This window comes from Chamaea fasciata, unplaced genomic scaffold (assembly GCF_029207755.1).
Source record: "Chamaea fasciata isolate MVZ Bird 193981 ecotype frontalis unplaced genomic scaffold, bChaFas1.0.hap1 SCAF_8, whole genome shotgun sequence".
NCBI classification, from domain to species: domain Eukaryota; kingdom Metazoa; phylum Chordata; class Aves; order Passeriformes; family Sylviidae; genus Chamaea; species Chamaea fasciata.
Window position 1 is genome coordinate 37,133,686 of NW_027094093.1, and position 141,647 is coordinate 37,275,332.

General features: G+C 45.3%; 3 protein-coding genes across 4 annotated transcripts; all 3 read left to right on the top strand.

Moving 5' to 3' along the window:
• Positions 1-463: 463 nt before the first annotated feature.
• Positions 464-33,940, top strand: EPC2 (enhancer of polycomb homolog 2). Its single transcript, XM_066190434.1, has 14 exons — positions 464-643; positions 13,601-13,760; positions 18,606-18,751; positions 20,526-20,732; positions 21,330-21,478; positions 21,689-21,821; positions 22,831-23,010; positions 23,247-23,336; positions 23,812-23,957; positions 24,046-24,389; positions 28,298-28,434; positions 29,885-30,044; positions 31,573-31,906; positions 33,168-33,940. The coding sequence occupies exons 1-14, from the start codon at positions 491-493 to the stop codon at positions 33,238-33,240; spliced, it is 2,412 nt and encodes an 803-aa protein (XP_066046531.1). The 5' UTR covers positions 464-490; the 3' UTR covers positions 33,241-33,940.
• A 7,470-nt stretch (positions 33,941-41,410) lies between these two features.
• Positions 41,411-115,313, top strand: KIF5C (kinesin family member 5C). Of its 2 annotated transcripts, none has more exons than XM_066190435.1 (26): positions 41,411-41,549; positions 65,399-65,489; positions 69,999-70,072; positions 75,783-75,887; positions 78,284-78,332; positions 79,081-79,136; positions 79,988-80,075; positions 81,576-81,700; positions 83,219-83,323; positions 83,617-83,765; positions 87,506-87,654; positions 90,227-90,402; positions 91,751-91,819; positions 95,170-95,376; positions 96,162-96,308; positions 98,440-98,628; positions 99,184-99,301; positions 99,867-99,943; positions 100,936-101,045; positions 101,859-101,960; positions 102,539-102,599; positions 102,952-103,023; positions 103,540-103,644; positions 106,979-107,195; positions 108,147-108,260; positions 111,328-115,313. In XM_066190435.1, the coding sequence occupies exons 1-25, from the start codon at positions 41,424-41,426 to the stop codon at positions 108,251-108,253; spliced, it is 2,874 nt and encodes a 957-aa protein (XP_066046532.1). In that variant the 5' UTR covers positions 41,411-41,423; the 3' UTR covers positions 108,254-108,260; positions 111,328-115,313. The 2 variants fall into 2 exon arrangements, with proteins under 2 accessions (XP_066046532.1, XP_066046533.1); XM_066190436.1 differs by having other exon boundaries at positions 111,404-115,313.
• Positions 115,314-129,343: 14,030 nt separating this feature from the next.
• Positions 129,344-132,760, top strand: LOC136293578 (NADH-ubiquinone oxidoreductase chain 5-like). Its single transcript, XM_066190544.1, is given in 5 exon segments — positions 129,344-129,395; positions 130,621-130,802; positions 130,804-130,848; positions 131,271-131,364; positions 132,678-132,760. Coding segments are annotated over 5 exon segments (456 nt in total).
• Positions 132,761-141,647: the final 8,887 nt, after the last annotated feature.

The following is a 141,647-nucleotide window of genomic DNA, read 5'->3' on the forward strand; positions in this document are numbered from 1 at the left end:
GACATTGTGGGGACACTGCGGGTACGCGGCAGGGACACTGTGGGGACACTCTGGGGAGCCGGCGGGGACACCGCGGGGACAGCGGGCTCTCACTCCGGCCGCCCGGCGCGCTCGGCTCCGGCCCGCTCCCGCCGCCCCCCTCAGGCTCCCTGAGGCTCCCTCAGCCTCCCGCCCTCGGCTGCGCGCGCAGCGCCGCTCCCGCCGCGCGGGCTGCCGGGAGGGCCGAGCGGCTGTGGTTAATGTCCGCCATGTTTGCCATGGCGCAGGGAGCGGACCGAGCGAGCCCGGCGCGGATCTAGGGCTGCGGGGCGTGCGCTGCGGGCTACGGGCGGCCCCGCCGGGAGCTGCGCCGGGGCGGCGGGACCCTCCATGGTGGCGCGGGCGCGGCGCGGGAGCGGCTGGGAGGCGGCGGCGAGGCCGCACTGAAGGCCCCCCCCCCCCCCCCCCCCCCGCCCGCCCGGCCCCGGGGTGTTATTGTGAGGGGGAGACAATGAGCAAACTCTCCTTCCGCGCCCGGGCGCTAGACGCCGCCAAACCGCTGCCCATCTACCGCGGCAAGGACATGCCCGACCTCAACGACTGCGTCTCCATCAACCGGGCCGTGCCGCAGATGCCCACGGGGATGGAGAAGGAGGAAGAATCGGTAAGGGAGCGCGGCGCAGGGGGGGCACCATTGTTTACAGGCACCCCCCGCACGGGGAACCGGCCGCCGGTATTCACCAAGCGCGCTACGCTCGCTCCGCCGCGCGGCGCGCGGGGCGCTGCGCAAACGGCGCAGCGTAAGCCGCGGTCCGGCGCCGCGAGCGGGCCCTGCCGCCGTCCGCCATCTTCTGCTGCGCGTCCCGGCCGCGGGTGAGCGGGGGGGGCCCGGCGGGAGCGCGGCGGGACGGGCCGGGCCGGGCCGGCGGAGCGGAGCGGAGCGCGGTGTCAGGGCGGCGGAGCGGGGCGGGCTGCCGGCCCCGGGGCTCCGGCTGTCGGAGCGGCTGGGGATGTCAGAGCGGTGGAGCGTGCGCGGGGTGCCCGTGCGGCTCGGGGTGTCAGTTGGGATTGTCACTTCGGGATGTCCGTTGGGATTGTCACTTCGGGGCGCCGGAGCCGAGTCGGGATGTCGGAGCGGCGCAGCGGCTTGGCGTGCCGGAGCGGAGTGTCGGAGCCGGGATGCCGGAGCGGGCTCGGGCTGTGCCGCTGAGGGGTGCTCGGGATGCCGGGGATGCCGGGGTGCCGCGGCGGGCTCGGGATGCCGGCTCGGGATGCTCGGTGCGGTGTGGACTAGAGCTGATACTACTCCTGCCGAGCCTGTTGTGAGTGGCTGTCAAGTCGCTTGGGCTGGAGCAGGGGAGGTGGTGGCGGCGGCGTGAAAGTGCTGGGTACAGCGTGCTGTGCTGTGCTGTGCCGCTCCGCAGGGAACGAGCGGGTCCGGGCCGGCTTCTCCCTTCTCCGTCTCCTCCGGCCGGGTGTCCCCGAGCCCGGCGGCAGCTCCGTGTCGCGGTTTGGGGCGCTGTCAGTCTCTGCGCTTGGTACGGACACTGTGCACGTGTGGGGCTGAGGGCACAGCCCGGCACACACACACGGACACACACGTTGTGCACGTGTGGGGCTGCAGCTTCGGCTCCCGGTGTGGGACAGTGTCTGTGTCCCTGCAGCCACCCCCGGTGCCGCTCGGGGCGATTTAACACCGATGGTTTGTGTTGTGCATGGCATGGCAAGGCGTCAGCTGGACGCGTTGCGTGAAGCGTCGGAGCTTTAATGTTATTTCCAAATGGAGCAGCCGGTGTCGAGCGTGGACGGGCGATGTGTGCTCTGCTCGTGGTGTTAAAGGGTGGGAAAGCTTTTGTGCGCTGAGGTGAAGATAAGTTTCAGGGGGTTTTTGGTGAGCAGTGGGACAGCTTTGAAAACGCTTGCCCGCAGTTCTGGTGTCCTCCGAGCGTGCTGCTTTGTCTTGCTTGATCTTCAAACGCCTTTCTGTAAGAGTAAGGTTTATTTTGTGCTCCTGGGAGTTGTGTAAGCTCAGACAGAGGCTGTCGCCTGATGTGTCTGTACTTGCAGAGCCGATAGTAAGTGCACCCTCCAGAATTTCCTCAATGAACCCGTGTCTCCGCCTCAGCCAAACCTCTGTGCCTGTGGATTGGCTTTTCCGAGGTTACAGCTGTCAAAGGAGGCTCCGTGCTCTCCTCCTTGCTTTTCTCACCTGTCTGGTGGTATTAAAAGGATTCCTCTGTCTTATCGTGGTGGGGTTTTATTTTGTAATTTACTGTGTATAACACACTGTGATCAAAACTTCAGGGATTCCCCAAGAGTAACTCAGCTAGAAGCCGGGATTGTAGTTAAAAGGAACAACGCTGGGGTACTAATGAAGCGATATTGGAGACTTAATTTGGTTTTCTCAGCCTCGGAAGTCTATCTTGCGGTGCTCTGTTTGCATTTAATATTTAAATTAACTCTTAAAAATTGCTGTTATTTTGATAAATCGCGTCTAAAATAAAGTTGTTAACGGAAAACTGCTGCGAGAGTTCAAGCAAACAAGCTGCTTAAATGATTGAGCAGATTAGATTTATACTTCAATAAAACTACTTTAGTGTTGTCCTAAAAAGTTGGGGTTTTTTTTCTGTGAGCGTGAGGTTTGTTTTCTCTGCCCTGACATGTGGCTCTGTTTGATATATTATGTAATAGTCTCAAAATGAAAAGACTGAAGCAATAGATAAACATAGTGTGAGCTGCATCAGCCAGGCAAGATTATAAACTGCTATTCTTAGATTATTCAGATCGTTGCCATGTGGTGATGGTTTCATTCATGGCTTGTCCTTCTCCCAGTGTAGCACAGATAATTCTTAATTGTCCTTCTTTTTTTAAAACGATATGAAAGCTCTTCTGGGAATGGCTGTTGTGGATGACAGCAGTTAAATATTTGGGAAATACCTGAACAGCTGTAATTCATAGCAAATACTGCTCTGATGGATTTGATGCATTTTGAAAGGGACTTTTTAGAGGGAGAGAGAAACCTCTGCACCCTCATTTCTACCGCCTCAATTTCTAGGGCCTCTCAAGGCCTTTTTTCCGAATTAAAGGTGTTTGAAGCCTCGGGGTGGCTGCAGTTTCCCGATTGCCGTTCAGAGTCACAAACTGGTGTTCCTGTGGCCCCAGGACATCGCCGTCCTCCCTCTGCCACCTCTGGGAGCCTTGGGGACACCAGGAAGGGCTTGGAGAAGCACGGTGTGTCCTGGGCTCAGACAGGGATATATTCGGCCGGAAATCAGCGTTATTTACAGATTTGTAGGATTTCAAACGCTTCAGTAACGTGTCTGCTTTGTTCCTTACAGCCCAACCTCGCTGGTGCAGGCACGGGGTTGAATTAATTGGTGCTTGATCATATTGTAGGTACAAAAGTGCAGATTTTGGTCCGTTTCTTCTTGATGAATATTCTGGAGCTGTTTCTGTTTGAATATCTCTGAGATTTCTATCCACTCGCAGCGTTTCACAAATGAGCAGCTCATTTCTCTCGCTGGGAGATTCCAGCTGTGAAAGAATTAGGTTTCTCTTCTGTAGCATGTTTATGTTACAAATGTTTTTCATTTACTCTAAATTAAACCTGAGGAAGAAAATCGTGTGGGTTTGTTTTGAAACTCACGTGAGAGAGCGATCGCTGGTAAATAGAAGTTGGAAAGTCCTTTGGGGAGTTCAGAAACCGAGCTGGGACACTTGGGTTTTGTTTTGGTTTTGTTTGTTGTTTTTTTTTTTTTCTGATGAGTAAGACTCGTATTTCCTAATGCTAATGAATTGTTTTGACTGGAAAGGGAGAAAGTTGCAGGCCAGATAAGCCTTGGTTTTGTTTCTTATCACATAAGCGTGTTTTTATTTGAATACCTGGAGATTGCCGAGCTGCACTGTGAGGTGAGATCCTGTTGGTAATGAGGCACATTCACACGGAATTTACCCGGGGTGTGAGGGGGCTGAAATCGCGGTGGGAACGGGTGATCCCGGGATTACCTGGTCACGGCTATCCGAGCCTTCATCTCAGCCCTTGTTTGAGCATCGCTTCGGTTACACTTGAGCTTGGCACGGCCTCGCAGCCTCGGGGCAGAGAGGAAAAGTGCAGGAATGGCAACTTAAGGACGCGGTTTGTCGCTGCAGAAACGCTGACACCGTGCCCGTGGGAAGGGACTTTCCTTCCCAGCCCTTTGGGAATCACCTCGGCGTGAGCCTTCTCCGAGCATTAAATCCAACGTTCAGTTCTGATTATTCCCACTGGAAGTAGTTAACCTGATTTGTTTGTTTGTTTTGTTTTTAGTTCATTCGGTTTCTTTTGTAAGGCTGGAGCTTGAAGTGCTTATCATCGGGCTTTGAGGTGGTGCTCCTGGAACAGCTTTTTCACTCTCCTTTCAAAGCAGGGATCATTCAGCTTTGCACAGGTCCTGGTTTTCCTGATAAACTGTATCAGCAAAAATATCCATAATGATTATTTCCCTCTGATCCAGGGACTGGGGGAGTATGAGATACGTGAGGATTTCCTGAAGCTGCTGCTCAGAAATACCTGCCTGGTGCTCTCTGATGCACTCAGGTCTGGGTTTAGAAACACAAACACACATAAATCACTCCCCACATGGGCAGAAGCTGCTCTTAGCTGGATGTTGGTGTGTGGGCTGAGCATTCATAACCTGTGGTTGAACCCTCAAAGTTCCTTACGAACGAGAGGCTTTGTAGAACAAAGAAGCCCGGACAGCAGAGAGTAAAACAGGTCAACAGAGGATAACTTCAGCTCCAACCATGCAAATACTCTGTAAAACACAAATCCCTCGGAAAGGCTGCATGGGAATCTGTGGGAGAAACTCCAGGGATTGTATTTCCATGCAAAAGCTGCTGAAATCAAGACAGAACACTTTGCTTAGGAAAAGAACTGGGTTTGTTTGACTAAAATCAACTGGGTTGTCTGCTGGGGGAATAAAATTGCCCGTGTAAGTTCTTCCTCAGTTCCAGTTAAGCACCTGTGTTTATTTACTCACTTGGGGAGTGTTTGGAGACTGCCGAGATTACTGAAGTATGTTTGGCATTAGGTTGTGATTTTTATTCACAGAATTCCAAACTTCAGTTTGGTTTGAGATCTTTCCCTGCCTCGATCCTCCCGTGCTTTTCTCCCTCCCTCGGAGTCCCGTCACCTCGTGCAGGGATGTTCCTCCCAGGTGCACGTTTGAATTCCATGTCCCAGGCATTATTTCGGTTTTCAGCTCTGATCCTTTTTCCCGGCTGTGCAGAATCTCTGCTCCCTGTTGAATGTCCCCTTTGATGACAGTGAATCAGAATTAACCCCGGGCAGCTCTTCAGCTGAGGAGCTTCACCTTTCATTTGTCGTGGCTGAAGTTAAACGCGACCGAGATTTGCTCTTCAGTCCCCACCTCCCGAGCAGTTTATTAGGGCTTAGCACATTAACACCGATCAGCAAACCTGTCCCAAGTGCCCGGGACAAATGTCACTGATCCCCGAGTGTGCTTTTCACATAGAGCTGAGCCGGAGTGACCGACCTGCAGGTAGAGGGGACATTGCTGCTTTTTGGGGTCGTGATGAAGGGTGGGGACAGGACATCGCTCCTTTTCCCGGGAGGGACAGAGATGTGGCCGGGGCAGCGGTGTCAGGCCGGGCTTAGGTGGGTTCAGCCCTGTGATAACGCGGTCATTGAGATAAAGCTGCGGGCAGAGGCTGCGGGGTCAGCGCTGCCGGGCGGCTCCGGGTGTCCCGGCCCTGCGGCACAAGGGGAATTGTGCCGGGCTGGGAATTGACTCACACCTCGGTCATTATGCGGGAACTCTCCCTGCTGGGGAGGGATCCTCGGCGGGACGTGGAATTCCAGGATAAAAGCTGAGGAGAGCGATTGGGAATCGGCCTCGCCGGGCTCAGTGGCTCAGCTCTGGGACGTCTCGAATGCAGGGAGCAGTCTTTTCCTTCGATTTAAGGGAACCTCGGAAAGAAACAGCTCGGGTTTCCTTGGATTTACAGAGCGCCAGATTTCACAGCGCTCCTGTTTGGCACGAGTGAGCAGGAAGCAGCTTGGGACAATTTCTGTTTTGACTGAAACCAGTTGAAATGTCCTGCACGAACAATTTGGATCGACAGACGTTAGATCTGCTCACAGTCACCTCTACTCTTAATTATTTCTCCTAAGAAAGATCATTTTGACTGGTGCTAGATGTTCAAAAGGTTATTTGTCATTTATTTTGCCAGCGAGGCTAATAAACAAAGGCTCGTTTATCATTCTAACTCTTCAACTTTCGGAAAGGTAAATAACTCATTTAATATTTACATAAACTTGGGGGTCCTAAAAGCCAGCGGTGGTGAGGATCAAGTGTACAACTGAAGTTTCTATAACGAGTAGAGAAGAATGGAATTGGAACTGAATTCCTGTATATAATAGGATGTAAGAAGTAGGAAAAATAATTTTTTGAGACTAAAAGTATTGTCAGTATAGAGTGTCATCATTTTGAAAGTAATGTTGACTAGTTCTGAGTCAAAGAAATCAAGTATGTGGGAATAAACTAATTAAAAGCTTTGATTTTTGATCCCTTTGGCAGATTCCTGCTTGTTCATGTGTAAAAATCACAGTGTAGTGGGGCTGAAGGTGTTGGATTAAAACACTCTCCCTGTCCATGGCAAATGTAAGAGAGCAGAAATTCGCAGCAAAAAAACCCTGAATTCTTAATTTCCCCGATTTCCTTTGTGCAATTCTTATGGTGATTAATCCATTTACACCTCTGGTCTCTCTAATGTGGGTGCTCAGCGCCCAAATCGTTCTCTGTGAGATGTTTTTGTGTCCACTTCAGCTGAAGATTCGCTCAGCTTCACCTGTGAGACTCTCCCCGGTCACTGAAATGTCATTTTTCCATCAGTTTTCGCTGTCAGTGAACTCCTGTGTGCTCTGTCCACCCAAAACTTCTCAGCCGCAGAAACTTCCCCCCCCCCCCCCCCTTTGCTGTGGTTGTTTTCTCCTGTTTACATTGGAATTTTTAATTTGTTTTTCTCAGCTTTGTGCCGTTTCTCTGGCTGCATCTCAGGCCAGTCTGTGTTGTAGAAAACAAACTGTTTCTGCTTGGGAGCATCCCGGGGATGTGGGATTCCTTGTGCCAGACTCGGGTGTGAACAAACCACTCTGTCTGCAGACTGCAGAATTAAGGGAGATGCTGATTCTATGCTAAAATAATAATTTATGTTCCTTGCCTTAAAGGTATTCGGTTTAAAATGGAATTTTGTAGTTAATTTTTAATAATTTTGATTCCTATCAGTTACTGGTTTAATTTCTCGAACCTTTTCCTGAATTGTCCAAACGGTAGAACCAATCTCTGACATTAGTTTTTATTAGAAAATGAGGGATTTCTGTGTGGTTCATCAGGTCTCCAGCACTCCAGGGCAATGAAAACACCGTTTGTTTAAAAAAAATACCCTGTAAAATACAAATTCCCTGCTGCGGGTGTGTGTGCACCTCAAACTCTGAACTTAATCCTGTATGTTAAGTAAAAACTCTGAATGTTAATCCTGGGATGAAAATGCTCCCCACGGGCTGAGGTGAAATAATAAAATTGGGTTAAATTTAAAAATTAAAATTTAAATTAAATTAAAATCTAAAATAAATTAAAATAAACTTTAAAAATCCATCCTGGGGTTCATGACATGATTATCCCTTTGACTGGGACAATCGAGATTCCTGATGGAATAACTTGTTACTTTGGGAGTGATACCAGTGTATCCCAAGGAGCTCTTTGGGTTAAATGTTACATTATTTATAACAATATTCCCATAAAACTCTTTTGGGGAAGAAAAACAATCTCACTCTTCAGTCAACAGAAATTTCTCATCTAGTACCACAACCAGCTTTTCCTAAAGGATTTTTAAAATAATTCCATTTATTGTTAGAACAATAATGTTATATAATATAATTTTTATATATAACAATATCATGTTTTATAATAATAGACTTCTATTTATAAGATATTTATATAATTTTTATATACTGTATATCGTATATAATATAGATTATATATCTTTATAAAATTATTATATATAAATATATAAAACACATATATATATAATAAACTATATATAATATATAGTATATGAAACATATATTTATTTTATATATAATTTATATATAATGATGCAAATTTTATGTATAATTTCTGTTCACATTTTGGTAGTTGTGTAAATAAGTGCAGCTCTAAAATGCCGAGTTTTAGTTGCTGTGGGCTTTTTGACATTTCACAGCCGGTGCCAGCTGTGTGTCCATATGCTCCTAAATAGTGAATAATCATTGTTTATAGGGATGAGGGGTTGCTCATGTGCTCAGGCGTTGCTGCTCTTGCACTCGGGCTGATAGTTGGGATTTCTCACAGTCGTTCATGCCCAGTTTGACACGGAATGGTTGAAATTGCTTTGCTGCCTTTTTCTGAATTAAAGTCACTCAGAGAAACGTTTGCTCCTTCTTATTAATGTTGGGTGCTGCAGAAAGAAACCCCAAAATGTTTGTGACCTCCCTGTCCCTTTCTCAGTGTGTGCGGGTGATTGCCACAGCCCTAAATCTGATTTCCTAAAGTTCTTCCCTTGGCTTTAGGGCCCCAGAGGGGGAGGGAGGGAATTCCTGGGCATTGTTTGGGTCCGGAGTGGATTTGTCCTCATTTAGATTGACCTCTCCTCTCCTCTGGAGACAGGAGGTGTCCCAAGTGTTGGGGGCTTTTCCTCCTGATGATCCAACATCAGAATTCCAGAGATGCCTTCAGGGGATGGGCTGAATCCCAGGATTTGGGTAGAAAGTGCCCCAGATTGGCTTGGCTTTGGGAAGTTGCCGTTTTTTAACAGCTGGGAAAGGGAACAAGTGATGGAAAAGTCAGAGAATCCCAGACTGGTTTGGGCTGGAAGGGACTTAAAGTAAATCCCATGGGCAGGGACACCATCCCAGGGTGCTCCAAGCCCATCCAGCCTGGCCTTGGACACTTCTAGAGATCCAGGGGCATCCCCAGCTTCTCTGGGCACCCTGTGCCAGGACCTCCCCACCCTCCCAGGGAAGGATTTCGCCCATTCCATCCTAAAACTGTGAATTTTTAGGATGGAGCAGCCCAGTTTGTTTCACTTTGGCCCGGCCAACCCTTGGTACATTTTTTTTTTTTTGGCTGGAGTCACAACTCAGCAGTCTGGAAGGCAAGTGTGGGGCAGGTGGTTCTTGTGATTAATACATTTTTTTTTAAAGAAAGGGTGGAGGATATCATGTTGGCAAAACTTGATATGGCCAAAAGTGAAACTCAGAAGTGGTTCTGAGCCCTTTGCGCTTGTGTGTCTTGTGCTTCTTGTGGGTTTTCTCCAGCTTCCTTCCGCTGAGTGGTGGAAACTCCTCGGGGAAACTCTGTGGAGTTGTCCTCGAAAGCCTTGGGTTGGGTGTGTTGGTTTCCACTCGATACTTGGATTTTTATGGTTTTCCCAGTGCCCTGCATTACTTGATACTTAATCCAGTGTTTTAAGGGGACACCCCGTGCAGGAGGAAACAGCTCTTATTCCTGACGAGATTAAATCTTTATCCAATCGGTAGAAAAATGTCTATTGCCAACTTTGCTAATCCCTGAAATGCTCATTTTCGATCTAAATTGGAAATGAGGCAGTGGGTTGGAGCTCTCAGGGCTGGGAATTCCTGTGCACACACAGATTTCCTGCTCTGTCTGTGACTCCTCCTTTCATTTGTCCCCTTCCCGTCCCAGAGCAGAGGGAGGAAAAGGAAACGGCTCTGTGGGGTTCAAAGGGTTAACTGCACAAGAAAACAAACCCTGGTGCTCGAGTTGACACTTTTGCTCCTGGAAATCTCTATAAAAAGTGTCTGAGGAGGGAGGAGACGGGGCTGAGGCTCCTGACCAAATTAGCTCTGGAGCTGACACCTTTTCCTGGCAGCGCTGGCAGGAGGTGTTACTCGCTGTGCTCCACGCTGTGCAACGTGAGTCTGCACATTTCCAGCTACAATCCTGTGCTTTCTGCTTCTGAATCTCAATGGTCAACATAAAAATGTCTCTTTTTAAAAAAAAATTCCCAATTTAAATATGATGTTAAACAAGTGAAATGTTTAGATTTTAGCACGTTCCAGTTGTTTTCTTCGTTTTAATTTCGTTCTTGGTGCGGGTAGATTGGGAGGCTGACTGGTGGTTGGCCTAGAAATAGTTTGAGTAGGAAAATGGATAAATTCACTTTTTTGTTCCATCCTACTTGCAGGGAGGGCTTAAAGCAGTGTGACAACCTGAGTAGCTTTGCTTGTGTGGTGGTGTTTTAAGGAATGAGGAAGGGAACAGATAAATTTAATCCCAAAGCTTTGTTATGTAGGGATTTGTATCCAATATGGAATTCCTCACTGGAGGTTGATGTTTAAGATGAATTTTTCAGTGTGAAGAATGGGCATCTCCAACCATGCTTAACCCAAAAACTTGCACTTATTTAAAGTTTGATAAACTCTGTTTCTCAGAGATTATTTGGGAGCTGACAACAGGGGATTTAAAGGTTAAAAAACCCCCAACTTGATCTGTAGGGTCCAAATGTTCTGGTTTTGTGGGATAAAAGAAAAAAGGAGCAGTGAGGGCACATCCCTGCTCATGGCACGGGGCTGGAACGAGATGATTTCAACCCAAACCATTCTGTGATTCCATGATATTGGTGAAAAATACATTAAAAGTACCCTTCAGTATTGATCACTGTTTCTCGTAAAGCTTTACAAAAATAACTTCAGGGTTATAGGATCAATACCTGTTGATTCATTCCTGTTGTTGGACTCTGGTTTGGAGTGGAGAAACTCCCAGATAGAAAGTTGAGAGAAACATGAAATTTGTGGGGTTTTAGGGATGAGGGGAATTGCAGTGAAGGGTGCCTTGCTCTCAGCTGGACTCTGAAAATATCTGAATATTTTAGATACCAGGACTGTAGGAATTTTAAGGTTTTTCCCTCCTGAGGACAAATGGAAGGAGGGATTGCAGGGGTTCAGGAGCAGTTCTGATTTAAGGTGTACATGTCCCAGGACTGTAGGAATTTTGGGTTTTTTTCCCTCCTGAGGACAAATGGAAGGAAGGATTGCAGGAGCGTTTGTGGTTTAATGTGTAAATGTGCTCAGGCAGCAGTGTTACACACACCAAACATTTACATCTCCCTAATGCTGTTGGTGGAAGAAACAGCCCAGCCTAAGCTGTGTTTGTTTGAAATTTTGTCTTCACACTGGAGAGAAAGGTCTGCATGTGCTTTTTAAGGCATTAATGGGTAATCACTCTTTGTCAGGGGCTCCTTTTTATTCCCATGGCAGCACGTTGTGTTTGCTGTCATTGCTGCTCCCTTATTTTGTGTGAGACCTTTGGATCTGCCCTGCTGCAGAACAAAGTGGGAGCTTAAAATATTGTGTGTCTTTCAAAACCGTAAGAATAAAAATGTGAAAACTAGCCCAAAAGTTGCATTGGTAATAAATCTGTCTGTAAAAACACTTCTCCAGGTTCAATCAATCCATTTCATTAGCCCAGCTTTCACAAAAAATCGTGAGGCTTTCTTTAAACAGAATTGTTTCAGGAGTTGAAGTTGAAATTTTCCTGTATTTCTTGTTCAGCAGAAAGATCTGAGGTTTTCCCCCCTAATTTGAAATTTCACATAGCTTATCTATGTGTTTTGGAGCTCTGTTTTTGAAATCCCTGTTTGAAAGCTGTGCTCTGCTCCAAGGCTTTTTGTAGTGAAATGAGCACTAACACCCCTTCTCAGCCTTCCTTGGGAGCCCTGTGTGTGCTTACTACAGCTCTACAACACTGAGAACCTGAATTACTCAGCTCGATTTCCCTCTCCTGGGCTGCAGGACCAAAAGGTGCTCTGAATTTTGGCCCTTGCTCAGAGCTGTGAGCTGTTGGTACCCAGCTCCAGGGCCAGCAGCTGAAAGCAGCCCAGCAATGAACCCGTTTTTTGTGCAGTGGAATCACTCAGCGCTGCCAAAGCTCTCCAAGACACGTTTGCATGGTGGAGTGACAGATTTACTCAGTGTGGAGTAACTCAGGCAGATCACAGCAGCTATTGCATTGCAGGCTTGTCTTAATTCTAGCAGCACTCACTTGGGAGCCTGATTGATTTCATGTTGCTTCATCTGCTGCACGAGGTTCCCAGAGCTGCTCTGCTTTTGCAGGAGTTGCATTATTTGCCTTTTTGTGAACCTTAACATTTAAAAGGGGATCATTTATCAAGCATCATTTACATATTTTAAAAGGGTTTTCTTTCACTCCCCCTATTTTAAAAATACTGTTCTGTGGAATTAAAGAGGGAGAACTCTTGAGAGAATTTCCAAGTGGGTAGCAGAGTGTGTGAGTGGCAGAGTGCTGAGGGTGCCAGGCACTGGAATGTTGGCACCTGCCCATTCCTGGTGTTGATCCTGCTCTCCTGGGAGTGTTCACCAAGGGAGCCAAAGGGAGGAGCACAGAGCAGCAAAACCCTTTTTGTGTGTGTGTGTGTTTTCCTGCTCAAACAAGTGCTTTTCCCAGAGCCGGCTGCGTGGGAATGGCTGGATGTGGGGACACCTGCAGCCCCTGGAACAGGCAGAGTGAGGTGCCATGGGTCTGTGACAGAGCTGAGCTTGGGTTTCCAGCTGATCTTCTGCTCACCCTCCCTCCCCTGAAATCTGGGAAAAACTCTGGGGAAGAAGAGTTCCAGCAGTTCATCTGCTGGGAAACTGCACTTTGCCAGCTTTGTATTGGATTTGCAGGACTTGGTACTTCCCTTTTCCCAAGGGCCGTGTGAGTCTGAGCTCCTGTCCTGGTGAGGAATGTCACTGCCCTGGACTCAGAGGAAGCAGCACAGCCTTGGTGTCTTAGCCTGAGACATCTTTCAGTGGTTGAAATTTTAACATGGAAAGCCTTTTAAGAGGGGAAGTTACAGCTTAGCTCAGACTTGCAGCAGGTAGATGGTTGGCAGTGAGTTAATTAATAAATTAACTAATAAAATTGTGGGGGGAAAAAAAAAAGCTTTGTGAACTGCTACATTTGTTGTGATCTCTGTTTCACCTGAAGTGACTCTGTGGAATTTGTGACTTTTGTCCCATAAGAATAAAATGAAGGGATACCTGTTTGGGGAGTCCTTGTTTTTCAACAAGTTCCTCCGTGAGAACTCTTCTTCCTGTTGCTCTTAACTTGCTAAACTTCTAAAAGCCGGCCAGTAAGGATTGCTGGGTAGACAGGAATGATGAAATTTGCTATTCTTTTGACTTGAAAGGCCTGACCTTGCACACATTTTCTTTCTGACAGGTTTGGGTGGGTTTGGCTTTCCCCAGCCCTGATTTTCCGCTGAGGTTATTTTGTGAAGTTTGAATATTTTTCTTTTTCCCAGTCTGGTGGAAGGTGTGGGCTGTGTCTGAACAAAGGCTTCTCTTCATCTGTTTGTAGTTGATTTCACTGCAGTTTTAAGATGAAGATTCCATCAAAAAAGATGGAGAACACATCCTGGGAACAAACATCCTGCTGGCCTCTGAAAACCCAGCAAAGCCTCCACTCTGTAGGAAAACAGTGGGAGAAAACCCTGACTGTCTTTTATATACACTTCATACACTGCTACCCGAGTGACCTCTCCCATTTTCCCCTTGCAGGAACATCATCTGCAACGGGCAATCTCAGCACAGCAAGTTTTCAGAGAAAAGAAGGAGAGCATGGTGATCCCAGTCCCTGAGGCGGAGAGCAACGTCAACTACTACAATCGTTTGTACAAAGGAGAGTTCAAGCAACCAAAGCAGTTCATCCACATCCAGCGTGAGTTACAAACGTGGGGTTTGTTGTGTCTGTTCAGCCTCTCCTTGTTTCACCTGAGGAACTTTTGTCTTGAGGTCACAGTTGCTGACTCAGAAATCCATTTAGAGATGGGAATTCCAGTATTTCCTCAAGTTCTGGGAGAAGTGACAGTTGCTGGTGAAGTGGGAGTTTTGCCGCTGGGTTTGTGTTCCTGGCTCTGTGCTGCTGCTCTGTCCATGTGCAGCACGTGCTGAGCCTCATCCTGCCTCTTGGGCCTCCGGTATTCCTGACCCTGCCTCACTTCTTGGGGTTTTTCCTTGCTAGTCCTTAGAAGGAATGACTGAGGCTGCCCAGCTGCCTCCTGGGTGCTTGGGCTGATGTAGGGAGCAGGAGAGAGGTTGTCTTGCTCACCTGATGACTCCGAAGCTCTCCATAAATGCAGAAGAGTTTCTGGGCATGAAATCAGCCTTTGTCCTGCTGCTCATAACAGAGTTCTGGCAGGGCTGGGTAACAGTCACTTCTCTCTGAGTTTGGCTAAAACTGAACAATTCCATTCCAGCAGGGAACTCTGAGTTTATTTGAGAGATAAAACAAAATATTCTGCATGAGCTTATGTCTTACGAGATCTCATGAATCTAAACTTGTGGATTAATTTTCCCACTTTTTTTGGTCGATGTTGTGTTGACAAGTGCCACTGTGACAGTTCAGTGGTTCCTTGGCACTCACAAAGTTCATGTTTGTCCTTGGCAGGATGTGCCTCCGGGGGTGTTCCGGTCACTTGGATTCTTCCCAGGAGTTACCTTTGTAGCAAAACCTTTGGTTCAATTATTGGATCATTTCTCAGCAGCTTGGGGAAGTGTCCAGTTTTTTTTTTTTTCCATTTATTTACAAAATAGGATATTTTGGAAATAATGTGCTCAGGGTCCTCTGTGGTGCAATACAGACCATGGTGGAAAGTCAGTTAAAAGGGATTGTTTCTCTCCTTAATAAAAGAAACAAACTTGGAAGCAAGGCAGGCTGAATGAATTGAAACCAAGGGATTTATTTTATTCTGGTCATTGTTGGACACTGCCAGAAACGCTGTGAATGCTGTTAATAAACGTGTCTAAAGATGTTAAATATATTATGCCAAAATTCTCTTTGTCTTGTTGAGACTCAGAGTCTTTTCTGGACAGAATTACAGAAGGTATTTGAGCTGAAGATAAATACCAGATACTGCTCCTAGAGAATTTTTCCCACATATTGTGGATGGAGTAGGTGTGATACAAGGCAGCTTTATGCTACATAAACTGCTTAGAAATTCTCTTTTAATGCTTAGAGCACAAATAGCAGCAATCCCCACTTTGGGCAGGGAAGTTACATAAACTGGTGGAAATCGCCAGGAGGACACAAACCATAATCCATGTTTTGCTGGGATTCTGGTAGCCTAAGATTTTATTATTTTTTAACATTTGTTCATTTAGATCAGTGGTTCCAAGCAGAGAAAAGTGAATTTCTTTGTAAAGCCTGGAATTTGTGAATAACCGACACAGCTGATACTGAGCTGAATGTCAAGGAAAAAACCCTTGAACTATTCTAATTGTTCCAGCGTGCTTCATCTTTTCCCAAGAATATTTGTAGCATCAGTATCATGGAGATGCTTTTTAAGTTGTTGATAATTAGCAGAGAGATGAAATTGGTAAATTTGGACTTAAATTAGAGCTGAGGGGATGGAAAACAAGTGTCCCCTCGCAGAAACCGTGACACAATGTTCATGAAGTGGGGGATGAGCTGCAGTCATCCTTAAAAGGAACTTTTTGGGGGAAAGTTTCATTTCTTGGTTGGGTGACCCTCTGTATTTCCAGGCCTGGGGGCTGCTGTTGGCACAGGGGGTGGCAGGGCTGTGTTTGCACCGGGAGCACTGGGAGCTCCAGCCTGTGGCAGCAGCAGTGAGTGTGGAACCACAGCCTTAATTTATTTAGCTAAATGAAGTGAGGTAATTTAGTCAGGGTAAAGCCAGTTCAGTGTAACCTCAGTGAGAAACAAATTGCGTTTGTGTGAGTTGGTACAAGCTCAGCTCCTGGGGGAGCTCCAGTAAACAAAAAAGCAAATCCCTCTGGCAGGTGCTGCTGGGAGTGGGTGGAGTGGCAGAGGGTGGGACCTGGCTGTTGTGTTTGCAGCAGCAGTGAGCAAAGCAGCAAGTCCTGGAGAAAGTTCCCAGGTGGGATCACTGAGGTGTTCCTGGAGAAAGTTCCCAGGTGGGATGACTGGGGTGTTCCTGGAGAAAGTTCCCAGGTGGGATGACTGGGGTGTTCCTGGAGAAAGTTCCCAGGTGGGATCACTGGGGTGTTCCTGGAGAGATTGTCCAGGTGGGATCACTGGGATGTTCCTGGAGGAATTGCCCAGGTGGGATCACCAGGATGTTCCTGGAGAAAGTTCCCAGGTGGGATCCCTGGGATGTTCCTGGAGAAATTGCCCAGGTGGGATCACTGGGATGTTCCTGGAGAAATTGCCCAGGTGGGATCACTGGGGTGTTCCTGGAGGAATTGTCCAGGTGGGATCACTGGGATGTTCCTGGAGGAATTGTCCAGGTGGGATCGCTGGGGTGTTCCTGGAGAAATTGCCCAGGTGGGATCGCTGGGATGTTCCTGGAGAAATTGCCCAGGTGGGATTGCTGGGATGTTCCTGGAGGAATTGCCCAGGTGGGATCACTGGGATGTTCCTGGAGGAATTGCCCAGGTGGGATCACTGGGATGTTCCTGGAGAAATTGGTTGGCTCAAGAAAATGCGACTGGATTTGTCTGATGTGTGCTGATCCTGGCACTGCCTGTGGGGTGCCTTTTATCATCTCGAATATTTATCAAAGTAGTGAGCAGGTAGAGGGGGGTCCCCCTGCTTGCAGCTGAGGTGCACCGTGGGGTCACTCCAGGAGCTGGGAGTAACCTGCCTGCCCGTCACTGATCTCCACAGTGCGTTCCTGAGGGTGGTGGGTGTTTTAAGATACTTTTGGATGGAATGGTTGGGCTTTTTCTTTTCTTTTTGCTTGTCTTGGTGTCTCCTGGTCTCCTCTCACTTGATCCTGATTTTATTCTGGATGGTTCAAGACCTTTTAGTGACTCTTCTTTTCCCACTGTGGAAATGAAGGGAAGTTTACTGGCACTGCTCACAATTTACAACAACATCTTCTCTGTCACAGATCATCCTGCTCTCTGATACTCTGCCTTGGAAAGACTGGCTGGAAACACTTTGTCCACAGGGGATTATTGAATTATCTACTGACAGGCAATAGGTTGACATCTTTTCTGATGTGAAACCAACATCTGCCTGAGGGCAAACAAGCTTTTTGTGGCCTTTAATGGTTTTCAGTCCACATGTGAGCAGTGATCTGCTGGAGAGGCAGCTCTGATGGTGAAAGCTGCAGTTCAGATCTCACACACAGTTAATTGTGGGAGAGCCCTTGGTCACATGCCCAGTGACAGTGTCTTAAATAAACTCACCATGCAACTTGCATTACTGGATTAATATTGCCAGCAGTTCTTGACACATGGTTACAGCCTGTTATTAATTTCTCCTCCAATGAATTGTTAGAGTGTGTGGCAGGTCAGAGGACTCTTCTCGGTACAGCTGGGCAGTGTCTCCTCTGAGAGGGACCAGCTTGAGCTGAAGATGCTGAGGAGCTGCTTTTTAGCCCTTCCCAGCTGCATCTGGCTGAGTTTCTGTGCCTCAATAAATGAAAACTGCTAGTGGTTTAGCTCATTTGTTGCACTGGCTCACAGAGAGATGTGGAAGGACGCTGCTGACCACCTGCCTGTGGGAGGGAAAACACTGGGATTTGTTTTAAAGACTTGTTTTGTGGGTTTTTTTTTGCTCCTGCTTTTCCAGCTTTTTGTTTTAAGGTGCTCTCAGAGCACACAGGGCAGCTCAGTAGCAGAGGTTTTTAAATTAGCACTTGGTACAGCCACAAGTGAAGAGCATGGAGATAAGATAGTGCTGTTTGTCTGTTAAGAATAGAATGTATTTCATCAGGCCAATTAACTGCTGTTATTGCAGTGCTGATTGAATCACTGGGAGTGTTGGAGCTGGTGTGTCACCCCTTCAGGGTTTTATTAGGTGTACAGTGAATGTTTCTATTAACAGTTCTTACTGTCACGTGCAATTTACTCACTTTTATTGTAAAATTTGATTTCTGCCGTGTTACCTGAATGAGAACTTCCTTCTGCTTTTATAGGACCAGGAACTTTGTCAGGTGTGGAAACTGATTAGCGCAATTAGTAACAAGGACATGAGCTTTGCTGAGAAGTTGAGAACTGAGTATTTGGAGAGCCTGAAGGAATTGTCAGGCCCTACATCCACAGCTGAGGTGGTTTTGGAGAAGAAGTGACAATTCCCATAGGTTTGGTCTAGCATTCCTACAGTTACATGAAAGAAGAAAAAGTTTAGTTTATTAAATACTTTACACTTTAGGTTTGGTGTACAGTTTAAAACTGGGCAACAGAAATTATATTGGAACTTCAGTGTAAATGCTTTTTCTCCAAGTCTGGGATTTGACTGAAAATGGTTTAATTATCTTCCCATGATATTCTGGAGGAACTGTATTGTATCAGTACCATCAAGCATCTTTGCCGTTGTTTTGCAAAGATCCATGAAAGTTTCTGTGCCTTTCACTCCTTCAGGTCACTTCAAATGAAACTTCTTGGATTCCTTTCATGCTGGAAGTTGGAGACAAGCAACTTCTACCTGTGTTGTGTTACATGGGGAAACTTCTTAGAGTAAAGAAAGTGTTCTGGCAGAGAGTTGCTGGTCAGGAATTTTCTCAATCATCTTTGATTCCTGATGTGTGTCCAGAGTGTGTTACTTAACCCAGCGTTTCAATTTCTTGTGTTCCAGCCTTTAATCTGGACAATGAACAGCCAGATTATGATATGGACTCTGAGGATGAGACCCTACTGAACAGGCTGAACAGGAAGATGGAAATCAAGCCACTGCAGTTTGAAATAATGGTTGACAGACTCGAAAAAGCCAGTTCTAGCCAGGTAAGGTGTGAAGAAATCACTGAGAGGTTTTGCTTTCCTGGGGGATGCTTCTAGGTGGGTGCTCGGGTTTATTTCCTGCTTACAGGAGAAGTGTGTTGGAGTGTCTGCAGTTCCACAGAAATCACATTGCTGTCTCCTGTGTCAATATTGGTAACTTCAGATAAAACAGGTGGGGAAGGAGCTTTGGGGTTGCAGGGATTGACTGGAAATTTTAATTCCTGACCACGGTGTGTTAGAGGCACACAGCTTGTTTTACCACTGTTGGCTTGTGATGATCAGTAGGTGTAGAAATACCTCTAAACAGATCAGAATCCAAATTTTGTTACATTTGTTCCTGCTGGACGTTGTCTTGGGTTGGTTTTTCAAGGTTAGAAGCACAGACAGTGAATTCACCTTGTACCAGTGTTAAATCAGATCCTGAGCTGCTCCAGGAGGGCAGTGTGTGTGCCGAAGGGTCTTACAGCCCAAAATATTTACTGCTAAACTCCACCTGAGGGATCAGTTTGTGCAAGTCAAGTTTGTGACAGGTGGAGTTACTTCCCAGTGAGATGAGGCTTTGTGGGAGTGAGAAATCCCTGGTGGGATCCATGGCTCTGCCTCAGTTCCTTAACAAGATTTAGTTCAGTACTGTTTGGTAAAAGGTCAGATTATTCTATTTTTCTCCATTTTAGAGCAACTTCAGAAAGGCAGAGATTTCTTACTATGCTAAGAAAATGGGAATGAAGGGAAAAACAGGGAATACATTGGGTGACACTTGTTGAACATGTGTTTGGAGCTTTGATAAAGACACCCCTGCTTTGGCTTTCAGTTCAGGCCATTCTGGTGCTCACTTCTCATGATCAATATTCATCCTTCTGATGCTGCTCTCACCTTTCTTTGCTGGAGTAATGAAGTTAAATTGAAGAGTAGCCATGGTTACACTCAGGATTTCCTTAACTTTGCAAAATGTGATGTTTCCTTTTTTTGCTTCTCCTAACATAGGGACAAGATTTAAGGTTGACACACTGCAGAAGTGTAAATTAAGTGGTTCAGTTGATATTTTTCAAATTATGGGGCAGATGAAGTGCTGCCTGACTTCTTTTTAAGTAGTACTAGAGGTACTATTTTCTTTTTATTTAATAGATGGGTTGAAGATGATATGAGCCTGTTAAACTAATGCACTATTTAGAGATATTTTAGCATTTATTTAGAGTCTGATTTCCATATAAAAAGCTGAACATGGATTTAATTTTTATCTTTAAATGACCTGTGTAGAGCTACCACCTACTGAAATAACTCAGCACACAAGTGAACAGCTTTGTGTGTCCAGGCTGGAATAAACAGGCATCCTGCTCTATCACAAAGTAAATATTTGGGGGGGAAATAATTAAGAAGTAAATTCACTTCTAGGAGAATCAGCATTCAGCTGCAAAGGATTACACATTAATAAAGGTTAACCAGTAGGAGACTTTTTCTTTTGTAGGAAAAATTAGTCAGATTAAAATGATTCCCAAATCATGACCAGCAGACTCTAGTAAGGTCTTTCTATCCTGTGCTTGTCGTTGTTTCAAAGCGTTCTCAGATTTCATGAAAGATTGATGGAATTGTAGACCACTGGATGAAAGAGCTGTTGCTGGTTCAGAAAAATTGGATTTCCATGAATGTTTTTTCATCCCTTTACTCTTGGTGCTGGAAAATACTGAAGTTGGTGCAGAAAGTGCACGATTGGTGTGAGTGTGGTGACCTTCCCTGCCACCCCCGTGCCACGTGCAGCTTTTTCCCTGTCCCCCTGCAGCTGGTGACCCTGCAGGAAGCCAAGCTGCTGCTCAACGAGGACGATTACCTGATCAAGGCTGTCTACGACTACTGGGTGAGGAAGCGCAAGAACTGCCGGGGGCCCTCGCTCATCCCGCAGATCAAGCAGGAGAAGAGGGATGGCTCCACCAACAACGACCCCTACGTGGCCTTCCGCAGGAGGACTGAGAAGATGCAGACCAGAAAGGTGACCTGGCAGCAAGTGCTGCTTGGAATTTTACACTTCTGGATAATTTGGAGCCTTGTCCAGTGTCTTAGGGGAGATGTTTTACCATCCGTCCGTTTCTTGAGCTGTAACTCAGAGCAGTGCCTGGCACACACACACAACCTGCTGGGTTGGGAGCTTCCCTTTCTTGTGGGAAAAGGGGAAACAATTTCCCAGTTTTGGTATTTGGAGCATGGAAAGATTTGAACCTTTCATCTGTAATTACATTTTGCTTTGTACACGTGCACAGCCTTACGGTGCGTGGAATCAAGGTGGGGAAGGTTTTGTAGGAACCAAGGCTTGGGTTCCTTGTTCTGACAAACTTCCACTGGGTTGATCTGGAACCTTGAGCAAAACACGGAGGGGGGAAATGGCTGAAAAGTTCTTCTCAGTCTACACTTAAAACGGGGTTTGTTTGCTTTTTGTGGCTTTGTTTGCTAAGTAGGATCTGCTTTAGGAAAATCTGCTCTGGAGCGTCCTCATGGGCCTCGTTTGCAGCAGCATTATATAACTTTATTTTTGCAGTTTGTGCCACATGGTTTTTGCTTTTGACTAAAAATTGGTTTCATCTCTCAACAGAACCGAAAGAACGATGAAGCATCTTATGAGAAGATGTTGAAATTAAGGAGGGAGTTTAGCAGAGCCATAACCATTCTGGAGATGATTAAGAGGAGAGAGAAAACTAAACGGGAGCTGTTGCATTTAACGTTGGAAGTTGTGGAGAAAAGGTAAAATTCCAGGTTATAAAAACCAAGGTTTAAAATTTTTATTAAATGGCTTTGAAATCATCTCTCGTAATTTATTTATTATAGCACCATAAACTTCAGGAGCTAAAAGAGAAGGAATTTGTATAGACAATTGGAAGACACTGGTTTGTGTCTTTCAGACATTTCCCAGTGGAAGTGCAGCCCTGTAGTTTTAATCCTGGTTTTTTTCAGGTACCATTTGGGTGATTATGGAGGTGAAATCCTCAATGAAGTGAAGCTGAACAGACCCGAGAAAGAGATGGGCACAACTCCATCATCTCTCCACAATGGGAACCACCACAAAGTTCAAGAATGTAAAGTTAAGGTAAGATTTTTTTTTTCCCCCTACCATGAGTCTCTTATTCCTGGGATCATCATTCCTTTGGAATCGTCATTCTTTTGGATAAATTTTGAATTCAGACTTGTCTCTGAACAAATAACCTGAACTGTTAGGAGTTAAAATGCTTGGGGGTGAGGCTGAGAGTTGAAGACCTCTGGAAATTTGTATTTAGCACCTGCGACACCTAGTGGTCCCGGAATTCCACACAGAGCCCGGAGTAATGCTGCTTCTCCAGGAATTTTGGCATTCCTCGTGTTTCTCCTCCGGTTCCCAAGCCGAGCTCCATCACTGGACTTCGTTTCAGTCAGGCTCTTATTGATGAGTGTTAATTCAGGGTAAATTTAAACACTTTTTAAAAACTGCACTGGTGCATCTCCTTCAAATGGAGAATTTTGCAAGTGAAATAATCTTTTCAAGTGGGAGCTTTGAAGTTTAATAACGTTTGTGTTCAAGTGGACAGTTCAATATCGATGGAATTGCTCTGCTGCAGAGGGTTTATGTGAGAAAAATCTTAAATAGCCAACCCAAATAGCATCACATCTGTTCAAAAGTGTCAGCTCTGTGAGAAACAGGAAACAAATTAAATTGTTTCTTTTGAACATGTCCAAGCAGTTCAGGAAATTGAAAGTGCCGGGGAAAAATGAGATCTCAGAAAATAATTGCAAGAGGAATTTCAATGACAATGTACTGAGTGTGTAGTGCAGAGTGAGGAGCCTCTCAGAGCCTCTCATGGCTCCAGAGCTCTCAGATTATTAACTATTAATTAATTAATTTAATAATAATTAATAAATACCTGTAAAAACAATCAGAAAAGAAAAAGAACGTATTAAAGGGGTTTAATACGTTCAGTAAGTTTTGCACAATGAGTCTGTAACATCTGCAGAGCCTTTGCAAGATCAAGCAGCCCTGCCTCGATGCAATGAAGTTTTCTCACGCTTTTAGAACGCTTTAAAATGTTAGTTTTTAGAATTTCCTGTTTGCTTTCCCCGAGCAGCATCCTCACCTGAAGGAGGAGGTGTCCGATGTGGTCCGGCAGAAGAAGAAGTACCTGAAGAAGCCCAAGCTGGAGTGTGTGGTGACCCCTCAGCCCCTGGCTGAGCCCTTGCCTGTGCTCAGCAAGAGTGACATCAAGCAGTACGACTTCCACAGCTCTGATGAGGATGAGTTCCCACAGGTAACCACCAAAATCTGTGTGCACCAGGCAGAAATTCCACTTAGCTGGCATTGGGCCAGCCTGGCTTGCCCCAGCTCTGAATATATTTAAAAGCTCCTTGTATAAACTGAGTTTTCCTTCCAAGCTGTGCTTTGCTATATAAACATGGCAGCTCACGTTACAGAAACGCAAACTTTTATAATAAATACAGTTACACAGATGTGGCAGTTGTTGAATGATGATGTTTTCTGGTCTAGGTGCCCTCACCAGTTTCAGAAGCAGAAGAAGAAAATGATCCTGATGGGCCTTGTGCTTTCAGGAGAAGAGCAGGATGCCAGTATTACGCTGTAAGTGGTCGCAGTATCTGCTGTGCTGTTGGGTTTCGTGGTGGTTTCTTTAAATTCAGGTTGGCACAGTGCTGGTTTGGAGTTCTGTTCCCACTCTCACCACCAGAGCTTTGATGCTTTGGTGAGTCCAAAGACAATTGCAGGAACATCCCCTTTTCTGCTCGGCTCTGAAAGCTGAACTTGCCACTTGCTTAGAATTCATCCTCCTTCCTTTCTTCCCTTAGCCTGTGAGTTAATTCCTTTGCCAAAAGATATTGAGATGACTGAAAACTTCTTTTTTCATTTTCTCCAACTTTTCCGTCGCTGTTAGAAGCCGAGTATTTAACAGCCTAAACGTTAGAGTGAATTTTTTAACTGCTGAAGCTATTACTGGTTAATTCAACATAAACCACAAGTTCTGTGCTGTGCGTGAGAACCAGCAGTGCCCTTATCAAGGCACACTTGGAGTATAAAATTGCCTTTTCTTTCTTCACAGCCTCGTTTGGACCAAACGAATCCTTCGTCTGAAAGCCCCGAACTGGCAGAATTGGACAAACTGAGGTTCAGGCATTGCCTTACAACCCTTACAATCCCAAGGAGATGTATAGGATTTGCAAGGAGGAGGATTGGCAGGGGTGGAAGGTACAGTCGGCTTGTTTTTAATTCTTCATTCCCCTTCAAAGGATAAAATATTAAAAACCTGATGATTTTCCTCCTCCTCTTCCATCAGGGTTATCATGGACCGAATATCCACAGAACACGATCCTGTCTTGAGGCAGATTGACCCCGAAATGCTGAACAGTTTTTCAAGCTCTTCCCAGACTTTAGACTTTTCTTCTAATTTTTCACGGACCAATGCTTCCAATAAACATTGTGAAAACAGACTGTCCCTTCCTGAAATCCTAAGCAATATCAGATCATGTCGACTGCAGTGTTTCCAGCCCAGGCTACTCAATGTCCAGGACAGTGATAGTGAAGAATGTACCTCAAGGAAAGCAGGGCAGACTGTGAATAATAAAAGAGTCTCTGCAGCATCTGTAGCTTTATTGAACACCAGCAAGAATGGCATATCAGGTAGGCAAGGATTTGGCATCTCCTGGGGTTTAAAATACTGAATTTTGGGGGGGGGTTTCTTGGTGGCTGGACTGATGAGATCCTCAGCACCGGTGTGGAGCTCACCATAGCTACAGCCTGACTGTTGTAAATTTCTTAAAACATTACAGAAACTTCCCACAAACATTTCTTCCTCCTGCTTTGCTTCCTTAAGCATTTGAAGTGCTGGATTCAGACATAATTCAAAGCAGGGATTCTGCTCATTTGAAGAGTTGTTTAGGTCTAATTGAGTCTTAATGGCACTAATTGGTCTAACCTTGTTTAAGGGTAGGAGAATGCTGGTGATGAATGCAAAACAAATCTGGTGGTTTCTTGGGGAGGAGGGTGGGGTTGTGGCTCGTTTTTCTTGTTGCCAGTTTTCATTTTTGACTCAGGCAAATGTAGGAAGTTCCCAAGTGCCCTGAGCAGGTGTGGAAAGGTCTGAAAATGGTAAAAACCTTGACAGTGGTGAAAAAACTGCTTTAAGCTTAAATTGAGCAGTGTTTGCATCACTTTGCTTCATGAGCTGGAGTTGCAATGGCTCAAGTTTTAACACTGTCACTTCTTTATAATCATGGGGGAGTGATAATGATACGGTTCTCCAAAAATCTGAAGAATTTGACATACAGCAAAGGAGATCTCCTACAACAGCCAGCACCTGAGCATATCCCTGCTCCATCCTGTATTGTCAACCAGGATAATGAAACCATGGAATAGCCTGACCCTGAATTCTGTCATCTCTGTGGTTGTGGAATGTTCCATCTCTCTCAAAGCTGCAGGAATGGGTCTTTATTCTCCAGTAATGTATCTCTGGAATCCCTGGGTGCCATTAAATTGCTCTGACAGAGGCACAGGATATTTATTCCAGCCCAATACTTCCCCAGCTCCTCAGTATGGTCAGTGTCACCTTTAGGTTGTTCTCTGCCGTGACCAGATTGGCACAGGAGTGTTCTCCTGCTGCAGGAAAGAACCAGCTATGATGTATTGCTTGTTTTATATAATTATTTCTTGAAAGACCTTGAGGAATCCCAGCTGGGGCAGTTCAGTGTGATGGGATTATTGCTAAACACCAGGAGCTGGTAAAGAACAAGCTGAAAAATGAATGAAACCAAATCTGATGGATCAAAGCCACTTTTTTAGAGGAATAGTAATAAACTTGTGGTATAATTTTAGAAATCATCTGAGGAATCCATTTAAATTAAATGGAAATCCCTCAGTAATTGAAGTACATTATGCATGGAATTTATGGCTGGGGAGGACCTTTTTTGTCACAGATTGAAATGACAACCCAGATCTGCAGTTCTGGAACAGGATCAGACACAAGAGACAACGGAATTCTTCCCCCAGTAACTGAAGCAGCAAGAGGCACTGCTCTTGGGTTTTCTCACTAGTAAAGAGGGAATAAATTGTAAAAGGGCTGGTCAGAGTCTGGTGGTGCACTAAATGAGCACAGGCACTGTCGTTGCATTTACTGAAGTCATTCTCTTTGGGAAGTAATTGTTGAAATCTGTTAATTTTACAACTGAGTTGATACTCCCTCCAGAGGAAATGGTGGCAGTACTTAAACTGATTATTTTTATTTTTGTTACTGTTTTGTTTTAGAGAGGACTGGGGAGTTGCTTTGATTTCTGGTGTACAAGAACATTTAAAATTACATCTCTGTTATATTTTTCCCTGAATTAGTAAAGCAACTGTGGTATTTCCTCAAATACATTGTACAGACAGATTTTTTTCTTTTTTTTCATTTTAAAAGTCTGTGAGTAAACTTTTCTTCAGAATAACCTAATGAGTGCATGAATCAAGAACCAATTTTTTGGAGCTAAATTATTTTCTTGCTTGTGTTTTAAGCGCTGCAAATGGGAAAAGCCTGTCCCTAGAGAGAGGCCAGCTGGACATGATGCTATTCCCAGCTGAAGGATTTTGTTTTTGAAACAAACTTTGACTTTTTAGAGGTATTTTTTTTCCCCCCAGCCTTCAATACCCTGTAGGAGCAATTAAAGCAATGCCACTTTTGGGGCACCCTGCAAAACTGATCTTTGGTTAAAACCTTCAAATCCTGAGGGAAGTGACATCATCCAAACCTTCCAAGGAGAAGTTTGGATTATTTTCCCTGGAAGGGAGAGCTGAGGTGACTTTTTCCCCCTGTTGTGGTGCAGTTTTTCAGCCCAGTCAGGCTCTGATAAAATAAAAACCTCGTGAAGCTGCAGAGCTTTTAACCCTGACCTCAGAGGCTGCCTTGGGACGGGGTCGAAGTTTGCTCTTTTCTTTCCTCCAGGACCCTCCAAGTGTTTGATTTGACAGAAGCAAATGATATTTAATGTGCTAATGAGCATCTGCAGGTTAATAACAAGGTGAATAGCTGAGCTCAGCCTGGCCACTGGATAAATACCTGAAATTCAGGCACAGACAGGCAGAGTAAGGGAATATTGAATTCTGGATTACCTTCCCTGTGTCCTCTAACACAGTTATTCCATGACTTTGTGGTCTGTGACAAACTGGGAAGGAGAGGAGATTGAAAACATGAAACCTCACCTTGTTCTCGAGCAGCTTTCCATAAAACAAAACACATTCTCTGGGATTTGTTACGTCAGAAGTTAAAAATAGAAATATATGTAATACTCCATAATGCTGTTCTTGGCCCCGGGGCCTTCAGCAGTGCCATGTGTTTTGTGAGGGAATGTTGAGGGTTGAGCTGATGTAACTTGGAATTAAATTCTAGCTAAGAATCTGCAAGAGGAACAAAGTAAAGCTAAATGCAGAATAAACTTAGGTTGGAAATTATAATATTGCTAGAGTTTAAGAGGAGTAATTTTTAAGTAATTGGACTTTTAATGTTCTCCTAACCCAGTTGAAACCTGCTTTGATAATGTAGCAGTATAAAGAAGTTTCAGTTCTGATGTCTAAGCAGTCCTAATTCAGGTATTTTTTTCCCAATGGGATTTCAGGACAACCCTGATTACTGCAAGTGATAAATGGAAGAGCCAAACCCTGCGAGATGAATAACTCTGTGTTTTAATGTTGGCTCAGTGTCCCTCGATAAGGGAGTATTCCTGAGAATCCAAGTGTTTGAGGTGCAGCACACCTTCAGTCCTGGAAAAACAGAGTTGGGGATAAAGCGTTGAAATGTTTTCATGGGAATCTTTGAAAAGTGAATTCTTTCTTTGCTTCTTGGGGTAACTGCACACAGCTCAGGTTTTAGCATGAAGCCCCTGTCAGTATTTTCACTTTACCAAGTGTGCAGATTCTTCAGGGGCAGAATATTCAAACCAGCTTTTCTAACTTCATCCCCCTCATGTACTGGGCCTGTGAAATGCCTGGGCTGGCATTAACCTGGTTCTTAAAAATAAACTTACTGTGGCAGCCCTACACTCTTAGTGCATTTAAAACAATAATTGACAGGGAGAATCCCCTGTACCAGATGTGTGCTTCCCTCAGAGTCCACCCTGTGTTGGGAAAGGGACAACACGGGGCTGTAGGAAAGGAAATCGTCCAGGAATCCTCGCCCAGTGCTCACTGGGAGAGAAGACACCCAGCTCAGCCCAGGGCTCTTTGTCCTCCGCTCGGATTGTTAGGCTGCGCTTCTTCCCTCAAAGCCAGGAGAATCATTTCTCTTAAGCTTTTGCCTAAAGCCACTACTGGGGATAAAACCACCAAAGATAGAAACTGCTTAAAAGCAGGGAAAGCTCTGAATTCTTTTGTTACAAATTGATTCCATGAAAGAACACAACAAACAAAACACAGCTTGACCTCTCCTTTACATAATCTGGAAGACGTTGGGTGCATCTGGCACAATTTCTGCCATCCTCAGCCGCCTGTCACCCACCTCAGCTGCGCTCTTGCCTTTTCCAGGCCGGTGTTTTGTGTAACTGTGGCTCCTTTCTTTCCCACAGTCACAGGGGGGATCACAGAGGAGCAGTTCCAGACACACCAACAGCAGTTAGTGCAGATGCAGAGGCAGCAGCTGGCCCAGCTGCAGCAGAAGCAGCAATCTCAGCATTCCTCCCAACAGACACATCCGAAAGCACAGGTACTGCTCCCACCCTCAGCCCGCGTGTCCTCACCCTCTTTGTTCTTCTCTGTCGACCTAAAGACACTCCAGAAAATGTGGGACATCTGAGAGGGAATCTCTGACACTTTGCTCAGGGTTTTTTTAATAAGTTGGCTGCACTTTACAAGTTGAGTAAATGACTTTGTAGCTGGATGTGTTACCTGAGGATCCGTGGAGTTATCAGTGTAAAAATATCCCTGTGTGCTCTCAGCTCTTCCTCCTGTCTGTAAGTGCTCTGAAGAGATTTCAATAAAATTACCTTGTGAGGTAACATGTTCTGTTATGAACAGATGTTCAACGAGCACTAAAAATTGCCTGAAAGGAAAAAGAGAGCTTTGCATATTTGTGTAATAAAATATAAAAGCTGTTGCTGTTGTCTATTACCAGGGAAATGTGTATTACTTTGAGCATTTTATATCTCATTGTATGTGCTGGTTGTCCCTTCCCCTCAGTGTTTTCTACTTCAATTAATCAGGGATTCTGTGTTGGCAGATACTGATGGCATCTTTTGTAAGCGTGAAGACACGATGCCAGAATATTTAAACAAAACAAACGAATTTTGGATCTTGAAAACACTCCAAGCTTCTGTGCAAAGTCATTTTCTTAGTTAATATAAATTGAAATTGCAGAATTAATGTTCTTTGCAATAAGAGTGCTGAGTCATTCCAGTAGAAACTGGAGTAACAGTGGGATTCCAGAATGTGCTGGGCAGTTGTTCTGTGGCACGAGTCACGCAGTGGAGGCACCACAAAGACTGAACATCCCTGAGATTTGCAGCTGCAGAGCATCTCCTGCCTGGAGACAGAACAGAGGAGGTTTAGGACACGGTTGTTTTCTTAGAGGAAACGTCTCCAGACGTAGGGAATCCTCTGTGGTTGGAAGGGGCCTTAAAGCCCATCCAGTTCTTCCAGGGACACCTTCTGCCATCCCAGGCTGCTCCAAGCCCCATCCAGCCTGGCCTTGGACATTCCAGGGATCCAGGGGCAGCCACAGCAAATCTGGGAATTCCAGCCCAGCCAGGAATTCCCAATCTCCCACGCAGCCCTGCCCTGTGGCAGTGGGAAGCCATTCCCTGTGCCTTGTCCCTGCAGCCCTTGTCCCCAGCCCCTCTCCTGGAGCCCCTTCAAGCCCTGGAGGAGGCTCTGAGCTCTCCCCTGAGCCTTTCCCTCTCCGGGCTGAACAACACACGACAAAAGTGATTTGTTGTGCTGAGAACTGGCCTGGCTGCGTTGGGCAGCACTTGTTTAACCCTCATTTGGACGCCAATTTCTGACTTTGCCTCACTCTGGTGACACAGAAATATTCCATGTTTAGGTCACACGTAGAAGCTGTTATTTATTTATTTGCCTCACTTGTGCACTGAAGCAATCCTAAGGCATGTTTCATTTTGTATTGGATGATTGAAGACCACTTTCTCCTCTTCCTGCAGGGCTCCAGCACCTCTGACTGCATGTCCAAAACCCTGGATTCAGCCAGTGCCCACTTTGCTGCCTCTGCAGTGGTCAGTGCCCCGGCCCCCGGGCGCAGCGAGGGGACCAAGGAGCAGAACACCAGCCACAACAATATCAACGGTGTTGTCCAGCCTTCAGGTGAGCAGCCCTTGGAAATCCTGCTCTGGGATCAGCTGAGAGCATCAGCTGCTCTGAATTACCAACTGATCTTCTTGCTGAGTTCTAAAATATTAATAAACAACCACAACAACAACAATCAAATCTCTTAGTTGTGATCGTTTTAAATATTCTTCTGTAAAGTACTTTGGAGCAGTGGTTTGAATCATGGAAGTTGGGAAGGACCCACAGGGATGATCAAAGTCCAGCTCCTGGCCCTGTACAGGACAGCCCCAAGAATCCCACCCTGTGCCTGAGAGCCTTGTCCAATAGATGTTGTTAAATGAATATAAACCCACCTAGTGCTCTTCACCTTGGAAAAGCATTGTTTGCTTTCCCTTTGGTAGTCCTTATCTTCTAAGAACCTGTTCTGATCAACAGTTTAAATGACAGCTTTTTAAAACCAGTGCAAATGTGTAGTGAAAGAATAAACGAACTGCTTAGCACGTTTAAGTACTTTGAGAAGGAAATGGAAAAGTTGATTCATTGTTTGATCGTTTGCTCATTTGTATATTCAACCAGAAATGCACTAACCAGCCTTTCCTGGCAATTCTTCTGACATCACTGTTAGCCTCAGGTTTCCCTGCATTTAGGATTTGTCCCAAAAAGTGCAGCCAGGGGCCCTCAGTGCCCCCTCCCAGCCCTCCTCCCGTGGGGCTGCTTGTGCTGGTGCTGTCTCCAAAGTGCCAAGAAACAAATGGGATTTGGGCTGCCAAGACAAAGAAGAGGCTTTTAAAGTAATTTGTTGTTTTAGCAGCTAATGATGTGATTAGTTTTATAGACCTTCTGCCAGGCTGGGTTAATGATAATATGAAATGAATAGAGGGAGAAAAAACACGACTGAATAAAATCAATAAACTGGAGCAGTTCCAGGCTGGAGAGAGATGTGTGTGTAATTCTCTGAGTTCATATCCAGGAGGGCAGTGCTTTGAGGGGGGAAGATCAGGCACGTGGTGATGCCTGGAACGGAGCCAGACAAGGTTAAGAGAGTAAAAGCGGGTATTTATTAAAGGCCTTCAGTAGGTACACCTTGGGCAGTCAGGGCCTCCCAGAGGCTGCACCAAAGAGGGATGAGAGCCACGAGTTTTCCAGATAATTACAGGTTTGGTCTGTTTACATATCAGGAGTTAATTCTCCAATTACAGCTTCAGGTAATGAAGTTGTTTACCCCCAGTTTGCGCCCCCTCAACTCACTTCTGGTTATACTTCTTGGGGCCTGAGACAGTCAGGTGTCCTTGAGGGATTGTTTTGTCTGAATAAAAGGGGAGAACAGGAGATGACAGGTTCTGGAGTTTCAGAGTTACATCCTAAAGCAGTACAGGATCTGAAAAATAGAAAAGCTAAATCCCTAAGGCGGCCATGGGAGTGTGCCATGCTGCCACTTCTGACTTTCTCCATGAACGTGAATGACTTAACACACTCAGAGCATTGCCCTTGAGGTTTTTGCCTTTTGTCTTTCCATCTAAAAAATGTCGCCTTTTTAACACCCACCCTTTATTCTACACAACAGGAACCTCCAGAACTTTGTACTCCACCAACATGGCTTTATCATCCAGCCCAGGGATCTCAACTGTACAGCTCGTAAGGACAGTTGGCCACAGCACCACAAACCACTTAATCCCAGCCTTGTGCACGAGCAGCCCTCAGCCTCTCCCCATGAACAATTCCTGCCTGCCCAGCGCTGTGCACCTCAACAACGTCAGTGTTGTGTCTCCAGTCAATGTTCATATCAATACACGGACTTCAGCGCCCTCGCCAACAGCCTTAAAACTTGCCACAGTTGCTGCCAGCATGGACAGAGTGCCAAAGGTAACTCCCAGCAGTGCCATCAGCAGTATAGCAAGGTGAGTGGGGACGGGCCTGCAGCAGCTCCCACTTGTGCTTGGAATCGTGGAGTTGTTTGGGTTGGAATGGCCAAAATCGGAGTCCAGGCTGTGAGCCACGCCGACCTCGTCAGAGCAGAGCACCGAGAGCCGCCTCAGCAGGGCCTCCCTCCCCTCCCTGGGCAGTTCCAGCGCTTGCCAGCCTTTTCCATGAGGAAATCCTTCCTGAAGTCCCACCTGACCTTCCCCTGGTGCAGCTTCAGGCTGTGTCCTCTCCTTAGACGTGCCCAGCTCTGCACTAGGGGGAGTCTGTTCCACCCTCAGCGTGGCCATGGCAAACCACAAGAGCTGATTTTGCAAATTATCCCCTCAGATAACTTGCCCTGCCTTTAGGCACCACTAGTTTTGGTCAACTTCTACTGAGTTTGAGTTTCAACCATTTCATTTGTCTCTTCCCATGCAGCATTTTCAGGTAGATTCTGTCAAACTCTCCTCACGTTCCCTTTAAATCACTGGGTACCAATATTGTAAGGTACAGGCTGGCAGATACATTTTTATAAACCAGAAAAGTGACCACCCCTATCTTCCATATAAAATCGTAATTCATAATTGTTTAGGTTGGAAAAGACCTTTAAGATCAAGTTCAACCATTAAATTATTTATTCTCATCAAACAGCAGCACTGTTATTTCAGATTTTTAGATGAATTTTCACGGGGATGGCAGGAGCTCTGCAGTTGGGAACTTGATCTGAAAATGGCAATATTTGGGCTTTGTTTGAAGTCGCTCCTGGATTGTGTGGTGTTTCAAAAAACAGAGTCATGTTTGTGACTTGGAAAAGTAAAAAATGGGTGTTGGTAAAGGAGTAAAAACTTGGTGCTAAAGCAGAATGGGTGGGGAATTACAGCAACACGTGGTGCATTAACAGAATAACCAATGCCGAGTTATCCTGAAGATAACTTCGGAAGAACTTTGGAATTTAATCTGTAATTTAGGGTGGAAAAGGAGAGTTAAATGCAGTAATCTTGCAGAAAGGACTGCTCTGTTGAATAACTATATAATAATAAATACAATAATAAAGCAGTTGTTGAATGCCAGTATTTACCTCCAAATAAAGCAGCGTGTGTGTGTTGAGGTTCAGGTACCAAGCCTGTGTGTTAAGGTTCAGGTAACAGCTGTGTGAAAATACGAAAGAGATTTCTAAAACTGTGCGAGGAAATGAGTTCTGACTAAAAACTGTGCGAGGAAATGAGTTCTGACTGTGAGCTGTGCCTTCCCTTGCAGAGAGAACCATGAGCCAGAGCGCCTGGGCTTGAACGGCATCGCAGAGACCACAGTGGCCATGGAAGTGACATAACCTCCAGGCTGTGTCCCCAGCTGTGTCCTGCTCCTTCCTGTCCCAGCTGAGTGCAACCACAGCTCTCTGTGGCTCACAGAGAGCTCACACACACCTGAACGGACTGGGATTATATCGTGTATTAAGTCGATATATAATGTAAATTTTGTAAAATTGGGAAAATCACTACCTTGTAAAATAGTTTATTTGTATCATCAATATTATTTCTGTTACTTGAATAGTAGATATTCATCATCATGCTTTTGCACTTGAATTTGCAACTGAATGGATTAAAAAATAATTCTTTAATGGGATCATGAGCATGACATGGGATCCTGCATCACTTGTTTAAACTATTTATTTTGCCATGTTTACATTTTGTATCTTGTACAAATAAATGCAACTTTGTGTCTAAAAAAAAAAAAGTTAAAGATTCATAGCTAGGAAACAAAATTCTTGTAATTTTTTTCTAAAGGAAATGTAAAGTTTTCACTTGGTTCATTTTGTTTCACAATTTGACTAGATGGACTTTTTGGTAAATACTTTAGTGGCATTTCACTGTCAAATATGAAGTTCAAGGCAAAATAGTATTTTCTATTACTGTGCAGGGGAAAGGGATGGATCGATACATGCAAATTTAATGTAGTAACTCACTTTTCCATATATTTTGAATGTATATTTCTATTTATAATACCAGTTTATAAAAAATAATTACACAGGAGAGGAAAAAAAAAAACCAAAAAAAAAAAAAAAAAAAAACTGACTAGGAAAATTATGCATCTGGCACATCTCCAAATGTGCAGATCTGAGAAAAAATTTTCACCTTGATGCCATTTTATCCGAAGAACTGCGTATTTTAACCGGCTTTCCAACTGTACCACACCACATTAAAGGATCTTTTACCAGGTATGTATTGCATTCTATATCATTGCAATAATTTCATTATTGGATGTCTAAGCTATCGAGCCATCCCGAGGTGGTGGGGGAGGGGGTGGGGGTTGGGGAGGGGGCGCGGGGGGGTGGGAGGGTTGTGGCAAGATTGTCTTTTCAATTTTGGAGAGTTTTCCTGTGGCTACAAGGCAAGTAACGGGTTGGAAAAAGTCTGACTGTAAGCGTTGGACACCTTCGTAGTGTAGTGTTTTAGTGACTTTTTTTATACGGTTCTTGTACATTAGATACGTGTAGTGGTGTTTCCGAATGTTTGTTTATGCACTAGTTCAGACAACTTTCCCTGTTACTTGTTCTTGATAAGTGAAAACTGCAGGGAAATAAAAATACATATCAAAACCTGGCCATGGTGCATATGTGGTTATTTCGCAGTGTGCAGGCAGCAGGGAGAGCAGGGGCTCCGGGCCGTTGATTCCCGGCATGTGCACTGATTTCCAGAGGGCTGCACGGGATGGGAGAATTCTGTGCTCGTGGAGGGATGGGCTGGGACCTGGGGAAATGGGGAATGAGAGTTTCTTCTCCACGTTTGGATGTTTCTGTGTTACAAATCCCAGGACCGCTGAGGTTGGAAGGAGCCTGTGGAGATGTTGTTTAGTCCGGGCTCACCCTCCCAGGAAAATCTTGCCTGTGTGTATTTTCCGTCTTAGCTTTCTATATAAAGAACTGGTTTTAATCCAGGCTGTGTTTAAACCTGTTCTGTCTCAACGTTTGTGTGAGTTCAAAGTCCTGGCAGCTAAAAACACTTGCAGAGCTTCAGATCTTGGGAGCTCGTCACAAACTCAGGTGTCTAAAATTACCTGGTTTTTTTGCTTCACTGATGCTCCATTTTTATTCCATATGATGTCTGCAGGGAGAGGTGAAGATAGATTATTCCTGTTGGGAGTAGAGGAACCCACTGTGCTGCCTTGGTCAGGTGAGGGGTGGTGGTGGCAGCTTTGGGGGGCACCTGTGGCTTCACTGGAACCTCTGCTCCCTGAAAATTCCTCCTTATCTGATCTTTCCAGCTTTTCTGTAGAGCTGGGCTCATTTCAGGGTATGGCTGATTGTCTGAGGAATAAATTATTTTTTTTTTTTTTTTCCGAAAGAATTGTTGAAAATCCGAGTCTGTAAAAGAAAAAAAAAAATATTCTCCTTGATATCTAGGACTAACCTTGCTTCACTGCCATCCCCAAAACCCTTTGGAGGCTTTAATGAAAATGGGAAGTCATTTTCTCTGCAGATTGAAAGCTGTACATTTAGCATGGACTCTGCTCACTACAAAGATCATTTTCAGTGGATCATTTTCAGGGAAAATTGGCCAGAAGATGTCTCTGAGATTGCTGTGTCTCTCTTGATTTCGTGCAGTCTAATCCTCATCTAATTACTTAGAAAAAAAACCCCCAAAAAAACCCTTTAGCTGGAGCTCTGGACTTTTAATGGATTCTGGGAAAATGTGAGGGCGCAGAGAAGGATTCCATAAACTCCCAAGGCTCTGATGGTAAGTGCCAGCTGTGGAATGGCTTTCATTTAAAGGATTAGTGGGGATGAAACCTTCTGTGCGGCAGAATGGAATAGTCGCTGCAGGATTGCTGTGTGCCTCCAGTGCAGGAACAGGGGAGGAGTGGTGCGTGATGCTGCAGGCCATGGCAGTCTTCATTCCAAAGAAGAAAAAAAAGGGAAAAAGGGGAAGGACTGGTACTATAAAATACTTTGGCCACTGACTGAGGTGGTTTTGTGCCGTTTAAACAGGTTGAGGATATGTTGGTCAGTTTGAATTCCCTTATGTGAATATATATTGAATTATATATGATTATTATAGTTATAGTATATTGAATTCCCTGTGTATCTCTGCAGTAAGACTGGAATAGGAATTCCTGTTCTCTTGTGTGTTGGGAATATCTTTCAGGTGAGACTGTAGAATCCTGGCTTATCTACAGCAGTTTATGCTGGACTTCATGTCATGTGCAGAGTTTGAAATGTCAGGAACTAGAAAATACTGGTTCTCCAATAAGTTTTATGTTTGTTTATGGATTGACTGAAGTCTTGGCATCCCAACAGGCTCCCTGGATTTGCCTGCAAGAGGAACAGTTTCAAAGCTCAATTCCGTGTTTCTGCTACTTTGAGGGCTTTGCAACATTCGCACTTTAATTGGGAGGACTGGGAATAAAATAACCTTGGTAAATTAAAGCCAGCGACGTGGTGCTTGGGAAAGAAGGAAGTGAGTTGGGTGAGCTGGCTTGTCTCTCAGTCACCTGCTGTATCTCTCTCTAAATGCAATCTTTGTGTCCTTTGGATGGTTTTTAATCATTTAATCTCAAAAAAAAATTAATGGGCACACATGGAAGTTACATTTTACTATGCATTTAACTCATTTAATCAGTCTGTATTGTGACTTAGTGACTTCAATTAAATAAAAATAAATTAATGTAGCTGAAATAGGACTAAAATCTGGAAACTAACAAGGAGTGACATTGAAGTAACTCCGGTCACTTTTGGAGTCCCGGAATGGTTTGTGTTGAAAGGGACCTTAAAACTCACTTCAGCTACAGCCAGGGACACCTCCCACTGTCCCAGGCTGCTCCAACCTGGCTTTGGACACTTCCAGGGATCCAGGGGCAGCCAGCCACAGCTTCTCTGGGATTTCCATCCCAGCCTTACAAAATTCCTGAAGTTAGGATTGTTTCTATGACCTAAGAACAGTAAAATCTGTTTAGTCCAGCCTGCCTTCAATCCCCGGGCCTCTGGTTGAACTCCAGCACAAGTGGAATTCCGCCGGGAGGAGCGAAGGAAGGAGGGAGGCAATAACTGAGGCGGGAAGCAGAGAATTTGTACCAGATAAACCAGCTGACGGGGTCTCTGTGCGCTGGGAGGACACAAGCCGTGCCCGTCCCTCTCCGTCCCTGCGCGCCGCGGTGTCACTTCGGGGCTGTCAGTGCCGATAACCGCGCTCTGCCTGACGCGTGTGCGGATCCCCCGCGGAGGGAAAGAGCCGCTAATGGAGCAGAAGAGCGGCGGGTGCCCAGGCTCAGGCTCGTGTGTGACACGCCAGAGCCGCCGTGTGTCCCCTCCGTGCCACTCCCCAGGGCCCGGCTGGTGGCAGCTGCCCGGGCGGTGCCGGAGCGCGGAGCCAGCGGGGCTCTGAACGCTCCCCTGCCCCTCCCGAATTCCCCAATTAATTCCCCAATTAATTCCCGGATCCCCCGAGCCCTGCCCTGGAGGGAAAGGATGCTCAAATCAGCCGCGTTCCCCCTGATGCTGATCCGACCCGACTCGGCGCAGGGGGGTCGGAATCGCCGCTGAAAGTGACACCAGAAGATGGCATCAGCTGCCTGCGAAGCTCCTTAACTCTTTCTGCCTCTCCACGGAGCCTTTGTGCTTTGGGGTTGGGGATTTTTAGTGCTTTCCTGCCCTAGTCGGTGTTTTTATGGTTGCCTTACTACTTCCTATAATGTAAAGACAACGTGGGGGTTTTTTTTTCCGAGTTACAACCCTTTTATTCAGCTGATTTATTAACCCAAACGTAAAGATGGAAAAAATGTTTTGTGCACTCAGTAATGACCTACCACTATTTTATACAGCGGTAAAATCGATTTATTTATTTTGAGCAAACCCGTTTTTGGTTGTTTTTAAGGGGGGATAACACGAAATGTATGACTGTGCATAACCTGAATAATTTATACGGAGATTGAGATTTATGTGTGTACTTTACCTTTTTTTTTTTTTTTTTACAGTAAGCACATATTGAAGTGTCTTGCAAATGAGAAACAAATCCACTGCCCAAGCACTTTCTCCTGGAGCATCTTTGGAGTGCCAGTGCTTCATTTCCAGTTTTCCCAGAGCTGTGGAGCTCTGAGAACGGAACCCCTGTGCTCCTGATCCCAAAGAAATCCTCACATGGCTGACCCCAGGAGATGCTGGGTCTGGGGTGATCACCCTGAGAGTGTCACTGGTGCACATCCTGTTCGTTTTGCTGTGTAATTCCTCCCCTGCCTGGCCAAACGTCCCCTCCTGAGCTGTGGATGTGTCCCTGGGGATGCAAACAGATCATTCCTGACCCTCATTCCCTCCTGCCTGCCTCCTCAGCACTTCCCAGCTCGTTTTTCGCCTTTATTTATTTTTATTCCTGCTAAACGCTTCCAACGCTCTGCCTTTGCAAACATTCCCTGCTGCACTCTCAGTGTCTCCCTGTGTCTGTGGGACATTAACTACCGGTGACATTTAAAATCGCCTTTTGTCACGGGGATCCCACCCTTTTTGGCCGCTCCTGGGAGAAATCCTTTAGCAGCCCTTTCCCCTGAGCCACATCTGAGCACCGATGGCACCAAGATCTCGAATTCCCTGCCTGCCGAGCCGCCGGGATCAATGGGATGTGCATTAACGCTGCTCTCCCTGCTGACAGCTCCCGCCCCTGGCCAGCACCGCTGTCTGCTCCTCGCACGGAATTGTTCAACACAGCAGAAATCCAACCTTGCTGCTCCTCCTGCGGCTCCCTCCCGACTCCAGAGCCCGGCAAAGCAGTGAGGAAACAACGGTGATGCTGAAACGTTCCCTCGTTTCTGTGGGATCGCCTCTGTCCCAATCCCTGTCCCGTTCACATCCTTTGTCACCTTGTCCCCTCCTCGGTTTTCCCGCAGCCTCCACACCTTGGCTGTGCTGGTGGCTCCCCTGCAGAGAAAGATGGGATTTTGTCATTCCTTTGTGATCCCGGTCCTCCAGGAGGGGATTTGGTGTTCCTTTTTTATTCCTATTCGTTATTCTGATATCTTGGGGTGTTTCCTGAAGTGAGCTTGTCTCAGCTGGGGAATTTCTCCAGGAAAAATCAGAACTTGCTGTCAAACCGTATCTGATCAGCCAGGGTGAGCTAAAAGCTAAACTGGAGAGCTGGGAAAGTAAGAAATGGAGACAACACCCAGGTTCTCTTGGTTTTACTTTTGTGGTGCTGGTAGAAAAACAATTTTCATATGTTTAGATAAAAGTAAATTCAGAAAAACGTGTATGTATGTGGATTTCTCATAAGGGTACAGCTGAAAAGTGACATGGTTTGAGTGGTGAAAGAGATGAATGAAGGGGAAAACAATAAAGTATTTAAGTTCTGGTTTTCTGTGTTTTCATGGTTTTTTCCCCACCAAACTGTCCGTGCCACCTTCAGGCACCCAGCCCAGCCTGGGAGCAGCTCCCAGAGCCAAGGAGGAGCTGATCACTCCAAAATCTGCCTAAAAATCCCTGCCCCTACCAGGCTGCTTCACCTAATCTGGTAATAAGCAGCAAAAAATAGCAGCAGCTGGGGTGACAATTCGGTATTGTCTGCACTCCAGACAATGTCACATTGTTTGTGACAAAAGTGCTGAGAAAAGATGGCTCTCTGCATTCTTCCTGATGGCAGATTATACCTGCTCTAGTAGAAGAAAAAAATAAAAAAATCGAGTTTTGCTTATCTCACTCCAAAAATGAGCTCTCCATAATGGAGGAAAATGAGGATTAATTCATCCAAAGGCTTGTCTTTTATGACTAAGCCCCGACTTGTCATGACTAACAAGTTTGCTATTCAGGGTAAAAAAAGCTTGAAACATAAGAGAAATAAAAGGGATAATTGGTAATCCAGGGGAATAAATCCCATTATGTAATAATGGCTTATCACATGCTGCACATTGCTCACTCTGCCCCACGGAACTGCTTTGAAGAAGGGTGTGAGAGGCTTCGCTGCCAGCCTGCTCCTCACACCCACCGCAGGTGAGGCCTGGAGGAAAGGGAGATTCCCAAGAAAAAAATGCTGCGGGATTGTCCACCCTCATCTGAATTGTGCAAATAAAACTCGGCTGGAAACCAGGAGCTGCTGGAGCCCGGGCCACTTCTGCAGCTTCCCAGGAGCCATCGTGGATGTTTGGGCTCTTCTTTCAGCAGGAGATTCTTGTCGGGAGAAACTGATGGAGGAGGAGGAGGAAGAGGAGGAGACTTCCTGTGGTGTTTCAGACTGTTTCAAATCATGTGAACGCAGGGAAATAGACAGGAGGGAGAGCTGCAGGTGATTTGAGCAGGTGAGGAAGGAGCATTTTCAGGAAAGGAGGACAAGGAGAGCAGCTCCAGGATGAGGAGGATGAGGAGGATCCTCATTGGGGAAGGAGGATGAGGAGGACAGGCTCCTCCTGACGCTGCTTTTCCCAGCTGCTGATTCACCCACCGGCTGCATGGGGACAAAACTTCCTGTAAACAGAGCAAGGTCCCAGCGTCACCCTTTGCTTCTGCTTTTCTTCCCAGGAACCAGACACGGAGTGACATTCCAGGGGGGAATAAATATCCTTTAACCTGGGTCCAGATCCAGGTGTGCCAGAGGCCGAGGGGAGATGCCAAGGGCAGCTTGGAGAGGGGCGGCTCTTGGAGCAAATCCAGAGGATCGCCATGAAGCTGGAGCACCTTCCCTATGGAGACAGGCTGGGAATGTGGGGGAGAAGGTTGTTTGGAGAGCCCACGGCAGCTTCAGGTGTCTGGGAGGAGCTAGAGAGGAACTCAGGGAAGTTCAGTTTGGATAGATGGGAGAAATCCTTCCCTGGGAGGTTCTGGCACAGATTGCCCAGACAAACTGTGGCTACTCCATCCCTGCAAACATCCCAGGCCAGGCTGGACGGGGCTTGGAGCACCTGGGACAGGGGAAGGTGAGGGGCTGGATGATGTTCGGGGACGATGCTGGGGATGATGTTTGGGGGTGATATTTGGGATGATGTTTGGGGATGATGTTGGGTGTGATATTTGGGAATGATATTGGGGACGATGTTTAGGGACGATGTTTAGGGACGATGTTTGGGGACGATATTTGGGATGATATTTAGGATGATGTTCGGGATGATGTTTGGGATGATGTTCAGGATGATGTTCGGGATGATGTTTGGGATGATGTTCAGGATGATGTTCGGGATGATGTTTGGGATGATGCTGGGGATGACAGTTCAGGATGATGTTCGGGATGATGTTCAGGATGATGTTCGGGATGATATTTAGGATGATGTTCGGGATGATGTTCGGGATGATGTTTGGGATGATGCTGGGGATGACATTTCGGGACGATATCTCGGGCCGGTGTTCGGGTCCCTCCCAGCGCATCCGCGGCGGCTGCTGCGGGGGAGGCCCCGCGGTGGCCGCGCAGCCGCGCCCGAGCGGGGCCGGTCCGGGGCGGGTCCGCGGGCTCTGAGCGGCTGCCAGGGCTCCGGGCCCCGCCCGCCCGGCGGCCCCAGCCCCGCTGCTGCCGCACCTGCCCCGCGCAGCCCCGGCGCCCGCCCGCCGCCATGGCGGACCCCGCCGAGTGCAGCATCAAGGTGATGTGCCGCTTCCGGCCCCTCAACGAGGCCGAGATCCTGCGCGGCGACAAATTCATCCCCAAATTCAAGGGCGACGAGACCGTGGTCATCGGGGTGAGTCTGCCGCATCCCGCATCCCGCATCCCGCATTCCGCTGCCGCCCGCGCGGGTGGGGCGAGCATCCCTCGGCTCGGGGCGAGCATCCTTCCCCTCGGGGCGAGCGTCCTTCCCCTCGGGGCGAGCATCCCTCGGTGCGGGGCGTCCCCGAGCCGTCCCCGCGCGTCCCCCCCCCATCCCCTCCATTGTTCCCGCAGCCGCCCAGCGGGATGTGGGGGCCGGCGCTGCCCGCGCCCCCCCGGCCCCGCTGCCCCCAACCCAGCGGGCGAGGGGCCCGGGGGTCCCCGGGGGTGTCGGGGGTCTCGGGGGTCCCGGGGGGCGCGGGGGAGCCGCGGGCTCGGGCGCTGATGTCATGCCGGGGACTGGGCATGCTCGACTGGGGCGGCCGCCCGCGCCTCCGCCGCGCCCCTGCGGCAGCCGCCGGCACCGGAGTTATCCCGGGGCCCGGAGCCGCATCCCGGGAGCTGCATCCCTGGGATCGCCATCCCCGAGACCACCATCCCCGAGATCCCCATCCCCGGGATCTTCATCCTCGGGACCTCCATCCCCGGGATCCCCATCCCCGAGATCCCCATCCCCGACATCTCCGTCCCCGACATCTCTATCCCCGACATCTCCATCCCCGAAATCCCAATCCCCGGACTCCCATCCCCGGTGTCCCCATCCCCGAATCCCCATCCCCGAGATCTCCATCCCCGAGATCCCCATCCGCGGGACCCCCATCCTCGGGACCCCGAGATCCCCATCCCCGGGACCCCCATCCCCGGGACCCCCATCCCCGGGACCCCCATCCCCGACATCTCCATACCCGAGATCCCAGTCTCCGGGATCCCAATCTCCGGGATCCCCATCCCCGGAACCCCAACCTCGGTGTCCCCATCCCCAGCACCCCCATTCCTAGCACCCTCATCCCCGAGATCCCCATCCCCGGGATCCCCATCCCTGGGATCCCTATGCTCGGATCCCCATCCCCGGACCCCCATTCCCGGTGTCCCCATCCCCGACATCTCCATCCCCGAGATCCCAATCCCCGAGATCCCCATTCCAGGGACCCCCACCAGCCCCGCGGGCCCCGCGCTGAGCAGCGCCGCGGGACGAGACCCAAGTTTGGGGTGGTTTTTATAATTATATTATTTTTTTTTCCGCGTTGAAAACGCCGAAATGAACCCAAACCCCCTCCCGGTCCCTCGCGCCCCCCGCGCCCTCCGGAGCTTTATCGGGAACAAAGGCTGGGGATGTGGCTCCGTCCCAGCCCAGCATCGCCCCCGGGAGGGGCAGCGCTCACAACCCCCCGGCGGGCTGTGGGTGAGGGCTCCTGGGCGGATTTTTGGGATTTAGTGTCCAGCCAGCCCGGTCTGTGGTGCTTTATTCCATGTACTGCTCATCTCTGACATCCATGCCATGTGTTGGTCACCAGTAACACGTTCCGTGCTGGATGGTGATGGAGAGACCCCCAAATTAATTGTCAGCACAGCTCCTTGCACAATTCGTTAAAATCCTTACCAGAACCTTGAGCTCATCAGAAACTTTGCTGGTGAAAGTTGCAGGAAAGCAAAACAAAACAAAACAAAACCACAAACAAACAAAAACCGGGTGAATTACGAGCATAAACGGCTTGTTGTTGTTACTTATTTTTTTTTTTTTTAATTTGAAATGCCCTCTGTGCTGCCAAATTAATTGTCTTTCTGTGAAGGTTAAAGCTGTAGCAGCCCGTTAGCAACAGAATTATCAGATTGGTTTATCAATCTTGGTCAGCAGCAGGGGGCTGGATTTGGCCGGCAAATATTGGGAGGGAAAAATGTGCCACTGGATGTCCAAGGAGCAAATGTCAGCAAGTTCCCCTCCCCCCTAAATAAATAAACAAACCCTCAGACATATTAAAAGCAGATTAAAATATATCTCCTGTAAATCCCTTACAGGGCTGTGTTTTGGAGAGAATTGGAGTTCAGAATTCTCTTTGCCCGCTGATAATGTGTCTTTGTCCATAAAGTGTCTGTTGTCTGGGAAAACAGTAACTGGGATGCTTTGGAAAAGCTTTTCGTGGCTTGCAGGCAAGAGAAAATTCCTTCGGTGAGGGTGAAAAAAGGGAAAAAAAAAATAACAGCAACTGGTAATTTCCTACCATGGAAGTTAAGGGAAAAAATAGAGAGAAACAAGGACAGCATGTATTTATTTATACAGATATTTGTTTTACATGGATAGTTGGGTTGGGGAGTTTTTTGCTGCCTTGAAAATCTAGTCAGAAGCTTAGAGTTTGCCTTCCCCTTCCTAAGGCAAAGAACTGTAATTATTTAGGATTGTAATCACCTCAACGAATGCAAGATGTCCTCAAATCCAGCTTTCCAAGGAGGAGCCATCAGAGCTCTGTGGGAAGAGCTGTAGTTTGGCTGAGTGGAAGTGAGCACAAGAATCTTCCCTCACTCTTTGTCCTCTTTATTTGCAGCCCTGAGCTCTGGTGTAACTCGATCCCCAGTGGATCCCACTGCAGCAGGACTGGGAAGTGCTGCTGGGTTTTATATTTTTTGTGATTTTTTAAATTATTTTATTGGTTTGGAGTGGCTGCTTTGCTCCAACAAATAATGCCTGGCAGGGGTAAGGAATCCTGAGCCGAGCAAAGGCACCACCAGAGCAGAGTTCCTTCTAGGAAAAGCAAGATTTCGATCTTCAAAGGCTCTTAGGAGCAAAAATAAACCAGGACCAACCACTTTTTTTTTTTTTCTTTTTGTTTTACTATAGCATTTGAAAACGCTGCAATGCAGCTTTTAATTTTGATCCGTGGATTGGGAAGAGAAGGGTTCTGTTAAAATTTAAGAAAACCCAAACCAAACGATCAGCTTCCCCTCGGAGGAATTATGTCATCATGTGAGAAAAAAAAAAAAAAAAAAAAAAGAACTGATTTAAGGGAAGCATCTATTTTATTTTTTTTTTCTGACTAGTAAGTCTGAATAAATTTATTTCTTCCCCAGTAAACACGGGGGAAAGGCTTTCCTCCTGAATTTCCCACTGTCATCTCCTGTTACACTTCCCTCGGGCAAAAAAATCACAGATCATGACTTGGTATTTCTGGGAAGGAGCAGCAAGGAGGGAAAGTTTAACCATTTAGGCCTGGCTTTGCTTAGGCTGGACTGAGGCTTCGAGCTGCTCCAGGGCAGTGTCCTGACTCCTTTTCAGGTGGATCAATCCCTGGGATTTGGGATTTGATCCCGGGTTTTGGGGTTTGTGTTTCTTCGGGGTCCGGCGTGTGAAGCGTGGAGGGTGAAAACCTCTCACCTGGGATTCCCCTTGGCTTAAACCAGGCCAGACCCTCCGCGTTCCTGCTCTGCCGTGAAATTTAAAACACGAAAAGCCTTTGAGGCGACTCTCCCCTCCAGGCAGGGCAGGAAAAGGGGATGATGAATCCAGGGCTTCGGCTGCCCGGGAGCCTCAGCAGGCTGCAGCTTCATTTTGTGTCTCTCCGCTCCTCTGCAGCCTCAAGGTGACTCTCGGATTGATTGTGCTGCCTGACAAACCTCAAAATGTGCGGTTTTCTCGCTGCCTTCCTGCTGCTGGGGGAGCCTGGGGCTGGCTGTGGGGTGGCAGAGCTGGTGGAACTGTTTGTGGGGTGGCAGGGCTCTCTCTGTGGGGTGACAGAGCTCTGTGGGGTGGCAGGGCTCTGTCTGTGGGGTGGCACAGTCATGGAGCTGGCTGTGGGGTGGCAGAGCTGCTGGAGCTTGTGGGGTGGTAGAGCTGTTTATGGGGTGGCAGGGCTGTGTGGGGTGGCAGGGCTCTCTCTGTGGGGTGAAAAGCTCTGTGGGGTGGCAGGGCTCTCTCTGTGGGGTGACCGAGCTCTGTCTGTGGGGTGAAAAGCTCTGTGGGGTGGCAGGGCTCTCTCTGTGGGGTGACAAAGCTCTGTGGGGTGGCAGGGCTCTGTCTGTGGGGTGGCAGGGCTCTCTCTGTGGGGTGGCAGGGCTCTGTCTGTGGGGTGGCAGGGCTCTCTCTGTGGGGTGGCCGAGCTCTCTCTGTGGGGTGGCAGGGCTCTGTGGGGTGGCAGGGCTCTGTCTGTGGGGTGACAGAGCTCTGTGGGGTGGCAGGGCTCTCTCTGTGGGGTGGCAGAGCTCTGTGGGGTGGCAGGGCTCTGTGGGGTGGCAGGGCTCTCTCTGTGGGGTGGCAGGGCTCTGTGGGGTGGCAGGGCTCTCTCTGTGGGGTGGCCGAGCTCTGTCTGTGGGGTGGCAGAGCTCTGTGGGGTGGCAGGGCTCTGTCTGTGGGGTGGCAGGGCTCTCTCTGTGGGGTGGCAGGGCTCTCTCTGTGGGGTGGCAGGGCTCTGTGGGGTGGCAGGGCTCTCTCTGTGGGGTGGCCGAGCTCTGTCTGTGGGGTGGCAGAGCTCTGTGGGGTGGCAGGGCTCTGTCTGTGGGGTGGCAGGGCTCTGTGGGGTGACAGAGCTCTGTGGGGTGGCAGGGCTCTGTCTGTGGGGTGACAGAGCTCTGTGGGGTGGCAGGGCTCTGTGGGGTGGCAGGGCTCTCTCTGTGGGGTGACAGAGCTCTGTGGGGTGGCAGGGCTCTGTGGGGTGGCAGGGCTCTCTCTGTGGGGTGACAGAGCTCTGTGGGGTGACAGAGCTCTGTGGGGTGGCAGGGCTCTGTCTGTGGGGTGGCAGGGCTCTGTCTGTGGGGTGACAGAGCTCTGTGGGGTGGCAGGGCTCTGTCTGTGGGGTGACAGAGCTCTGTGGGGTGGCAGTGCTCTGTCTGTGGGGTGACAGAGCTCTGTGGGGTGGCAGGGCTCTGTGGGGTGGCAGGGCTCTCTCTGTGGGGTGACAGAGCTCTGTGGGGTGACAGAGCTCTGTGGGGTGGCAGGGCTCTCTCTGTGGGGTGGCAGGGCTCTGTCTGTGGGGTGACAGAGCTCTGTGGGGTGGCAGGGCTCTCTCTGTGGGGTGGCAGGGCTCGGCAGCTCCCGCGGCCGTGTCCCGCTGTCCCTCGGGTGTTTTCTCCCCAGCCCAGCGCCGGGAGGGTGCCGGGAGCCCTCAGCGCCCGCTGGGATAATCCCCGCTCCAGCCTCATCCTCCCCGGCGGCTCTGCTGGGAAATACTGAAGAATTTCGCCGTGAAGGGCGCCGTGGTTCGGTGGTTTCCCCTCTTCTCCCCTCAGGCCTGGGGCAGGCCCTTCCCGCCGGCTCGGGGCTCATCCGGGGGGTCGTCCAGGCAAACGTCTCCTGCTGGGAAGCAGAAAATCCAAAAAAAAAAAAAAAAAAAAAAGCAGCTCGGGGGCCCTGGGCTTGTTCCCGGGAAGGGATAAAAGGCTCTTCTCCATTGTGCCTGTCAGCTGGATTTGTAAAGCCCGGCTTAGCAGGAGCTGCTGAGCTCTGCAGCGCCCGGCTCAGGCTGAGCCTTCTCCTCTCTGCCCATCCCGGGGGGCTCCCTCCATGGGAAATCTTGGAGAATTCCAGGAGAATTCCAGGAGAATTCCCCCCTGGGATCGAGGGGAGAACCCCCCCCAGGATCGGGCTTTGCCCACAGGGGGGAAATGCTGTTGTCTCCTCCGTGAAATATCGCCCACGAGTAACCGATGTGCCTCGGAGCAAAGGGGGCCGTCAGCTGGGGCTGCTCTGCGGGGTCACGTCCCGGGAAAGGAATTCCTCGGGATATTCGCTGAAAGAAAGGGAAAACAAGGATTGCTGGCTGATTCCTGCCTGAGCAGGGCTGTGGCCTTGTTTACCTTTTCTTAAATTTTTTTTCCTTTTTTTTCTTTTTATTTTCTTTTTTTTTTTCATTTTCTTCTTTTTTTCTTCCCCCCCCCCCTTTTTTTTAAATGCTAAAAGTGCTTTATGATACGTCTTGTGGAGAGATCCTCACTTATTTGCATCCCTAAAATATTTAGAAGCGCTTCATCTGTTGTTCCATACGTACCAGTGAAGCCAGCAGAGTTTGATTGTAAAATCCCTCCTGTGCAGAGATCTCTGAGTGCTGTTAAACACTTGGCACTTAAAAAAACAAATTAAATAACTCCTTGGGCTAGTTAAAAAAAAATTAAAAACTTGCTGGGATTTTTTTGGGGGGGGTGTGTGTGCAGCTGTTTTGTTTCTCTGTGTGTATGCATTTGTTTTGTAGGTACTGGTGGCTTTTATATTTGTAAGAGGATCGAAAGGCGTTACTCAAATTGAGGGGTTTTTTTTGGTTAGAATAAATGAGAAATTACCGTTACTTTGGTTGCTGAGTTTAGGGAACTTGTGATTTGGATTGTTTTGGTGTTATGGATCGGATTGTGAGTTATAAGGGTTAGAAGGTGGAATGATGGCAGTGGGTGGAGATAAGAAGTTGGATGTTTTGTTGATCACAAAATGGCATTGGTGGAAGTGTGCAGGCATTGTTTATGGACAGTCACAGAAAATTGTACCATTTATCATAGAAAATCTGTGTTGTTATCATAGAAAATCTCGAATTTTCAGTTTCCAGGGTTCTGACACCCACCCTTCCTGCACGGCCCAGGACTTTTCCTGCAGCCTGGAATAACGTCTGGATTTTGCTGCTTTTCCTCCTCTGGAGGAGCTGGTGCTGGGCTCATCCCCTGTGGCTCTGGTGCTTTCAGGTCAGGCTATTTCCAGAGCTCAGCACTCACAGATCTGTCTCTGGCTCTTTTTTTTTTTTCACCCTTTGGGTGATTTTGCTCCACGGGTACCTCAGGAAGAAGCAGAAGCCCATGGATCACATCGCTGTTCCTTTGGGAAAGAGCAAACACAGGATAATCCCACTTTTTTATGATCATTTTTAAATTTTTTATTCCCTGCACGAGAAACAATTTCATTTATTTACAAGAAACAATTTGATTTATTTACAAGAAACAATTTCATTCACTGAAGATCTGCTGTGGCCACTCAAGGAGCTGCTCCCAGTTTTGGTATTTAAACCAATTTCCTGTTCTCCACACTTATTTTTCTGTTGCAGACAGGTAGAGGTATTATAGAAGAAAAGTCTCATAAAATATGGTTCAGGCCCCTCTAGCTAAGCTAGAAGCAGCTTGTAAGTTGCCATGAAGAAAAAAAAAAAGTAAGAATAAACACAACAACCTGTTTGTAGAGAGAAAAATAAGTTTGCACCTGCATAAACAATGAATCTGTCCCATAAAAATCAGCGAAGAAAATGTGTAAACACATCTAAAAAGGGAAAATTTGCTAGACATATACAATGGCCCTAAATGAAGTAAACTTCACTGTGTTGCTGGCCAGTCAAGTTGAACACTGTGCCTTCTGATATTTCCTATAAATATGAGATTTGGGAATAAAAAGTTGGCTTTTCTGCATGAAGAAACTTATTACTACAAGGATTTCCAGCAGCTTGTGTGGAAGATGACCACCAGGGGCCTGATGAGAGGACTGAGGAGGGGTTTGGTTCTGTTTTTACAGTGAGCTGGTGAAGAGCAGAACTGTTCTGGAGCTGCTTATCCAGAAATACATTTATTAGTAAAGAAATAAATGTGTTAATCAAGAAATACATTGATTTCTGGTCGCAGGGAGACTCCCGTGAGCTGCTGGAGCAAATGTGCAGCATTGCTCTGCCGTAATGTCAGCGGGAGAAAAATCAGCGTTGATCAGGGTTTCTCCAAATATTCTCCTTTTCCACCTTGCCTTTGGCTAACCCCAGACCCACAGGTGTGTTGGGATGAGTGGCAGCTCCTGGGATTCTGCTGGAATTGACCCAATTTTGGGAGGTGTTCCCAAGGCAGGGAAACTTCCCAATAACTTTCCAAACAAAACCTTTGGCTGCTTGGACATTTTTTTTGCCAGGTTTGAGCCATTTCTCTGGTTTGGAGACTTTTTGTTTGATTCTCCTCCGACTCCTCAGCATTTTTCCTTCTGGAATTGGATATTCCTGCTCTTCCAGGCTCGTCCCGGGGCAGATTATCCAGCAGGGATCAGTGTGTGTTTTATGGGTGAAGCTGCTCCCGTGTTTGCTTTTCTGTTTTCTCAAAGAGCACCGAGAGAGCTCAGGTGTGAAAACAGCTTCTGTTTATTGATGGTGCTGCTGGAAGGATGATTTACTCACAGTGAAAAACACATTTCCTCACCAAGGCCATTCCCCTCTCTGTGTTTCCTCAGGGCCGTTCCCCTTTTTGAGTTTTCTCAGGGCAATTCCCATTTTTGTGTTTTCTCGGGGCGTCTTTTTTGTCTCTTTTCCCGACCCCTCTTTGGGCATCCTTCTCCAAACCTATCCAAAAATACGGATTCTTACTTAAACCTTCCAAACTTTAGATGGATTTCAACGAGCTAACTTGCCAAACCACAGAAAAGAAAGGAGTTTTGAGCTGCTCTGTGTTGTTTTTTTTTTTCCTCCTGCTGGCTGCTTGTTTTTTTGGGACCAGAAGTTTTAAACATCGAGCATCATTCCTGAGTAGTCCCAGTCCTTTTCCTTCCTTTGGGATGCGCCAATCAACCACTGGGGCTTGGATTTGTTCTGACAAGGTTTTTTTTTTTTTTTTTGAGCCTGGTGCAGTGAGATTTGGGGGTTTTTTTGGGATTATTTGGGGCGTTCTGTCCACTGGAGAGGATTTTCCCCGAGGCTCCCTGCCCTGAGGGAAGCTCCCGTGTGTGCTCCCGGCTCCCTGAGCTGCCCCAGGGGTTCCAAACGGAACAAAAATCGAGAATTTCTGCTCAAAAAGAGGAGAAATGAAAGATGCAATGCCCCTTGTCGGGCTTTAATATTGATCTGCTTTGTCTCTGTAGGAGTTTCTGGGAGGAAAGATGAATTCATTTTGGGTTTGTTTTTTTTCTTGATGGTTTTGACTGGGCTGCTGACACCCTGGGTGGCACAAAAATGACTCACTTGGGGTTGGTTTTTCCCCCAAATCCCTTGTTCTGTGCTGCCCTATATTCCTAAAAACCCCCCAGGATCCCGTTTCCCCCTCTCGGGGCTGCTGAGGCCTTTCTGGTGAAATCCTGGCTGCTTCACTTGAATGCAAAATTGGAATTTGGTGTGAATTTTTTCCTCAAAAGATCCCTTCTAGACAGGAGGATTTGTTGAATTGTACATCTCCAGGGATGTTTTTGTGGCTGTTTTCGGTTGGGTTCTTCGAGCTTGACACGTTTTTGTCTTAAAATCACCTCCCAAATTATTTCTTTTAAAGTTACCTCCCAAATACTCTCAGACTCTTTATTTTCCTTTTGATTTTTTGCTGGATTTGTTGTTGCTGCAGCCTTTTGTAATCCAGGTGTGGAGGCAGAAAAGGGGTTTGGGGTTGTTTAGGAATGGTTTGGCACTTTGGGTTTGGCCCTGGTGTTGGGAACTGGGAAAAGGCCTTAATTTAATTTTTTTTGGCTCTTGGAGTGTGGAAATATTTAACATTATAAAATTATTTTTATTCAATATTATTAACATTTATTAATAATATAAATAAATAGTGGGATAATGGTGCTGGTCTGCGAACTGGGAAAACGCCTTAATTCAATTTTATTGGCTTTTGGAGTGTGAAAATATTTAATGATTTTAAAATTATTTTTTTATTTAATATTATTATTTAATAATAAATATTGGGATAATGGTGCTGGTCTGCGAACTGGGAAAACGCCTTAATTCAATTTTATTGGCTTTTGGAGTGTGAAAACATTTAATCATTCTTTAAATTTTTTAATTTAATATTATTAATATTTATTAATAACATTAGTAAATATTGGGATAATGGTGTTTGTATGTCAACTGGGAAAAGGCCTTAATTCAGTTTTATTTGCTTTGGGAGTGTGGAAACATTTAATATTTTAAAATTAATTTTTAAATTTAATATTATTAATATTTATTATTATTTAACGATCTCGGCAAAACAAGGCAAACACAGCAGCAAAAAAAATGACCACAGAAATATCCAGAATGGGATCACTCACGGCCTTGAAGGCCTGGAGTCCCAGGCATGGGATTGCTGGTGGGTTCCTGCTTTTATTCATCCATTCCTGTGTATTTATCTGGTTTATTTGGGGTTTGGCTTCTTATGGGAAATATTTGTGATTGTGATCAGATTCCCGTTAAAACATCAATAACTGGTCCCAGCACAGCTTCAGGAAATGTCTGCTTTCCAACTGGGAGGCAGAAACTCATCAACACCAAGAATGTGGGAATTTTTTTTTTTCTTCTTCCCCGTGTGAGAAATGAGAATCCAGAGACAAAAAAACTTTAATATTTAATAGTGGTCTTTGCTCAAAGTGATCCATTTTTTTTCAGTGCCTCTCTCTGTCTCTCTGCTGAGAAAATCCCTTTTTTTTTCACTCCCTGCTGCTGCTGATGGACAGGAGATGCTCCGGGTGTAAAAATCTCTCTCCTGGCTCAGGGAACGGAGTGAACCTTGTTAATTTTCCTCTTTTTTTTTTTTTTTTTTTTTTTTTGGCTGGATTTGGTGTTGCTGCGGCCTTTTAAAATCCAGCTGTGGAGGCAGAAAAGGGATTGGGAAGCTGGGCTGGTTTTGGAACTGCTGCAGAACATTTCCACCAGGAGGTTCTGACACCAAAAACCACATTTTATTCCACATCCAACGACCCCACACCTTTTTTTTTTTTTTTTTTTTTTTTTTTTTTTTTTTTTTTTCAGTATACAAAATATCCCCGAATTTGCCGGGATTTTGTTGCTATGGCAGCATTCCCCATCAGCAAATTCATATTTTGGCAGCCGCTGAGCTGAAAAACCTCCTGTTCTGAGGGGTGAAATTTGAATTTCAAAGCCACCCAGGTACCCCCAAATCTCCTTTTATTTTACATTTCTCCCCCTCTCCTTTTCTATGACTTCCCCCCCTCTCTCTCCCCTTTTATCTTGCATTTTGCTTGGTTTTCTCCTCTTAAGACCTCTCCCTGTGCTTTTTTTTTTAATATATTTTCTTCCCACTTTCTGGGTCACCCCTGAATATCCAATGGAAAAAGCTGCTGTCGCTTGGCTCGGTTATTTCTCCCCTTCATGGCATCTTCCGCAATTTAACTTCAAAGCAAAACAAATCTTAAAAGCCAAATTAATCTTCACTACACAGCAGCACGTGGAGAGGCATTTTCCTGGAGAAAAAAAAAAATTTAAAAAATGGAAAATCGTGTTGCTGATGGAGGATTTTTTTTTCTTGCTCTGTGCGTTCAGCCCAGATTTTCTGAGTCCTGCGGAGTAAACTCAGCCCTGAACTTCAAACGAAGCATCAAAAAAGAAATAATTTTATTTCTGTGCTTCGTGCGATGCTGGAGCTGTGGAATTTTGGTGGGAATGTTGCGAGGAGCTGGGGGGGCGGAAATGGGAGCACCTGAGGTGCTGTTGTGGCTGGGTTTGTGCCGGAATGGATCAGAGTGAAGCACTAAATGTGGGAATCTCATGTTTTCCATAAAATGAGCCGTTTTTTCTTCAGTTTTGTGGAAAACCCCTGTGCTGTTTCACCAAAAGCAGTGCTGGATAAATGTGGGATGGCTCCTGATGCTGCTGTGCACCCGTTATCCTCAGCAGGGCTTTGGATTTGGGATGCAAAAAGTTTGTTTGGAACGGGACAAAGCTGGACTTGACTTCCCAGTGACCCCGGTTTGTGCAGTCTCGCTTTTCTCTGATCTGTTGTGGGTTTGGAGGTTGAAACTCCGGATATTTCAGATTTCTGGGGGGCTGCGGGAGCTGCCTGTGCACACTTCAAGACTTGAGTTTGAGAAAATCATTTGGGGAAAGCTGCAGCAGCTGTGGCAGGGCCGGGAATTCCCAAGTTATCCTGTGCTGGAGAGAGGCTTGGGACCTGCAGCCCATTGCTCTGGCTGTTGGGTTTTGTTTAGTTTGGGGTTTTTTTGCCTTATAACAATGCCAGATTCTGAGGGTGGCTGGGGGCTGAAGTCCTGCAGGATGGCTTGGGGCTTATCAGGAAGAACAAGTGCTTATGCTAGTAATAAAAATTAAATCACCCTCTTAATGATTATTTTTACCCCCTTAACCCCTGCTACTCACCAGCCCCAGTGTCTTGCAGGCTTGGCTTTGTTTCTGCTGCGGAAAAATCAGATTATGGGGCCTGGTTTGTGTGAGAGCCACCAGGTGCTGTCATTATTTTTGTTTACAGAGCTGGCATTTCGTGGCTGCTGGTGTTTCCCTCCCCTTCCCTGTCCTGGAGTGTCAGGGAGCAGCAGCAGAGCTTTCACTCATGGCTGGAAGTGCTGAACTTCAGGAGTCAGAGCCTGTGGAGCTGGGAGGGAACAGGGAAAACGTGCACTGCTGAACCTGATCCATGGAATTGCTGCCTGGGTCATCAATTATTCATTATTCTTATTAATTCTTCACAAATAATTAAATAACTGAATCGGTAAACGAACTTGATTCGTTGATAATAATAATTAAAGAAATAAACCTGATTCGTAGATAACAATAATTAAATAAACAAACCTGATTAATAGATAATAATAATTAAATAAATAAACCCGATTCATGGAAGATAATACCTAATTAAATAAACCTGATTCATAGATAATGATGATTAAAAAAATAAATAAACCTGATTCATAGATAACAATAATTTAAAAAATAAATAAACCTGATTCATAGAAAATAATACCTAATTAAATAAACCTGATTCATAGATAACAAAAATTAAATAAATAAATAAACCTGATTCATAGATAATAATTAAATTAATAAACCTGATTCATAGATAATGATAATTAAAAAAATAAATAATCCTGATTCATAGACAACAATTAAATAAATAAATAAACTTGATTCATAGCAATAATTAAATGCATAAATAAACCTGATTCATAGATAGTAATAATTAAATAAATGAACCTGATTTATAGATAACGATAATTAATAAAGAAACCTGATTAATAGAAAGCAATAAATAAACAAATAAACCTGATTCATAGATAATAATAAATAAATGGACCTAATTCAGAGGTAATTCCAGCCTTTTTGGGGAGAATCCAGCAGAAAGTGGAGCTGCTCTCACTGCTGCGCTCTCTGCAAGCTCTAATGCATTTCTTGCTGCAGGGAGGGTTATGAGCCAGAAAATCTCTTTTTGCCCATAAAAAAAAAAAGGAAATAAATGACCAAAAAATTACCACAGGAAGGTAATTTCAAAAAGAAAACTCTGCACCTCTTTGTCCTGACCGAGTGCACTGGGGGCTGTTGTGTTGTGTGTGTGTTCTGCCGGCTCAGAAACGCCACTTTTATTCGCATTACTGCCAGTGTCGGGGCTGCAGTCGCTGTAGTGACACCCCCAGCACCCTTTGCCAGCTGCCCAGGGAACCAAACCTGTCACCACCTGTGCCTCGGGCTGGGACAAGCTGCTGGAGGTGCTCTTCCTACCAAATGCAGTTACAATTCCCCTCAAATTTTCATTTAGATTTGAACAAATCCGAATTTCTTGATAACTGCCGGTATTCCTCAGTGATGAATTAATTTACCGGGGATGCAAAACTTGAATACCGTCTGTTTTTCCTCCTGCTGAATGGTGCAGGAATGGAGGGAGCAGCAGTTCTGGTTTGTAATGTTATTTGTAAGGGATTTTTGGCCTCTGTTTGTCTGGTTACCGGGTACAATTTGATCAGCTGGGATGGGATTGCTGAGCGTCACCAAACCAAGCACTGCAGTTTTCATGGCCCTGTCTCCACGAAAAACCCCAGATTTTCCAAACAGCGCTGAGGTCTCTCTTCAGCCTTTTCTTTATTTAAAAACCATTTTTTAAAAATAGCTTTCCTATTTAAGTTCTCCTAGGCCCTGCTACATCAGGGAAAAATCCTTACTTTTAAGAAAATTATTATTAAAATTTATGATTTTTGTACCATCGCCCGTTTCCCGAGTGCTTGTGCTCGAGGAGGGTTGGGTGGTCGGTGCCCAGATGGTGAGATTTGGACGTTTTGGGTAAAATCCAGAGTTCTGCTTCTTTGGTTCTCCCCAGATAATGAGGGATAGAAGGGGAAAGAGGAGAAGGAACTGGGCAAACAGATCAGAACTGGAAGGTAGAAGAAACCACTGGGATGCTGTTAGAGGGGAAGGAGGTCAGTGATTTTATACGGGGAAAACATCGGGTGAGCATGCGTAAACCATTGAGGTTCCTGTGCATTCCTCCCTGCAGGAGCTGATCTTTCTCAGTGTTCCCATTAAATGATGTTTGAGCAGGTATTTTGGGTGAGCCATGGGTTTTGAGCAGGTATTTGGGGTTAGACGTGTTTTGAGCAGGTATTTGGGGTTAGACTTGGGTTTTGAGCGGGTATTTGGGGTTAGACTTGGGTTTTGAGCAGGTATTTTGGGTGAGCCATGGGTTTTGAGCAGGTATTTGGGGTGAGACATGGATTTTGAGCAGGTATTTGGGGTTAGACATGGGTTTTGAGCAGGTATTTTGGGTGAGCCATGGGTTTTGAGCAGGTATTTGGGGTTAGACTTGGGTTTTGAGCAGGTATTTTGGGTGAGCCATGGGTTTTGAGCAGGTATTTTGGGTGAGCCATGGGTTTTGAGCAGGTATTTTGGGTGTGGCACCGCCCCCGTCCCACAGAGCCAGAGCAGTGAGGGCTGCAGGGCGCTCAGCCCTGGCCCTGAGGTGGATCCCATCTCTCCATCCCTGCTGGAAGAGCTTTGTTGGAGGAGCAGCCGCTCTGAGGGGTCACTGCTGTGCCTGTGGGGGCTCTGCCACCTTCCCATCACTGTTCCTGCATTCCTTGGGATGCAGAGCAGTTTTCCTCATGGATTCAGGTCAAGGCCAGGAGGCCGTGGAGCTGCTGAGGCAGCTGCACATCAAATCTGTCTGCAGACAAAACCTCACCCAGCCCTTTGCTGCCCTTCCAACCCTTTGGAATATCCTTTTTTCCCATGGGAATGCTGCAGGGAAGTGCAGAAATCCTGGTGCTGCCGTTGTCCTTCTCAGTTCTGTGCTGGGTTTTCTGTTCCTGAGGTTCTGCCCAGGCTGGAGGTGATGCAGAGCAGGGAGAACATTTCTGTTCCACCCCAGGCTTTGGCAATCCCACCGCAGCAGCAGATCCGTGAGCAGTCCAGCTCCCAGCACATTTATCTCCTCGGTTTGGATGCGAGGAAGGGAAATGAAGCTGTGAGTTTCAGCTGCTGTGAACCAGGAGCACCCCCAGGCACAGGGAACCAGGACATTGATTATTCCCTGAGCTGTGGTTGCCCTGTTAAACTGTGGATGCTGGAAAATGATGGAAGCTCTTCCTCTCTCCTGGAATTGGGAGTGGTGGAGATTTGCAGCTCTGGAGGGCAGAGGAGAATGATGTGCTGCAGGTGGTGATGGTGGGATGAGAACTCTGGTGTCCTTGTCCTGCTGTCCCGGGGGGTTTTGGCTGTGCACAGGTGAAGGTTTGGGGGGCAGAGATGTGTCCAGGGGCTCGGTGCTGCCGTGATTGAGACTCTCCAGGAATTGTTCCCTCAGGATTCAGCCACACAATCCATCAACCTCTGGATGAATCCCTGAGTTATGTACCCCAGAGCAGCATGAGCTCAGGAAATGCTTTCCCTGCAGGGATCTCCCTCTGCCCCCCTCAGCGTGACCAGGGTTGTCCCCTGGTGCCCTCAATCCTGGTTTTTGCTGACAGGGAAGCTGCTGCAGGGGCCAGCACTGCCCTGTGACCTCTCCTGCCCCGGGCTGGATTTGGCTCCAGGCTCAGGATCCCATTACAAATCCCCCCGTGGCCTCACCAGTCTGCCAGCGATAGGTTTAACAGAGCAGAGATTAGCACAGCACAGCTGGGGGGGAATTTGGGCTTCTGCAGCTCCTTGGGCCTTTCCCCAAACCTGCTTCGTTTGGAACCTCCCACCTGTTCTGATATTTTTGGGGTTTTTTTTTTGGGGGGGGGGAATATGCTAAACCTTGCTCCACCCATGGCTTATCCTTGTGCGACCCCTCTTCCCCTGCTGCTCCAGGAGCTGCCTGAGCGTGGCTTGGAATTTGAATTTTGGTGTGGTGGAAAGGAAACCGTGAAGCTCCCTAAACAGCAGTTTGAGATCAGTTAAATCAGTTTAAACTAAATTAATCTAGTTTAATCCAGATTCAGATTAAATATTAGTAGGGTGGGGAGGCCCTGGATCCCTGGAAATATTCCAAGGCCAGGCTGGCTGGGCCCTTGGAATAACCAGGAATAACTGGGATAGTGGCAGGAGGTTGGATGAGATGGGATTTAAGGTCGTTCCTACCCAAACCATTCTGTGAATTCAGGTCAAGATAAGTCAGGCGTTGGATTTAGAAGTCAGGTGTCGGATTTTTACAGAACAGACCATCGTGGAATTTAGGTTGGAAAAGACCTCTCAGGTGATTGAATCCTGCCTGACCCCAAGGCCACCGCTGCCCCATGTCCCCCAAAGCCACGATTTTAAATTTTAAAACCAAGTTGATTTTAAATCCCTCCAGGGGTGAGGACTCCCCCACTCCCCTGATGGCTTGGTCACCCTTTCTGGGAAGAAACTTTTCCAAATATCCCCTGTTCTCTCTTCATTCTCAATTGCTCCAAAACCACCTCGCGTTAGAGGCCTGATGAATTATGGCGCTTCTCTTCCTCTTTCCTTCTACAAAGAATATTTTTCTGCCTTTTCTGTCAAAACCCTTAATTTGCATTGTTTTATGATCAAAAGAAATGACCAATTTCTCTTCTCACATTGCTGTAAAGGGCCGGGTCAACTGAAACGCTGGAAATTGATGAAAACTGGAAAAAATTCGGATAATTTTGAGCCTGGCAACGACTTGGTTGCACCAATGCAAATCAATAAAAATGAGAGAGCAATACTCTGAGTATTGCTGTGTCAGAACTATGCAAAAATGTTGCTTAAGTGGGTTTTTTTAATAGCTGCCTTTGTTTTGGGAGATCTTTACATTTTCTTTCTGGAAGAGTCCTTTTTTTTTTTTCTTCCAGGGAGTGCATCAAGGTGGAAGAATCATTTAAAACTTAAATAATTAAAAATAATTCCCGAGGTTTGATTTCCTGGCTTGCAGGTTCACCCCAGAATAAAGCGGTGCTTTCTGAGGGGGAGATTCCTTGCAAGGAGTTAAAAAGTTCTTTCTGCTGGCGCCGAGAGCTGAAAGTGGATCACTGGCCACGAGCCAAACTCCCATCAGCTCCACAGAAATATTCATTAGGTAAATCAATAATTAAGCCCCCCTCTGCAAAAGTAATGCCGGGTTTGACTCCAGTCGCTCTGCAGTGCCTGCTCATACAGGGCTGCTTGGTTTCACTGATTTTCCAAATGAGTTTTCAGAATATTACCAAGATTGAAGGATTTTTGGAGGGTTTTTTTGACATTTTGTTTTGACTCTGTAGCGCATTCAGGTTATTCTGAATAAATTTCCTTCTTCTTTCTTCGCCCAGGGATTCTGAATTTTCACCCACTGGGTGGTTTTGCTGCTCTTCCAATGTTTTTATAGGGCAGGCTGGCATAGGAAAGGGAATTGGGAAGGCAGCAGCATTTCCTGAGTCTGGATTTTGCTGGTTTTTCTGACGTGCTTTTATTTTTGTTTTCAACCACACTTTCAATTCTCAGTAGAGGTAAATGGCTCCAGGAGAATGGGACGGATCCTGTTTATTTCTTGGGCTTTGCCAGCAAAACTGCAACGACTTTGTAGCTGCAGCATCCCCGTGACTTGTGGGGAAGAGACTTCCTTCCATTGGAAAAGTTCTCTGGAATTCCAGGGGGAATTTGCAGGCCCAGCCATTTATCCCCCTTGGGGATGGAGGGAACCTTCAGCAAGTGTGGCCTCTCTGTTTTCAAAGGGAAAAAAGGTTTTAATTCCTGCTCTGAGGGAGGGAATGTGTTTTATTCCACCTTCTGAGGGAGCAGCTCCGTGTGCCTCGACTCCCCAGCCCCACTTTGAGTTTGCTTTGAAAACATTCCGTCCTCCGGGCTTGCAATTTCCCATCTTTTATTTATAAACCCTCTCCTACAGGAGCATTTAGGCTGCTGGAAACTCACCTGGGAAATAATTCTCCATGAATTCAGCTGCCCCACGTCCCGTGGCTCCGTTATCTGCCCCTCACCTCTGGCTGTGGTGCTGTAAATTTGGGGTGTGAGGGGCAACAAATCCTCTCTGAGATCATCCCAACCTGCACCCACAAAGCCCCCTGGCCTGAGCACAGGGTGACAATGACAAACTCAGCGCAGCCAAGGGGTTCAGGCTGAGCTGGGTCGTTTGGTTTCGGTGAATTTCCCTGAGGGATTGCACGGCTCAGGCGGGTAAAAGGGATGGTTTTATTTTTATTTATTATTAAAGGGGATGCAGGTAGGGGGGAAAAGAACCCTCCTGCTGCCATCCCAAACCTCCTGGCACCAGGGACAGTGTGGACACAGGGACTTTGTGGCCTGGCACAGAGGGACCTTGTCATCTTCAGCCCCAACTTTGCTGGCTGCACCTCAGACCCCCGTCTGAGTGAACTCCCTCATGCAGAAAAAGGGGTAGGAAGGAATTTTGGGAGAGGATAGGACTGTGCTGGTGGCACGGCCAGAGCAGCACAGTGAGCAGCAGCTGTCAGAGCTGGGGGGATTTTGTCCCTTCATCCCCTGCTGGCTCCTCCTCCAGTCACCCCTGGCTCTCCCTTTTCTTGTCTTTGTCCTCCCCTGGTCACCCTCTAATCCTGAAATGGGGCAGAGCAGCCCACACTGGTCCGGGGTTGAAGGGACCTTAAATCCCATCCAGAGCCACCCAATCCATGGGCAGGGACACCTCCCGCTGCCCCAGGCTGCTCCAAGGGTCCAACCTGGCCTGGGACGCTCCCAGGGATCCAGGGGCAACCACAGCAAATCTGGGAAACTTTTCAGGGTCCCCCTCCTGCCTCTGGGCTTTTGTGCTCTAATTCTGGGGGATGCTTTCAGGCTAAAATCCCTCACCGTGCTCAAATGCCTCCTCCCAGCCCCCCAAAATCAAAGCAATCCAGCCTTTTGTTGTGTGGCTGGTCCCTTTCCTCTCGAGCAGTTGGGAATTCTGTTCTGAGCCAATCTCACCTTGCCCATGGTTTTTGTAAGGTTGTTTTTATTTTGTGGGAGTGGATTGGGATGCCTGAAGGTGAGTTGTCATCTCCCTTCGCATCACAACCTGCACACCCAGGGCTGGAGTCCGCCCTGAGGGTCACAGGGTGAAATTCATCCTGAAATTCCATCGGGGCTTCTCACCCTGAGCAGGCAGCTCTGAGCGCTGAGCTCTCCTCATTTCCCCTCCCTGGGGAATCCTGGGGAGCCGAGGTCGATTTATTTATTTATCAGAGCAGGAAACGTGTTTGGTTTTCCTTAATTTCTTTAACTGAGGCTGCATTTGCTTCTGGCGACGGCGCTGCTCCGAGACCTTGCTTGGGTAAATTTGGGGTTTATGGTGAAAATCCTTTTTTGTGCTTGTGAAATCCATTTTATTTTATTTTATTTTATTTTATTTTATTTTATTCATTTCATTTCATTTCATTTCATTTCATTTCATTTCATTTCATTTCATTTTTTATATATTTCATTTTATATATCTATATATGCTGGTGGGTTTTTTTTTTTTTTTTTTTTTTTTTTTTTTTTTTTTTCCAAATGCCTTTAAACTCAACAGGAAACCAAAGGAGTGAAAATAATAATTGTCAATAGGTCTGCCTAGAATTCCTGGTGGCATCCAGGGGCCAGGGCAGAATCCCTCTGGCTGTCACTACAACTGCAGCAGGAATCGTGTGGGTGGAGGAGAGCACTTATCCCAGCCATTATGAGCAGCGGCACGAGTTAATGGAACAGATTGTCAGGAGGAACCGCTGGAAGGAAAGGAAATGTGATTTATGGATGGCAGATAATACACTGCACGTCATGAGGAAGTTGGGGGAAAATAACGTACGGAGGTGCTCAGATAAAATCGTTGGCGTCGCTCGGAAAATAACATTTTATTTCTGGCTGCTTAGAGCTGGGATTGCTTCCTGGTTTTTGGTGTTTAATGCAGGATGAGTTACAGCTGGAGAAAAAAAATTAAGAAAAATGAAGCATTTCTGGCACTTCTGAAGGTGACAATAGGGAGAAAAGGGCTGCGTGGGAGCACACTGAAAATCGGGATTTTCGTGGCTCCTCTTTTTTGTTTTGGGACAAACCCTTTGGGGGTTGGAGGGTGTTGCCCTGGCAGGGTGGATGTGGCTTTTGTCGCCTTGGAGAAAAATCAGCCAGAAGAGAAGAGATTACAACAACAACACAAACAAACCCCGAAAAGCTGTGTGGATGTGGCAGTGGGGGCACAGAGGGAAGGCTCAGGAAGCTGGAGTGGGGTGACACAGGAAGGTTTCTCCACCATCAGAGATCCAACCTGGAACTCCTGACCAAAAAAACGAGGATTAACGTGGATTTGAAGCCCAAAAACCCTCCCCAAAACCTCACAACTGCTCTCTGTGATTCCTTTATTCCCTTCAGACACTTCCAGCCTTTCAGCTCCCCCCCAAAAAAAAAACTCCTGAGGAGGAAACCTGACCTGTGGAACAGATTTCTGGGCTGCTGTTTGACACGTGCAGCTTTCCGGGCTGGGCAGATAAATCCCATTTGCAGGCAGTGCCTCTTCCAGCTGCGTGGAGCACAATTAGGATGGAATTGGGGGGGGTTTGGGGCTCTCTGACATTCCAGGCGTGGGATTGCTCTGAGCCTCAACTCAGGCATGAAGGGAATAAAGGGATCTTTGAGGCTGGGATCCCAAAATCCCAAAAATCCCTGGGATTTTTTGGCCTTGTTGCCTTGGAGCTTGGGATGAGTGAAATGGGGGTAAGGAGGTAAAATTCGGGGAAGCTGGGAAATGGTTCTGGAATATTTGGGCAGCCCTGCTCATGCTCTGGCTGGCTGGGAGCATCCAGAAAGGTCAGAATTTGGGGTAGATGCTGGCTGGTTCCCCTCACAAATTTCCTGGGAACGGGGCCACGTGGGAGATCTGGAATCAGGGGTCACCTCTCCAGCCTCGTGTCTTACAAGGGGATGCCTGGGTGGCCCCAAGCCCAGGAATTGTGTCCTGAAAATCGCCTTCTCATCCTGTGTTGGAGTTCTGGAAGCTGAAAATTTAGGAGTTTTTAGTACACAGTAATATATATGGTATGTATAAGGTAATATAAGGTTTTAGTGTATAGTAATAAATGTGGGGCAATGTGGAGGATTTAAGTTCTTCACCTTCTTCTTCTTGGTTTTTGGGTGGGGTTTTTTTTTTCTAATTGGGTGAAAGGATTCTCATTGCTGGCCTTGGGTAGTCAATTATCGGGTCAAAAGTATAAATAATATAGATGTTATCTTGTTATTGGGTCGTTTATGCTTAAATAACCCTGGAAAGAGTTAGAGACTGCTCCATTTTTTACCTTGTCAGTGAGAGCTCCCAGCTTGTGAGGCTGTGATATAAATAAGAGCAATAAACACCAAGTCCAAACATGAAACTGCAACTCCTGTGTGTTAATCCCGGCTCTAACACGAAGAAAGGAAGATAAAAAACCTCCCAATCCTGGGAATCGGCGAGCTCAGGGGTTGGGGCGACACCAGGGCCATCCCAAATGTCATTGTGGAGCACTTCCCACACGGCATCCGGGGATTTGGCGGTGCTGAGGGTGAAAAATCACAATTTCTGAATGAAATACAACTTCAGGGTGGCATAGCAGGGATGGGCTGCCTGCTTTGGCTCCGAGCTGTGAGTTTTGGTGGCACATTCGGATGTTCAGCATGGGAAAGGAACCAGCAGGGTGCTGGGACTGGCCTGGGACAATTCTGGGTCACTTTGGGCTCAGCAGAACTCAGGACCTGCCCAGCTGAGTTTCTCTCAGCTCTGGGCTTTTCTTACAGCACAGCTTTCACTGGTTTGTAGGAGTGAACAGCAAACCTTTTGTGGATATTTACAGGGTTATTGCCCCAAAACTTACATGGCTATTTCCCCCCAAATTTACAGGGTTATTCCCCCGATATTTACAGGATTATTCTCTCAATATTTACAGGGTTAATTCCTTCCTTCATATTTACAAGGTTATTCCCCCAGTATTTACGATTATTCCCCCAATATTTACAGGATTATTCTCTCAATATTTACAGGGTTATTCCCCCGATATTTACAAGGTGATTGCCCCAGTATTTACACTTTTTTTTTTTCTTTGATATTCACAGGGTTATTCCCCCGATATTTACAGGATTATTCTCCCAATATTTACAGAGTTCATCCCTTGATATATACAGGATGATTCCCTTGATATTTACAGGGTTATTGCCCCAATATTTACATCGCTATTCCCCCAGTATTTACAGGATAATTCACCCGATATTTACAGATTATCCCTGTGATATTTACAGGGTTATTCTCCCAATATTTACTGGATTATTCCCCCAAAATTTACACGGCTATTTCCCCCAATATTTACAGGGTTAATCCCTTGATATTTACAGGATTATTCCCTTGATATTTACATGGCTATTTCCCCAATACTTGCATGAGTATTCCCCCAATATTTACAGGAATATTCTTCCAATATTTACAGGGTTCATCCCTTCATATTTACAGGACTATTCCCCCAATATTTACAGAGTTAATCCTTTCATATTTGGAGGGGTTTTGCCCGTACATTTACAGGGTTTTTCCTTTGATATTTCCATGGTTATTCCCCCAGTATTTACAGGGTTATTCCCCCAATATTTACGATTATTCCCCCTATGTTTATGGGGTTGTTCCCCCAATATTTCCATGGCTATTCCCCCTTTAATTCCCAGGAGGGGAAGGAAATCCCCAACTCCTGCTGCTGTTCCAGCTGCTTGTCTCCCACACTGGTGGCTGTGACCCCGCTGTGAGCACACAGGGAACGTGTACCACCTTTTATTCGCCAGCCACAGCAAAGATTTGGGTTTGGGGCACCCAAAATGTCTCATCTGTTCAAGTCCACAAAATCTCCTCCTGCCCAGGGCACTGAAGGGCTTCCTCTGTGGGAAATGCTGCGTTTTGGGATGTTAAACTGGGATGATCGAGTGCGTGAAATGTTCTTTATCACATAGAGCTTGTGTTAAACCAGGCTGTTAAACTGGGATGAGGGAGTGTATGACAAGTTCTTTATCTCATGGAGTTTATGTTAAACTGGGATGTTGGAGCGTATGAAATCTCCTTTATCTCATGGAGTTGAAGTTAAACCAGGCTGTTAAACTGGGATGATTGTGTGAAATGTCCTTTATCCCATGGACTTTGTGTTGAACTGGGATGATCAGGTGCATAAAATGTCCATTTTCTCATGGAGCTTATGCTAAACCAGGCTGTTAAACTGGGATGTTGGAGTGTATGAAATGTCCTTTATCCCATGGAGTTCCTGTTAAACCAGGCTGTTAAACTGGGATGATCAGGTGTGTGAAATGTCCTTTATCCCATGGAGTTCCTGTTAAACCAGGCTGTTAAACTGGGATGATCAGGTGTATGAAATGTCCTTTATCCCATGGAGTTCCTGTTAAACCAGGCTGTTAAACTGGGATGATCAGGTGTGTGAAATGTCCTTTATCCCGTGGAGTTCCTGTTAAACCAGGCTGTTAAACTGGGATGATCAGGTGTGTGAAATGTCCTTTATCCCATGGAGTTCCTGTTAAACCAGGCTGTTAAACTGGGATGATCAGGTGTGTGAAATGTCCTTTATCCCGTGGAGTTCCTGTTAAACCAGGCTGTTAAACTGGGATGATCAGGTGTGTGAAATGTCCTTTATCCCATGGAGTTCCTGTTAAACTGGGATGATCAGGTGTATGAAATGTCCTTTATCCCATGGAGTTCCTGTTAAACCAGGCTGTTAAACTGGGATGATCAGGTGTGTGAAATGTCCTTTATCCCATGGAGTTCCTGTTAAACCAGGCTGTTAAACTGGGATGATCAGGTGTATGAAATGTCCTTTATCCCATGGAGTTCCTGTTAAACCAGGCTGTTAAACTGGGATGATCAGGTGCATGAGCTGCCCTTTATCTCATGGGGTTTCTCCTCTGTTTGCAGCAAGGCAAGCCCTACGTCTTTGACAGGGTGTTACCTCCCAACACAACCCAGGAGCAAGTTTATAATGCCTGTGCCAAGCAGATTGTCAAAGGTAGGCGTTGCCTTTGTTTATTATACAAAATTATTATTATTACAAATTATCATTGTACCCTCCTCCAGGTAAAAGGATGTTTTTCTGTGCCCTCAAGCTGTTTAAACACTGGCTAATGAGTGTTTGGGTGTCTGAAGGTGAGTTTAGCATCGGTAATTCCAAGTGTTTCCCTTTTTTTTTGAGGGTTATTCTGTGTGAAAGAAAAGCCAAGCAGAAGAGCTGAAGGAATTGCGGCAGTTTTTCTGTATTTTCTCCTCCTTATTCCGCACAAACACTTGTTTTTTTAGGGGCAAAAAGTGTGTTCTCGGTGCAGCTCAGTGGAATATCTGTAAAATCGAGCGGGAGGATGGAGTGGGGAAGGTTTGGGAGCTGCTGTGCGTGCAGAGATTTTTGCATTTAAAACTGGGATGAGAACACGGGTACGTCGTGGAAAACCCCCCGGTTCTCGGAACAAAACCTGCGTAAACTGTGGGAATTTCAAGTTCTTCACTTGACAATCAGTTTTTTGGGAGTGCCTTTTAATCCCCCAGGCCTGGAATCACTCTCACACTTGGTGCCGGATGATCCATCCTTGGTGATCTTCATCAAATTGTGAATGTTTTGTGAATTGATCAAATTGTGAATGTTTTGTGAGTTGATCAAATTGTGATCTTGATCCAGTTGTGGATATTCTGGGGAGCACCCCCAGGATGCTCAGTCCAGCTCCTGGCCCCGCACAGGACACCCCAAAAACCCCAGCAGGATTTTTTTGGGGATTTCTCTGGGATTGTTGTCCAACCCCCCCCCGGAGCTCAGGCTTGGATTTGGGAGCACCAGCAGCACCCCAAGTTTCACCTTGGGGTGAAAAGGGGCAAAAAAGAATTTCACAACTAATAGCAGTTGTTAGAGTGGTGTGTGTTTTTAATTGATGTCCAGATGAGTGGGGAATGACTTCACTGAAGTAATATTAGAGAGCTTTTTTGGTTTTATTTGCACTTTTTATTTGTTTTTTTGAGGTCTTGCATATGTATGGTACTGTACGATTTGTTTTATATATATATTTGACATGTATATATTGAATATTCTCTATTTTTATATGTTTTATATTATATTTATTATAGTATATATTCCTTATAATAGACATTAATTATAACACATCTATTATAATATTAATATATTAAAAGATAAAATACTTAAGATATACAACAATTAATGTATACAAATTTTATATTAATATATAAAATTATATCAAACAATATCAATACATTATATTATAAATTATTATTAATGTATTATATTATATTATATTATATTATATTATATTATATTATATTATATTATATTATATTATATTATATTATATTATATTATATTATATTATAGCAACACATACAAATATTTTTATATTAAAATATTTAATATACACACACATTTAATGTATTAAAATATTGAATGTATTTTTCGGCTCTGTCTGTTTTTTGCTTTATGCTTTTCTGGCTGTGCTCAGTTTGTCGTGGTGGTTTTTGAGGGTCTTTGGAAGATGAAGGAAACTGAATTTTCTTCAGTGAACTTTTCTTTGTTTTGTGTGCGCTTTGGCGCTTTTGGCACTTTTTTAAGGCAACCCCACCTGGTTGGGAATCCTATTTTTAATGGGATCAGGCGGGTTTTTTGGGACCAGAGGGGAAATTATTTGATGCTGGAGAGCAGAAATGAGTGAGGATTCTTCTCAGAGGGAATTTCAGCGGCTCTGCCCTCAGATGGGTGAGCCTTTAATAAAACCCCACATTTGTGGAGTTCAGGGATCATTAATTCAGGTTCCTGGATGTTTGGGGGGAGCTGTTCCAGCTGCTTGTGGATTTGTGGATGGGTTTTATATCCCCTGTGGAAGTTGGTTTTCCTCTGAAAATGGTGAGAGGAGTGAAATCCTTGGCAGGAGGAACTGGGAAGAACCGAGCTGTCTCCATGGATTGAATGGAAAGGGAAAAAAAAAAAAAAACTTCCCAAAATCCCGTGTGAAAACAGAGCCTCAAATGTGTTTTCCCATGCGTGGTGCTTTGGAATTTCCAGGGATTTTGGAAGGGAAGTTTGGTGAGGGGAAGAAAAGGAGAAAGAAATGGAGAGAAAAGAGAGAAGGAGGTGAAGGATGAGGAAGAGCAGCCCCGGTGAGATGCTCTTGAGCTCTGGGCTTGGATTTCCTCAGGTTTAATCCCCATTTTAAAGCCCCAGAAAATGTAGGCTGTCTGTCCAATGTTTTCATGGTTTTCCCTTTCATATTTACAGGGTTGTTCCCTGATATTTACAGGTCTATTCCCCCACTATTTAGGTTTATTCCCCCAATATTTACAGGGTTATTTCCCCAATATTTGCAGGGTTATCCTCCCAGTATTCATTGGGTCATTCCCCCACTGTTTACAGGTTTATTTCCCCCAGTTTTTAACGCTCTCACCTGGGTGCTGAGTGACTTTTCTGCTGGTAAATATGGGCTTGAAATGCTGAGTTGTAGGGCTGGGGAGGTTAGGGGTGAAAAAAAGAAATACTGGGCTAAAAATGTGGCCGCGGGAATTTGTTTGTGGTGTCCACCCTCAGGAAAAAAAAAAAGGGCAGCAGCTGAGGGGCAGAGGAAGATTTTGGGGAAAAAAAATGGGAATTCCTGAAGAAAGGGCTGGGCCAGGAATTGAGAAGAACACTTGGATTTATTTTTTCTTTTTCTTTTCCTGGAAATTACATAAAAATCCCGCCTGATCTTGGTTCAGTGTCTTTTTTTTAATCTGATTTTTTTTCCCCTCCCTCTGGAGTTTTGTGCAGGGTTGTTTTTTTTTTTTGTCTGGGGCTTCTTCTTTCTGGGCTCAGTGCACAGATGGTTTATAAATGGCTAAAGGTGGAAAACCTTCCGACAAAAATAACCTCCACGCTGAAACCTCTGACTCGTTTTCACTGCAGGCGATGCAGAAGCTATTTTTTTTTATTTTTAATAGGAGAAGGTGGTTTTTTTGCTAATTGGGAAGGTAAATTGTTTGTTTCCTCCAGCAGAATGCAAATATTGCTGCAGGTTCTGAGCAGTTTTCTTACATAACAGTTGATTAATCAGGTTAATTTTCCCCCTTGGCTATGAGCTCAGTGGGTCCCTTGCATTCACCTGGAGAAAATAACCTTTTCCCCCTTAATTTTTCCCCCCATTTCCCCCCATTTTCCCCCTTTTCTGTTTTTAATTCAGGCTATTTTTTTAAAAATTTAACCAAATTCAGCATGCAGATGAAATATTAGTAATGAACTCTTGTGGAACACTACAACTGGATTTCTTTATCCGTTCAAATATCATCCACAATCAATTATTTTAAACTTTGTTTCCTTAAGGCAAGGGTGAGCAGTGTCCGTGTTTCTGTGAGCAGATGAGGATGTTAATTAATTCAAAATGTTAATTCCAGCAGGGCAGTAATTATGGCCTCTGACTTTGTCATTCTCTTTGAGTGGAAGATTCCTTTTCTATTTTTTTTTTTAAATTTATCTTATTTCATCTTCCTTCCTGTCTGGAGAACCTGTATGGGGATGTAAATAAGGAGATTATTTGTGTATTTATGTAAAAAAAATTTAATTAATATAAATGAAACAATATTTTATTTATAATATAAATAATTATATAAATAATTACATATATTATCTACACATAATGTTTATATATTATATAAACATTATATATCTTTATATAATATATAATAAATAATTATCATATCATTTATATTAATAGAATTATTTATAGTATAAATAAATATATTAATAGTATTTTATTTATACTATAATTGTATATATTATATATAATGCAATTTAATTAATTTAATACAACATAATGTATAATATATATATAATATCATATAATTTAATTAATTTTTTTTCCCTGAAAGTCTCTCTTAATTGAGATCCAGATCACAAATCCAATTTACAGCCCTCCCAGCCTGCTGGAAGTGGACATGAACCACTGCAAAGTCAATATTTTGATATCTGAACCCAAAATCAGCTTTATTCATTCTGCCCTGAGAGAAGCTGATTTTCAAATTCCTCTTCATTTGACTTTTTTTTTTTCCTTTTTTTTTTTGCTTTGCAGACAGGCTGGGAAATTAATGAGGCCGTGAACTGTGGTACAGAAGTAGAAAATAGAAAGTGAAGTTCATAATAAGGAATATCTGTGAATTTGTTGGATTTTCTCCAGGGTGCCTCTGGTTTTAAATGCAGCTCGGCTTTCTCTTTCCCATTTTCCACAGATCTGTTGGACGATATCTGTTGTCTGGAGATATTTTTCTCCCCCAGGAAAGGGAGAAGGATGCCAATAATCCTCCAATTCCTCAATTCAGATTTTATTATTAATTTTCTTCTTTTAAAATTAGCTCAATATCTCTTATTTTTCCCCCCTTTTTTTTTTTGCACAAACTCCTTCCTAGCTCACCTTCAACACCGTAAAAATGTAAAAAATGCTGATAACTCAACTTGAGGACGCCATGGAAGAGTTTTTAATTGCTTTTTTCCTCCTTCTTGCAGATGTTCTGGAAGGCTACAACGGCACAATCTTTGCTTATGGCCAGACCTCGTCAGGAAAAACCCACACCATGGAGGTACAGGGGGCAAAATTCAAATTTAATTCAAGCAGTTTGGTGGGATGGAGTGAAACTAAAGCACGGTTTTCCCGTGGTTTGGGGTTCTTTGGATCAGCCAGAAGGGTTTTCCCATGGTTTGAGGTTTTTGGGGTCAGCTAGAAGGGTTTTCCTGTGGTTTGGGGTTGTTTTGGTCAGCTACAAGAGTTTTTTCATGGTTTAGGGTATTTTCGGGTCAGGTAGAAGGATTTTCCCATGGTTTGGGATTTTTCAGGGTCAGCTAGACGGGTTTTCCTGTGCTTTGGGGTTTTTTGGGGTCAGCTGGAAAGGTTTTCCTGTGCTTTGAGGTTTTCTTGGTCAGCTAGAAGGGTTTTCCTGTGGTTTGGGAGTTTTTGGGGTCAGCTAGAAGGATTATCCCGTGGTTTGGGATTTTTCAGGGTCAGCTAGAGGGGTTTTCCTGTGCTTTGAGGTTTTCTTGGTCAGCTAAAAGGGTTATCCCGTGGTTTGGGATTTTTTGGGGTCAGCTAGGAGGGTTTTCCCGTGGTTTGGGATTTTTTGGGGTCAGCTAGGAGGGTTTTCCCGTGGTTTGGGATTTTTTGGGGTCAGCTAGGAGGGTTATCCCATGGTTTGGGATTTTTTGGGGTCAGCTAGGAGGGTTTTCCCGTGGTTTGGGATTTTTTGGGGTCAGCTAGAAGGGTTTTCCTGTGGTTTGGGTTGGTTTTTTGAGGTCAGGTAGAAGATATTTAGATATTCCCGCTGAAATTCCAGGATTTCATCCTTGCACTGTTCCTCCCCAGACTGGATGTGGGCGTTTTGGAGCAGCTCAGCCCAGCAAAGCTGGGCTCTGTGGAAGTTAAAACTGAGCTTTGCTGGGTTCTGCAGGTTAAAGGACACGGGGAGATCTTGGGCCAACCTGCATTCCTGGAGGGCGCCATCAGTGATGTCTAATTAATCCCGTCCTCGTCAGGAGGAGGGAAAAATCACTGGCTCAGCCCTCCCAGATGGCACAACCCTGAGTGATCCACCAGCTCGGGGTGTGATTAAATCCAAATGTCTGCAGGGCTGGAGCTGGTGCCTGCACACACGGATCTCCTAAAGCCAATTTATATTCCGAATTACAAGGGGGAGGGGGTGATAAAGGGAATGAGCGTGGAAGAACGGCTGTTTCCCCCCTTCAATAAAGGGAAAAAGCCGTCCTTTCAAAGTCTATATTCAGCTTTAATCCCTCTCTCAGCCCAACATCCTCTTGTAAAGTTGCTAAAGTGCGTTGTGGAAAAAGGGGAGGGGAAAAAAAAGAAACAACCCCACCCTAGTCTGAAGTTGGAGGAGTAGTAAATCCTCTTGGTAAAGCTGTTACGGGGGATTTGGTGTGAAATGGGAAATGGGAAACGCTTCACGGTGTCGGTGTTGAGCTGCACCAGGACACGGGGCCGAAACACAGCCGGGAAAAGGTTTCTGACAGGCTCAGATCTTCCTTTCCCACCTGAACAACGAGGTAAAACCTGGAAAATCACCTTTTTTTTCCACCAGAAGTGAATGTGATGGGCTCTGACCCCACAGCAGAGCTTGGTCCCCATAAATTGGAGTTACGATGTCACCATGCTGAGTCAAACCAGCCCTGCCTCAGGTGTTGCATTTCACCTGTGGAAATCAATGTTTTTATTGAAATCTGAGGCTTTAATGAGCAGAGAGCTTTCGAGGGGAGTTTCCCACCAGTTTTCCGAACCCTTTCTGTGAGGTTACAGCAGCATCCATGAGGATATTTGTGGTTTCTTTCCATTTTTAATTCCAGCTTTCCAACCCACCTTGGCCTTGTTCTTCCCTTCCTTTCTATGGCCTCTCCCTCTTTCAGTGGGAGATTCCCTGCCCATGGAATGGGATCTTTGAGGTCCCTTCCAACCCAAACCAGTTCATTTCTAGAAATGAACGTGGGGCCCATTTCCATCCCCTCTTTTTTTTTTTTTTGATGGAAATCCCCGGAATTTTTCCATTTCTCCTGATTTAAACAGCGGCGGCTGTGGCTGAGTGTCCCTCACACTTCAGGATTTCTCCTCTGAGCTGGAGGAGCTGTGGAAAGGAAAATGAATTTATCATGGGGGCTTGCTGGGCTGTGGAGAATATTTAATGAAACGCATTGAAATTTTCACTTCCTAAAATTTATTAAGGGATAAGGGCTGGAGCATCCCTGGTTTTGTGGCTGCCTTAGGAATTGTGTGTTCTGTGTAGGCTCAGCTCGGGCTGGATTTGTGCACCCCGAAGGAATCCCGGCAAATCCCTGTTCATCCCAGTTTAGGAAAAGCTCCTTTCCCCTCTCAGGGTTCCAGGGAGATTTTCCAGGATTTCTTCAGGGAGAAGAGGTGGAAGCGAGGCTGCAGCCACCGTGCGATGCAGCGAGGGAGAGCAAAATCTTGCGGGATGTTTGTATATTCAATATTCATTTATTTTCTTCTATATTCATCTTTTTTTTCATTTACTTAATCACCTTTTTTTTTCCCTCCCCCCCATTCTCATAGCCTGAAATCAATCAGGAAGGACTTTTGATTTGTGGAGCAGTTTAATGAGATGCTGGGCGTGGTGTTGGGTTGAACTGCTGCAGGAGGTGATATGATCCACGGAATATAAATAAAATATTCCCAGTTTAGCTCCAGCTGAGTGCCGCTTTAGAGGGAAAGCAGTCAGCAGTGGAACTGATTTTTCCCTTTTTGGTTTTTTTCCCCCCTCAAGATGTTTCTGTAATTCAGGGATGAGTGCTCTGAGCACAGGCTGTGGGGTGGAGGGAGAGGTGAGGTCAGTCCTTTGTGTGGAATTGCCGTCATGCCTGCCTGGTGCTGGGAAATTCGCTGTCCTTCCACCAGCTCGGGGTAAATGAGGCAGGGGCTAAAATTTATGTTTTAGCCTGTATTTTAGGCCAAAAAATTAAAAAATATTATATATTATACGTGTCCTGCTATAATAAGATACAATTTTATATGTTATAATATATAAATATAACATATATCCTATTATTAGATACTTTTTATTCTATATTGTTATCTGCTTCACAACAGTATATTAATATATTATTATATATATAAAAATATATATTTTATGCCGAAATTTTAAATATATATTATTTATATTTTATTATTATTCTATATTGTAGTATATATAATTATACATTGATAAAGATATATTTTAATCTTATCTATTGTTGGTTTTATTACATATTGTTATCGGCTCCATAACAAGATATTCTATAAATATATATATATATTAAAAAGTCTATATTTTAGCCCATATTGTAGGCCAAAATTTTAATATATTATATATTATTTATATTATATAATATTTTATTATATATTATAGTATATATAATTAATATGTATATTTTAAAATAGTATATATTGGTTTTATTATATATTATTATTTGCTCCATAGCAATATATAATATATATAAAAATCTATATTTTAGACTATTTAAAGATGCCAATAAAGGCTGAAAAACTGGGAAAACAGGTCGGCGTGACCCACCAGCCACTGACAAACACACATCATCATAATAAAATAATAATCATCATAATAATAACATAATGATAAAAAACACATTCATGTGTGTGACTTTCCTCTATTTTGATTTTAAAAAATGGTGTTTAATATTTTTGATCAATTACAGGTCAAATCTGACCACCCATGGTGGGCAATTGTGTGCTCACCTGTTACATTTTTCAAAAATATTAAGAAATCCCTGCAAGCGTTTGGAGTGAGAATATTTTTTTGTGCTGGCATGTGCAGTTTTCATCGGACAAAGATTTCTTCCAGAGGCGTGCCGGGGATTCCAGACACCGTGTTCTGACGGAATCTTTGACCTCTGACTCGTCATTTAATATTTGAGCAGTTCTACAAAACATTTGGAAAGAGCAATTCAGTGTAAGCTGGAGTCAGAGAAGGGGTTGATCCCAAATTTCTGTTCCTGATCCCGTTTTGGTGGCGTGGCGTCTCCCAGATGGGCCAACAAGAGCAAGGCAGGGCGAGGAGCCACGCAGGGGAATTCTTGGGATGAGTTAATATCAGTTCCTACAAGAAAAAGAGGAAGTAGTTGAACAAATTAATATGGAAAACAGGAGGGCTTTTGAGTTCCTTGGCAACAGGCCCGGCGGGCTCTGATTTGGAATATTTTCCTGGAATCCTCAAATCCCCGTATCCCAGATCTTCCCCCAGCCCGGTGGGAAGGAGGAACAGGATGTTTTAATGCCTCTTGTCGCCAATTCCCCCAAATCCTGGTTGAACAGGGAGAATCAGGCCGGGAGTTGGATGTGTGTTGTGCTTGTCCCTCAGGAGGGACGTTGGAGAGGAGCTGACAGGACAACAGGATGCTCCACGGGGGTGAGGAATTCCAGGGTGTGCAGTTGGTTCTGCCACCTTTTCTGGCCACTAACATCAAATTAATCCCCCCATAGAGCAATAAACATTCACGGGGACCTGTCCTGGTTTGGAGTGACAAGTGTCTGCCAGGGAAAAGCTGGAGCCTCCATTCACCTTGGAGAATGGAGAATGTAAACCCCCTCCCTCTGAATGATTATGATTTTGAAATTAAGGGGGCTTTCAGGCAGAGACAAGGGAATAGGAACGACAGTTCTTTACCAGGAATATTAACAATAAAAAAATGTAGTAGTAGGAGAAAAGCGAACGAAAAAGAAAACACTGGCAGAATCAGAACAAAACCTGACGCCCTGCTGGTCTGGGGGCTGGTGTCAGTCCAGATAAATCCTCCTGCAGCGCCAGCCGTGGTTCTGTGGGAGCGGAGATGATCCTGGAGAAGGCTCCAGTGGTGCTGGGATGGGTCCGGGCTCCCACTGGGAATCCAGCGCACACAGGCTGTGCTGCTGTTCTGAATGCCAGGTTGGATCCAGGCGGGAATGCTGGGCTCCTCCCCCTGGGTGGAGCCTCTCCCCATGGGATGATGGGATTGTATCAGCCCTGCAGTGAGCCTCGACGGCCCATGAACAGCAGAGATCCCCTGGGGGGAGGATGGGTCCTGGAAGGGATAAAAAATACTGCCACACCTGGTTTAACAGAACACATCCCCCCAGAGTGATGAGGGATGGGTCCTGGAAGGGATGAAGAATGCTGCCCCAGATGGTTTTAACAGAACATATCCCCCCAGAGTGATGAGGGATAGGTCCTGGAAGGGATGAAGAACACAGCCCCACCTGGTTTTAACAGCTGCCCATTGACAGCAGATATCACCCTGGAGTTATGAGGGCTGGGTCCTGGAAGAGATAAAGAACTCTGCCCCACCTGGTTTAACAGAAGATATCCCCCAGAGTGATGAGGGACAGGTCCTGGAAGGGATAAAAACCACTGCTCCAGCTGGTTTAACAGAAGATATCCCCCAGAGTGGTGAGGGATAGGTCCTGGAAGGGATAAAAACCACTGCTCCAGCTGGTTTAACAGAAGATATCCCCCAGAGTGATGAGGGATAGGTCCTGGAAGGGAGAAGAACACAGCCCCACCTGGTTTTAACAGCTGCCCATTGACAGCAGATGTCACCCTGGGGTTACGAGGGATGGGTCCTGGAAGAGATACAGAGACCACCTCCCCAATTGGTTTTACCAGATGGCAACAGAATTCATATTTTGGTTACATCTTGCATTGCGACCCAAGACAGGACCCTCTGGAAGAGGAAAGTTTGGATGAATCCCCTTCCTGTCCTCTCCCTGAGGAAGGCTTTTCCCGGGTTTTGTGTCCGCAGGGGAAGCTGCACGACCCTCAGCTGATGGGAATCATCCCCAGGATTGCACACGACATCTTTGATCACATCTACTCCATGGACGAGAACCTGGAGTTCCACATCAAGGTAAACCTGGAGTGACACGTTATGTAATGGGTGGTGGGGGGGAGGAAATCCATGGGAAAACTGCCTTGGAATGTTCTCTGGGGTTTTTTTTGTTGTTGTTGTTGGGTTTTTTTTGTGTGTGCGTGTGGTTTTTTTTTTCCCCTCCATCCCTTTTTACAACGCAAATTCCAATGTTTGTTACTGATTCTTCCTGGGAATCACCTCATGCAGCTTCTGGAATATTTTTTCTGGAGTGTGTATCTGGCTCAGGTTTACTGGAATCACCCTCTGGGCAGGCAAATTTTGATTTACTACAGCTCCTCCAGAGATTGGACCCTGCTGGTTCTGACCATGAATTTTCCCTAAGGACGTTTGGGAAAATACTGCCATCCCATCTCAAGGATGTGGGGAAGGGTTGGGCAATCCATGGATGTTTCAAAGTGATTTTTGAATTCCTGATGCCCTTCATTTAGAAAAAAAAAAATCACTTAGAAGTGATTTTTGAGTTCCTGGGCTCCTTCTGATGGTGTTTTTCCTTGATCCCAGCCATGTGTTCTCCCAAATGCTTGGGAGTGACCTTTAATTCCCACTGCCCGTCCGGGGTCCTGGGGAGCTCTCGGCTGTGGGGGGCTCAGCTCCATCTGGCAGAGCCGGGGTCAGGCTGCAGCTTCTTTCCAAGCAGACATCAGTAAGACCGCCGTGGATTGCAGGGAAAAGGAGTTTTCTGTGTCATCCCTGCCCCGAAACGAAGCCAGCCCCAAATACTTCAGTAGCTGAGCACAGGTGGATGTGAAGCCACTGTCCCTTCTCCTGCTGCTCGCTGGGAGTGGAGCTCTCTGACCTTTTTGTGCCTGAAAGTCAGAGATAAGTGACTTTTTAGTGCTGTTTGCATTTAAATCCCTTCAAGCACTCCCAGGGGGAATATTTGTGTATTTATTTGAATCATCTTGTACCTCTGAAGCAGCTCCCGGAAGGGCTCGGCCGTGTATTGGGAGTGAGGTACAGACAGAAAAAATAGCACAAAATAAACCATGAGATACTTCCAGAGGCTGTGAAATGTGGAGAGAGCCCTCTGAATTTCCACCCTGATTCCCTCCCCTCCTCTGCAAAGCTTTCCCCACAACATCCCAACAGACGGGGAGCCCCAGCTGCAGGAAATTCCTGGCCTGTCACGTTGTCGGTCCCGGAATTGTTCCAGCGGTTTCCCACCAGAGCTGATGAATCTCTCCCAGAAAAAGCTGCTGGACGAGGAGCTGTCAGGGAGAGAAATGTTCTGTCAGCAGCAACCAGGCTTTAACCAAACTGTCACACTCTTCTAATAACTGAACCAGCACTGAAAATTAATGGCATTATTTCCCCCCCCCTCCCTCTCTAATAAAGGATCCATTTGGAATTTGGTCTCTCCTCTGTAGTCAGTTTTCAATGGAAAATATGAAGTCTGGCCTAACTGGGCTGTTGGAATCAGCTGCTCCAGAGGAGGGTTTTAGATGGGGGAGTAAAGGCAAAAAAAGCAAAATATATCTGTATTTAACAGCAATTTTACATGGAAAGTTCAGCTCATCTGTGTAAAAAGCCCAGATATTGTTTTGTTGTTTTTCAGATGAGAGAAAATGAGACTTTATTAAATATCAGGAATTTATTGATACCTAGAATGCAGCCATGTGGTATTCCAGCTAAATACTCTGGATAAACCCTAATTAGGGAAGAGTTAGGCCCTACTCCTCTCACATATTTCTGTTTCCTGCTGTGAGTCAAATCTCCTTTTATTAAGAAACTCATTCATTCAATCATTCTCCCTCTCCCTATGTTTTTTTTTTTGTTTGTTTTTTTTTTTTCTTGAGGACAATTGTCTCTCTTTGTTACAGCAAAGCTCATTTTCATTTCCTTCTTTGGATTTGATTCAAGGCAGAAGGGTCACATGTGCTTCATTTAAAAGTTTAATTTAATAGATATTGCCGAGGCTCATGGAAATCGAATGGTAAAGGTGCTCTCTGGTTTTTGGGGGGGTGAAAAAATCAATGTACAGTTTTAACAATCCTCAACGCTGACCCTTCTCATGATGCAGCTGCTCAGATATGGCAGCAGCTGGATTGCTTGGATTCAGTTCAATATTTTTTGTCAATTTTGCCCATGTTACCAAAAAAAGAAAAAAAAAGAAGATAAGGTTTGCCTGCAGGGTTTTTTTAAAATTTTTTTGTGTGTGCTTCCCTGATGAATCATTGATAAATGGAGGAAGATCAATGGCTTGTAAATCACTCAAGGTACAAATGTGTTCCCCCTGAAAGATGGAAATCAAACTGTGTGGGAGGTGGGGTTTTATTTTTAGTTTGGTGCCTTGACAGGGATGGAAACACAGAGACAGCAAGACACTAAATCAGCAACGTTTAAATCTGTGATGTTTGTGATTATTTAATTAGGTTTCCTACTTTGAGATATATTTGGACAAAATAAGGGACCTACTTGATGGTAAGTTCTGCTTTTCTTACGTGCCTGAGCTCCTGGGCTTCCTCCAGAGCTTTGAACCAAAGCCTGAGGGGAAACAGACACTTTATTTGGGAGGGGATTCAGTGGAAACTGGAGGATTTTTGCAGTTTCAGTCATCTGATCTGCAGAGCACGAGCTGGGTTCTGAATCAGAGGGTGCTGAGGATCTCACAGCCTGCAAGGCAGGGCTGGGCCTCCTTGGCAATGGGTGTTCCTCCCGGAAAACTGATGGAAAAATGCAGGGAGTGTTTTCAGAATCATCCCTTGCGTCTGTCAGGCAGCCTGGTGGGGAGGATCTGCTTCTTTCACAGCTCGTGTCTCTACCTCTGCGTGCTGTGTGTTAATAGAAGTGAACTTTGGTAATCAGCGTGAGGACAGAACTGCCTGTAAGTGCAGAAATGTCTGTAAGTGTGGCTCTGAGCTGTTCTGAATTCCAGCCTGCTCTCCTGTCTCCTCTGCTTTGCCAAAACCCAGCTTAGTCTGGGTTTATTTAATTCACCCAGGCAATAAACAAAAGCTTTCGTGCCCTGAAGATAAATTCGAATAAACGGCTACAAGACTGGCAGAGCAGGAGACAATTTTTGTGTGTCAGAAATATTGGAGGTTGAATGGGGAACGACTGCAGATCTCATTTACAAATTTCCACCCCCAAAATGCGTCTGTCATGCCTGGAGCTGACATTTATTCATTACCTCTGGAATATTCCTAATGATCTGCACGTCTTCCTGCAGTGTCAAAGACGAACCTCGCTGTACACGAAGATAAAAACAGAGTTCCCTATGTTAAGGTAAAAGAATCGTTCAACCCTCAGCTTTTCGTTCTTTCCCCACTAATGCATTTCTTTACACGTTTCCATTTGCACCCAGCGTGTCTTGCTGAAATAATTCCGCTCCTGTTTGAAGCCTTGAGTGTTCAAGGTTGTGTTGGTTCCTGGGTTTAAACAAGTTTCCTGAAATATTAATGGCCTCGAATCATGTTTGTCTTGTTTCCCTGACTTTGAACGTTGCCATTTTGTTAGGATGCCGTTAAATTTTACGCATTCATATTTCCCCTTTCATGTCAGCTGCGAAAGAGAACAACTTGAGGAATTTTGTTCTTTAATATTTCGCTGCGTGGCTGCTGTCATCTCGCAGTGGTTCAGAGCAGATTGGTTGGGTTAGGAATTTGTTTTACGACTTTCCGGGCCCTCACTCGCATGCAATATGCTTGATACGAACATATGTGAGCCTAAACAATGTATATATAATATTTTTCTGTTTAGTCTCAGCTTGAGGAGCGCAAGAGAAATTGATGAAATAATTTATTCGGCAATATTGCATTGAGAGAGAAGGACTTGGCGCTTTGTCCTGTAGTTGGAGGGAGAAAAATTCCTTTGGGTGTGAAATCAAATTTGGAATAGGTGTTGTATCATTCCATGTTTTCTGTGGGAAAATTTCATGCTGTGGGTCTGGATTTCACTGAGCCTTTAATCCTGCGGAAAAAAAAAAAATTGGCTCCCAAATTTCCCCTGAAATCACCCCAAGGCGGCTCTGGCTCCATTGCCTCGCCAACGACCCTGTGGGATGTTGATGCTTCTCCTAATTATTTCCTTCGTTAGTGCTAACTGAACATCCCTGATCCCCCCTTGCCTGTCCCCAGGGTTGTACAGAAAGATTTGTGTCCAGTCCTGAGGAAGTCCTGGATGTCATCGACGAAGGCAAAGCCAACCGGCACGTGGCCGTGACAAGTGAGTGTCGCCGGGATTCCCTGGAATTCTCTCCACGGGGGCTGCTGGTGCTTCCAGGGGATTTATTGATCCCTCCTGTCCCCCCCAAGGGCTCGGAATTACTTTGTGGATGATTTCATGCAGCTGAAATGACTTTCAGTTCATTGAGTGTGGTTTTGTGCGGAATCTCTGCTGAATTTCGGCGTTGAATTCGGAATTTAAGTCCCGGCATTAAACGGAATTTCTCCATAAAACATCCCAGCAGGGCTTGGTGCTCGGAGTGGAGATATTTGGGAATGATAAAGAGCTGAAATGATGGAGTTACCTTTTCCTCTGGGCTGTAATTCCCTGGTCAAACAGCAGCCACAGAGGGCAGGGCAGTTTTCAACCTCTGCCTGTTCATCCCCGCAAAGCACTGCCTTGGGCTGGGTTCCCAAATCTTCAGGAATTAAACCCCAGAATAATCCAAACTTGTTGCTGTCGTGCTGCATGAATGGGGATAAAAGGACCTCCCCCAAGATTTATACTGGAAGATGTCCCTGATCCAAGCAGTGGATTTGGCAAAACCTCAGTTCATAAAATAAAATACATAAAATACATAAAATACAGAAAATACATAAAATACATAAAATATAGAATATAAAATATATATAACATGTAATAGATATAAAATGTATAAAATATATAATATTATATAGAAAAATAGAATATGTATGTATATAATATAAAATACTTGGTTGTGGGATGGTATCTTGGCCGTATTTGGGGGGTTTTTTTGTGTGTTTTATTTTTAATTTTAATTGAATTTGGTTTCTTTTGATGCTCGGGGTAACTCCTTCCTGTTCTCTGTCTCTGCCTTCTTGCTTTGGTAAATATTACATGACTTTTTTGGCATCATACTGGTACAAATTTATTCCGAGTAACGTTTCCTCCTGCTGTTTTCAGTAACAAAAAAACCCCAAATGCACCTTTTGCCTGTTGCTTTTGGTGCTCACAGAGAAGTTTTGATAAACGTGTTTTCCTGGGTTGAAATGGCAAGGAGAAAATTGGGGGGAAAAAAAACAACCCTGAGTTTGGAGATAAAGGGAATCCAGATAAATATGAATATCGATGGGAAAAGGGTGGGATTATGGTAACAGAGGAAATGGAGAAAACAGATGAGAAAGTGGTTTCTTGATCCTTAGTATTTTTCTTTTTGCTGCTTTAGGAAATTCCAGCATAACGTGGTTACAATCCAAATAAGTGGAGGCTGCAACTCGTGCCTGTGACCTGGGCAAAGGGGGATTTTTTTACCTGCACAAGCAATAAAAACGTGAAATTTGGATTTAAATAGCGTGGTTTGGATGGAAAACTTTTGCTAAATGTGAGATCCCCTCCCAGAGTTGCACCGAGCTTCTCTGGGACTCGGGAATCTGGGAATTTGGGATTTTGGAATTTGGTGGCAGCAGCTCCGATGGGATTTGGGAATTCCTTGCCAGGTTGGAAAGGCACTTTAACAGAAGCTGTGCCCTGTGATTCCAGACATGAATGAGCACAGCTCGAGGAGCCACAGCATCTTCCTCATCAACATCAAGCAGGAGAACGTGGAAACGGAGAAGAAACTCAGTGGGAAGCTTTACCTGGTGGACTTGGCTGGCAGTGAGAAGGTAAATTCTCCTTTTTTCCCTCCCACTGGGATCCCACACTGAAGATCTCAGCGTGTCTCACCTTAAATGATCGTTAATAAGGATGTTTAATTTATTTTTTTTTTTAATGTGGGATGGAGAAAAGGAGCAGATCAGAATTACTGGCATGAAAGGCAACCCCCCCAAAATCAGCATTTATAAATGCAGATTTATATTTTATTATTTAGATTTACTATTTAGATTTTGTTTTATGCAGGAGCGAGTCGAACCAGTGTATTTTTTATAGGCCTTCACATTCACACTCGTGTAACTGAAAAAAAAGAAACGTAATTTCGATATAATTTATCAAATTAGGCATATTTTAGCTTGCTTACATTGTCACATCCTGTTTCTAGGGGTTTTTTGGTTATTATTTTCCAGTTAATGCAGTTTTCCAGTCCCTGAATCTTGACTGTGGTGACAGTTTCTGCTTTCCAATGTCGAAAAATAACCAAAAAGTGACTTTTATCTGTTTACCAAAAGAGCAATGGTTTAGAACAGTGCTGCAATGCAAAAAATGTTTCCCAATTCTCCTCCTGATGTCTTCTGGAGTGTTCAAAATCAGCTTTATTGGCATTTTGGGTCGCTCATTGATAACCCACGGGTACAATGCAGAAGTGATTTGTCAGAGTAATTAATTATGTTAATGCCTGTGATCGCATAGAGGTGTTAAATTAAAAGCTCTTTATGATGTTTACAAAGTGAGGGCCTGCTCAGGCGCTCCTCTCCTCTCAAAAATCAACTTTTGGGGGTTTGTTGTGTCTGGACGTGGCACAGAAAACCTGAAATATGAATTTCTTGGGTTTCTTCTCAAAAGGCACAACTGCTTTTCCTTCATGCCCTGGGGCATTTTCAGGTGAAAGTACAGATAGTTTTAATCTAGAGACAAATATATGGGTTTATCGTGAACTTGGATACTTTAGAAAATCCAAGTTTTGTTTCCTTCGCGTAGTAGCAGGAAGGAAAAACACCAGCAAGTCAGGAGTGTGTAAAACAGAATTTCGCAGTTGTGGAACACAAGACATTTGTCTCGGTGTGCAAATGAGTTATTTTCCACCACGTGTCGTTTTCGGCCTGCAAAAGGAGGAAAGTGGCCACAAAGGAAATGTGTGATTTTTGATATTTTTGGTCCAAAACACAAAGGCAAGGTGCTCATTTTGGGGCCACGGAGAGTCTCCCTGTGGTGCTCCCCGACAGCTTGGCCTTGGAAGTGGTTCCCAAATGTCCTCAGGTGAGCACAGACTTCTCCCCGAATAAAACTGGGGACGACTTGCTGCTGGAGTGGGAGAAAAGTGGAATTGTTACAAGCTTGAACTATCAAATGAAGTTACAAAAGCCAAGATAAAAATTTGCTGTAAAAAGTTGACGTGAAATTCTCCTCGCCCGCAGTGAGCTAAGCTGGGCTTTGCTCCTCCAGGAGCATCTTTAGGCTCAGCTCTGCAGGGCTGGAGCTCTGTGTGCTGCCAGCAGAGCCTGACTCTCGCCGGCTCTCTTTGGCAGGTCAGCAAAACTGGAGCAGAGGGGGCTGTTCTGGATGAAGCTAAAAATATCAATAAGTCTTTGTCTGCTCTGGGCAATGTGATCTCGGCCTTGGCAGAGGGAACTGTAAGTAATCCTGGCTGTGGGGGTGAGGAGGGCTTGTTATTTATCTGTTTCCTTGCCATCCACTGGGGAAAATAAAAGGATAAAAGGAGCTAACGTTTCAGCTCTGAAGGGAGGAAATATTGGCTGGGCAGGCACAAAGCAGTGGCACTTTGGCTGTTGTTGGGATAAGGAATTAACTCTCAGTGATGGAGCAGTTAGCAAATCTTGGCACAGCCTGAACAAACCGTGTCACCGTGGACTCACCTTTTCTCTCATTGCACTGGCTAAAAGAATTGTCCTTGTGTTCGGATTAGAAAACCCACGTTCCCTACCGTGACAGCAAAATGACGCGGATCCTCCAGGATTCCCTGGGTGGGAACTGCAGGACCACCATCGTCATCTGCTGCTCTCCCTCGGTGTTCAACGAGGCCGAGACCAAATCCACCCTGATGTTTGGCCAGAGGTGAGTGTCACCAGAACCGCGCTCACCCGTCGGGAGGTGTGATGAGGAAAAAAAAGGGAACTTTATTTTTGGGTTCAGGGTTTACATGGGATTTGGGGGATGAGGTTGACACCTCTCCGAGCCCACTGGTCAAACCGGAAGTTCATCAGTTTGTCTCTCTCCCCCTGGAAAGGAATGGATATTTCAAAAGATCAGTCTTTGTTTATGTTACAAGCATGAGAGAGCTCCAGTCCAAGACTATAAACTATCAGAAGGCTGAAAAATCAGGGCAGCAGGTGAGTCCCACTGGGATCATCCCCGGGGCTCCTCCAGCCCTTTGGGATCCAGAGCCTGTGCTGTGGCTGTAGGACACGAGAGAAAGACTCCAAATGTTTCAGAAGGCAAAGAGCATAGAAAAAAGGCTTTTGCTGTCTAATTCTTGCTGCCTTTTATCAGGTGTTCTGATACAAGCTTAACCTGATTTGTGAATAAAAACAACACCTCTCTGATCCCATTGGTTGAACAGCAAAACACCACCTGGAGAACGATTGTTTTGAGAAAGGAGAGTTGTTTGCCAAGATTGTTTTGAGAAGAAGCTTTTCTCGAGAAATTTTTTTCCTCGGAAAAAAGTTAGCAGCTGCCAGCAGGCTAAAATCTCTCAGGCTCAGGAATATCAGGCCCACGCTGTGGTTCCTGGAGTTGCTCAAAACCTGGAGAGTTTCAGGGAGCTGTGTCTTTATTCCCTAACTAAAATCGATGTTAATATTGGCCCAGCAGCTGCTCTGCCTGGGAGCAGAGTGGGGTTGAAAAGTGGGGAAGGATTGGGCAATCCGTGGAAAGATGTTTAGTAGGAATTTTTGAATTCCTTCCTGGTCGATTTTCCTGCAAGGAGTACAAAGTGCTCTCCTAATTCCTCGAAATTTTACGGGAAAGATAAAGGCGGTGGGCAGTTTTCTGTGGAAAAAAATTCAGTTTTGGTTTATCTAAGAGCACTGTTGATGCTTTCAAGAGGCGTCTTCTCCTTGAATTCCACCTCAGGGACCATTGTTACGGTTGGAAAAAAAAATCTTTAAAAATCAGGAGAATTAAGGAGTGTGGACTCAGTAATGTTGACAGCTTGGAGAGCCTGCCCTGGTAGCTCATGGAGGATTGGACAATTTAGGAGCAAAAAGAATGGAAGGATCCAGAAAGAACATTTATTTCCCTTCCATGTGTGTTTATTGACAAGAACGATGTGAAATGCATTGGGAAAGTTTGGAGAAATAGGTCAGGCTCATTATGTAATTACTGCTTTTGTGGTAATTGGGGAGAACTGAGATCCTTTGGAAAATTACTCATTTGGTTTGATTTGTGTAGTAGCAGAAAGGAAAAATACTGGCAAGTTAGGAGTGTTTGAAAGGGCTGAACAGTTTGAGGATAATACCTTTGTTTAAAATCGAGTTGTTTTCCACCACAGGGAGTTTCTGGACTGCAAAAGGAGGCAGAGGCCATGAACAAAATCAGGTTAAAGAGTTGCTTTGTAGGGTTTTCTTTCCCCATTGTGAGCTGAACGTGATTTTCAGCTATTGGAGACCCAAACTTCTGCTGATCATGTCGTGTATTGAGCATAAAAAAGCGTCCCGAGGTGCAGGAATTAAATAAAGAGCATGAACAGCTCTGAACTCCAGCTCCAAGTTCAATTTCAGTTTACATTCCTCCTGGTTCCATTCCTCTTTCCAGTAACCGGCGAAATTTGCCTTTCTCTTTGGGGCAAAGCAGTTTTCTGACTGACTCTGCACATTCAACAGCTTCCTGCGAGGAGGAACCTTTTGAGGGTGATCCTCAGTGAGGACCAGTGAGGGAAACAGGGAAACATTTGTGAGGAGTTCCTCATGGGCAGCATCGAATGGTCGGGAAGGGAATAACTTCTATTTCCCTGGGTGTCGGAGCCCTGGGCGCGGAGAATTCCAGGTTTTCCGTGCTGACAGGCACTGACCCCCCGGCAAACACCGCATTGACCTGAGGCCGTGGAAAAGGCTCCAAAATTGAGTGACAGCGCTGGGAGTGCGGGTGTGGGGTTTGGATAGAAGGGTGTGATGGCACAGGGTGCAAAACTCAGAGTCTGAGGGTTTAGAATATAGTAATATATATATAAAGCAAGGTGGAGGTTTTAGGTGAGGCTGAGTCCTTCTTTTTCACCTTCTCCTTCCTGGGTCTGGGTGGGATTTTGTAATTGGAGAGAAAAATCCACATGGCGGCCACGGGTGGTCGGTTATTGGGTTAAAAATAAAAATCATTTAGGTGTCATTTCATAATTGGACAGTTTATCCTTAAAAGGCCTTGTAAAGAGTTCGAGCCATTTTCTACTTTGTTAGCCAGAACTCACAGCTTGTGAGACTGTAACATGGATAAGAATTAATAAACATCTGAGTCCAAACACAAAAATCCATCTCTCGAGGGTTGAATCCCGGCTCTAACAACAGAAAAGAAGATAAAAAAGATAAAAACCCCACACCTGAGTGCCCTGTGCAGAGCAGCCCACGGATTATCCGTGCTCAACGTTCTCTGGCAGGATTTTGGGTGGGAATGCTGCCGTCTCACCGGGATTCCTTTCCAGGCTCTGGGGTTGTTGTGTCTCATTTTTCTGATGTGACACAGCTGAGCACCTCGGCAGCACTGAAGGGAAGATCTGTGACTCACGGCTCGTCGCCGATTCCTCCGTTTCTCCCGGGAGAAGGAAGAATTATGTCGCCATTAAAATAAATGTCAGGAATCAAATCCATCTTCAGAGGAGCTCTTGTACCAATCAAACTGCACAAGTGCTCCTCTGACAGTAGTGAATCAGCTTTTTCTTGTTCTGCTCCATCTTTTCTGGTGTTTTTATCTCATTTTTTTATTTTAGCTGTCAGTGAGGGCTTCGTCCATCATCAGGAGAAACCTCCTGGTGTGGTGGAGTTTTTTTTTTTCCCCCTGGTACGGTTAAATGGAAGTGGAAACTTGAGCTGTGCTTTTAGCAGAGACAAAGTGTAAACCCTGACCAGTAGGAATTATTTTAAAAGCACAGCATTATTTTAAAAAAATATTTTTAAGGTAATGAAAAGTCCTGCTTGCCACGGAGTGCAAATCACTGGAGCTTGATAAACTGCTGGGGGGGTTTGTCTGTTGTTCTTTTCCTGATCCTCTGCTTTATTCAACAACACTGGAGGCATTTGGAGGGACTCGGTGTCTGAGCAGTGAAGGGCAAAGATCTGAGGCTTTCTTAATTCACAGTGATGGGTTTGGTTTCCCTTTTCAGCGTGGATTTGCTGGAGTAGGTGCTGGGCATTGTTTTCTGCTGCCTTTGCATTTCCTGGCACAGTTGTTTGGGTTGGGTTAGAGCTGAGCACTTCCACAGGGAAAAAGTGGTGCTGGGCGTTGGGGGGGTTGAAATTTGGGATATTTTTGCCCAGGGAGGCAGGAACTCCTGAGCCTGGCTCCAGAGGCTCTGGCAGGAGCTTCTCCGTTTCCATTTCCTTTTCCATTTCCTTCCCAGTTTCCTTTCCCCCTTTCCCCTTCCCCCTTCCTTTCCCCTTTTCCCCTTTCCCGCCCCCCTTTTTTCCCCCCTTTTTTCCCCTTTTTCCCTTTCCTTCCATTTCCTTCCTCACCTTGGACACTTCCAGGGATGGGGAAACCCACAATTCCTCTGTTCCTTTTCCCTCTGTACCACGGGGGGAAATTCCCAATCCCCAGAGCTGCAGTGGGACACAAATCCCAAAGCAGCCGCCGCGGGTTGTGCTGTGCAGGGCCAAGACCATCAAGAACACGGTGTCGGTGAACCTGGAGCTGACAGCCGAGGAGTGGAAGAAGAAATACGAGAAGGAGAAGGACAAAAACAAGAGTTTGAAGAACGTCATCCAGCACCTGGAGCTGGAGCTGAACAGGTGGAGGAACGGTAGGTGCCAAAAAACTGGGGAGCTGGATGTGTCTGTGCTGAAAGCTTGCCCTAAAATCACGGTTTTTAATTAATTGTGTCTGATCACCAAGTCCAAACTCACGGCATCACTCACGCTTGGTAATGATAATGAAAGGGGAAGGAGCAAAAGCCAGGCAGAGCAGCAGCCACCTGTAGGAGAAAACAGTGAAAATGCCAGAATTGGGGAGTTCAGGGTAGGGAACACGGGAGGCATCGCTGATTTTAATACTGAATTTTAATAATTTTAAATTTAAAAGTTATTTAAATTAATAATAATTTTATAATTGATAACAAATTTATAAATAGAAATTATATTTATATCATTTTATAAATATTTTATACATGTATATAGGTATATATATTTAATATATTAAATATTTATACATTTATAATGTATTTATAATTATTTATATAAAATAATAATATTATGATAATAATAATTATTAGCAATAATAACAAAATATTGTTGATGATATTATTGTTAATGATGTTAACAGTAATACTTTAATTCATAGTTAATAATAGTAATTAAAAAAAGGGAAAAATGTCATTTATTTGGGGTTTTTTAAAAAAATAACTCCGCTCCTCAGGCACGAGGATCCTTTTGCTTTAAGGGAATCGGACCTTGGGTTTGGGGATGTTTGTTATAATTGGATTTCACATTAGAATAATTAGTCCTCTAGTGCCATGACAGGGAGTGGCATCTGCTGGGAAGAATCACCCTTTGCCTGCTGCTGTGGCTTGTCAATGAAATTTTTGTTGGGAACGGCCAACTTGCTGATGAGGAACGTGGGGAGTTGCTGTTCCGAGCAGGTTGTGACATCAGCTCTAGGGTGGTACAGGAGGCAGAACGTGGATACACGCAAATGCAAGGCTTTTTCTTGAATAAGCCTGAGTTAAATTTTTAAAAAATGGATTTAATTTGGAATGCTGGCGAATAATTTAAGCAAACCAGCCTTAGTTTGAATTGTTTATTTCACATTTTAAACATCAACCCCCAACCTCCAAACCAACTAAAAAAATCCAATCCAAGCCCATTTTAATTTTTTTTTTAAAGCCCGGATGGATCCTTTTTGTTTAAAATCTCCTCACCCCCTCCCTCAGTGCTGCTTTTCCATCAGTGTTACCCAGCAAGGCATTCAAAAGATTATTGATTTCCTGTCTGACCTTGTGCAATCCCATCCTCTGGAAGGATGGAGGTTTCTGACAAAGGGAGCTGTCACAGCAATCACGTCTTGGATAATATTCCAGGAATGAGGGATTTATTCTGCAGAAGAAGAGGGAAGCAGGAGATGGCTGAGCTCGGGTCTCACTGAGCATTTCAGCTCCCAGGTGCCCGATTTTTCTGTGTTTTCTCACCCAATGAATGAGAAATTAAAAATTCCTTTTGGGAAGCTGCTGATGGGATTCCCCACAGCCTGAGGAGCAATTTTTGTGTGAATTCTAACCAAACCCACCTTTCCTTCTCTGCTCCGGTGAAACCCAGCAGCGTAAAAATCAATTCACATTTCCCTCGTGAATAATATAAAACGCCATCAGGCCTTCAGAAATAGGGCAGAAAATATTTTGGAGTGAAGTGCCTTGGTAGAGGTGATGCGGCTTGATTTCAAATTCCACTTTTTCACGCTTTAAGCTGGGGGAAAAGAAAATAAAACCCTCTGCGTAGTTGGTTGTGCTTTTTCTCGCCCTTTTTGTTTGGCTTTGGGGTTTGATAGATTGGTCCTGCTGACCCGTTCCCCTGCCAATGAGGTAAATTGGCAAGAGGAACGGCTGGTAAAGCTTTCAGGAGCTCAAATTTTGGAGTTTTTCCTAGAAAAAGGAAAAAAAACTTGTAAACTTCCCACCCCCTGAGCAACCTGTGCAGCATCCGGGGGCTCCCAGAGCTTTTCCCCAGCCCTTTTTAGGGTGGGTTTAATTTCTGTCAGCTCACCCACCCCCCCTCATCCCTGAGGCTGTGATTGTAACCCAGAGCTGCTCCTGAAGGAAATATTCCACAGGGACGGGGATTTTGTAGGAAATGTGTCTGCAGTGCACAGGCAACCTCTGGAAGTTGGTGTTTGTGCTGGAATCCGCAAGGCAAAAGTTGAATGTTGTTTCAAACATGGGTGTGCTGGGGCTCTCCTGCTCCATCCTGGAGCTGGAAATCCTTGGAGGAAGAGATATTTCAATTCCAGCAGATTTTCGGTTGGAATCTGGGGGGTTTCCCTCCTTTTTTACTACTCTGTTAATCCATGGAGCCAATCCTGATTATCAAGGGAGTAAAAGCAGAGCTGGGAGTTCTGTGCTTTTGCTGCTGGTTTTTCTGGGATCACTGAGGTTGGAAAAGACCTCCAAGGTCCCCTGAAGTTTGCATTTTCATGGGATCATCACCCTCACAAGGACGACCACCTCCTTCCCACACCTTTTCCTGGTCATTTGTATCCCTGGAAGTGGAACAAAACCACAAAACCCTTTTTTTTTTTCATTTTGGCTCCCCTGACTCCCTCAGCGTCTGGGAATGACCATCCAGGGATTTGGGATTGTAGGATTTTATTGAGCTGTGTCCCTGCAGGAGAAGCCGTGCCCGAGGAGGAGCAGATCAGTGCCAAGGACCAGAAGAACCTGGAGCCTTGTGATAACACCCCAATAATTGATAACATCACCCCCGTGGTGGCCAGCATCTCCACGGAGGAGAAGCAGAAATACGACGAGGAGATCGCCAGCCTCTACCGGCAGCTGGATGATAAGGTGGGAATGGTCCTCTCCAGGTGGAAATCCAAAATTATTGCCAAGATCGGTGGGGTTTTTCCCCCTCAATTCCTCAACTGTGAACTGGGAAATGTTGGGAAATCGCAAATAGTGCATGAAAGCAGCTCTCCACCCCCGTTTCCCTGAGCAGGCAGTGTTTGGGAGCACTCTCCAGGAAATCGCAGCCAGGTTTTCTGTTCGTTTTTACTTCAGCCTTTTCCCTTTCCTTCAGTGATTTGTGTAAAATACCTCAACAAACTGTAAAAAGAAAAAAGAAAAAAGGGTGACTGTCCTCAATAATCCCAGCTATTAAAATTTTAAGGAAAACAAATCCCCATCCCCTTTTTGTTCGTGTGGCTGGAGCTTGCAGACACGGCCCAAAGTGCAGCTGGCTCGTTCATTTCTTTCTCTGCACATCAGTGGCATCACTTAAAGCTCTCAGCAATTCTCTTCTCCAGCCATTAAGAGCTTTGGCTTGTGGGAAGATGAAAAGGAAAAAAAAACAAAAAAAAAAACAGAAAAAGCCATTCAGCACCGTGGATGAGAGCAGCAAAAAAAGCTGCCTAGGAAAAAAAAAAAAACGGGCAGCTCCCATCAGGAATCAATATTCACTTTCAAAATTCAGATGTAATTAGCAGGAAAATAGCAGGAAAAAAAAAAAAAAAAAGCCCAGTGTGTCCTTGCCTGTTAATATCAAGGTTTGGCTGTTTGTGGACACGGAATTATTGTGTTTAAATCTTAATTTGGGTCTCCCTGCACAGTCTGGTTGTTCAGCAGTGTTGGTGGCACTGGAAAGAGCAATTTTCTGGAAGAAATGACAGTTTTTTCTCTGATTGCACCCCCAGCAGCAGGAATCTCCAGCTTTTACATATTGATCAGGAAAAGGAAAAAAAAACAAAAATTCAGTCATTTTTTCACTTTCTTCATCAAAAGCAGCAAAGGCCAATAAATTATTCTGGAGGGAAGTGGCAGCAGGTTTGAATTTTTCCCTGGAAAACATGGGAAACATAGTATGGCACAGGACTTTAGGAAATGAGGACATTTGATATTCATTTCAATGTAGAAAGAAGATATTTGATCCCAAACCCAAAATATCACCATTTACACCAGTGCTGCCAGCTTTTACTGCAGAGCACTGTGTATTTTTATTCATTTTATTCAAAGTATATTTATATATATTTATTTACGTGTATTTATTTTTCTCTCCCTTCATACCACTCGCAAAGTTTGCTGCATTATTCCCCCCCCCTTTTTTTTTTTTTCTAGAAAGGGGGGAGGGAATAAAAAGTGATCAAATGAGAGCTGTGAACAGAAATCAAAAAAATCTCCCCCCCCTGTTTCATTGCAGGACGACGAAATCAACCAGCAGAGCCAGCTGGCTGAAAAATTAAAGCAGCAAATGTTGGATCAAGAGGAGGTAAGCAACTAAAATAAATAAACCAACCTAAAAAGAAAAACCTCTTAACATTTTTCTCCTGAGCCCCTTGTTTAATGATTCTGTCACAGCTCTTCATATTAGCTGGCTAAAATTCAAGTGGAAAAAAAGTGTCAGCTAGGTTTAACTTTGAAATTTCATAATATTCTCACTCAGCCTCGATAAAACTCCTCGAAATAACAATCCCTCCTGCTGGGAAGTGATGCTGGAGCTCCACGGGAGGAGTGGGGCCAGGATTTTTCCCTCCAAATGTGATTTTTTTTTTGATGTGTCTGTGCCCATTCAGGTATCCAGGCTCTGTGGACTGCAGGGAGTTAGAGATTTCCTGATATGAAATTAGTAATTATCAAAAAATTATCATAAAAACAACTTATGCTTGTGTCTGTTATTCATTACTCAGGGTTCACCTTATTTTATTTTGTTTTATTTTATGCCAAGATGAAGCTCCTCATTCTCTTGCCACCACTTGATTTGATTGCCCTGCACCGCACAGTGCTGCCTGTGCAAGACAGAATAATAAAATTACTATTATTATTAACTAATATCATTAAATATTATTAAAATAATAATGCAACATGATGATTATAATAGTAATAGTAATAATAGGAATAATGCATTTTATGCCTGCTAAACCCATTATTTCCTGATGTGTGTTATGAGTTTATTTGTGTCACCTCTCTTCTCTTCTCCCATCTTTTTTTGCATCCCTCTTCTCACCTGAGGCTGGTTTTTCCTCATGGTTGTGCCTTGATTTTGGGGTGATTTTCCCCATTTTCCCCATTTCTCCCATTTGGGAGCAGCTGACACAATCATTCCTCACCCCTGGAAGATAAATCAGGATTTCAGTGGCCCTTTTTCCCCCCCATTTTTTTTTTTTTTTGGCCAGTTCCTCACCCAGCTTTGCTAAATGACAAAATCTCTGCAGCTGATGCTGTTCAGAGCCTTTTCTCAGCTCTTGCCTGTGAGGGAGAAGGTGATGCTGTTATTACTCAAGGTGTTTTTCCCCACATCAGCTGTCCCTGCCCTCCCCTGGAGATGTGATGAGCTCACTGATCCACCAGCAGCTGCCTCGCTCAGCTCCCCCACCCCTAATTAACCAGCCCTTATTTCTGCTTGATTAAGCCAGCAGGTTAATTAGAAACCTGAGGCCTGCTGTAGATGAGGCTGATTTTTGAGGGGGAGGTTTTGGTACCTTCTCACCTCTGGCTGCTGCTCAAGGTGGGTGTTTTGGGGGATTCTGAATATCCCATCCCCACGCGGGACAGATCCACGAAGTGCTGCAGCCCTGGGTTTTCCCCTTTATTTGCAGATCATCTTTATAATGGTTTTTTTTGGTGGCTTTTTGCTCCGTTTTTCCACACAATATCAGCCAGCATCTCCTTGTTTATGCCGCAGGTGATGCACAACCGCCCCTCGAAGCCACACCGAGGTTCACACAGCGAAATTTCTTAAGTAAATGTAAATAATAGTTCCATCTGTGTTTAGCAGGGAGATAATTTGAAGCTATTTTGTTGTTTAAATATTTACATGCCATCTGGCTCTGGCAGTGCAATGGCTTTTTCCATAACGTGAGCGCACTTCTGAGGCTGCAGCATTAGCAGGGAGATAAATTTCCCTGTTTTCCCTTTACATCTGAATCCTCTCTGGGCACGTGCCAGCCTCCAGAGCTTGCCTGCCTGCTTTTCTATTTTCCACCAGCACTCTGAGCCAAAAAAAAAAAAAGAAAAAAAAAAAAGAAAGAGCCATTTCTTCTGGGACATTCTGCTTTTTGGGTGGTCTGCTTGAGAGGGGTGGGGTTTTTTTGTTGGTTTTTCTTTTGCTGGGGGTCTCACTCAGCTGCTTGGTGGGCAGACCAGGAGAAATCCACCCAAAACACTTCAGCGGGGAAGGTTTTATTCCAATATTACCCCAATATTTCTTGGGGAGGAGTGAATTCTGTGAATGAGCGTCCAAGCCTTTGCTGTTGGGATGGGCGCGAGGCCCTCTCAGATCTCCGGCTCCGGTTTTATCTGTTGTAATTCCCCGTTTGACGTTTTTTACGCCATGTCAAGCCCTGGTTTTGTTATTATTCCTGAAAGTGCAGTATTAGCAGTAAATGTTAGGTGTCACTTTTATTTATTTTCACATCGTCTCGCAGCTGAGGACACCACAGCTGAATTTTCAAGGCTTTACCCTCCTACTGAGCTTTGGTTCAAGGGCAAGGGCCAGGACTAAGCCAGCGACCTCCCACGATCACTGAAACCTCAAAATCACTGGAAGAGGAAATTTAATAAGTTTTCCAGCTTGGAAACACTCGCTAGATTGTGTGTGTGTGTGAAGTCAGTATTTTCTTCTGAGATTAAATATTTTCCCCTCAGCAAACAGGAGCAGCTGATCTGTCCTCAGCATCATCCTTCAGATGATAACTGGGAATAATCATCTTAGGTTTGCTTATCGAAATATTTCTGTAAAAGCCACGAGCTCCTTGAGGCTGCCTCAGAGAGTCTTTTTCCCTCAGCTCAGTTCAAAGCCCTGAGCCTCTGCTCAAACGTTTCACTTTGTGGCATTTTTTTGGGGGGCTGAGCTGCAGCGCTGGATTGAGGGCAGAAAAACGTCTTTGGAGCTCTGATGCTGTTTAAAATCAGTTTCTCTGCCTCAGCCTTGGGTCATAATAGGATTTGGCGAAGGTTTTTCTTCTTGTTGAAGTTCAGGGCTTCTTTTTTTTTTTCTTTTTGTCCTTCCTTCAAATGCTTTGTGCTGGAACTGGTGATGGTTCCAGGATTTGTCCCCTCCTGCACGCAGGATTTGCGCTCGCTCTTTTTCCCGCCTCTTTGCCCGTTTTTCTCCTTTTCATTATTATCTTTTGAAGGAGTTTTTGGGTCACTTAGCGTCCTTGTAGACATACAGAATGACACAATATCAAGTTTTCAGAAGTCTCTCGTTTATTATGGCCCCCATGCTGTCTTTTATACAGTTTTTACAAACCTCGTGGGCACCTTTGATTGGTTAACAGCTTTTTTTTTGCTCATTATTCTGCTGGTTAGTAAAAGGTATTTTACTCATCCATCAAATCTCTCTATCCTCGGACTGTTTACCTATTTTCTTTACTGATCCTCATGGGACAAATCCCTTGTTTTTATTACAGGCGCACTTATTTTTCACCCTCAGAATAGATTGTTGCGTTAAAGGAGCTTCTCGTTCTCGAAATAGCTTTATATGGCAGCTTGCAAATTGTTCGTAAGCTTATTGCAAATTCCTTGTTAGAATTTTTGAGAGTTCTTCACTTAGAAGAAATGAGAGGCCAGCTATGGCTCCCTCCACCACCTTAGTGCTGCTGTGGTATTTCTTCCCAGCTTTTGGCCTCCACGAGGAGGGATTACGAGAAGATCCAGGAGGAGCTGACCCGACTCCAGATCGAGAACGAGGCAGCCAAGGACGAGGTGAAGGAGGTGCTCCAAGCCCTGGAAGAGCTGGCTGTCAACTATGACCAGAAATCCCAGGAAGTGGAGGACAAAACCAGGACCAACGAGCAGCTGGCGGATGAGCTGGCACAGAAAAGTGTAAGAGCGACTCGTTCGCCCTGTTCCCTTTGCTCCCTAAACCTTCCCAAAAACCTGCTGGTGTCACCCTCTCTTCCCTGCCTTAATTAATGAAATTAAGGGAATTCAGAAGCGGCTCCGTGGAAGTTGGTGGCAGATTGTGGCTCTTGCAGCAAGGGACGGGATGTGAGAAGCGGCCATCCTGTGTTTTGGATATTTAAAACCTGTGTTTTGCCAAGAAAGCTGCGAAAATCTGCCTCGTGCAAATGGCAGCAGTTTGTGGTTTTCTGGACTCTGCGCTGTGGGATTTTACAGGGAGCCAGGGGATCTCAAGGAAGGAATCGGGAGAAAAAAAAAAAAAATTAATCGGCTTTTTCAGCTGATGTGTCCTGATCTTCAGGAAAAAAAGGAAAATCAAGATTGGTTTAGGAGCTTAAAGCATCCTTTTCCCTTAATTCATTACACCAACTTAAGGAGCCGTTGTTAACAGATCTGTTTCATTAAAGACTTTGTTATCTCCCCCAGTAAAACAGATTACCACGAAATCCATCGGAAAAAATTGAATTTTCCATCCCTCCCCACCTATTTCTCTGCGATTAACCTCCTTTGATGTATTATGCAAATCAGACTCTTAGCGGATTTGCTACATTTAATAGATCCAAAGTAGCCTTTGGTGGCAAGTGAGTTGTGAAAGTGGATTATGCCAAGGTGGAGCTGGATGTGTCACCGCATCGTGAGGAAAATACCCCGTGGAAACTGCCCAGCCTGCAGAGGGGAGGGTAATTCTTGTTTCTAAACCTTTCCAGAGTGCCCTGACAGCGACCCAGAGGGAGCTGGGCCAGCTGCAGGAGCTCAGCAACCACCAGAAGAAGAGAGCCACGGAAATCCTGAACCTGCTGCTGAAGGATCTGGGGGAGATCGGGGGAATCATCGGCACCAACGACGTGAAAACCGTGCGTGGGCTTTGTGCTTCCTTCCCCCAGCTCTTCCTGCAGGGAGAACACTCCAGCAAACCAGGGAATCCCAGAGAAGTTTGCCTTGGGAGGGACTTAAAGCTCTTCTGGTTCCAAATCCCCTGCCAGGAGCAGGGACACCTCCCACTGTCCCAGGCTGCTCCAAGCCCCAATGTCCAGCCTGGCCTTGGACACTGCCAGGGATCCAGGGGCAGCCACAGCAAATCTGGGAATTCCAGCCCAGCCAGGAATTCCTTCCCAATATCCCATCCATCCCTGTGGCAGTGGGAAGCCATTCCCTGTGTCCTGTCCCTGCAGCCCTTGTCCCCAGTCCCTCTCCAGCTCTCCTGGAGCCCCTCCAGGCCCTGAGCTCTCTCTGGAGCCTTCTCCTCTCCAGGGGAACATTCCCAGCTCTCCCAGCCTGGCTCCAGCCCTGGGAAGCATCAGTAGCTGTGGGAGATGTGGATCCAGCAGTCCTTCTCCCAGGACATCCTGTGTAAATCCCGGCTGAGCACACAGGAAGACTCTGCAGGGCTCCTTGTCTGGCTGGGAGAGGCTCCGTGTCTGGGCTCACAATTATTCCCAGCTCAGATTTTGGGGCCAGAGCCCATCTGGGAGTGACTGAACTGATTAATGGGGGGGGTCTGAATTCCCCCAAAACAACACACACGTGTCCCAACTCCTCCCTTAGCTGGTACGACTCAGAATTCCCAGAATAGGAAAATTTTGGCTTCTGAGGTGGCCATTTTTGGATCTGGAATTTGGTGCAAATTTTGGTCGGCTTTGAAGTTTGCCTCTGTGCGGCTCTTGGGGTTTGGGGGTACAGTAGAAGAGGTGACTGCTCACTTTGTCACATTTGCAGAAGAGCACAACGCTGATTTCAGAGGAAAATATTTGTGTGGTCACTGCTAAACGGCAGCGACGGAAGCTTCCCATGGCCTGCGAAATCTCCTTGGTGGTGTTAATGCCATCTCTGTCTATTTAAAACCACCGCAAAAATCGTGGTTAAAACTGCCTAAGTTCATTTTTGAGATGTTTCAAAATTCCCCGCAACACATTTTTGTTACTTTTAGTTCACTTTTTGTTGATGTCCTGCCAAGGCTCTCTTGGGCCAGCAGGAGCTGCAGCCTGTCCTGCTGCAGAGGACGCAGTCCCTGCTGTCCCCGTGCTGCTGCAGAGTCCAGCCTTTGGAGATGTCACAGCAGCCTCTGGTGGCCGCAGGAGCAGGGACTGGGAGAGGGAATCTTTGCAAATGGAGGCAGAGGCAGTTTGGTGCAAGTTTTTGTGGGAGCTGAGATGTCAGCACTCCAAGGGACAGCTGGCAGTGGAAATAAGGCCAGACTGAGGAGAATAGTTTCAGATTTGTCGGCAATCGGCGTCTTCTCCAAGTGTGTCTAATCTCAGAGCAGACTGCACATTTTGGAAGAAGCCTCATTTTTCAGGATTTTTGGGAGAAGGAGCAGCACATATTCCCTTCCCCTTGGCAGTGCTGGAAAAAAACGGGGAAGCTGATGAAGCTGAGCTGTGTTTTTTGCTCTGGGAGAACCTGCACAGCTCCTCAGTGGAATCTCCTGAGCTGGAGATCCACAGGATCATGGATCCAGTTCCTGGCCCTGCACAGACACCCCAAAATCCCATTCTGGGCATCCCTGGGAGTGTTGCCCAAAAACTGCCGGAGCTCTTAGGAATGTCACCAAGCCCTGGGGAGCCTGGGCAGTGCCTAGCACCCTCTGGGGGAAGAGCCTTTCCCTGAGATCCAGCCTAATACCTGGATGTGATATCCCCGTGAGATATCCCTTCACACAAATGTGACATATACAAGATAAACAAAAATAAAATATACAAGATAAATAAAAAGAACCCATGAACAGGACGAATAAAATATACAAGATAAAAGGACAAATCAACCCAATAATACAGTAAGTGCTCTTTGCTTTGTGAAAAGGTCCCAATTCTGATTTCTTTTGTCCTCCAAATATGAGTTTAAAGTTTTCAGAAACAATTCATACTCTTCGCCAGCCTCTCTTTCTAAAATGACCCCTGGCCCCTAAACCCACCCCAAACCCCAGAGCAGCGTGGTTCCCGGGAGAAGCTCTGGGGCAATCCCTGTGTGCAATCCCCGTGTGTTCAGCTGGCAGATGTGAACGGGGTGATCGAGGAGGAGTTCACCATGGCCAGGCTCTACATCAGCAAGATGAAGTCGGAGGTGAAGTCGCTGGTGAACAGGAGCAAGCAGCTGGAGAGCGCCCAGATGGACTCCAACAGGAAGATGAACGCCAGCGAGAGGGAGCTGGCGGCCTGCCAGCTCCTCATCTCCCAGGTGGGTCTGCTCCCGCCTTCCCAACCTTGTGGGAATGCGTCTTTTTAATTGAGGGGCAAAAAAATCCAGGCAGCGTCTTAGTTTTTTTATCCTCGGATTAGAATGTTTTAATTCCGTTTTGGGTGTTTTCGCTACAAACTGCGCCGTTTTCTTTCAACAACAAACTTCTTGTTGGCGAGAGCCGAACCATCAGGATGGCTGGGGAGAGCCCAGCTGAGCTTCTGCAGGTTGGAGATCCCAAAGCCACCACCTCAAGGCTGGTGTCCAGCTGCTTTTGGAAAGCTGCTGCTTGGTTTAACAGCGAGTCAGGAGGTGTTTAACACCATTCCAGGGATGTCTTGGGATTACTGCCTGAATTCCAAATTTATCTGCTAAGTGTGACCTCCAAAAGCACAGCCTGTTTTGACCACTTAACTCCCTCCCAGACATTCTGCTGAGCATTCTCCAAGTCATCACCTCCAGATGTGGAAATTCTTTCAGTTTTTCCTCCTTTATTGTGGGACAGTTTTCCCTGAATCCCTCCTCCCGCCTCACTGCTGTTCCTTGCCTTTAAAGCACGAAGCAAAGATCAAATCCCTGACAGACTACATGCAGAACATGGAGCAGAAGAGGAGACAGCTGGAGGAGTCCCAGGACTCCCTCAACGAGGAGCTGGCCAAGTTACGCGCCCAAGGTACGACTCTGGGTCTGGTGCTCCTCATTTCCATCTTGGAAGACTCAGTTTTCTCCTTCAATGATGTGAAAAATTATAAAAAACCCCCCACAGATCCTTTACCAAACAGCACTGATCAATCTCGCTAAATATTCTGTAAAAATCTGTGATTTAATAAGGATTTATCTAAATTTCAGTTGTCCCTCCGCAAAATCCCTGCCCCATTCCAAACAGACATGCACAAGTTGTGTTTTTCCCAGCTGACTTAATTTTTAAGGTTTGCTTGGTTTTCCCCTTCCAATTTAATGTGGAAAATGTGTCGGTATCAAAAGAATTTCTTGTAGCTTTGCTAAGCTCCTGGGTTATATAAATTTATAACCTTGCAGCCTTAAAATCATTCTGAATTTCTGCACGAGGGATTTTTCCCTCTCCGAGGTGGGGACAAAACTTGATATTTTAAAATTTTTTTTTATCATCTCCTGCATTGTTAGAGCAGAATCTTTATTGCACCTCCTGGAATAAATTAATTTTATTTGAAAATCTGACATTTAAATTTAAAATTAAAACTGTCTCCACCTCTAAACAGAAAAAATGCACGAAGTCAGCTTCAAGGACAAGGAGAAGGAGCACCTGACACGACTCCAGGATGCAGAGGAGATGAAGGTACAGTTTGGCACAGTGGAAAATTTTGAGGGAATTTCTTGGCGAGATTGTTCATTGGGGTGGAATTTTGCCTTCCTGCTCACGTGGCCAAAAATTACATTGATTCACCTCTGCGTTACACTAATTTTTTGCTGCTGGAGCTCTGCTGAAAGTCAATTTGCTCAGTGGCGAATGAGGTTGCTGGGGTTAATATAATTAAAGTGCTTATAAATTTGATTTTAAAAGAGGCCACTTCCCCCGAAGTTTGGCTGGAATTCTGATTATTTCCTGGAAATAATAATAAAAATATATAAACCTGTTTTTTGGTATTTTTCCTTTGGAATGCCGAGAAATGTTTGCAATCGTGAGTTGTTCGCATGGGGCTGCAAATTGCAGACAAGGAAAAATACAGTTTTACAAGGAGAGTGATAGAAGTTTGCCAGCTGCAGAACTTTTCTCTCCATTTATAAAAATTTTAAGTGATTAAAGCAGTTGTAAAGTGATTAAAGCAGTTGTGATTAAAGTGGTTGTACCTTGCAGTTCCAAGGAAGAATATTTTGTTAACAATCTAAAGAGAGAAATCGAGTTTTTCTTGCTGCTCAAGGGGTATTTACTCCTAGAATTTAAATTTAAATAACAATTTCAGCAGCAGGGCTGTGGATAAACAATTCTCAAGAGGTTTGGGGTTTTATTTCTGTCACAGGTAGAGCTGCACAAGTATTTCCTGGGTGAATAAACAGGGCAAACAAGAGAGGATTGCTGTAAAATCAGTGTCATTGGTGGCCAAGCCCTGCGTTTTCACGTGCTGCTTTTTGCAAGAAAACGCGTCAAAATTGTTGTACATCTGTCGCTAAAATTGGAGTTAAACTCTTGGATGAGCAGGCAGAGAGTTTTGTGATTCCGGAAGGAAAAGGCCAGGCAGATCCCTGAACGGATTTGGTAGTTTTCCCCTCAAATCTAGAAGTTGCTGTGTGTCCCTGGACGGTTCTGATTCCCGGCTCTGGTGTTTGCAGAAGGCTCTGGAGCAGCAGATGGAGACTCACAGGGAAGCCCACCAGAAGCAGCTGTCCAGGCTGAGGGATGAAATCGAAGAGAAGCAGAAAATCATCGATGAAATCAGGGAGTGAGTTCACCCTTCTCCATCCTTTCCTCCGTCCTGGCGTGGTTTGGCGTTGGTTTGGTGAGGTTTGATTGATGTTTCTTTGCGAGTTCTGTCCTTACACGCAGCAGCCAAGCCTGTAATTATTTTGCGGGGTGGATTACAGTGCCTAATTCTTTATTGGGGAGCTTTAACAAGGCCATAAAATTAGAGAGTTTATAAAAGGAAAAAGGGGTAATGTGGCACCTGCAGGTCAGTAGGTGAGAGGAGCTTGGAGGAGAGCGGGTTTTTAAAGGACCATGGAATTATTTGGGTTGGAAAATGCCTTTGAGGTCATTGAGTTCGGCCACCACTGAACCCAAGAAGATTCTGGGATTGTCTCACAGCAGCCAGTCCTTCTGAGAATCTGGGTGACTCCAACAGCTCCCATTTTCACACATTTTTATGTTTGTTTTTTTTTTTCTCACACACCAACGTGAGTCTGTTATGTTTTGCTCCGGTATTCTTCTTTTTCTAAAATCTAGGCAACCTTTTACCGTATTTACTGTGTGGCCAAAGCTTAATTGTAGGGAAATGAGGAAGCAAGGCAGAAAGATGCCACCAACAGTTTGTGTCCTCCTTTAAGGCAAACGAAACCAATCGCTGAATTTAGCTCTCCAATACTTCAAAATTATGTGCTTCAGGTTCTTTGTGCTTCATTTCTTCCAGATTTTTTCAGCAGAGAGTTACAGCTTCACTTTTTCTCTGCCCAATCCCGTTTTTTTTCACGGTGATTCACCCTCCTTTCCTCCTGGGGTTCAGGCTGAGCTGTGCTGACTTTTCCTTTCCCATTTCCAGCATGAACCAGAAGCTGCAGCTGGAACAGGAGAAGCTGAGTGCTGATTATGATAAATTAAAAATTGAGGACCAGGAAAGAGAAATGAAGCTGGAAAAGCTCATGTAAGTGCAGAGTTTCCTCACTTGGTACCCCTGAACCTCTTCACGTGCCCACGGAAAATGTTCTAGGGAGATTTGTGTTGGAATATTCACATTTCAGTAGCAAAGCCGGCAGGAACTGCTAATAAATAATTACCAATTACTCTCTACTTTTATACCACAGGCTTTTCAATAGTGGCTTTGATAATTGCCAAGAAGAGTTTATTGGAGCTCTGATTTTTTAAAATATCCCAGCAAGTGTTAAATCTCTCATTCCTTAATGAGAATCAAGCATGATTTCAAGCATGAACGAAGTTGGGAAGTTTTTGGTGGGGTTTTGTTGTTTTTTTGGGGGGGAGTTTTAAATCAGAAGTCTCAGTAAAAACCTTTCCTGGAAATGAGAGAGGAAAACCCCATGTGTGGACACGAAGATGGAGAGGGTGACTCAGCCCTTCCACGTGATAGAATTGGATATTTGGGGCAGTCAAAAGCACAATTAGAGATGTACAATTTGCTGCCTCCTGCAGAGGTGCTGCTGCAGGTTGGTTGATTCTCCTCTGTGAATTCTGATTGATTTGTGTTCCATGTTGTGATCTTCCCAGACTCCTTAATGATAAAAGGGAACAAGCAAGAGAAGACCTTAAAGGGCTGGAGGAAACAGTGGTAGGTGTTAATTACACTTTAAATACACTTTATTTCCCCCTCTATCTGTATTCCCTGGTGAGATATATTTTAATTTTTCAGTAAACAGCTTTGAACTACCTAAATTAGAATTTTAAAGGGGGATTTTTACCATTTTTGGAGAAACTGTTCTCTTCAGTGTGGTTTTGGGGCTGGATGGGGTTTATTTTGTGGCATTGAGAGTGGGCCAATGTGATTCCCAGAGGGAGAATCCAGAGTTCTTTTCTCCTGTTTCCAACTCAAATCCAAGGAGAAAATTTACACCAAAGCATCTACTATATCCTAGTAATTTGTGCTTTTTAAAAAAATATTGTTTTGTTATTTTTTATTCCAGGCAAGGGAGCTTCAGACTCTTCACAATCTGCGCAAACTGTTTGTCCAGGATCTTACCACCCGTGTTAAAAAAGTAAAACTCTGCTCTTTTAAATCCAAATCTTCTCCTTTTCTTGCGGAATTCTTGTGATTTGCTGGAAGCCTTTAATGCATGCAGTCATAAAATGGGATAATGTCTTTTTTAGAAGCAGTGAGAAACAAGATTAAAACTGTTCTGATGTTTATCAGCTTTTATTTGGTCCTAATTTGAGAAGGAAAATGTTGGTGGTTGAGGCAAATGAACTTTTCCAGTGCAGTTCAGCTACAAAATTCTCAAAGATGAATTAGAATAATCAGAAATTATTTAATGTAACCTGACTTTCCTATTCAGGATTCCCCCATAATTGTTCAGTAAAAATAGCTGGGTTGTTTTTTTTTATGTAAGGGGAAATGTGCTTCCTAAATGCCAAACAAAGGGTTAAAAAAAATTCTTTTAAATTTGGGGCTCTGTAAGACTTTTCTGCCTTTGGGGAGCTCAGATTTGCCGAAGAGCTGAGCCTCCCCTCGAGTCTGTGCCTGGCTTTGCTGAGTGCTGCAGTTCTGTGTGCAGAGTGTTGAGCTGGACAGTGATGATGGAGGTGGAAGCGCTGCGCAGAAGCAGAAAATTTCCTTTCTTGAGAACAACCTGGAACAACTTACAAAGGTTCACAAACAGGTAAAGGCTCCCTTCCCCTCCCTTCCCCTCCCTCCCTCCATCCAAAAATGCACTTTTTCAATATTTACAAGGGTAATTTGTGCTGTCTGAGGAAAAGGTACCCACAAAACTCCTTGGCATTAAGAGTTAGAGCTGCTCTTCCCACTCCCTGTACTTTAGGAATGTGGTAAATAAGAATTTTTTTTTTTTCTGTGAAAATAGATTTGTTTTGGCACTAGGAAATAGATAAAAATGGCTGTTTTCTGGATGGGTTGTGCATCCCCAGTTTGATTCCTCTGGAGCTGCTCAGAGACACCTTGGAGTGGATTCAACCAGCAGAGATTTCAAGGAAAACGATGGAATTGGGGTTTTCTGTGCAGCTGAAGGGCTGGTACCTCCCTGGGGTGCTGAGGTTGGTCATTTCCGGCCTTGTCCGAGTCCTCCCTCCTTCATGGAATTCCAGTTTCCTACAATCTCAGATTTGGAATTAAAGCCCATCCAGTCCCACCCCTGCCACGGGCAGAGACACCTTCCACCATCCCAGGCTGCTCCAAGCCCTGTCCAACCTGGCCTGGGACACTTCCAAGCATCCAGGGGCAGCCACATCTTCTCTATCTCCTCAGATTTTAGGGAGAAATTCTTCCCTGTGCCAGGGCCTCCCCACCCTCACAGGGAAGAATTTCTCCCTAAAATCTCCCCTCCCAGTACGGTGGAGCTGCGTCCCACTCTTCAGGCACACGACGCAAACCACGGAATCTGTTTTGTTTTATTTTTTGAGCGGTGGTGTAACACTGTGCACTGCGCTCTCCTGAAGCTGTATGAGTGACCCACGCTCCCAGATTTGCTGGAATTATTCCTGTGGAAGTGCCAAAAGAGCAGGAAGTGCTGGACTGTGACAAGTGTCCGCTAAGGTTTGGGGGTTTGAGATTCCCAGGGAACAGATGGTTTCAAGACCTACTTTCTAAATGTGGAAACTGGGACATGTTCAGAGTGGTTTTTCTTTTACCATTTTGCCTTTTTTTTTTCCTTTTTTTTTTTTTTTTTTTTGCACTCGTTTCATGCATCTGCTGGGTTTCAAGTACGGATTTTTATAGCTCTCATTAGCGTGTATTTACTCAAAAATCAACTTGGAATTCACATCTTGTAGGAAACTTAGAGAGAAAAGTGACATTGGACTTGATACCATCCCGCCTGGATTTTGTATCATAACATCTTCACACCACAAGGGCTCAGCACTTGCAGAAAAAGCACATTGTGGCAGTGGGGGTTTTTTAGCTTGTTTGTGTTTTTCCTCCAGCACTAAGCCTGGCCCAGCAGGTTTCAAATGCTCTGATTGTTAAACAACGTGTGAACGTCAGGACACGCCGTTGCTTTGCTGTATTATTAATGTGGCTGTTAATCCACTTTTCGCTCCAGAAGAGGGGGAGTCACTCCTTTGGAGTAGATTCCTGTTGACTTCCAGCAGTGGTGTAATCTGTTCAGTAGAAATTGTGCCGGATTTTCTGCCCGTTGGCATCAGTTTTGGGTTTATTAAAAATCAATCCTCTCTTGGCTGTCGCTGCACGGGAAGCCAGATGTGATTTGTATAATTGATAGACCTCGCTTAGGTTCATATTAAACTGAGGAGGTGCATGAATTCAAAGTTGCAAATGACCATTATATGAAATAGTTACAGGCCTAAAAGCGATTTCTTAGTGAAGTTCCCAGTTTTCCTACATGGTTGAGTAGGGAACACACAGGTGAACACATCAGAACCTCTGGAAGTGGCGAATTCGGGGTGATCCCTGGTGCTGGGACAGACATATCCAAGCATTATTATTTTAAAATCGGGAGGTTGATCAAGGATTTGCAAAATCCTGGAGAATTTCTGTGTTCTGAGGAAATGTAGAGTTTCTGCTGCAGTTTTGGAAGTGTAGAGAAGCAAATCTGGCTCTCAGGAGCTCTGCAGTGGCAGGGTTGGTCCTGGAGTCCTCATCTTTCAGGATCAGCTCTGTGGAATCTTGTGGAATGGAATAAACTATTTTTCTTTGATCTTTTTGGACAATTTAAATGAATATCACGCCTCAGCCAGACAAGTGAATTTTGCGAGTAAAATTGAGCTGGGACGATGCTCTCAGGCACAGGGTGGGATTGTTGGGGTGCCCTGTGTGGGGTAAGGAGCTGGACTTGATCCTTGTGGGTCCATTCCAGCTCAGAACATTCTAAATTTCTCTTTCACCTAGGATTTTTACATTAATTTTGGAATAAACCTGTTTAATTTTAGTACACGAGGTGTGGAGAGCAGGCAGTGGAGTTTTCTTTCTCCTCGTGAGGCGACTTTTCCCGCTATTTCCCTGAGGAGGATTTTTGCCGCTTTCTTTTGACCTTGTGGGATCATTCCAGCTCTGGACATTCTAAATTTCTCTTTAAACTAAGATTTTCACATTAATTTCTGGAAGAAACCTGTTTAAATTTAGTACCTGACATCTGGAGAGCAGGGTGGTGTTTCCTCCTTCCTTGTGGGACGGCTTTTCCCGCCATTTCTCCGAGGAGATTTTTGCCGCTTTCTTTTGACCTTGAGGGTTCATTCCAGCTCAGGACATTCTAAATTTCTCTTTAAACTAAGATTTTCACATTAATTTCTGGAAGAAACCTGTTTTATTTTAGTACATGACATATAGAGAGCATGGTGGCATTTCCTCTCTCCTCGTGAGGCGACTTCTCCCGCCATCTCTCTGAGGAGATTTTTACCCCTTGCTTTTGACCTTGTGGGTCCATTCCAGCTTAGGATATTTGAAATTTCTCTCTAACCTCTCTCTAAGCTTTTTAAATATTAATTTCTGGAAGAAATCTATTTAATTTTAATACATGAGGTGTGGAGAGCAACCGGTGGCATTTCCTCTCTCCTCGTGAGGCGACTTCTCCCGCCATCTCTCTGAGGAGATTTTTACCTCTTGTTTTTGACCTTGAGGGTTCATTCCAGCTCAGGACATTCTAAATTTCTCTTTAACCTAAGCTTTTCACATTAATTTCTGGAAGAAACCTATTTTATTTTAGTACCTGACATCTGGAGAGCAGGGTGGTGTTTCCTCCTTCCTTGTGGGACGGCTTTTCCCGCCATTTCTCTGAGGAGATTTTTGCCGCTTTCTTTTGACCTTGAGGGTTCATTCCAGCTCAGGACATTCTAAATTTCTCTTTAACCTAAGCTTTTCACATTAATTTCTGGAAGAAACCTATTTTATTTTAGTACCTGACATCTGGAGAGCAGGGTGGTGTTTCCTCCCTCCTTGTGGGACGGCTTTTCCCGCCATTTCTCTGAGGAGATTTTTGCCGCTTTCTTTTGACCTCCTTTCATTTCGAACCCCTTTCCCCGCAGCTGGTACGTGATAATGCAGATCTTCGTTGCGAGCTTCCTAAGCTGGAGAAACGCCTTCGAGCTACGGCAGAGAGAGTTAAGGCCCTGGAGAGTGCACTGAAGGAGGCCAAGGAAAACGCCATGCGCGACCGCAAGCGCTACCAGCAGGAGGTGGATCGCATTAAGGAGGCCGTGAGAGCCAAAAACATGGCCCGGAGAGCACACTCCGCCCAAATCGGTGAGGACATGGAGCTAAAAGGGCTGCCCACGTGCTCCAGGCTCCGGCTGGTCGCTGGGGGTTGAGTGCAGGGAGTCAAACGCGGGGGCTGCTTCTCCTCTGCTGCACAGGGATCTTCAAAGGCCTCACTTTTTTTTTGTGGAATCTGCCCCACCTCGAGTTTAAAGAGGGTCTGCCGTTGAACTGGGTAAATAAAGGGCATAATGGGTCTTGTGTGCCCTTCTAGTGACCTGAAAACTTGTCTCCTTAAATTAGTCGCTCACTTTCTTCCTCCTCCTCCCCCCACACGCTCGCTCTCTCTCTGCTTTTATTCTTTTCTTGCCTTTCTGGACCTTTTCCCTTCCTCTTTTTTTTTTCCTCCTGATTACTCCTCTATGCGATTTAATTCCAAAAAAAAAAATCTTCCTTTATAAATTCAGATATTGATATATCTCCGAGGCACAACGTAATCCGTGCACACAACGAAGGAATGGGGCAATTTCTGGAATGGTTTGTTGGGATTGCTGAAGGAGAATGGTTTAGATGGAGATGACAATATTGGGGTGTTCAGTCCCGAGGGAGAATCACACGCACAAAGTGTCACCTCCTGGATGCTTCCTCTTGTAGGGAGCCATCCAAGCTTCATCTTGACATCTTCTGGAACGGTGTAAATCGGACATAAAATCGAACACTGCCCCACCAAGTCACTTCCCTCTGTTGTTAGACAGTCCATGATCTTTGGAGATCCAATGCGTGGGAAGGTGGAAGGGCTCTGCCAGCAGGAAAATGGGTGTATTTGTTGTTGGCCAAGGCAGGAAGTACTGTGTTCTGCACAGCTGGATTAGGAACCACGCTGCCAAGCACAGCTCTGAGTCGGGAAACAACGGGGTTTCCCTTGGAGGAGAAGGGGAGGTGGAAAGCTAAAATGTGAAAGCTAAAATGTCTCGTTTGGTCCCTCGTTTCCCTCTGCAGCCAAGCCCATCCGCCCTGGTCACTACCCAGCGTCTTCTCCGACGGCCGTCCACGCCATCCGAGGGGGAGGGATGTCCAACTCCAGCTACTACCACAACACCAAATAAACGAGAGGTAAGGCCAGAGTAACTTACTCAACCTCTTCTCCCACTGATCACTCAGTTCCCTCAGATCTCATCTTGCTTTCAGGAGACCCACAGCAATTTTTTTTTTCTATTTTTAGTAGTTGTTTGCTGATAGTTACAGTACTCGTTAACTGAGTGCCTGTTAAGAGGCTTTGCCAGCTGCTGAGGAGAGGTTTTATTTTAATGACTTAGCACTTAAAAGTTTTGAAGGACTGCTCTGGTAAATCTGGACTGAAATGTACACATAGAGGTATGAAACTCATGTAGTAAAAACACAGTTCCAGAGGTTCCTTCTGCCAGCATCATCTGCTTTCTGTCCCGTGGATGTGTTTCCATGTTGGGATATTCCAGCCTGGGATAGGGCAGGAGCAGCTGTCAGTGGCAGCAAGAGACAGCTCCAAATTTGAGTGTCACCATTTGGCACACTTGGCACTCTTAGCTCTTCTCATGAAAAAAAAAAAAAAACAAACCAAAAAAACCCCAAACCAAAATATTTTACTTTAATTTCCAGGCCTTGAGGGTTTCTCCTAAGCAAAAGCTGAGTGGCATGTTTCCAGGAGACAGTTCCATGGACTCCATCCTCCCATTTCTTTCTTTAAATGCTCGTAATTGAAGAGATTTTACATCTGCATTATTTTAGATGATCACTTTATGCCACAGACATGCCAAGAGCCTGATGGCAGCGAGTGGCTGTGAAAAGCAGCCTGGGGACAGCAAACTTGTCCCTCCAAGTCTGGCTTTTTGCCCTCCTTGAGGATTAATTCTGTCTCACGACTCTCTTCATGGTCTGTGGTCTCCTCCAGGCATTCTTGGGTGTTTTGAGCATTTTTTTGGGGGGGGAATGTTTCATGTCAGGCTTGCATGCCAAGCATCCATCACGCCACACTCAAGCTGTTATTGTGCTGGGGGATTGTTCCTGCTCATTGTGTTTGCCATGAGCTTCCAGCAACAAATATTTCCTCTGTTGATAAATTAGGGCAAGGCTTTGCTGAGTGGTTTTGTCCATTCTGGTCTGAAATTGGCTTTTCCACCTCACGAGTCAGGTGCCTCTGCCCATCTGCTTCATTGCATTCCCAGCCCTGTGACCTGGCAAAGAGTGGGATACAGAGAGCCTTGTCAAAGATTTCTAAACATTTCTTGGAACAGCTACTCTGAGGGGGAAAAAAGCTTCCACCTGCCTCAAATCAATGCACCTTTAATTTACCAGCTGCAGGGAAGTGAAGAGTCACACTCAAACAGGCCACACGTGTCAAGTGAACAAGTGTAGATTAATAAAAGTTATTAATAAAATAACCCCACTCCAAACTAGTTGGGTTTGTAATAACAAGACAGCACTGTGGAAGTCAAGAAAAGGCAATCAGAAGGCGTAAAATAGATATTTCAAATGCTGAGGTTTAGATTTGAGGGCTGTGGAGATGAGCAGGTTGCAGAGGAGCACCAGGGAAAATGAGGCTGGAGGAAAAGAAGATGGAAGATCTCGGGAGAAACTGGATAAAGTTACAGACTTGGGGTTTCCGGAAAAAATCAGGAAAAATCTGAAAACCAAATGGCAGCCCTGCAGGTTGGAGTGAAGCCATTTCAACAGTGTGTTCTAGATTTTTTGCTCTCATCCAGAAATAAGTGTGGGAGGTGTAGTCCAGGAAGGCTGGAAAATGATTGGAGAAGGTCAATTCTCCTCAGTTTTGGTCCTTTGGTTAAGAATTTTATTGGTAAATTCCAACTTTTTGGCTGCCAAAATCAGGAATATCTGAGTAATCTGAATTCTGAGCTTGGACTGAAGCCGGGGAGTCTGAGTAAGGGTGTTAGTAAAGGTGCTACCAGTGCAGGAAAAACTTCCTCCAGATTATTTCCTGATTATGGTTGAGACATTCCCGTGCTCTGCAGAAAGTGCTTTGGAATGGTGCAGCTCTACCCAGCTGGAATTAGAACAAAACTTTCTTTTATAGTCATTTAACAGCAGAGAAGTAAAAACTGAGGTTCCTATTTCAGCATTTGCTGAGGAGAGATTTATCTTGTGTTCATTCATTATTCACCATAAAGATAAAAGACACTTAGTGCTGTTAGACTGCTCAGAGTTATGATTGATTAACCCAGCAGATGGGAGAGAAAGAAATGAGGGTTTTAATAAAATGTGCTTGTCTAATTCGCATATATAAAATTATAGAAGTATATATAAAATTATAAAGTATATTTTTATAGCATTATAATGATATTCTATAAAATATTTTATATATTTCTGTAAACACTTATTTTATATATCTGTGTATATATATCAGGAAAAGATCTCCGTCAGGAGACCGAGAACAGAAGGATTGGTTTGAGTTTGTATTTTTTCATCCTTTTGATTTATAATTTTCAAACTTTGCTGCTGTTACTTTCCCCCCTTATTCCATGAGATAAACACATGCCAGCTCTTCAGCACATCTGTCGCTGTAGGACACGAAAGAAAGATGAGAGACTCCAAATATTTCAGAAGGCAAAGAGCATAGAAAAGAGGGTTTTATTGTCTAATTCTTACTGCCTTTTATCAGGTATTCTGATGTAGACTTAACATGGCTGGTGAATAGGAATGACACCTCTCTAATCCCATTGGTTGAACAGCAAAACACCACCTGGAGAATGATTGTTTTCAGAAAGGAGAGTTGTTTGCCAAGATCGTTTTGAGAAGAAGCTTTTCTCGAGAAATTTTTTTCCTTGGGAAAAAGTTAGCAGCCTCCAGCAGGCTAAAATCTCTCAGAGCCAGAAATATCAGGCCCACACACATCCGATGAGCCAAGAGAAAAACCCCATTAAAGGAACAGAAAATTAAAGGGGGAAAAAGAAAAAAGTTAGACCTTTAGATGGTGTTTGGGTGAGATAATTTCAAGCTAGAGGTGACAGAGGGTGAATTCCATCAGGAGAATTGGCTCAGTTTGTGAGACCCAAATTCCGTCATTTTTTTAACGTGACTGCGGATTTCATCTTTTCGCTTGCTGCCCATCCCACCTGGGCGCTCTGCTCTCTAATCCCCCCAACTCCACTGATTTTCCTTCCCTTTCTCTCTCTCTCTCTGGCAGGTCAGTTCCACTTTAGCATGTTAAGGACAGTCATTAAGTCACATTAGTTTTGTTTTTTTTTTTGCCCCTCTCCGAGCCGCTCCACGTCCCGCCCATCCCGCGCTCCCCACGGCCGTCGGCGATGCCCCGCTCCAGGTACTCCGAGCTTCGTAGGATTTCCACGTGTACAGAAGTGTCCAGCTCAGCTCCTCCAGATCCTTGTACAACGTCTGGAACATTCCCACCTCAGTAAAAGGATGATAGGGAGTCTGCCACTCCGAATTCCGCGAGCCCTTGGCGCTGCTTAGGTTGGGGCTTCTCCACTCAGAGTGATGCTTTTTTTTGGTTTATTTTATTTTTTTTCCCGAGTCCTCCGTTGGCATCGGTAATTCCCGACTTCTGGCATCAAGGGATTAATTATTCAATGACCAAGTGCCATCAAAGGCAGGTGATTGTGCTCTGTCATGACTGATTTCCTGTATAATATACATATTGTTTTATATTTTTAGGGGATGAAAATGTGCTGCTATGTGGTTTAATTTTACTGCTTAACATTTTCGGAAGGAAATTTCCCCAAAGAACCATTTGTAATATCCTGATTTAAAAAAAAAAAAAAAGAAAAAAAAAATCTTTGGACTGTATAAAATAACCTTTATTGCAGTACCTGGTAAAGAACAAACGGGATGCAGAGAAACCTGTTAGTATAGACCTAGGATTTGAAGTTTGGTAGTTCCATGAATTTATCTGTGTGACCTGTTTTAAAATTCAGCTCCTATTTCCTTGTAGTTCTCCCTACAGTGGTGGGTTTTCCTGGAGTGGGATGGCTTAGCCACATGTTTTGTAAGAGTTGTTCCCTAGGGATTTCATGAAGGAGTTCAGAATGCTGTGGAAATCTTGCCTTGGAAAATACGACAAGCATCTCCCCCCTCCCCCCTTTCCCCAGACAAGCCCCGATCTGTTCACACCGGAATTCAGATCCCGGAGGGAACAGTCCCCTACCAGAACAAAGGAAACAAAATAAATCCTCCAAACCCTTCCTTAAAAAAATCCAAAAGGAGGTGAGAGTTGTACACTCGAGCTGTCCTTTGCAGACCAAATTTGGGATTTTTTTTTTTTTTTTTTTTTTTTTTTGCTGGCATGTGAGGAGCACATCGCCAAGGGAAAGGGAATGTCTCTCTGAGCCACCATATCCACTCATCCTATGGAAGGTCCGCTAGTGCTCCAGAGGGAAGGAAAAGCCTTCCTTGGATCTCTCAGGCAGCAGATTTCCATCTTCCCAGCAAGGGGGCACTGGAATTGCTCTGGGAAGGTTCTGCTGGCAGGCAGAAGGTGCTGCTCCTCCTCCTCATCCTTCCTCCTCCCTCCCTCCACATCTCCTGGGGCAGGTGGGACTCCAGGAAGCCGGGATTCCAGGAAGGCTCCGGGAGGCTGCAGTTCCAGGAAGGCTCCGGCCAAGCGTAGCCCTCTGGTCTTCTTTTGCAGACTTTCTTTAATTTGAGATTGATTGGGATTTTATTTTTATTTTTTTAAATTTCTGAATGTGTAGGTGTAGAACCCTTCAGTTCCGTAGAGCGTTTTGGAAGATTGTGAGTTGACTTTAGATATTTTTTTTTTTACTACTGAAATTAGGGTGTTGCAAAGTACGTTGAACTTAATTTAACTGGTTTTGTTTTTTGGTTTTTTGGGGTTTTTTTTAATGTTGCACTATTTTACGGGAGCATTTTGCTAAACATATTTAATGAAGTTGCAGATTTGCATGTATTTAATTTATTTTGTATTTTCCAAAGTTTTATATTTTCTTTCGTTACGTGCATGTGCACTGCCAGAAGAATGAACTGTGAACTTGCCATATGCAATCTTTAATAAAATCACTAACTCAGAACTACTCTGTGCTGTCTTACCAGCTGGTCAGAGCTGAGGTTTCTACTAGGAATTAATAATCCTCTTCGTTTTGGTTCTAGGAAAAGACCCCAAGCTTATTTGCTGTCGAGGATTTTTGTACTGCAGGCAAACCTTTTGTTGCGTCTCTCGGAGTTCGGTACGGAATTCTGTTGTAAATGCGGCATTCGCGGCAACGAAAAGGTTTGGATTCCTCAAGGCATCACCAGGAGTTTTTTGGGGACAGCTCTGCCAGCTCCCTGCGGCCGGAGGGAGAAGTGAACTTGGACATCTCTTCCTCGTGCTGGTGCTGATCAGCCAGTCAGTGCCACCAGCAGCAAAACGATGAAGCTTCTCCAAGTTCCCTTCTCCACCCAACCCTGCAGGAGGACTTTCAGCAATGCCCCCAGAGATGCCTTAGGCTAAAATCCTCAAAATCTAATACCTGAGATGTTTAATGATTGGAAATGATGAATTCTCAGTTGAACATGCTCTGCTTGTATCGATTTTTTTTTATTTTTGAAGCCTATTTTAATTAGGCGACTTCAGTTTGTATCGCGTGTTGTATATTCAACTTTTGTACCATTTTTAAGGCTTTCACGTTTTGTATCTGGAAAGGAAAAAACCACACATCTGCTCTGCAGAGATCAGAACCTGTCTCTTGCCCTTTCCTGACCCCATCTTCCTTTCTTTGCTCTTTGAGTGTTGTGTTCTATTTATTCCAGGCTCATCTTTAAAGTTGTGGTTTGTACAGCGCAAATGAAATTTCACATCTAGAAATGTCATGCATGGGACAAATTCGGGTGGAAATACCATTCCCGAATGGAAAACGGATTTCAGATGGAACTAAAGTGCATATTGTTCTTTTTGCTAGTAATTAAAAAGTATTTCTGGCTCACTTGAGCTTCTCTTAATGATATGTTCAAATATCTTGTGTTTGTCCTTGAGTTCATGTTTCATTGACTTGTTTTCTGGAAAGCAAGGAAAGTTTTAAGCTTGGAAAGACCTTGGCTGATGCATTTTTAAGTTTTGTATTAAACTCAGCAAGGGTGAGATTTGGATTATCCTGAAGACACTGAAAACTTAAAAATAAGTCACCAAAAAAAAAAAAAAAAATTGCTGCAGCAATTCCTGCCCACAGAGCCTTGAGCAGCTTTCCAATTTCACTTTATGAAACCGAATGGACTAAGATGCCCATTTGCCTGAAATCTTTATAAATTATAGGATCGTGGAATGGTTTGGTTGGATTTTAAAGACCAGCTGATTCCACCCCCTGCCATGGGCAGGGACACCTTCCACTGTCCCAGGGTGCTCCAAGTCCTGTCCAGCCTGGCCTTGGACATTCCAGGGATCCAGGGGCACCCACAGATGCCGTGGGCATCACTGCCCTCACAGCATTCCTTCCCCATACCCCATCTAAGGCTTGAAGGCAAACAAACCCAAGAATTTTCATTTGAACGCGCTTTTATTCGAAGAATCGTTCAAACAACGGCGACGAAGGTCCAAAAGCAAAGGGCTCATCAGCTTCCCGTCGCTGGAGGAGAAATACCTCACCTAACCACGACTGAAGTACTCCTCCACGAGGGGGAAAAAAGGGAAACAAACGGGCAGGATAATCTGAATCTCCCCCCTTGCTGTGACTTTAGTCCTCACCGTGCCTGTAGGGACCATCCGCTGTGCGGGATGGCAGCAGCGCTCCCCCGCTGGCCGTGGGGGAGCCGCGGGGCCGAGGCATCCTGTAGATTTAGCCCTGTCTAGTTTGTAAAGTGTGTAAACGTGTACTGCAGATGTGTATTCTCTGGGCTCTATGTATCTTTACAGTAGTGTTCAATTTAGGAGAAAAAAAGAAAAAAAAAACCAAACAAATGAGAAAAAAAAAGAGAAATAAATGGTGGACACGTTTTGCTGGTAACAAGGGGAATTTATTTTTTTTTTTTGCCATTGCATCAGCTGATGCTGAACTGTATTAAACTCTTGATAGCAGACCTGAACCTTCCTCCTCCCCCCCAGCCCGTGGAGAGAAGTCTTTTATCTTCGTGCTGAAGTTCTGTCGGAGATGGATGGATGGATACGCTGGCAGACTGCATGATGTATCATTCGAATACAGTGGAAAATAAAACTGAACTGAACTCTGCCGTGTGGGCCTGGTGTGACACGGGACAGGGCACTCCGTGCAGCAGTGACAGCTCCCTGTGACAGGGACAGGAGCCAGGGAACGCCTGGAGCTGTGACAGGGAGTGTTTATGGTGGGTTTTAGGACAAGGTTCTTCCCCCACAGGGTGCTGGGCACTGCTCAGGCTCCCCAGGGAATGATCACATTCCCAAGGCTGCCAGAGCTCCAGGAGTACTTGGACACCGCTCCCAGGGATGCCCAGGATGGGATTTTGGGGTGTCTGTGCAGGGCCAGGAGCTGGATCCGTGATCCTGTGGGTCCCTTCCGGCTCAGGAGATTCCCTGATTCCATGAGTGACCCGCTCAGTGGAACTACACTCCAAAGTGGGCCAAGTCCACGCTCCGGGTTTCAGCTTTCCTCCTAAACCTGTAGAAAGTCATTCACAAAATGATAAAATCCCAGACTGGTTTGGGTTGGAAGGGACCTTAAAGCTCATCCCATTCCACCCCTGCCATGGGCAGGGACACCTTCCACCATCCCAGGCTGCTCCAAACCCTGTCCAACCTGGCTTTGGACACTGCCAGGGATCCGGGGGCACTAATTAAAAGATTTGAGTGAGTGGGGAATGAACACAGCAGAATTTTTGATTTTCTTAATAAATAATTTCACCATCTCTACTGCCTCTCCATGGATATCTTCCTTCTTCCTCCTCTTTTTTCGTTAGCCTGGGGGATGACAGGGAGACTCTTCCACTTCCCTTGTGCACGTATTTCCATTTTTATAGGAATATTACGCTCACTTTATGTAATGGAGTAGAAGTTCACGTGTCCTCACCACTTCCCTGAAATCATACTCGGGAGCTTTAGAAACAGCTTATTTCCAGTAATTATTTCTCTGAGCATTTCTCAATTAAATCATTACTTTTCTCCTCAGCAATGCAAATTCCGGGCGCTCCAAGGTTTCTTTTTTTTTTTTTTTGCTGCTGAGTAAACTCCTAATGAGGATTATGTGGCTTTTGCACCATAAAAACAGACTTAGAAATCAGCCCAGTAAAATTCGGAGCCGATTATTAAAAAATTATGAATAAATTTTGGATTGCGATAGATTTTGGGTTCAGGGCAAGTAAGAGGCCCTTCCTCACCCTCTGAGGAAGGATGGATGAGGATGGCTCCACCCGGGAAGAAGAGGCTCTCCAGTGTAGATGGTTTATATGAAGGAGAGCAGATGGGAAGTCCAAACATTCCCCAAAAGTCCTGCAGAGGAAGGCAAACACCGCAGCGTGCCAGAGCCTTTTCCATGAGTCAAAAAACATTCACCCTCCAAGATCTCCTCGATAAAGCTCATGCCTGGAGGATGAGCTCAATTAGAGAGCAGACTGTCTGTAAGTGTATCCCTACAATTTCGTATTCGGAATGTGGGATTGCAGCAGTTAATTAACTCCCTGAAAACAGCACAAATTACCGTATCCATTTCCAAGATCCCCCTTTCGCAAGAGCGCAGCGAAAACAAAGGAACGGGAGGTGCATCCCTAGAAAAACACTCACCGCAAGGCTGCCGCTATTGATTCAAACACTCCCCAGCTCAAACTGAAACACTTTAAATTTATCTTCCAGCAGAGCCGATCCCAAGGGAAGCTGTATTTACCCTAAAATCAGGATATTCGGTAGCTCGGCATCAAGGTGGCCACCTTGACGCGCTCTGATGGAAACCTGACGCGTGGGTCCCGGGGCAGGAGGTGTCGGGGAGGTTTCACTTCCAAGGATCCCCGGGAAGTTCGGGGGATCCCGCAGGTGTCGGGGGTCCCTCCCTGCCCTCAGGTGCCACCTCCCCGGGGGCGGGCACGGCGTGTCCGAGCCGCCCGCTCCGCCCCGGCCCCTCCTCCGCCGGCCCCGCCCGGACGGCCAGGGGCGAACATCCCGCGGTCCTGCTGCTGCTGTGTCCTGTTGTCCCGGTGTCCTGCTGCTCCTGTGTCCTGTTGTCCCGGTGTCCCGCTGTCCCGCTGTCCCGGTGTCCCGATACGGAGGGTGAGTGCGGGGAAAGGCTCCGGGAGGGGAGCGCGGAGCGGGGCGGGCTCGGTCGGGGCTGCGAGTCCCGCTCTGCCGCCCCAGGGGATGCTGAGCCACCTCCCGGCCCCGGAGGGAGCACCGGGGTGGTGCCACCAAAATCAGGGTGTCCCCAGACCCACGGGGAGGGAGAGGTGGCACCGGAATCACGGTGTCCCCAGCGCCACTGAAGAGCGAAGTGGCACCGGAATCTGGGCATCCCAAGCCCCACCGGAGGGCGAAGTAGCACCGGAATCTGGGTGTCCCCAGCCCCAGTGGAGGGTGAAGTGGCACCAAAATCAGGGTGTCCCCAGCCCCACTGAAGACCGAAGTGGCACCAAAATCTGGGAGTCCCCAGCCCCACGGGGAGTGGGAGGTGGCACCAAAATCAGGGTGTCCCCAGCCCCACTGAAGAGCGAAGCAGCACCAAAATCAGGGTGTCCCCAGCCCTACAGGAAGTGGAAAGTGTCACTGAAATCAGGATGTCTCCAGCCCCAGCGGTTCTGGGGAGTGGGAGGTGACACCAAAAGAGGGTGTCCCCAGCCCTGCTGGTTTAGGGGAGCAGGAGGGAGCACCAAAACCAGCGTGCCAGCAGCTCCGGTGGTTTTGGGGGGAAGAAGGTGGCACTGAAAACAGGTGTCTCCAGCCCTGGCAGTTTTGGTGACCAGAACACGGCACCTAAATCAAGGTGTCCCCAGCCACAGAGGAGGTGTCACCACAGTCAGGGTGTCCCCAGCGGCTGTGGTACTGGCAGGAAGGAGCCAGGCTGTGGGAAGCGCTGGGTGTGCAGCGTCAAGTGCCTGGGACCCGGTTCACAGCCTGTGTTTAACAGGTCCCTTGTAAAAGTGCAGTTATTACACATCTGACGATTATAGAGTTGTAAAAGGAACTGGGCTCGGTGTTCCACAGGTGTGGACGCCAACCTCGGGCTCTTTAGCAGTGGGGCTTTGCCGTAGGAAGTGACAGAGCAGCATAAAAATGTACTTAGTGCAGCAAAACCTGTGAGGGAGAAATGCAAGCTGCCCACCGTGAAGGCTGCAGAGGGGTTTTGGAGAAGGGCCTGGAGGGGCGGGAAAAGGGGGAATGGTTTCCCACTGCCAGAGGGCAGAGATGGGATATTGGGAAGGAGTTCTCCCCTGGGAGGGTGGGGAAGGGCTGGCAGAGGGTGCCCGGAGAAGCTGTGGCTGCCCCTGGATCCCTGGAAGTTTCCAAGGCCAGGCTGGACAGGGCTTGGAGCAACCTGGGATAGTGGAAAGCATCCCTGTCCATGGCAGGGGGTGGACTGGGATGTGTTTAAGGTCCCCCCAACCCAAACCATCCTGTGATCAGGTGCTCGCTGACTCTGGCAGGCTGGAAAAGTGCTGCCTTTAGTGTGGTGTTTTTCTTCAGACACAGACACAGGCTTCTGGTACCTATTCCCTATATCCAGCTGCACATCCTTGTGCTGAGTGAGGCTGTAAATCCCTCGGAACAACAACCAGCAGCGTTGTGGGGATCGTGGGTGCCAAGGGCTCAGCTCTGCACAGGGCCCTGGGTGCTGTGCTGATGCAGGGAATGGAAACAGTCCCGGGCTTGAGGAGTGCACATGGCTCATGCAGACAGGACTGGTCTGCAAGACCCGGCTGGTTGATTGCTGAGGGCAGCCTCAGGAAAATGGGATTGTGTGATTTCCCGTCTGTCGGAGGGTAAGGCAGCGAAGCGCAAAGGCAGAGATCAGAGCAGTTGCAGAGCCATGTGCTGCAGCCTCCTCCAGAAATGCCCTGCTGGTAATCCCAGATGCTCAGAGGATGAGTCAAGTTTCTCTCCCTCAATCAACGCGTTTTTGTTTAAAATCAAAAGATATGAAGTGTTGAGGTCTCTGTTTCTCAGGTCACTTTTGAACCTCCAAGTTTTCAAGCTTCCTCCGTGACTTTGAACCTCCTCCCCATTGTCACACCTCTGCTTGGATGAGTTTTTTTAAGGAAAGGACAAAAAAGATGAAAAGGTTTGTGATGACAAAGAATAAAGTGTGAGAACACACAGCTCAGCTCAGAGAAGGAGAATTCAGAGCTGACTCTGTCCCTGTTTTGTGTGTCTGTGCCCCCCTGCCCAGCCGGGCCCTGTACCTGCAGTGCAGGTGAATTCCAGAGGTAATTGCAGAGGGATGTTTTATGGCACGGAGCAAGGGAGTTGTCCAGGTTGTTCTACAGCTTGGTGATTCATCAACCTCTGCATGGTGATATTTTACTCTTCCAGTCAGCCCACAATTAACTCGGTTACCAGAGCTCCCCCTCTTCCCGCCGTGCCTTCCTTGCTTTAAGTCAATTAGTGCTTCCCAGCGTGATAATTGCTCTGCTCCCCGCCGGTCACATCCTCTCAGTGACATCCCTTCCAGAGGGGATAATCTGCAGCCTTTAGCCTGGCTCTGGCAGGGCTCTCTCTCTCTCTTTCTCTCTGAGGTTTGACATCTGGGTGATGCTCGCTGTCAAGAGCTGGGAGATCCCGTAATCGGCTTTAACACGGGGTGGATCCCGCGTGCTGATCCCCGCAACACTTGGGATGAATTCCCTTTGTGTGGCGGGAGGAGGAGGAGGAGGGAAAGCACGGCCAAGGTGGGGGAGATGTGGTCTCTGGGTCAGGGAGGTGATTGCCATTGGCACCCCGAGGTGCTGCAAGGAAAAACAAAATCCATTTTAGAGGAACTGGCGCCTTTTCCTGCACCCTTGGGAGCTCTGTAGGGGAGCCACCTGTGCCTTGTTAACTCAAGGTTGTGAGGGAGGTTATCCCAATCCTTTCCTGCTTGGCTTTCCATTTCCCCAACTTTCAGGTGGGAGAGAAGAGAGAGGGAATATTTCCTGTTTGTATGGTTGTGGTAATTACGTAGGAGAGCCCTGGCTGGAATCAAGAGTTAAAACTCAGGTTACAAAGAAGAAGTCACCAAGTGGAAGGTTCCCAACCCATGGAAGATTCCTTGCCCATGGATGATTCCCAACCCATGGAAGATTCCCTGTCCCTGGAAGATTCCCCTCCCACGGTAGGGCCTTGGAACAAGATGAGCTTTAAGGTCCCTTCCAACCCAAACCATTCTGTGATGAAAAATTAAAACAGAATAATAATTTTGCTGCATGAATTTTGATACTTCTGAAAATTCCCCTCTTTTTTTTTTTTTTTCCAAAGTCTGTGTTCCTCAAGACTTTAATTCCTTCCCTCAGATCTTTTGGCTGGATCTTGTGGACTCAAAGGAAAGGAATGCTTCGGTTATCCCCGTGTGGGCCTCAAAGGCCTCCTGGGTGAGGTGCATGTCCAACAGTTCAGGAGTGGTGAAAAGGCACCCGTGATAGCTCCATGCCAATAAACTTCAGAAGGAATTTCAGGTGGCGGCTTTCCTGAAGGATTGAGGCGGATTGAGTGATGCATGTGATGCTGGCAGGGATTTCTCCGGTAATTATTGCCGGGAGAATCTTTTAGCCCAAATAAGGAGGTTTCGCCCGGGCTTTGCACGGGATTTGCACCGGGATGGTCATTCCCAGTGCCCAAATGCCGAAGGCCAGGTTGGACAGGGCTTGGAGCAAGCTGGGATAGTGGAAGGTGCCCCTGCCCATGGCAGAGGGTGGAATGGGATTAGTTGAAGGTTCTTTCCAACCCAAACCATCCTGGGATTCCGTGATTTTAGGTGAAGGCTCAGGATAACTGTTGGCATTCCTTGTTTCCTTGCTGTGTCCATGAGCAGGGAGCACAAGCTACGATCCAACAAAACGAGATTGGGATTTCTTCCCTGGAGCCTGGGGTTTTTTGATGTGCCTGGGTTGAACTACAGGCTTTGGTTTTCAACCAAGTTTGGGGTAAAATGGTTTTCATTTGGGTTTTGTCTGGGTCTTGCTTTGATGTTCAGACAAATCTGAACTCTCGCGTGAAACCTGCTTGGAATAAACTTCCAAACGCCATTGTTGATATCATCTTAAAGGTCCGGAAGCGGGGCAGTAAAGATTAGAACCTGAGGTTTTGTGTTAAAACAACCCCAAAGGATCATCCCGGAATGGTTTGGGTCGGAAGGGCCCTTAGAGCTCATCCCATTCCCAGAAATCCTCCTGGAGTTTGCACAGGTGGCAGAGGTAGAACCCAGTCCTGCCCTCATTGCTCTGCAGGGAAAATTGTAGTTTCTTTAAATTTAATGTTTCCACTCCCCAGCTCTCAGTCCAGGGGAAGGTCCACTCCATTTCCATCCTTCATTAGCCTGCATTTTTTGTACCAGGAGTGCATGCTAAAAAACAAAGTGGGAAGAGATCCTTGCAGCAACGGGGTGCAAAATCAGGTGTACAAATAGATTAGACATCCTGCTTCTTCAAAATGTTAAAACAGAGTTGTTCTCACACTCCTAATTAGTTTTGCCCGCAAATTAGCGTGTCTGTGAGAACAATCGTCTTGCCTATGTCAAAATGTCCGTGTTTTCCCGTAAAGAAATGCGTTTCTCCTCCTTGTAGCCCAGTGACACGATTATTTCCAAATATTAGGGCAGCTAAGATTTGAAATCCTTCAGCCTGCCTTGAGTTATATGGATGGAGAATTAACACCCGTGGCAGGAGCAGCCTTGCCTTAGGTTGAAGTGCGAGATCCTGTCATTTTTGTCTGTTCTTTCAAATTTAACGGGCCAAAAAAACCTGATTGAACCACCGCCTTTAGTGGTATCATAACAACTCGTCCCACCTTTCGCCCCTTAAATCCCGCAGAGTGCGGGCATGAAGCTGTTCGGGGTTGGTTGGAAGGAGCAGGCTGCCATCCCAGCCCGGCTCCTGCTTGCTGGCTGGTGAATACCTGGTGCTCCAGGGCACTTCTTTACCCTCCCTTCCTCACCTCCCCACGTCAAAAGCAGCAAGACAGACACCAGATTATCTCCCCAGCCCCGGGGATGTGCCCTGCAGGGTGGTGATTACCCTGCTCAGGAGTTTAAACACGCAGACGGGAGCACTTAGCCGTCATCTAATCCTTTTTTTTTTTTTTTTTTGGGAAAAATGCTGCCCCGGTTCTGTCCTGATGTGAAGGAACCTGTTGTGGCAAATTGCACTAATTCAGAGCTCAGCTTAATACACTGAAATGGAGCTAAAAGCTTTGGAGAGAAGCGCAGGCGGGAGCCTCGTGTGCCCCGACAGTGCCTCAAAGCTTCTTTGCAGGGGCTGGTTCGCTTTAGATGTCATTTCGGGCTGGGCTTGAGGCGTTTTGGTGCTTTGGATATGAAGAGTTTTTGTGTGTTAGGTGAGAGCTTGGAGAGTGTGGCTGTTCCTTCTTTCAGCAGGCAGCTAAAAAAAAAAAAAATCTATTTTATGGAATATCCTGAGCTGGAAGGGACCTACAGGATCACAGATCCAGCTCCTGGCCCTGCACAGACACCCCAAAATCCCACCCTGGGCATCTCTGGGAGTGGTGTCCAAACTCTTCTGGAGCTCTTGGGAATGTGCCCACTCCCTGGGGAGCCTGGGCAGTGCCCAGCACCCTCTGAGGATAGAACCTTGCCCTAAAACCCAACGTAAACCTTCCCTGGGCCACAGAGAGCAGAGATCAGAGCTGTTCCTCAGGAGGAAGCTCCAGCCTGGGATGAGTCTCCCCTCAGTCATTTCTCCAGGCTGGACACACCAAGTCACTTTGTGGGATTTTTTTTTATGGACAGATTTTCCTTGGCTTTTACTTTCAGAGCATCAGGTGCATGTTCAGGTCCCAGGTTTGTTTTTTTTTTTTTTTCTGGCTGGGATCATCATTTTTCCTTGGAAGTTCACTGTGTCCATCTGTTGTGCCTGGCTGGAGTAATGAAACATCTTGTTTCTGTGATTCCCAGCTCTCTGTGCCTTGGATCAGTAGGATAATCGCCTCCTTGGCTGTTTCAGGACAGAGCATTTTCAGCTGCTGGATCCCAGCTGTCCGGGCTCTAACACAAAGAAGAAAAGGAGATAAAAACCTCACGTCCAGGGAAACGTGGCTGCTCCAAAACTGGAGTTTGCTCCCAGGTCAGGTCCTGTGCCCATCCTTTAAAACTAAAGCTACACAGCAAAAATCCAAAAATGAAGATCACAGCGGCACCTCCCTCTTGGGAAAGGTTCAGGGCATCTCATCAGCCTCACGTGGATGGAGAGTCAAACCAGCGGGCCTTTATATAAACATATTTAAATTAATTTCATGTTTATTATTAAAACCCAGCAGCAGAGCTGCTGCAGAAGTCAAGGAGGCAGAATGTCCAAGCAAACCCAGGAGACGCTGGCACTGCAGCTGCTGCTCTGGGATATCAGTTCTTAGAACACCATGTGGGTGTAAGGGCTGGGGCAGAGCTAATTCCAGCCTGGGGCTGCTTTCTGTTCCTCGTAATTATTTTATTTTTCTGAGATTATTGCAACACTGCCTGATATCAATCTAGTCTGATAACATTCAGAATCCACAGCACAGAAGGGAAGAAATTCTTTCTGTCTCAGGAAGGACTTTTGCTGTGGGTTTTTATGTTTCATTTCCTTCTTGCTTTATTTCAGCTCTTATTTATTTGTGTACATATATATATATATAAAAGTTGTCTCTATGACATTTCAGAATTGACTAAATTGACTCTTTGGCTTAATTTCATCAAATGAGGAAACAGAAATTCCCATCTTCCCTTCCCCTATAATAATTCTCACATTTGGAGAGATTTGCGAGGCTGTGGCTAAAAAACCGCCACTGGCACCGGTGATCTCTAGTGGAGAAAACCTTAAGATGGATGTTTATAATATTCACGAGGCATCAAAGAGCTGCAGATTTACAGCTGATGTGCATGGACTTGAAAACCTCTTTTCTGTGAAGCAATAAATGAAGTTAATAATTACGGCACAATTAGAGCAGGAGAGTGATGTGTGGAGCGAGGTAGGATTTCTCCTTCGCTGCCTACAGGAAATGAGAGATTTGGGGTGCAGGGCTCTGAGTGTCCTCTGACCTGCACTCTCTGCTACAGGTGGATAAAATACTCAGAGTAGTAAGGGTTTGGTTGGACCAACCTGCTAATTTAGCTAAAATCTGTAGTTTTTTTTTTTTTTCCTTTAGGAGGCAGAGATGAAGGGCTGTCATTGCCTCCCTGGAGTGCCCCAGGCTCTGTGAACTCTGTGCTAAATCAAACTGGAATTTGGGGCATTCACCACCCGTGAGTGGCTGGGCTGGAAGGGACCTTAAAGATGATCCCATCCCACCCCTGCCGCGGGCTGGGACACTTCCCACTATCCCAGATTGCTCCAACCTGGCCTTGGACACTTCCAGGGATCCAGGGGCAGCCACAGCTTCTCTGGGAATTCCAGCCCAGCCAGGAATTTATCCCAAAATCTCATCCATCCCGGCCCTGTGGCAGTGGGAAGCCATTCCCTGTGCCCTGTCCCTGAATCCCTTGGAAATCCTCTCTCTCCATCTTTTCCTGCAGCTCCTTCAGGTGCTGCGAGGCCACAGTGAGGTCACCCCGAAGCTTCTCCTCTCCAGGCTGAACATTCCCGACTCCCTTTCCTCATGGGAGAGGTGCAGGATGGTCCTTGTGGGTCCCTTCCAGGATATCGTAACCAAACAGATGAAACACTCAAAATCAGGACAGGGCAGTTTATATTTATGTGTGGGTTTGTCTTGTAGAGCATCGAGCCACAACTCCTTTGTTTTTATTGTTTTTTATCCCTTTGTATCCCAGCCAGCTGCAATCGCTCCTGGCTGTGGCATCGATTGTTTTGTACCAACTCCTCAAATTTCTTTCTGCCTCCCACCCAGCTGCCAGGATGGGGAACCTCAGTCCCTGAGCCATTGCGAATTCCCCAGGGAATGCTGGAGTCGCCTTGCCTCCCTTTCCTGACCAGCCCCGGCTCAGAAATGCCCTGGCGGTTTGACAAATGATGGTTGGCTGGGGGCAAACTATTGTTTGGAGCCAGATTTCAGAGGTGGAGGAAAAAACAGATCACCTACAATTCCCAGGAGAGGAGGAAAAGGCCTCTGCTCACGTATTTCAGTGCCACAGGATTTCTTTTTCCCTGGCAGAACTTAGTGAGCCCACCAAGGGTAAGCTCTGAAGAAGGATAATCATGAGATGTGGATTTTTGATACAGAGAAGTTTCTTTCCTCTTCTTTTTTTTTTTTTACCAAAAGGTACACAGGGTAACTGAAGTCACATCAAATACTCGAAACGCATTTTTGCTGGGTTATGTAAGATATGAAAGGAGCGGAATTTGTCTCTCTGCATCAAGAATTTGGTTCTGTGCATTGACTGGAGCCAGCTGGGACAGCAGATCTGCTCGGATCAAAGGCATTTTCCACTTCATTTCCATACCTCATCGTGTCTTCCCCAGCAACAAAACCTGAGGGTTTGGTCTTTCCAAAGAGGGTTTTTACTCAGGGAGTGGTCAGGCATTGATGTGCTGGTGGGAGAGGACGAGTGATTGCCTTTGCATCACTTATTAAACCGTCTTTCCCCCCTTTTTTTTTTTTATTTTAAATAAAGCGGTTTTTAAAAGTTGCACTCTGCAATGTCAGACATCCCCATAATAATCGATCACCTTGAACCTCTTGCTTTGCATTTAGGCTACTCTCGGGTTTTCAAACCTCAAATTCTCACCCCCTTCTTTGCTTTCAAGCCTTCAGGAGTTACAGCTGTAGGGTGGGACGCTGCCTCCCCAAAAGCCGGATGACAGAACTCCCCTGGCATTGAACGGAGCCGTGTTTTCCCTTCTTTTTTTTCCAAAAAGCCCAGGGCAAACAGCAGCTCCTCTCATGCCTCAATTCCATGAAAAAAAACAAAAACGCCCCAAGAGCTGCAGCGTGGCTCAGGTTTTAACCACAGGTCAGCAGCTGAAGGCTGAGCTTTGTAAAATGCCTGCAATATAATGGATCTATAATGGATCTATAATGGATCTATATATATAATGGATATAAGGAATATTATGGGAGTGGGAGCAGAGAATCAGCAAGGGCCAGGGCCCACTTGGAGCTGGTTTTAAAGGTTGTTTCTCCTTGAAAAAAAAAAAACCTGTCCTGTGGTGTCCAAACACGGGAAAATGTCATTGGATGTTGGAGCTAATATCTAATAACGGGACGGGGTAACGGAGGCGTTCCGCGAGTTTTTTATCTCATTGTCAGTCTCAGTGAAGGCGGAGACGTAAAAGATGGTAAAACTCATGCCACAACAACAGAAGCCAAAGTTCTCTTTGTTCCTTTTCAAAGTTTTTTTTAGCCGATAGACTAATTCTAAAAGCTCACAAGCATCTGCTTAAGCCAATCACTAAACACTCCGCATTCAAATTACAGCACACGAGAGTTGCTCGTTCAGTATTTTCCTTGCAGCTCAGAAGTTTTCTCTGCTCCAAGTATTCCAAGGCCTACAATTCAACTCTGTTCCAAACTTTTATCTGTGTAACCTTATTGCAAGGCTGTGAAAGTCCTCCCCTTTTTCAGTTCCCACAGTTGGACAGGTGAATTTATTTATTCAGGTGGAAGCACAATCAGGGCCAATCCTGGGGTTTGGAAGGCTGAGTGGATGCACTGGGGGCAATCCAGAGGTGCCCAGCAGATGAATTTTGGCAGCACAGACCGAGGAGGAAACATTTCCTCTCCTTTCTTTGCTTGGGGCAGCGCTGCTTTAATCCCGGGACAGCTCTGAGAGGGGAATTCGGGAATGAGGGGGTAAAATTGGGTTTGGGGTTGACCTCAGGGCTTGGGGGTCTTGGGAAGGATGAACTGTGGGGTTGTTCCAGTTGGTTATCAGGTTATTTAAGCCAAAAATCCAGGATATTTCAGGCTCTAGCTGGGTAATCCCTCAGACTTGTTGTACAGAATATTGCTAAACCGCTTTTTTTTTCTGATTTTATGAATGGCGTTAGCATCCCACCTGGCTGTTTTATTTGTGGGATTCTGTGGATGCTTGGTGGCTTTTCAAAATAGACAGCGTTATTTCTGGGGATTGGGCATTTTAAAACCGTGTCTCCACCGTCTTTAATATTGCCAAAAATGTGGAATTGCCTCTGTGAGGATGAGAAAGTCCAATTTGTGGCTCCCTTCCCACAGAAAGTTTCCTTTATTCTCTGTGGACAGAAACCAAATTTTTTTTTTCTCACTTAATGCCCAGCCAAGTGCAAAGAATATCTTTATTAAAAATATATTTCTCTGTGTGGCGTTGTTGGTAGTCTGGCCACCGCAGTGAAGCAATTACACGATAAACTCTTCTAAAAAGAACATTTAACTGCGAAAGGAATTTTTATTTGCGTGCTTAGCTTGCCAAAATAAAGGGAACTGAGATCTCCTCTGAATTGTCAGGGGTGTCTTAACTGGTTAAACCCGTGTTTACAGCCTTGCCTGTGGTTAACCACCCCTAGATAAGATCATGGACTGTCTGCCTGTGAGTGTAACAGGTGAGGGGTTGATGCTACAATTCACATTTAAATCGCTTGGTGCTTAATTTTTTTTTTTCCCCCCTCTCTGTGGCTTTGAGAGGGACTTGCTGTGTGTGAGGAATGTTATCAGCTCACGAAGCGTTTGTTTCTCGAGATAACCCATCGTGGCTGGGGAGGGAAGGATTTGCCTTCCCTGACACTGCACGCTGCTCCGTTTTCCTGCGGTGCTTCCATTAAAAAAAAACAAAACAACAAAAAAAAAAAACCAACCCAAAAAAGGCTCCAAAAGTGGTTGAGGATAATGTGTTAAACCGCATGTCTGGACACATGCGAGAGGTGAAACCTGAAACTTGGCAGCTCAGACACTTTTTTAAAGTCAGCACAACTAAAAGCAGCCACGGCGCAACTCATGAACTGCTCCTGTTTCTTAGTTATACAGAAAAAAAATTTTCTTTCAAGCACTCCTTTAAGCCCAGCTGTTACTGCAAAGCTCCTTCAGTTTTCCCTGGAGTTTATCAGGTAAAAAAAAAAAAAGTGAGATTTGAGCTGGAGCATTTGGGCTTGGCTTTTAGTGCCAGTCATGTTTTACACCTGAGGAATGACAGCGCGTAAATGGATGTCTGTGTCTACGGACTGAAAAATGGTTTAAAATTGATGTGGAAATGTGGTATAAAAGCTGTTAAAAATTAATTAACAGCCGTCAGGTTAGGTGGACAGATGAGAAGTTTGTCCTGCACCAGAGTGGAGCCCACTGCAGGTTGTTCTGCAGAAGGAATCTGAAAAATAATAAACTTTGCAACCGTGCAGTAAAGTTCTGATGTATTTCCACCTGATTTCTAGGCAGAGGAGGAACAGCTGGACAGGGATCTGCTCCAGAATCCCTGGCTGGAGAATGCTCCCTCCCATGGGATGGGGATAATAGTGGGATTGTCTCCATTTTCAAAGGCGACCACTGGATTCTGCCCCACTGGAAGCTCGAGGTTCAGACCGGCAGAAAATTGACTTATTTGGAGCTGCCCAAGGAGGAGGTTCAGCTCTCCTGGCTGAAGCAAAATTCCTTTATTTCTGTATTGAAATATGGGATAAAGCAATCCAAAAAGCACAAATCGTGTGAGGAGCAGATGGGGGAGCTGGGAAAGGGGCTGGAGAATTCCTGAGGGAGCTGGGAAAGGGGCTGAGCCTGGAGAAAAGGAGGATCCAGAGGGATCTTTTCCCTCTCGGGAATTCCCTGCCAGGAGGGGACAGCCGGGGGGGGATTTGGGATCTGCTGCCAGGGAACAGGGACAGGAGGAGAGGGAACAGCCTCAAACTTCACCAGGAAAGGTTTAGATTGGATGTTGGGACAATTCCTTCACGGACAAGGTGCTCAGGTGGAGTCCCCATCCCTGCAGGGATTTCCAGGCCCTGTGGATGTGACACTTGGGGACATGGATCAGCGGTGGCCTTGGCAGTGCTGGGGAATGGTTGGACTCGATGGTCTGAGAGGGATTTTCCATCCTCAACCATTCTGCCCTTTATTCCACATCACTAAAACCAGCCTGGATTTCCTGGAGCACCATTCCCTCGGTTGGCTTCTCTGCTGCATCTCGTTCCCATCGTATCCTGTTTCTCTCCAGGATGGATTTGGACCCAATCCTTGCGGGGGTTTGGCTCCCTGATGGGAGATGCCTGGCAAATTCCCAGCTCCTGCTGTTCCCACGGACAACCTGGAAATGGGTGGGGCTGAGGAGAGGAGGAGCAGCAGAGGCGAAAAGCTGAGATCGCCTGCTGGAATGGCAGCTCATCAAAGGGCCGGGGCGATCTATAAAATGAGCAATAAAGTCCCTTTGAAAGTTTCAGGTTTACTCATTTCACTGCTGCAGGAAGATGCTTGTAATGCGGATACACGTAAAACGTGGGTTTGCGTGGGGACGTGGGATTTATCCTTTGGAAAAGGAGACGAGGGGAAATCCCTTCTGGATTTTTTTCTAGCAGCCGTGCTCCTACAAATGAGTTCTTTTCTCCTGGGAGAATTTTCAACCCCTGTTTATTTGGGTTTCTTTACCTGAATCGTTCCCTTTCTGTATCAAGCGTGCCGTAGTTAATCAACTTCTGACTCTGATGAGAGGAGGGTTAATTGTTAATCAGTGTCAGAAGTGCCTGGACTCACTTGGTGAAATGCATTTTCCCTGCATGTCTTCAACAGTCTGCTCTGACAGACATTGATTACCCGGCTCTGCCGTGTGCCTGAATCCATGAAAACCCCGATGCGTTTTGAAAGCGGCCCCTAAAACAACAGCGCAATCCAGGAAACGCCACGTGGAGCCCTAAAATCAGTGGGTTGGGATTCTTTGCTCACAGAAGGGAATTCACAGCAGCCGCCAAGGGCCTCCATTCCACCTGTGGGAAGCTGCCCGGGGCTGTGGAGAGGGAGGAGAGGGAAACAACTTTTTAAAACCGCCACTCTCTTGGAAATCGGGAGCTTCGTTCTGGTTTACCAGAGGCGGTGGTGTGCACTGAGAATGCTGGTGTTTTCCGTGCCAAAGTCACTGGATAAAAAGAGTTGATAAAGGGAAACAAAGCCTGGAATGCAGGTTTTCTTCTTCCCAGGTGATGCTGGGCTCTGTGTGTGTGTGTGGAGGCTTTTTTGGGGATGTGTGTGGAGCCTTCCTGTATGTGAGAGAGTCTGTGTGTGGGTTTTTTTGTTGTTTTCTTTTTTCCTGTGAATGTGATGTTTTTCTGTGTGTCTGGGGAGTTTGTGTGTGAGTGTGGAATCTTTTTTGGGGATGTGTGTGGAGCCTTCCTGTGTGTGTTTCTGTGTGTGTGAGTGGGGAGTCTTTCTGGGGTTGTGTGACGTGTGCGTTTGAGTGTGAATCTGTCAGAGTCTCTGTGTGTGTGTGTTTCTGTGTCAGTTTTTCTGCCTGTGTGTCCTTGTGGGTCTTGCTCTGTGTGTCTGTGTCAGGTTTTTGGGGGGTGTGTGTGTGTCTGTGGGCCTTTCTGTGTGCATGTCTTTCTGGGTGGTGGGGTCTTTTCGTGTGTGTCTTCCTCTGTGTGAGTGTGTGTTTGTGTGAGTGTGCATTTCTGTGTGAGTGTCTTTCTGCGTGTGTTTCTGTGTGGGTGTGTGTTTGTGTGTGGCTCTGTGTGGTGTTTCTATCTGTGTGTGTTTCTGTGTGACTGTACATTTCTGTCCGTGTGTATTTCTGTGTGCGTGTGTTTCTGTGTGTGTTTCTGTGTGTTTCTATCTGTGTGTGTTTCTGTGTGTGTGTGTTTCTGTCTGTATTTATTTCTGTGTGTATTTCTGAGTGTGAGTGTGTATTTATCTGTGTGTGTTTCTATCTGTGTGTGTTTCTGTCTGTGTGAGTTTCTGTTGTATTTATTTCTGTGTGTATTTCTGTGTGTTTCTCTGTGTGTGTGTTTCTGTCCGTGTGTGTTTCTGTGTGTATTTATTTCTGTGTGTATTTCTGTGTGTGAGTGTGTATTTATCTGTGTTGGTTTGTTTCTGTGTGTGTTTCTGTGTGACTGTACATTTCTGTCCGTGTGTATTTCTGTGTGCGTATGTTTCTGTGTGTATTCCTGTGTGTTTCTATCTGTGTGTGTTCCTGTCTGTGTGAGTTTCTGTTGTATTTTTTTCTGTGTGTATTCCTGTGCGTTTCTCTGTGTGTGTGTTTCTGTCTGTATTTATTTCTGTGTGTATTTCTGAGTGTGAGTGTGTATTTATCTGTGTTTGTTTCTGTGTGTGTGTGTATTTCTGGGTGTATTTATTTCTGTGTGTATTCCTGTGTGTTTCTATCTGTGTGTGTGTTTCTGTCTGTGTGTGTTTCTGTCTGTGTGTGTTTCTGTCTGTATTTATTTCTGTGTGTGTTTCTGTGTGTTTCTCTGTGTGTGTGTTTCTGTCTGTGTGAGTTTCTGTTGTATTTATTTCTGTGTGTATTCCTGTGTGTTTCTATCGGTGTGTGTGTTTCTGTCTGTGTGAGTTTCTGTTGTATTTATTTCTGTGTATATTTCTGTGTGTTTCTCTGTGTGTGTGTTTCTGTCCGTGTGTGTTTCTGTGTGTATTTATTTCTGTGTGTGTTTCTGTGTGTTTCTGTGTGTGTGTGTGTTTCTGTCTGTATTTATTTCTGTGTGTATTTCTGAGTGTGAGTGTGTATTTATCTGTGTGTGTTTCTGTCCGTGTGTGTTTCTGTCTGTATTTATTTCTGTGTGTATTCCTGTGTGTTTCTATCTGTGTGTGTGTTTCTGTCCGTGTGTGTTTCTGTGTGTATTTATTTCTGTGTGTTTCTGTGTGTTTCTCTGTGTGTGTGTTTCTGTGTGTGTGTGTTTCTGTCTGTATTTATTTCTGTGTGTATTTCTGAGTGTGAGTGTGTATTTATCTGTGTGTGTTTCTGTCTGTGTGTGTTTCTGTCTGTGTGTGTTTCTGTCTGTATTTATTTCTGTGTGTGTTTCTGTGTGTTTCTATCTGTGTGTGTGTTTCTGTCTGTGTGAGTTTCTGTCTGTATTTATTTCTGTGCGTATTTCTGAGTGTGAGTGTGTATTTATCTGTGTTTGTTTCTGTGTGTGTGTGTTTCTGTGTGTTTCTCTGTGTGTGTGTTTCTGTGTGTGTGTGTTTCTGTCTGTATTTATTTCTGTGTGTATTTCTGAGTGTGAGTGTGTATTTATCTGTGTGTGTTTCTGTCTGTGTGTGTTTCTGTCTGTATTTATTTCTGTCTGTATTTATTTCTGTGTGTATTCCTGTGTGTTTCTATCTGTGTGTGTTTCTGTCTGTGTGTGTTTCTGTCTGTATTTGTTTCTGTGTGTATTTCTGAGTGTGAGTGTGTATTTATCTGTGTTTGTTTCTGTGTGTGTGTGTTTCTGTGTGTATTTATTTCTGTGCGTATTTCTGAGTGTGAGTGTGTATTTATCTGTGTTTGTTTCTGTGTGTGTGTGTTTCTGTCTGTGTGTGTTTCTGTCTGTATTTATTTCTGTGTGTATTCCTGTGTGTTTCTATCTGTGTGTGTGTTTCTGTGTGTGTGTGTTCCTGTCTGTATTTATTTCTGTGCGTATTTCTGAGTGTGAGTGTGTATTTATCTGTGTTTGTTTCTGTGTGTGTGTGTTTCTGGGTGTGAGTACATTTCCGTCTGTGTATGTTTCTGTGTTTCTGTGTGGGAGTGTGTGTTTGTGTGCGTGTGTTTCTGCGTGTTTCCATCTGTGTGAGTGTTTCTGTGTGTGAGTGTGCATTTCTGTGCGTGGCAGGATCAGTGTGCGTCGTTCAGTGTATAAGTGAGAGACTTTGTGTGTCGTTCTGTGCGTGTGGAGTCTTTGTGTGTGAGGCCTTGGTGCGTGTGTGAATCTCTCTGTGTGTGTCTGTTTCTGTGACTTTGGGGATTTTTTGTGTCTTTCTGTGTGTGTTTTTCTCCGTGTGTCTTTGCCTTTCTCTGTGCATCTTTTGTGTGACTTTCTGTGTGTGTCTTTTTTCCCTGAGTCTTTCTCTCTGTGTGATTCCATCCGTGTTTCTGGACCCTTCCCGTCTGCAGGATGGATTTTTGTTATTCCCTACAAGTTGCTTCAGCTTCCCCAAACAAAATCCTATTATTATATTATTTCTTTATATTCCTAGAAATAAACCCACGGCCTTTGATAGAACACTTCCTGGGACAAACCACGCTGTAAATCCCGCAGGAATTCCCACACCTCAGTGCGCTTTAACTCCTTTGAGCGGAGCTCCCAGGAGTGGCAGAGCCCTTCCCCAGTGATTCCCTCCCCTCCAGCCTGGGATCCATCCCTGTGCCGTCCCCAGCCCCTGGGATGGAGCCCTGGGAAGGGCCTGTGAGCACAAGTGTGAGGCTGAGCTGGGAGAGGGCTGGGAAGCTGCTCAGACCTGCCAGCTCTGGGTGTGCCCCAGAGCTGAATTTCGTGTGATTACAGCATGGAAAACTTCGAGCTCGCCTGGGGAATCCTGGTAGCAGCTGAGAGGGTGAATGTGAAATTTGCACTAATTCATTGCCCTGTTTTTTTTCCCCTATTTTTTAACAACGTAAATTCCTTTTGGGGATATAAAATCAAGTGAATTTTTTTTTTAAATGACTGTTTAATATCTGTAAAGAAGCCATCATGTCAGCGTGGGTCATTCACTTAAGAGCTTGGGGCTTGCTGATCCTGGTAGGTCCCTTCCAACCCAGAATATTCTGGGATCTCAAGCTCAGCTCCACTCCCCAGGATCCAATCCCAGAAATAATTTCTGATGTTGGATTCATGTGGAGGAATGCCGTGGAGTTTGCGGCTGGCATCAGGAATGGTTCCAGTGGAGTTTGGTTTAGGTTCTTTCCCAGCCTCTCTGTTGGTGAAGGACTGAAACCGGAAGGGTTGGCAGGTTGTGCTTGGCTGCATTTTGCCACCCTGGGTGTGAATGAAACACCCAAATAAACGCCTTTCCCTGCCAGAGGATTTGACCTGTCGCTGACCAGTGCTTTAGAGAGCTGGAATTTTTTATTTTCTATTTTAGTGGGAAAGCCGGAGGCCGTGCATTTGCATTGTGCACTGCAGTCCCCCAAAGAACAGCAGGCAGAGAAAATTCCTTGTGCCTGTAGCTATATCAGGATGTTAAATACCAGGGTTATTAATCTTTCCTCACCTCAGCGGCTCTTAGGCCACGCATTAATGTGTTTTTGTGTGAGGTTTAATTGCTCAGGCTTGTAACAACTCAAAACCTTAAGATCCTGTTCCCCCCCCCCCCTGTGACTTCAGTGCTGAGAAATGGGCTCCCTGGAAAAGCAGCAAAACGGTTGTTTGGATTGTGTTCCATTTTCCACGGCGTATGGAGGCTCAGCTGTGGGTTATGGATCAGTGGAGAGCAAGGCTCAGGCTGGGGCAGGGATTTTCCAGAAGTAAACAGCAGCCAGGAGTGATGCCGGGAAGGGAATTCCAAAGTCAGGGCTTTCTGCTCTGAACTTCAGTCGTGTCAGCGCCCTATTTTTGCTGTCTTAGAGAAATTACCACAATAAAACACCTCAATGTTTATGTTAACTTAATAAAACAAGGTGTTTCTCTAAATAAAATATGATTAGACCCGTGAAATAAGAAATAGGGGTTGTTAAATAAGCCTCAGATGAAGGCCAAGTGTGTCTTTTATTCCACAGCTTTGGCTTTCACATTGCATAAGCTCCAAGCAGCCAAGCTTATTTTTAAGAGTTTAAAAAAAAAAAAAATAATGAAATGGTTAGGAAAAAAAAAATTTAAAAGGTCTTGACATCCAATCTGTCATCATTGTCTTCTCAAGAATGCACACGTTCAACAGAAAAAGGCAAAAGGTTCTGTTGAATGACATTGGTCTTTGGAGTTCTTGTTTGGTTTTCTGCTCATTAAGCTCCTGACATGGAAACAGACTTGAAAAGGCCAAGAACTGTGACACTGGATGCAGATTTCAGCGTGTCAGCAGGTCTGCTCATAAAATGTACCCTGAACTTGATTTTCTTGCCTTCTCTTTTAACAGCAGGAACCAATATTTGAAAATGATAGACCTCAGTGCAGTGATAGGAGAGGCAGCGCAGGAGACATAAGTCAAACGCTGTGTGTTTTCCTGTTTTAAAAAGGGCAGTTTTGGAAGGATTTAAGGATTCTGTTTGTGAAATCCAGGCCTTAACTTGTATTATGGGCATGGGGGCAAATTGGGGCAATCAAAATATTTCAAATGTGTGCCTGCTCATTTTTTTTTTTTTTTTGGAGGGCAGGGAAAAAAAAAAACCCAACCCAACCCACCACCACAAGCTTTTTGCTTGGAAAAATCTAGCGAATCTTTGCTGGAAATCAAACTCTAGGAGATTTTAAGTCTGTAATAGAGTGAGACCCGGCCAATGTGTCTGTATTGGAACCTGTTTTGGTGCGAAGGAAGGACTTGGAGAATTCCCTGGAAGCTGCCGGGGCCAATGGGCCTGGCTGGAGACTGGGAAATTAGAAGAGACATCTGAGAAGATGAGAGCTTGAAACCCCCTTTTTTTTTTTTAATTAACTTGTACCAAGTGCAAGGCTTCAGACCCCGTTTGAAGTAGAGCTTTGGCTTTGGTCATAAATCCAAGTGGGGCAGCTCCTGGAAAACAAAACCAGAACAATCCTGCTTGAATCTGCTGATGCTTTCTTTCTTTTAGGTTTCTGTTAATCTCAACACGTTTTCCCCTCTGCTTTCATCACTTTAAAACCCAACCAAGCACGTGTTCTTTCTGCTGGGTAACACCGCTTTGAGAAAAGGCCTTTTTTATTTATCCCCTTCACTTCAAAACGTGGTTCCACATTTGAAACCCAAAGCAATCTTTCCCCGGGGATTAGCTCTCCTCCGAAGAGTTTTCACATTCTTTAATCTGCGGTTTCTACTCTCTTGAAGTGGCAGGAATTGATGCAGAGCACGGGTTTGTTTATTGTCTCTGTCATCAAGAAATAGAGAAGTTGTTTATTTTAATGTGCGGGGTTTTCACTCCAGGCCAGGCCCGAGCAGTTGTTTGCCTGGAGTGAGCATTAAACCCCATTTTACTTCACATAAAACAAGCCTGTGGTGTCTTTCCCTGCAGAAAAGCGAACAATGCTTCTTGAATTCTCATTATATCCTCCTTGTTTCTCGATAAGCCAATTAAAAACTGGGCTTCCAGCCGGACGGGATTTGTGTGAGTGGGGAAAGAGGGGCCTTGTGCTCGGTGTGCTTTGTGAAAAACGAGGTTCACTCTCTATGTAAATTTTTTAAAGATAGGTTTAATAGAAAGTAAGACAATTAGGAGATAGAAAAAAAAAAAAAGCAAAGTCCGTCCGGCCGGGTGACTTGGCATTAACCAAGTCCACACCTGCTATCTCAGTGACATTCTTTAAATACCCTTTCCATTGTATCGATCTGTTGAATATTCACGTTTTTCCATCAACTAGTGTCCATATTCCGGGAGCTGTTCTGCCTGGCCCCTCCTTGGGTTTGCCTTTGTAGAGCACTCGTGTTTCTTGGCTGTGTCTTCGTCATCACCTCCAGCTTGGGCCTTGGTCCGTCCTTTCTTCAGACCGTGGATGCTGAGAGTTGGTGTCTCAATGGCAGGGTCTCCTTTACCCGTTCACTGGGTGTTGTTTAATTAAACAGACAGTTAAATTGTATTATATCAATGGCAGGGTCTCCTTCACCCGTTCACTGGGTGTTGTTTAATTAAACAGACAGTTAAATTGTATTATATCAATGGCAGGGTCTCCTTCACCCGTTCACTGGGTGTTGTTTAATTAAACAGACAGTTAAATTGTATTATATCAATGGCAGGGTCTCCTCCACCCGTTCACTGGGTGTTGTTTAATTAAACAGACAGTTAAATTGTATTATATCAATGGCAGGGTCTCCTTTACCCGTTCACTGGGTGTTGTTTAATTAAACAGACAGTTAAATTGTATTATATCAATGGCAGGGTCTCCTCTACCCGTTCACTGGGTGTTGTTTAATTAAACAGACAGTTAAATTGTATTATATCAATGGCAGGGTCTCCTTCACCCGTTCACTGGGTGTTGTTTAATTAAACAGACAGTTAAATTGTATTATATCAATGGCAGGGTCTCCTCTACCCGTTCACTGGGTGTTGTTTAATTAAACAGACAGTTAAATTGTATTATATCAATGGCAGGGTCTCCTTTACCCGTTCACTGGGTGTTGTTTAATTAAACAGACAGTTAAATTGTATTATATCAATGGCAGGGTCTCCTTCACCTGTTCACTGGGTGTTGTTTAATTAAACAGACAGTTAAATTGTATTATATCAATGGCAGGGTCTCCTTTACCCGTTCACTGGGTGTTGTTTTAATTAAACAGACAGTTAAATTGTATTATATCAATGGCAGGGTCTCCTTTACCCGTTCACTGGGTGTTGTTTAATTAAACAGACAGTTAAATTGTATTATATCAATGGCAGGGTCTCCTTTACCCGTTCACTGGGTGTTGTTTAATTAAACAGACAGTTAAATTGTATTATATCAATGGCAGGGTCTCCTTTACCCGTTCACTGGGTGTTGTTTAATTAAACAGACAGTTAAATTGTATTATATCAATGGCAGGGTCTCCTTCACCCGTTCACTGGGTGTTGTTTAATTAAACAGACAGTTAAATTGTATTATATCAATGGCAGGGTCTCCTCTACCCGTTCACTGGGTGTTGTTTAATTAAACAGTTAAATTGTATTATATCAATGGCAGGGTCTCCTTTACCCGTTCACTGGTTGTTGTTTAATTAAACAGACAGTTAAATTGTATTATATCAATGGCAGGGTCTCCTTTACCCGTTCACTGGGTGTTGTTTAATTAAACAGACAGTTAAATTGTATTATATCAATGGCAGGGTCTCCTTCACCCGTTCACTGGGTGTTGTTTAATTAAACAGTCAGTTAAATTGTATTATATCAATGGCAGGGTCTCCTTCACCCGTTCACTGGGTGTTGTTTAATTAAACAGACAGTTAAATTGTATTATATCAATGGCAGGGTCTCCTTTACCCGTTCACTGGGTGTTGTTTTAATTAAACAGACAGTTAAATTGTATTATATCAATGGCAGGGTCTCCTCTACCCGTTCACTGGGTGTTGTTTAATTAAACAGACAGTTAAATTGTATTATATCAATGGCAGGGTCTCCTTTACCTGTTCACTGGGTGTTGTTTAATTAAACAGACAGTTAAATTGTATTATATCAATGGCAGGGTCTCCTTCACCCGTTCACTGGGTGTTGTTTAATTAAACAGACAGTTAAATTGTATTATATCAATGGCAGGGTCTCCTTTACCCGTTCACTGGGTGTTGTTTAATTAAACAGACAGTTAAATTGTATTATATCAATGGCAGGGTCTCCTTTACCTGTTCACTGGATGTTATCCCGACCAAACAGACAGTTTAAGCATGTTTTATCAACTACTACCACTATGCCTGATTTTCTTCACTAAATCGCAGAAATAAAAGCTTCCATCCTCACCACAACGTTATTAATCATATAGCACACGCATCTTGCGAAAAGCCAACTTTATAACGTGCATTTATGACAGCCTGGAGTTCAGCGTGTGTGACCTCCAGGTGTGGAATCCGCCGTAATTCCCGCTGGCTTCGGGCCATGGAATCCGCCACCCCGCTTTCTTCAGCGGGCTGGGAAAATTGCAAAGGCCAGCTCGGTGTCTCCTTGGCACTCGGGAGTTTCTCAGGAATTGATTTCCGAGGGGATCCCAGACAGAGTCCCTTTGTTTGTCACTAAACTGTGCCAAGAGCTTATCGGCTGCTGGGTAGTCACCCCCTTTCTCTGAGGGATGCTGCCGACAATCATTGACTTTCATCCCGTGCTAGTCTCGCCTCAAAGGAGAAAAGACCTCAATTCTTAACGGTGTTAATTGTTGTGTGGGAGCAGGAGTCGTTAAAGTGGGATTTTGAGCGGGGCAGGTAGTGATTTCTCACCCTCAGTGTTGCGTTTCCCAGGTGCTGTGGGGTTGGGGGTTGTGGCTTTCTCTGCCTCCAGCGCTGAACTTGGTAAGAAAACGGATCCATTTTTTTTTAAAAAAAGGGGGGAAAAAATTCCCTCAACCCCCTCTGATTCCTTCTTTCCTGCTTCATTCAACTCCATCCATCCGCTTTTTCCTCCACATCCCTTTCCTGCCCAGAAAACATCAAGGCCACAGGGTTGCTCCTCCAGCTGAGCAAATTCATGGATCATCCAGCTCCTCCAAGGGCAGCAGGTGGTGGTGGCCAAGAAATCCTCTGGCAGGCCAAAAAAAAGACGTAAAATCCAGTTCACAACAGGCTGGGAAAGGCCTTGATGCAAACAGCACCTCAAGGGCTCCTCAGGTGATGGTGGTCCTGGTTGTGGTCCTTCCAAATGGCGATTTCTGAAATGCTGGAAATTCTGCCTCACTGCCCAGCGTGTGCTGTTTAAAAATCATTTTTTTTAAAATCAGCTTCCAAAGATTGCTCAAACCAACACAATTACCAGAGATTTCCAAGATTTTGGGTGAATTAAGCATCTCTTCTTGAAGTGTAACGATTCAGTTTTCTCAGATTTTCTCTAAAATGCAGCAGAAGACGATTTCAAGTCCCAATTTGAGGCTCTGGTCTGGGGGAAGGTGTCCCTGCCCGTTGGAATTAATTAATTTTAACCCCAAACCATTCTGGGATTTTTTTGAAAGCCCATCTTGAAAGTCACTTTTGGTTTCCTTTAAGAACCATTATTTAGGAGTCTTTGAAATCGCTGTATCTCGCTGTGAAACTTTCCTAATTTACTTATGGAAAAGAGATAGGAGGGGATTAGAGAAGACAAAATACAACCCAAGCAACCTTTGTAGCCATTTAGAAAAATATTTGAACTTGTAGCTCCTTTCAGAGAAACCCCTGATTAATGACCCCCGAGCAAAGAAAATTAATCTGGAGTGATAAAAACCTCATTGGTCACATCACCGATTCTGTAAATGTCAAATATGTCAATGCAGCTCTTTTTTTTTTTGTTTGTTTGTTTGGGTTTTTTTGGTTTTTTTTTTTCTCCAGAGCTTCTTGTGTCACTTTTCTTTGGAGTCCAAATTCATGGAAAAGCAGTGACATCTCAAAAAAAAAAAAAAAAAAGATTTTTCAATTCTATTTCTGTGCTGATCTGGTCTGTGGAAAACCGGGTCAGTTTTTATGGATGTTTGAAGGTTTTTAAGGTAATGGGGAAGATCCTGTCTGTGATTTCATCTGTGTTTAGAGTTACCTTTCCATTTTAAATCACTTTTTGATGGTGACTTGCAGCGTTCTCCGCTTTGGGAATATTTCTTCCACGCTCTTTGTGGATTACCATGGAAAAAACCGAAAGTTTAAATGTTGTTTTTAATGTGAGAATAAGAAAAGGAGTGATCAGAATGACTTCATCATCTGCATTTAAGTAAAGTTATATAAATGAATTCAGGTTGGAAAAGAAACGACTCCTTTCCATAGAATTCTTTTTTTCAAGTTAAGTTCTGGCCCTAGAGAGGTCGATAAAAAATTTGGCTATTTCTTTCAATGATCAGGAATTAAGTTATTTTTAAACTCCTTTTATTGTTCTTAAAACAGAGCAAAAATAAGATTTTTCAATTTTTTTCCCCTGGTCTCCCTCTTCCATGATTTTCTGGGGTTCAGTTCTTAACTACTCTCTGCTTCATTTTCATTTCAGCCTCAGTGAGGTGATTTAATTATTAACTTTTTTGGTAATTTATGTGTAAATTCTCCTTTCTTTTTTTTTTTCACATGGTGCAAGACTAATCAGGAGTCCTCAGGGTGACAGAGTCAGTTCCGGGCACTGGAGCACGAGCCAGCGAGCGGCTCTTGTGTCGAACTAAAACCGCGTCAGAATGGTTTGTGCTGCAAGGGGAAACGTTCTGAGTGATGTTTCCTCTCACAAACAGAGACTGAGAGCAAAAGGAGGTAAAAAGAGTTGGAGATGAGGATGTAGTTGTGACATGAGTCCGCTGGACCTGAAATTATGTTATATGTTTTATATGTTATATATTATACATTATGCACCATGTATTATGTATTACGCATTATATATAATGTATTTTATATGATAGAAATATAAAATATAAAATGCATTAGAGATAATGTTTTAATGAGAGGAAACTAATATATAATTAATATTATGTACGTGTCTAATATTTTATAATATATATATTCTATATTCTATTCTATATTCTATCCTGCAGTATATAATATACAATGTATAATATATTATCTATAATGCATAATATACAATGTATAATATATTATATATAATGTATAATATATTATCTATAATGCATAATATACAATGTATAATATATTATATATAATGTATAATATATTATCTATAATGCATAATATACAATGTATAATATATAATATATAATATATAATATATAATATATTATATATTATATACTATATAGTATATAGTATATAGTATACAGTATATAGTATATAGTATATATTATATAGTATATAGTATATAGTATATAGTATATAGTATATAGTATATATAATGTATGATGTAT

Coding starts and splice junctions, on each gene's coding strand:
- KIF5C (XM_066190435.1), top strand. CDS start 41,424: ATGGCGGACCCCGCCGAGTGCAGCATCAAGGTGATGTGCCGCTTCCGG. Junction 65,490..69,998: donor TGCCAAGCAGATTGTCAAAG/GTAGGCGTTGCC, acceptor TCCTTCTTGCAG/ATGTTCTGGAAGGCTACAAC. Junction 96,309..98,439: donor GCACCAACGACGTGAAAACC/GTGCGTGGGCTT, acceptor CCGTGTGTTCAG/CTGGCAGATGTGAACGGGGT.
- EPC2 (XM_066190434.1), top strand. CDS start 491: ATGAGCAAACTCTCCTTCCGCGCCCGGGCGCTAGACGCCGCCAAACCG. Junction 24,390..28,297: donor CAGCAAGAATGGCATATCAG/GTAGGCAAGGAT, acceptor TCTTTCCCACAG/TCACAGGGGGGATCACAGAG. Junction 31,907..33,167: donor GCCATCAGCAGTATAGCAAG/GTGAGTGGGGAC, acceptor CTTCCCTTGCAG/AGAGAACCATGAGCCAGAGC.